Here is a 121,018-nt window from a genome sequence, read left to right on the forward strand (position 1 = left end):
ATGATTTAAATCTTGAGTTAAGTATGTCTGTGACCACAAAAGGTAATTAAAGGCGGTCTGTGGTGAAGAAAAAGTTGAAAACCACTGGCTTAGATGACAAAGACACAGATAAGTCAGAGCTAAATTTTCAGGTTTGGGGGCCAGTATTTCACAGAAGGCCATTTCTGAGGATGAGCAGAGAGTTGATCCTCTCTTAGCCAGGTAGATGGATCCTTGGTTGTATCCAGCAGAATGGCTCTTAGTTTTTTATGGACCTCCAGTACATATTTTAAAAAATGCCCTTTCTTGGATAACAGCTTGTCTGGAGTAGCAAATCAGATCTGTTTGTTTGTTTTAAATCCTTTATATAGCAGCCAATTTTATATCAAGCTCTGGATGGCTCCCAGTCAAGAATTTAAAAAAAAAAATCAGTAATAAAAACATAAAAACCATTGTTGCCTCGTCCTGACTCCAAAGTCAACGAACACAGATCCACCACGCCAGGAACGAAGAACATTGAATTTATTTCTACAGCAATTGATTAAAGTCAGCACTAACAACCATTCCGTTCATGGGTCTTTTATACAGTTTAAAGTTACTCCGCCTACCCCACACCCACACCGACGCCTATGCACCACCACCCACTTCCTAGACCACCCTAAATCTCCATACATGGATTTCCGTCTCGAGGTTTCTCAACTGCCAGCTGTTGCTTCCCGATGCTTCCCTCGGTTCCCGAAGCTTCCTGGTAGTTCGCGCGCTTCAAGTCACCCGGTTCTCGTCACCGGCCGCGCTTGTACGTCCACGCATGCGCACCGGATGACTCCAGCCGTCCGGGCCATTTGCGCATGCGTGGTGTTGCTCCATACGCCGTCTGCGCATGTGCTGCAATCACCTGGATGTCAGGCCGTCGGACACATATTCGGTGAGGACGGGTTGCTGACTGGTAGGTATGTCTTCCGAACCGGGGTTGTGCCCTGGGCATCTTTCTCTAAGGCCCAACATACCGCCCCCCTTCACCAGGGTTCTCCCTGGAAGAAACAAAACATGTTATTTCGTGACATTTGTTTCCACCTGCCCATTCCCCGCTGTACGGTTGGCCCCTGGTTTCCTGGGGTTTTGTAAATGGAACCTTTTAACCAACCGAGGAGCTTGTACATTAGTAGCCCACACCCAAGTGGCTTCTGCTAAGGGATAACCCTTCCATTGAATTAAATAGTACAGGTCACGTTGTTTAATACGTGAATCAAGTATCTCCTGTATTTCGTACTCGTTATTGGCAACAGGACCGGGTTCAGGTCTCTTACGATACATACATACTGGTTTTAGTAAGCTACAATGAAATACAGGATGTATCTTCCCTAGCATCCGGGGCAGCTGGAGTTTTACAGTAACTGGGTTAATTATTTTAACAACTTTGAAAGGTCCAATGTATTTGGGTCCCAATTTCTTACATGGTACCTTCATCCTTATATACTTTGTGGACAAATAAACTAGTTGTCCTACAGCAAATGGTTTATTTGGCTGACGTTTTTTGTCCGCCTGTTCTTTCATCTTCTGACCGGCCTCTATTAATGCTGTCTTGACAGCAACCCATACCCCACTGATTTTTTGTGTCCATTCTTGTGGGAGACATGGCTGTGGTTCGAGCCACAGGAGTCAGGACGAGGCAACAGTAAGTCAGCACTCACTCTCTTATTGTGGCCTCTGGGTACCTAGGGAGCGTGGAAAGCCAGCATGGCAGAGGGAGTGCTGACTTACTGTTGCCTCGTCCTGACTCCAACGTCAACGAACACAGATCCACCACGCCAGGAATGAAGAACATTGAATTTATTTCTACAGCAATTGATTAAAGTCAGCACTAACAACCATTCCGTTCATGGGTCTTTTATATAGTTTTAAGTTACTCCGCCTATTCCACACCCACACCGACGCCTATGCACCACCACCCACTTCCTAGACCGCCCTAAATCTCCATACATGGATTTCTGTCTCGAGGTTTCTCAACTGCCAGCTGTTGCTTCCCGACGCTTCCTGACGCTTCCCTCGGTTCCCGAAGCTTCCTGGTAGTTCGCGCGCTTCAAGTCCCCCGGGTCTTGTCACCGGCCGCGCTTGTACATCCACGCATGCGCACCGGATGACTCCAGCCGTCCAGGCCATCTGTGCATGCGTGGTGTTGCTCCATACGCCGTCTGCGCATGTGCTGCAATCACCTGGATGTCGGGTGGTCGGACACATACTCGGTGAGGACGGGTTGCTGACTGGTAGGTATGTCTTCCGAACCGGGGTTGTGCCCTGGGCATCCTTCTCTAAGGCCCGACAACCATATCAAAACTAGAAGCGTTCCTCACTTAATGACTGGCTGCTTAGAGGCTGTTCACAGTTACAACAAATCCCCCAAAAGTACTTATGACTCAATTCCTTGAGCCCCAAAGGCCAAATGCACATACACACATGTCACATGATTGCGTTTTGGGCACTTGGCAACCAGTTCACCTTTATGGCCAGTTGAAGCATTCTGTGGTCATGTGACCACAATTTATGATATTTTTGCTGGTTTCTGACCCTTTGTCTGGTTTCTGGCAAAAAATCCTCGTAGGAATACATGGATTTGCTTAATGACCTTGGTGTTCACTTACCCTCATCATTCATTTAACAACCAATGCAAAAATCTCAGCAGCATGGGTTGGGTCAAGTGGATATCTTGACTTATAACCATTGAAATTCCAGATTTCATTATGGTCAAGTCAAAGACTACCTGTATGAAAGTATAAACATTAAAAGCAAACAGCCGACACCAAATTAATGATACTATTTCCTCAGATGTCTTCAGATGTTTCCATTTAATGCTGCTATTTCCCCAGATGTAGAAAGCCTCAAGGCAGAAGGTCTTTTATCCTACCCAGACTGACACTTCATTTTCTGCAAGAAAATGCAATAGTTCTTGGTTTCCCAGTTCAGCAGTTACATTGGCGAGATAATATGTATTTCGGCTCTGCCATTAGAGAATTCTCTAAAGTAGAGTGATGTGCAACCAAGACCGCAAAAAAAATAAAGATATAACATTTTATGAGATCAAAACCTGAGCATGGGTATGGCAAATTGTACTTGTCTAGCTATTTGATGCTTTTATAGTTTTTCCTTCAATTAGCTATTCAACTGCAGAGTAAATATTCAATATAGCCCAGGGATGGGAAGCTTGTGAATCTTTAGATGATGTTGAATGAGCTTAGCAATACAATGACATGCTGCTTGAGACTGCTGGGATGTATAGTATAATTCAGCAACCTCGAGATCCACATATTCCCCTCATTTAGTAGAATAAACTATAGACATTTTGTAGAATTTAAGAATCTGAGAAATAAATGCTTTGGACACCTTTAGATGTATGTATGGATTTCATGCAACTCTTTGCGATATGGAAGATTACATTTGAATTGTAAAGAGTTTAAAAAGTAATTTGTAAGATAGTGTCAGTTGGTAGAGGGGCAAAAAAAATATAGGAATTCTTGATCACTAGTCATTTTTAAAATTTGGAATATAGAGCTCTCTGTTGTGGTTCTCCAAATATCTGCATACAAATGACTTCTGGATCAATTTTTAAAAAGAATCATATAGTTGGCCATGGGAAAAACATGCTAAGCTGAAGTGTTAGCCTCAATGGACAATTTGTCTCACCTGGTTTAAAATGGGAACACGAGAGGCTGTTAATTGTTGATTGGTTTTTTCCATTATAAGGAGCAACACTTTGCAGCTGCAGCTGGAGAATTAGAATATCAGGGAGATATGATTTATGTTGGTTTGAAACTTTGCTTTAAGGAAGCTATACAAGAAGATTTCCTGATGATGGCAGAATATACCTTCTGTCACATTTGAGGAGTTCTCTTTCTCTGGAGAGCTCAAAGCATCTTCATAAGGATTCCAGGATTTCTTTGCAGACCCATAGTGCAGGCTCTCAGCCACAGAGCTGTCTCAGGGGCTTTTAGCCATCCTTTACTTCGGTCTGATACATATGTGCACATGAAGATACTGCCACCTTTGTCTATGGAGATTTTTTTAAAAAATATTCCATAGGGATATTTATGTAAAGTCAAGTTCTGAGAGCTGTAATTGTTCTCACTTGCCTTGCTTTTCTATGCAAGAAAATATAATGCACATGTTTAAGTTCAAAGGAAATTGCACTTTTGACCTTTGCACTCAGAATAATTCAGCTGATTAACTTTGAGTATGATGTTTCTTGCTTGACATAAGCATTTCATTAATTGGCTTGATGGCTTTAAGTGTCATGTCTTATTGCCTCATTAATCCAACAGCAGCCCTGATTAGTAAGGTTGACTGTGATGAAAAAGATTCCAAGTGAAGGGCAGTCTCTCTCTGTGTGTGTTGTGTTGTGTGTGTGTGTGTGTGTGTGTGTGTGTGTGTATAAATGCACATGCTAGGTAAGAGTGGAGATAAATTCAAAGGACTTCATTCCCAGACTATAAATGGCTCAGTAAGTACAGCTTGAGTGACATACCAGTTTGAAAAAAGGTTGGGTCATTTGATTTGAAGCTACCTCTCAGAAACATGTCTACTTGTAATGATAAAACTGCAGTAATCTTCTGTTAAAGAGGTAACATTATTTAAAATTCAGAGCCTCTCAGAATTCCATGTCTTCAGGTTCACTGAGATAATAACACAGCCTGGCAGTTTCGTGTAAGGGCAGATTATTAGAAGCCTTAGGAATGCAAGTGACCCCTGAAAGCTTTGAATGTAAGCAGAGGGATTTCCAGGTTTTGTCATCAAATTGTATTTTTAATGTGTTTTTTGTCTTAGTTTCAACCATCTCTTTTTACAGTGTGACCTGGTGTGCTCCTCAAAGATTGTGGCTCTCAGATCAGGAGACCTTTGTATTCTTGCTATACAGAATGGCTTGCACAATTATGTTATTCTTTGATTCAGAAATACCATTAAAAGGTAGGGACTCTTGGATGATGTCAGAAGCCACATTCATCTTTTGATTCTTTTGCCCTGTTAGAAGAGTAAGATCAGGAGAATGTAGGAAATATTTTGCCTCCCAACTCAGAACCCAACCCAACTGTTTCCCATCTGGGTGATGAATGATCCTTTTTTCAGAAAAGCAAGGGGGTTCAAAATCAGGAATGTGCATATCAAGCCACAAAATCTCTGAAGAGAATCTTCTTGTTGCTGATCCATCTGGGTTGTACAGCTCACTTCCAGGTACTTAATCACATTTTTGGGCTCCATTTTTCATCAAAATGGCTCCTTCTTGGATGACTGCAGTTGACTTATGCAATAGATTAAATTGTTAATCCTTATTAAAGGTCAAACCATTTTTGGAGGGGGGGGGAAACCATTCTTAAAATTAAAATTATTTATATATTTTAGGTAAAGAGACTCTTATTATCTTTGGTATAATAAGATTAATAAAAGAGATGAAATACCTTAAAAGATGAAGGGCCTGTTAAAAAAACAGCTTGTGGGCAGAGAGAAAGAGAATTGCATGTCCCTTCCTAGCCCTGAATCCTGTTGCCCTGGAAACAGCATCTCCCACCAGCTGTTTTTTTGTCAATGCTCCACCTCCCTCTAGGTTCACACAGCCATCATTCAATGGATTGGCAAGGGTGGGGGAGGAGAATGCAAAATCTCTTCTCATATTCATGGCACAGTGTATACTCTGGGTTTGGAGCCCTATCTTTGGGGGTTTGAAGGTATAAAAACAACCAGATGCGGCATTCCACAAAAAGGAAAATATTCGTGGCACAATTTTACGTTAAGAGGAAACTCTAACCAAACCAAAAGGAACATTTTGTAGATGGCTTTAATGGACTGTTTTCATAATGCGCGTACAATTAGTTCTCCTTGATATAAGGATATTCTTCTGTTTTAAGACATGATGCTTTGACATCATTCTTTTTCTCTCATTCCTACATATATTTTCCTGTTATCATGCAACAAAAATTGTCAGAGTCAGAGCTTATTCTTCCTCTCTGGTACAAGCAGGTTGCTTTAAGAATAATCCCAGCCCTGTTGGTCAGCTTGGCACTTGTTTTCCTGGCTCTAATTGGGAACCAGGGCCATCCATCAATATAAGTGCTATTTCTTGCCACTGAGCTGGATAATTCTGCCTCCTGGGTGGGAGTGAGAGGTTTCTCTTTCCAAATCTCTGTTTCAGTGGCTCAAATTTTGCTTCTTACTAATTAATGGTGGGAAGAGGGCCCCAGAAGCTGCCAAGGTCCTTTGTTAGCTGGCTGCATTTTGGAACATATTACAATCTCTCTCCGACTAGTTCAGTGGTTCTCAACCTGTGGGTCGGGACCCCATTTGGGGTCGAACAATCATTTCACGGGGGTTGCCAAACAACGCAGTCTGCCATTTTTTTCCCCTTGTCCTTAGCTGTGCTACTCCCTTTTATTCTATTGGCTTTTGAAAGCCAATAGAATAGACTCTCTTGAATAGAGTCTAATTCTATTGGCTTTCAAAAGCCAATAGGAATTGTCCAGGCTGTCTCTGCCCTGCTGAGCCCACCAAAAGTCCCATTCTGCAAACGGTGCTGCACCAATTGAGTAGTCCTCGACTTATGACGGGTTGAGTAGTCCTCGACTTACGACCGGTTGGGGGTTGCGGCATTAAAAAGGTTGAGAACCACTGGACTAGTTAATTTTTTTTTTCCAGCACCAAAGGCAGATGCTAGCTGGCTTTCAAATGTATTCCCCCTTCTTTTCCAAAACTGGTTTTGGTGCCATTCACATATTCAGAAAGTCTCACCAAATCTAGTAATGAAGTCATTATTAAGAAAAGTTAGCCAAAGATTTTATACAACAGATTGCATACATTCTGCTAGGACAGCAGAATATCCTAGTGATCCAAGATATTAGGACTTTGGAAGATTCCTCAGCAAGGAGACAGATCTTTTCAAAGAAGATGGTCAAGATCTATTCTTTCCTGATCCTAGTATTAATATTGGTTTGTAAAACCCTAGTACAGTGATGGCAAACCTTTTAGAGACCCAGTGCCCAAATTGCAACCCAAAACCCACTTATTTATCACCAGGTGCCGGGTGGGCGTGGCCACAGTGGTCATGGCTGACTGGGTGGGCGGGGCCAGGGTAGCGGGGGCCAGTCCCTCGCCATTTCCAGGGCATGGCATGCGTGCCCACGAGAGGGCTCTGAGTGCCGCCTCTGGCACATGTGCCATAGGTTTGCCACCACTGCCTTAGTAAGACCACACCTGGAATACTGCATCCAATTTTGGTCACCATACTACAAAAAAGATGTTGAGACCTTGGAAAAAGTTCAGAGAAGAGCAACTAAAATGATCAAAGGCCTGTAGAGTAAAACATATTCTACAAGGCACCAGAGGGCAGGTCAAGAAACAATGGTTGGAAACTGACCAAAGAGAGAAGCAAGCTGGAATTAAGGAGAAACTTCCTGACAATGAGGACAATTAACCAGTGGAACAGCTTGCCTTCAGAACAGCTTGCCTTCAAAAATCACTGGAGATTTTTAAGAAGAGGCTAGACAGTCACTTGTCTGAAATGTATAGGTTCTCCTGCTTGAGCAGGAGGCTGGACTAGAAGACCTCCAAGGTCCCTTCCAGCTCTATTCTATTCTGTTCTAATTCCAGTGCAAAAGACAAAATAAAGGTAGTCCTTGACTTACAACAATTCATTTAGTGACCATTCAAAGTTATAGCAACTCTGAAAAAAGTGAACTGTTTTTCACTTATGACTCTGCAGCATCCCCACGGTCATGTGTTCAAAATTCAACTGACTCATATTTATGATAGTTGCAGTGTTCCAGGGTCACGTGATCACCTTTTACGACATTCTGATAAGCAAAATCAATGGGGAAGCCAGATTGACTTAACCATGTTACTAACTTGACAACTGCAGTGATTCGCTTAACAATTGTGGCAAGAAAGGTCATAAAATGGGGCAAAATTCACTTAACTACCTCATTTAGCAACAGAATTTTTGGGCTCAGTCAGCATCATAAGTCAAGGGCTATCTATAATGGGATAAAATTACGAAAAGGCAAATTCTGATTAAATATTAAAAATGATTTTCTAACTGCAGTTTGACAGTGAAATTAATCAGAGAGGTGGTGAGTTCCCTTTTTTGGATTGTTCAGATCCATTAATAAAAGATGAAGAATTAATTTTTACCTAAGTGAATTAAATTAAAATTCAAAGTGATGTTTATTATTTTTGTGGCTTCAGCTTATGGGAAGTTGGCATATGTTTTCATAATGTAGATTTAATAATTTAAAAACCTTTTCTACCTCTGTGCCTCTGTTTACATCTTTATATCAGAGTGCCATCAATTTGTTTTCCAATCTTAGCAGCCACATAGATTTTTCTCCATGACAGTGATCTTTCCCTAACCTGTTCTTTTAACCCTTCCAAAAGTGCATTCATTGCACTTAGAAGATTAACATACGGTATATAAACTGATGTGGAAAGTTCTTCAAAGAAAAGTGGCTTAAAAACAGTAATTGTGAGAGGGACCTTGGAATCCTAATGGACAATCACTTGACTATGAGCCAGCAGTGTGCAGCAGCAATCAAAAAAACTAATATAATCCTGGGTTGTATAAACACAGGCATAGAATCAAGATCATGCAAAGTATTAGTACCGCTTTATAAACTCCTAGTAAGACCACACCTGGAATAAATACTGCAACCAATTTTGGTCACCATATCACAAAAAAGATGTTGAGAGTTTGGAAAAAAATTAGAGAAGAGCAACTAAGATGATCAAAGACCTGGAGACTAAAACATACGAAGAATGGCTGCGGGACTTGGGTTTGGCTAGTCTAAAGAAAAGAAATAGGGGAGACATAGCAGTAATCCAGTATTTGAGGGGCTGCCACAAAGAAGAGGGGATCACGTTATTCACCAAAGCACCAGAGGGAAGGATGAGAAACAATGGTTGGAAACTGGTCAAAGAGAGAAGCAACCTGGAATTAAGGAGAAACTTCCTGAGAGTGAGGACAATTAACCAGTGGAACAGCTTGCCTCCAGAAATCGTGGGTACTCCATCACTGGAGATTTTTAAGAAGAGACTAGACAGACACTTGTCTGAAATGATATAGGTTCTCCTGCTTGAGCAGGGGGCTGGACTAGAAGATCTCCAAGGTCCCTTCCAGCTTCTATTCTATTCTATTCTATTCTATTCTATTCTATTCTATTCTATAATAGCTACTCCTAGGTGGTTAGAAAAGGCCCTCTTTTTAATAAAAAAAAAAAGTTATGTTAAATATTGTGCTTGACTTTCTTCCCAAGATCATGCTTTTTCAGATTTCAAGAAAAGTATGCTTAGCAGAAATCCTCTTTACTTGTTCCCAAGTAGAAAAGACTATACCAGTGATGAAGGCATCACTTCATGTGTTACAGACTTACCCAGAAGCTGAAAAAGAATGAGAAAAAAATATCCTTTCATTTTATAAGTGGTTTTATAGTACAAAGTTTTAAACATGTAGCCTGAGATCAGAGATGCAGAAAAGCCAAATTAGGCTGACATAAGGTAAGCAGCGAATAGAGATGGATTGGCTGAATACTTTTCAAAAATGAGAGCTTGTACAGAAGGGTATGTATGAAGAATGAGAAAAATGTTACGATTCCTTTGCAGTATGTGTAGCTTAATTATGCTCCGTGTGTGTCTGTGTGCATGTAAATGAAAGATTAGTCAATATCCAAGCTATTAAATAAATGGATAAAATTGATTTGAAAACATGAACTGGATTCTACCAGTTAATTTCTGGGTACACTGAATTAAAGAAAAATATTCTGAATGATGGGATCTTTCTAAGAATAAGATATACAGTCAAACAGTACTTCTACAAAAGTAAATTATATAGTATTACTTGTGCACAAGTCATCCCACATATGTTATTATCAATTGTTCTAAAATAGCTATCCCTAATCCAATACCGTAGATAGCTGGGATTCCAGGGCCAATTGCCTTGCTGGCAGATTTCCAGAATTAATCATTGTAATACCTCTGGTAATGCTTCACTGGGCTAAACTGCAATAAACATGCAACATGTACAGCTCAATGGAGGAACCTTGTATGGATTATACAGAGCTCAAAACTGGGAGGATAAGAAATTGAAGCAGGCAAATTGTCATTTTCAGAGTTCAGACTAGCTCTCATCTACATGCAGTAGAATAGGACTCACTAATCTAGACAACAGTCTACACTGAATTTCAGTGTCTCAGTTTAATTTCAGTGTCTCAGTTTAAAGTCTTTAGAAAGACTTTAATAGTCTATTTGCCCCTTTTTATTCAAGTTACACTACTCTCTTCAGCACATTTAAGGTTAGGATTCCAAAACAGAAAGATTCTTGGATTTGGTGACTTAAATGACCTCTTCTAATTACATGACGCCATCATTTTAGTCATTTTTGCAATATTCATTGTGTTTATTTTCACAACAGAAGAAGTGGCACTCATTTGATTTGTCATCTCATTCTAAGGCAGGAGTGTACAACTTTCTTAAATCAGTTGCTGCATTAAAAAAAAGTTAGCTGTTGAAGATCTCAGGTGATGGCACCTGAATGGGTGGGATCAATTTAACTATATTGGCGAGGTTTGGGGTGCAATGTCTTCAAACTCAGCAAAGCTTAAGGCACCCAGTTTTGTCCTTAATCCATCCCCACCCTCATTTTACCAAAATATTTAGTCTTGCTTGCTTTGGAAATCTTCTAAGGCCTGTGGAAGAGATAGGGACAAAGCATATGCAGCCCGCCTTTATATTCTGCTATTTTGTTTAACCATTATACCATTAGGCTCAAACTATATTAAGCCACAATCATGAGGAGCCCTGCTGGTTAGAATGCAGAATTGCAGTTCGATCCCTGGAGGTTGTATAAATATTTATAGAAGTATATAACGAGAAGGTTAGATAAATAGAAATATTAATGTAAGAAAAAATAATCTTATTGTATATAATACAGATAGGGAAATTTGGAGAGAGGAGTTGCTCGGACAATACCCCTGAATTGTATCTGAAGAGGGGTGAGAGGGAAGAAAGGAGAGGAGAGAGAAAAGAGTAAAGGAGGGGAGAAAGAAGTAGGAAGGTTGGAGAAGAGAAGTGGGGAGAAGTGGTGAAGGAAAGAGGAGAGGAGAGGAAGAAGAGGAAAGTAGGGAAGACAAGAAAGGAAGAAAGAAGGTAGAGAAGAAGGAATGTGGATACAGTGAAAGGGAAAATGGGCAAGCAACACCAAAAGTCATGTGTATGTATTTATTTCATTTTATCAAAAGTATCTTATATATGAATGTAAAAAGAATGTATGTTGACATCTGATAAATATCACGGTATATGTATGGGGGAGAGTTTGGAAAAATAAAAAATAAAAATTTATTAAAGAATTGCAGTTCGATCCTCACTGGCTCAAGCCTCCCATCCTTCCGAGGTCAGTAAAATGAGGGCCCAAATTGTCGGGGGCAATATGCTGACTCTGTAAACCCCTTAGAGAGGGCTGTAAAGCACTATGAAGCAGTATATATATCTAATTGCTATTGCTATCATGCTACATACTAAAATAGTGAATTTATCAAAATATGGCTGCTGTCTAATTATAAAAAAAATATGTCTGAGACATCCCTCCCTCCCACAGGTATACGGGATTACTATACTAGAACTTGTGGTCTGCATTTCTAAGTGGCGCCATGTACCTTTATTCAACAAAACTATGTTTTTATGTTGTGTGAAAAAGAAATAAAAGTATGCCACTGAATTAAAAGAGGACTTTCACCTTCCTACATTTAGGAGTTTTAATATTTCAAAACATTTTATTTTTAAAAAGGAGTTAGATTTCAGACACCAAAAAGGCAAGGGCAGGAGAGAGAGATCATCACATTCTCTGCATAGTAACTGAGATTTTACAAAATGTGTGTGTTTCCATAAAAAAATATAATAGCAAAAAAAATCCATAGTCAGATGAGTTTAAACTTCATACAACAGCAGAGCCCATTCTGAGATTCCTTTCTGATGGGCATTCTCAAAGCAAAATGAATAAGGAATGACAAAGCCAACACAAGAAGTTTGTTTAATACTTTCTTCAGTTCATGAATTAATTGCAGAGGTCAGCCAGGCTCTGATCCTTACTGTGGGGATCTGGTTTCTTGCCTCTGGGTCAAAGACTACATCATGCATGAATAAAGGAAGTGATGATTTTACAAAAGGGAACCATCAGCCATTTCTTTCTTTCAAAAATTTGCCCTTAATAAAAAAGAAAAGAAACTAAACATGGTGTTCATTTAAATTAGTATTCATCATCATTATTGCTACACCAAAATCAGGAAAGAAATCTGCAATTTTAAACTGACCTAAATCTTGACTTTTTAAAAAATGTACGGTACATATTTGGAAAATGGTCATTTTTACACATTAGTATCTATACATGTACACAGTCATATATGCACACGTTGGTTTTAGCTCCCACAGTAAAAGTTTTCAGAAATTGATATGTGCTCCATTTTGCATTTGTTAAGAAGCTATTTCTCTGTGATGGCAGACTTTAATCAAGTATGGTATACAAAAGGTATTGATGAAAAAGCAGTACTCTTGTTCCTTATTGGCAAAAAAGGCTCATCTCCAAATTTAATTACATAGCAATATTAACACAAATGGGATTTCCTTGGAAAGAAGGATTATCCCCTTTAAAACAATTGCTCCATCTTTTACTAAATATGCCCACCCAACCCCAGAACGTACAACATGAAGACACAAATGCAAGTCCTGCTCACAAACGAAATGCTCTACTTTTTTTTTAACTGCAGTATTATACATGAGGAAATGTAACAAAGATTTTATGAAGTTAATTCTCAGACAGTAGGTAGGAGTTGCTAGGAATAACTGACTTCCCAACCAATCCTGAATGTAGAGAACTAGACACCAGATAAGGTTTTAAGCAAACTGCCTTGTAATACATAGCTAGTGTTTTAGATTGAACAATTTTGTTTTAACAAAGGAAAATGGTAATTAGGATTTATTTCAGCACATTGGAATTCTGAAAAAAATGGCTAAAGTCAGAAAGTCATTCTGGTCCCAGCGATGGAAGGAGGTACAAAGCAAGATGTGTTCTGTTTGGAAGGAGAAAGAAAGAAATCAAAAAGTTTAGAGATGTGGAAAGGCACAGTCTCCATTCCTGATTAAACTGCTTTCTCATTTGATGAGAGATTGTACAAGAATGCCCCATCGATCAATCAGAGATTTCAAAAAGGAGCAGGAAAAATAATGGAATTTGCAAGTACAAATAGAAAAAAATAGGCAAGGCATATTACTAACAAAGGCAAGAAAGAGTTTTGATCGTTTGACACAGCATCATACCCTGGTCATACTAAAGAAAGCAAATTGTACCCTGTTCTCAACACAATGCAAATAGGAGTTTCATTCTGCAGGAGATAGGCATTTTGGCATGTAACTAAGAGAACAGTCATGGGCCCCTCCCATTGTTCTACCCATGAGAAGCCATTGCTAAAGTCTATACCTATTGCTGCAGTCAATTATTATTTTGAGGTCCTGAGGTACATAGACATGCTTGGCATAATAAACAGATTTGGCTCTATTGTCTAAAAAGGATATTGACATCCTCAATGTCAGAAAAAACTTGAATTTGAACTATTTGGGGAAAGAGCTTGTGCAAATTATAGGAATTATACCTTGTCTCAGATCCCTTTTCCTAAAAAGAGCAGTTTTGAGTTAAGACGAAGCATGTGAAACCTGGTCACCAATTCAAATCATTTTTGGTGCTTTTTCAACTATGCTCTGTAGTTCTCTGATGAAAATAATTTCTTGGAAAACGAAATAAACTTTGGGAATATTAACTGAAGCACTGATAGAGGTTCTATGTTCTAAATATATAATTGTGAGAAAGACACACTTCTCTGCATAAGGCAGAGGTATGAGATCTCAACTTTGGACCGTTCTAAACAAATACTACCAACAACAACCCCCCCCCCCGCAAGACACCATATCATTCTAACATACAAGATGACATCAACAAGAATGGAAGAAGAAACAAGTCAGGTATCTACTTGACTAGAGCAAACAACATATAAACTTTTGGAAGTACTTTCTTTGTTTTGACATAAATTAATCATGAAGGCTAGTTCATCATGGAATAAAAAAGTTTTTGCTGTTGGAGGGTTGTTGTTGTTTGTTTGTTTTTGGCACATCAGATAACATCAAAAAGTTAGACATGGAAAAATAAGATCAAGTGATGGCCGGCTGATAATAATTTCCAGCTAAATACAATTGTAACAAACATTCTTCTTATTTTGGAAATAAAACATGCACTTAAGCTGACATCCAAAGTCACCAAGTACCACTTGCTTGGTTGACTCAAGGATTATATACAAAAGAGGGCTATCTTACAGCTGGTAAGAAATTCTCCCAGTAAGACAAAGCTGGTGCACTGCAAAAGAGTTTTTTGTACCATACTGGCAACAAAATTGTTGCAACAAAAGGCAGATATGTTTACATATGGCTTGGATTGCTGTTACTCCTTGGATTTAATTCTTTGCAGAGATCTTCACTGGACTCAGCTAGACACATTAGTAAAGATGGCTGGACTGGCTTTCTTTGCATTTTTCTCACTTAAAATTGTATGCATTGCCAACTAGGTTTCCAAAGGCTGCCCCAAAGCCACCTCTAATTTCTGGTCTCCATAGGAAAGGAGCTGTTTCTTGGACTGTAGGCTTGGGATCTCAGCTGTCAAAACACTCATTCTAGAGAATGAGATCAGCAATACAATATATATGACTCACAAGTTTCATGAAGGAAAAAATTGTTAGTCCAGTCTAGTCTAGTGATAACCAATATAAATATTGCTTACACAAAGTTGCTTCTCATCTGATTCTGCCAATGTGGACAGCTAAGTGTGAGTCTTGCTATGTCGGCTTCAAAAGAGACTTTAAGTCTCTCCCATCAATATTTTTTTCTATAAATCTAGGTTTCTAGTTCCAGTGTAAGAACGTCTTTGAGGAAAAACATGGAGAGGTCCACATTCCACTGATGAAATTTTTCTTGTTTAAGATAGTAGTCAACTTGTATTTTAAAACATTTCTTCAGCCTCAGCTTAAGGCCATAGCCTAACCTACAGAAAAGTCATGTAATATGAATCTAGAATGCACTGTTTGGTTTGCCCTAATGCTACTGGGACTGAACATATCTGCCTGCTCCCAGACAGTGTCTCAGGCTAGTCTTACCAGCTGTTGTTCTTATATCTGTTTCGGGATGCAGATTTCTTGGCAAATATAACAGGCATGGTGTAGCAAGCCAAGTGGAACTCCGTTCATTTTTCTCCTCTTGGTAAATGTCATTGAGCAAAATCACTATGACACTTGGTTTATAAATAGTGGCCATGTTCAGTTTGCTGCCTATCCTTTTTTTGAATAGGATGGAATAAGCCTATAACAAAGATGTAAGTCAATTTCTACTGTGTATGCACAAATCTAAATGTAAGCTACATCTTGTTACATGGATGCAAACTGCTGTCTTTACGGGGTCATGGAAAGTAACAAATTAGCAAAAAAAGGGTCTAGTAAGGTGTGAATATCCACAAGCAAAGAGTCTTATGGCCACACTATAAGTAAATGCAGTTATGTGTACTGTATTTTTTCTAATGAGCAAAGGAACATCCCGTTGTGTGTATATATAAATATATGTGTGTGAGAGAGTGTGTGTACAGAGATGTGTGTTAGTGTTTAAAACCTTCCCGGCTATTTTCACAGTAAATATAAGAGATTCTATTTATTTTTCCCAGTGGTTAAAAAAAATAGCTTGGGATGACATATTGGTCCAGACAATTGGCTTGGACCAGTATGCCAGTGTACAGGTCCTTCTGGGTATATTACCTACATTATCAAATTGTGGAGCTAGCTACCAAATGACTTCTACCAAGCACCATCATTATATCTTCATACAGAGGCCAAAGATTTGCTAAATCATTTATTTGAGTATTTTTACTTTTGTTCTTCCAGTGCAGGTTGCTCAATCATACATCATGGCAAAAAAAGTGGATGGCCATTGAAGCAGTTATTACACCATGATTATAATACTAGATAGTAAATACAACAGGCCACTTCCTGCTGCAGTATTATGCTTCCAAGGCACTGAGGAATCCCAGACTGGGTTAAAATTAAAAGGCAGTGATGTGACCTAAGTGTGTGCTTAAAGAATTTATAGAATGCTATGTGAAAGACTAATATCTCCTAGGCAGAAGACTGGCATTAACAGCGTAGCAGTTTAGTATGGGTAGAGGAAAGAAGGATTTTTTTTACAGGCTGAAGAAATTGATAATCTTCAGCTATCTACTGAATTAAAGGGCTAGATGGGAAGACAAGCCTCCAGTCCAAGATCTAGCTCACTGTCCTGAACAATTTGGGGATCATTATTTGCTTTATGATATTATATGTTGGGTACAAATGCTGGGTAGTTTCCCCAAGAATGTCCTTTACTTCATTTACAGCCAGAAGGCAAAGAACAACACATTTTCTAAACAAACCAAATACATCCAGTTCAACCTATTATATGGCTAAGATTGGCAAGGGCACCTCACGAACAGGACAAGACTGGATAGACAGTGGCACAGAAGAAAATGGTGTCAAATAAAAATAAAAAGGAGAGGATTACAAACACACGAAATGTGCAGTGTCCACAATATAAGCGAGCTACATTTTTTCTTCCTTGGATTCAGTCAGCCTTGATCCAGACATTTGAATACGAGTAGGGAAATTGTGCTGGTTTTGTCCATAAAGAAGAACAAAAGCCACGACGGTCTGAAAGGCATACCTCTTTATCATCAGAATTCAATCAGAAATGACTCAAGTGCTTTGATGCAGGATGGTCCTGCATCAAATGCAGGATTGTCCTGATGGCAATTTCTTCTAATCATAGTCAAGAGTGGTTTTTATGGAGGACACAATCCTGAAAATAAGTGACCTTCAGGAGTAGGATCCTTGCTCCTACTTGATCTTTTCTTTTGCAGAAAGTTTGGGTGTTCCTGAAACTCCTCTTCTGTACTACAACCAACTTCAAATTGAAATGAGACTTTGTTCACTCACAATCCATCAAGGCTTTCATTAACTACATTTGTATGATAAAGTAATTGGTGCAATCCTTAAAAAGAAGGGCAACTTGTCAGAATGACAAAAACACCCTGGCTAGTACTCCAATAGGAGTCCTAATATGACTCAAAAGTTCCTCTCTAGAGCACACTTGCCATTAGAGCAGCATAAAGTCTTCTGGCAACTGATCCAATCCTCAGACCTATAGATTTTCGCCTGGCTGATACTGGGGCTCTGTTGATGTGAAGTAATCCTCCAGGAAAGCTTGGAGGTATTCAAAGGTTGGCCTTTCCTCAGGATCCTTTCTCCAGCACTGGCACATCAGATCGTGTAGAGATTCTGGGCACTCTGGTGGACAGGGCATCCGATAGCCTCGTTCCACTTGATCTAGGACTTCCCGATTCACCATGCCTATGATACAAAAATGGAGAAAGATAGAGACAGAAGAAGAAGAAAGAGAGAGATTCTTAATGTATCTAGTATATAAGGGAAAATACTTGAAATTGTTTCTGGTTTCATAATTTTGTTCTTCTTTATTTTGTTGGAATCAAATAGTATACTCTCCAATCAAAATATACACAGGCATTGCTAATTATGTGAGCTCTTTCCAATGGTATAAACATTTCAGTAATGATTACAGAGAAGTGATATGTTCCCCTTATTGGGTGTGTCCAAGCTGAAACTAGACATTTGTCAAGAATGCTTCAATTTGTATTAAAGCCTTACCCTAAACAGGGCTTTACCCTAAACAGGCCCCTTTCAACTTTACGTTTCTATGATTCTTCTTAACTAATAAGCACAGAATTGGAAGTGCCAAGAAAGTCATCTTATCTAATTCTCTGCTCTATGCCAACATATCCAGAACAGATGGCTATCCAGCCACTGCTTAAGTACTATTCAAGAAGAGCTTTCCTCAGAGGTTACCATGGCACAATAATATTTTCTGAAGTAGACTTTGATTTTGCATTCAAAATCTAGGAAAACATTCTGTGAGTCACCAACTAATAATGCCTCCTAGTTTAAGAGATCACACTGGGTATCAAGCAGCAGCAGCAGCAGCCATCTTCAACATCCCCTTACAAAAGCTATCCACACACTATGCTGAGTTCTGCTTCCTAAGTATTTTTATTGCTTAAAGAACTCTGCAAGAATCCAAATTCTACAATTCCTTTCATTTGTTAAAACTGAAAAATATGTGCAGGCAGGGAATTGCAAAGTCTGTAGGTGGATAACATGGTAATCTTTAAACTGTGAGTTTCAGTTTTTGTCAAAATTGGCTTACTGAATAAAGGGGAACAACAACACACTGAAAAGTTACCCAAGAAAAGAAATCAAAATCTAATTTAAAAAAGGGTGAATATTGACAAATACTTTATAATATATGAAGTCAGCAACATCTTAGTATTTTAGTTAATGCAGAATAATGTATTACATTTAACCTTCCTAACTGACTCTGCTATATTTCTTTTAAAACAAATCCAGACATTGCAGAGCATGGGGATTTTTTCCCCTCTCATGCTCTGGATACATCTTTATAAATCAGAGCTTTGGTAAAAGCTGCCAAGACGATTTTAAAGGTTCAAAAAAAAATGTTATGACATAGCTTCTTCTCTCATTTTTCCATCTAAGGATCTAGAAAGCTGTGCTGTATCTTAAGAAGGAGGGCTTGCACTGTAGAACCTGAGTTTAAGCTTAGTAAGACTGGAAGTCAAGCTCAGAAGCTTCCTTTACGGACTGACCTTCAAGAATGGCTTACGGGAAGGCATGACATCATGCCAGAATGAAAACCCTGAAGAACAATATTACCCAAAACTCCATTTCAGTTCAGAGACTTCCAGCTTGATTAGTTGTGCCATAGAAAAAGCAAATGCCTGACAAGGACATTCAGGGCTCTAGATAGGCCAGATTGGCACTCTGACAAGTGTTTTGGCCTGGTAATAATCCATCCAGCATTGGGAGAGATGAAGAGCTGGTGAGATGAGGTTTAGTTGCCACTGCCTGTTTTCAGATAGATTGGCCTTCATCACTTATGGTAAGTAGTAGGACCCCCCTTTCAAAGGGAAAAAAGTGTAGTCTGAACCAATAGCTAAGTATGGCCAATCACACTCTAGCCTCCTCTTTCATGAATTATCTGGCTTTCTTCACAGTGTATTCCTTCATTAGATTTTTATCCCATGGAAATCATAGTAGATAGAGAGAGTTCCCTACAGCTGTTTTTGAAGCTCTTGGCACCTATATCAAAAGTGAACACACACTTACCGGGATACGGCACTCGGCCTTTGGTGGCAAGTTCTGTCAAGAGTATTCCAAAGGACCAAACATCTGACTTGATAGTGAACCGACCATACAGAGCAGCTTCTGGGGCAGTCCATTTGATGGGAAATTTAGCACCTAAGCACGGAAACAGGAATGTACATAAAAAGATTGAAAACTCTTATTCAGGTGTTCTTGTCTAGGGACCACGAAAAGAGGGAACAAGTGGAGAGAATTACATTCACATGTGCTGCTATGTCTATCAACTACTTTTTTATCATTCATCAGCTGTAAACAATGCAATAGTAATTTGAAACATACCTAATTATATATCTTGTTGGCAAATAAATCTCTTACTACCATGTTTCTCTGAAAATAAGACTTGGTCATACATTTTTTTTTTTTTTTTGCACCAAAAGATGCACAAGGGCTTATTTTGGGGGAAACATGGTATCAGGGTGATCAGCCTGGCTGGGCGCTCCCCCCCCCAGCACATGCACAAAAGGCAGCGACAGTGTCCAGCAGCAGCCAGAGATCACTGGCCCCTTGGCACAGCACAGGTAAATCCAAGCATGAAGGCAGAGGTGGGGGGGAGGCAGGCGATCCGGATGTGCTGCGCAACCGTCTGGCTCATGGGAGGATTGCACAGCAGCACTGGCAGCAGATGGAGAGGAAGTAGGTAGTATCAGTAGGATGCAGGCATTCTCTTGCTCAGCATATACTGCGGTATTTCTCCAAAAATAAGACCCACTCAGAAAATAAGCCCTAGCCTGAATTTTTAGTGTGTTCCTAATATAAGCCCTACCCCCAAAATAAGCCTGGAGGTGGGCGTGACTAGCACAGGAGGTGGCGAGCACATGGGGGCTGATGGTGTGCCCATGTAGTGCAGGTAAGTCCGAGCGTGGAGGCAGAAGAAAGCAGATGATCCGGACGCATTGCGTGGTCATCTCACTTGCGGGAGATTCATGGGAGGCTTGCACAGCGGCACCGGCAACAGGCAGGGGCATGGAGGGGGGAAGCAGGCAATCTGAATTTGCTGTGCAGCTGCCTGGCTCATGGGATGCTCACATGGCAGCACTGGCAACAGGCGGAGGCAGAGGCACAGGGAGAAGGCAGGCGATCTGGATGTGCTGCACAGCTGCCTGGCTTGTGGGAGGCTCACACGGTGGCATTGGCAGCAGGTAAAGGCAGAGGGGGAAGGAAGGTGATCTGGACATGCTGCACGGCCATCTGACTCGTGGGAAGCTCTCACAGTGGCAACGGCAGCAGCAGAGGCAGAGACATGGAGGGAGAGGCAGGCGATCCCAATGGGCAACATGACCACCTGCCCCGGCACGGCTGCGAACAAGCCAAGAGATGGTGGAATGGAGTGGGCAGCATGTTGGGATCACCTGCCTCCCCCCGTGCCTCTGCTTCCACCTGTTGGCTGTGCCACCGCACAAGCCTCCCACAAGCGAGACGACCGCGCAGCATGTCCAGATCACCTGTCTACCTCCTGCCTCTGTCTCCACACTCGAATTTACCTGAGCTGCATGGACTGTGGCTGCTGCTGCATATCATCAGCCCCTGCATGCTCTCTGTCTCCTGTGCTGGCCATGCCTACCCCATCCCCCCGGGCTTATTTTTGGGGTAGGGCTTATATTAGGAACACGCCAAAAAAATCAGGTTAGGGCTTATTTTCTGGGTGGGCCTTATTCTCGGGAAAACATTCTCTGCTGAGTGAGAGAATGTCTGCATCCTATTGATACTATCTTCTTCTCTCTGAAACAGCAATTCTTCAGAAGTTATTTTTTACCTAAACAGATTAAAGAGTGATCATACCTTGTCTTGCTGTGTATTCATTGTCCTCAATCAGTCGTGCCAGTCCAAAGTCAGCTACTTTGCACACCAGGTTCTCCCCCACAAGGATGTTGGCAGCTCGGAGATCTCTGTGAACGTAGTTCATCCTTTCCACGTAGGCCATGCCAGAAGCAATCTAACATCATTCCAAAGGCAAATTGAAGTCTGAGGCAGCTTGACAATAATTTTGTTCTGCAGATTTTACTCCTTAAAGCATTAGTCAAATCAACAAGCCTTATTCACTTCACACCAAGGGAAATTCTGGGTTACAGTCATTTGTGTAGTAAAGTCTTGTTATGATGGTGATCTTAAAATATCAGCGTAGGACACAGACTATGTAATAGTTAATGATGAGGCTGACCACCATTTTTTTAAAAAATGACTGAGGCGTCTGCTGCAGAGTAAATAGCTTACTTAGAAGCACTCAGAACTTTGTGATTGTTTGCAGAAGATACGTATTTAAGTCAGTTAAAGTTATATAACTACATTTACACAACAATAAAGCTTAATTAATGTTAATACTTCTTTGTGATTTGATCTGATGCACATGCCCAAGCTATATGATTAATCTGTAATTCAATATATTCTGCAAAATTTTAAAAAATGGATTAATTCAATAAGCAGGTTATATTATTTAAATGCAGCCAACATATATTTTTCCCTGGCCTGATTCACTTCAAATTACAAGAAAAATCTTCAGATGTGAATGCATTTATTAAAATGGTTATATTTCATTTTATATAAATAAATCTTAGATAACATGCAATCAATTAAAACTACACAAAACAACAACATAGGTCCAGCAAATCCAGTGTATTAAAACTCCTATCACTGAGATCCACACCATCCATTGCAATGAAATGGCAGCAAACAAATTTAATAAATAAATAACAGTAATGTATTACTTCTCATGGTGGGAGACAAAGAAAAATTCTTGCTAACAGCAGATCTTAATGTTCAGGAAGCTGTTCACAAGGGATGTCCCAAATATGGTGATTCCAAGCAGAGTGCTCTATATTTTTATTCACATATTTGTGGATGAGCTCCTCATGTCCATAATCAAATAGAAAGAATATAGGAAACAGGAGATTGCTTTCTATACCAGTTCAGGAGCTACCTCCCAAATGCTGAGTCATGGTATAGATGTGAAAAAGAGGCACTAAGTAATCTGCAGCAAAGTCTTTTATACTCACCTGTGCAGCCATGTCCACCAGCTGGGGCAGTCTCAGATACTTGCCCATCTCTCCCTTCAAAAAATCCAGGAGGCTCCCTACAGTAGAATAGAAAGTTGTCAGGAATTCAAATAGGGGGAAATCACGAAACCATTAAACTTTCTAAAACCCTTCATTATTATCACTTAGCCACACATGTAAATTGGAGTGTAATTTTGAGTTTTATTGTGACATGTTAAGCAAGAACTGAATCGTAAACTACCTATGTGATAAGCAATCACACAGTTCCTTCAGTGCTTGCTAAGCAGTGTATGAATTCATTCAGCCCCAAATTACAACACTACATCTTTAGTTGTGTAAATGCATTTTTAGCAGTCAGCTTCATGTTTCACATGCTATTGTATCCAGTTACACAGAAATTATAAATATAGCTAGGCAACGGTATATTTTCCTTCCAGTTTCAGATGTCTCCTCTGTCTGTGTTTTCCTATTTCAGTTGGAAGGAGAAGAAAGCATATTGAGAAATAGGAAGAACAGATAGTAGCACATGTAAGCACCTTTGCACATGTACTCTGTTACAATGTAAATTGGCTCTTCTGAAACCACAGCATACAGCTGCACCAGCTTTTCATGGCGCAGTTTCTTCATAACCTGAGCCTCCTGTAGAAATGCTTCTGGAGACATTGTCCCAGGCTTTAGAGTCTTGATTGCCACCCTGGTGGTACCATTCCAGGTCCCTGGAGAAGAAACAGAATTAGCTTTCTCAACAAGAAGCATGACTTGTACAAGCTTAGTTTGTCAGGTACCAATCTCTTCAGATATTAAAACATGTAAGTTACCAGATTTAGGGTCTGCTGATTCCACATTCTTTTGGTGCAAGTTCACCAGCTGATATCATACTATTAAAACAGCTGTTATAACTGACCTTACACCTTTTGCTATAGCAAGTCATAAAACAATGCAACTGATTCCTTAGCAAATCAACAATCACCTCCCAAGTCATAGGATAGTCAAAAGTGAAAAGCTTGCTCTAAGTATTTTTCCATGCCTGAAAATACATTTTCAGAAATGCACTGTTCATCAGATAAAATGATCATTCTTGAAAATTCTTACCCATCCAGACTTCTCCAAAGCAGCCTTGTCCAAGTTTGACCTCTAGTCGCAAAGATTCCCGGGGGATTTCCCAAGCATCTTTTGCCAAGCCCTGTGTCTGAGGCTTGCTGGTTGGGCAAACATTGGTAAGACGGTGGCACAAACCATCTGCATGTTCTATGAAAGAATAAAATCAGTTACAAAATGGAAGAACACCTACTTATTTTAGACCAGCCTGAATCTCCATTTTAAGTTTTCATTACTTGACTGGAATTATAATATTTACTCTACTTCATGTTTCAATATAAAGTATTTGGCAAACAAATGAGCCCCAGTTCAGAGCAGCTTAGGTACCTCTGATTGAATATCTCCTATAGGTTGTCCTCATTTAATAACCACAGTTGAAACCAGCAGCTTGGCCATTAAATGAAGCGGTTGTGAAACATCAAAATATTATGATCTTATTTCAATTTTCCTTTGCTTTACTGACTGCAGACTGGTCACTGTTGTAACTGTAAAGTCTCTAAATAAGGCAGTCACTAAATGAGGACTATTAATATGGTGGTATAGTCATTACTCTACTTGCAAACTTTTGAGTTATGAACTTTCACCCACAGAAATAAACCTGTCTGTAACTCTTGGAAGTTGGGCAAAGGTAGGCCATAACTAACTCTTTCTGCCTTCTTCTGATTTCCGCTCGCATACTGGTCGCTGATTCTCATGTATACTGCTCGTCGTTTAGTTGTGTAGTGACTATGTGTGGGGTTTATTGTAATGATTGTGAATGTTTGGAATTAAGTGCAAGAGTGATTTTTACGTTTGTTTGGATTTATGAATAAAGTAGACTTATGAATAGCATCTTGGAACGTAGCCTGTTTGTCAGCAGAGGAATGTTTATACATTGAATATACAGTATTCAGTGTATCACTGTATTAGTCACAAAATGTATGCTATATTTTCTTTTCAAGAGTGATGAACAGAAATCTCACATTGTTTGCAGTGACAGTTCAAAGGTAGAAAAGCCATATATGGTCAGGCATTAGAACAATTAAATTTGGATCCAACAACGCAATCATTCATTGTTCATTTCATATTTAATACTTGATTACTTGATGAGATGTCTTTCAAATATACTCCCAACATATTCACTCTTTTTCTTATTCTGAGGTATCATGGACAGAGATCTTTGCAGAGAACCCAGCCCTCAATAGAAGCTGAAATGACACTTACTGGAATAATAAGCAACTAATTGCTGAAGACTGCTGAATTGTGTACGGGATGTGATATAAAAGCCACCATTGTCCAGTTTGCGTATCTTGTAGTGCTTCACATTGAGGCCCTTGGCATTGTCAAAATCTGAGACAGAGAGGCAGTAGGCACCTGTAAAGAAAAAGTGAGAGCTATTTAAGCCTACAATCTTATAGATAATTTGCAATCAATATTTATTAAGACTGATTAACCCAAGATGACAAGGCTATATTTTGTGTGTAAGTATGTGTGCATTTCCTTCCTTCCTTCCTTCCTTCCTTCCTTCCTTCCTTCCTTCCTTCCTTCCTTCCTTCCTTCCTTCCTTCCTTCTCCAAATAACTGAATGCTTCATATCAAAGCACACATGCAATTAGGTCATATGTTTTATGTATATTACATGTCGCTCTACAATGCAAGCTGCTGATTCTACTTCACAATGGTATTTTAGAATAGGGAAAATACGGAATGCATACACAAGCAAATCTGTCAAAGCAGAACATCTTGATCCCACTTATATAAAAGCAAATACTGATGCTACAGTCACCAGGATAGCAGCTTCACAGCAGGTTTAAGATCTGGGGAAGGGGAATACAGAAGGGACATATTTGAAGAAAGCAACCAAGAAACCCAGGCTGCTCTAATTATGGCCTGCAGATGAATCAGTCTTCATTCTGATCCTGTCAAACCTCACCAGCTAATTTGTATGGGGTTCACACAGGAGGCCTTGATGGCAGGTCTTTGCTACAACTCTTAAGCAGAAAAATCTATAGGGAAAACCGCATTCTCCTTTGCTGTTAGTTCAATGCTCCAATTAAATGGAAAAAGTGCTCCTCTATTAATATCTCTATGGTATCAGTTTTAGGGTATTACACAAAAATCAGGATTCCAAAATGTTTTCAAAACATATATAATTCTGAATTAGATCCTTGTTTCCTCTATGACACGTGTCTTCACCCCAAACCCAAAATCTGGCCATGGGCAACACTTTGACCACAATTAATACAATTAAGATACAATCTAAACGATTAACACGAAAATGTTTAGAAACTCCTGTAAAGGTCTCAGAAATTTTTAGGAAAACAGATTTCTAACATTGCTATTTTAGCATTTATGAAGATTTTTTTAAAAATGGCCCAAATCTTTTTATTCATGTCACACTCACACTCATGGTCTATGATCTCTTTTATAAATGGATGTTTAATCTTATTATTTTGAATAATTTTCATTGGGAATTTGCCTAACAAAAGTGGATTAAAATCAGACTAAGTTAGACATGTTTTATTTTTATCTATGAGACAAATCACTTATGGATAATTTCGAGTCCTATGTCTAGCATGTCTGGATCCAACTCACTTTAAATGAATAATGGCAGGCAAATGAATGGTCTGAATATGCTATGTTGTACGAACTCTTGTGCCAGGTCAACGTCAGTTACAAACAATACTTGACTTTAAAATACACTCAGACCAAAAGCTGAGATTCCTAGCAGTCTGAAATTTGTGCCACTTTTATTATTTTTCTCTGAATATGCATGACATACACGCAAACTTTGCAATTTTAGCTTTTTTTACTATTTTAAAAAATGCAATATAGGGATAACGCTAAATCAACTCTGTGCTTGTGTAGATTTTCTGGTTGGTATATATACATTGTTTGTTGCTGTTCTTTTACTCACAAATACAAACTCTACATTTGTTCCATAAATGTAACAAACAACAGCTCCTTGGCAGGATAGAAAGAGAAACCAGAGTTTCCTGTTGCTATTAGTTACCCAGCTATTTCCCCATCCAGTGACCTAGTTTCTACAGTATGTTTTTTTTTTTTTTAAAAAAAAGAGAAGTACAGGACTAAAGTCTCTGTTTACATTTAAATCCCATCCAGTTCTCCACCCTTCACACTAGTATACAAGAGGGAGATAGAGAAGATGCAGTCCCCTTGACAGAATCAACTGTATGTACTGTATAGAGAGAATGGACAAACAGGGACAATAAGTATGCTATTAACATAAGAGACGGCATACCTCTTGTGATTATTGCTTGCCATTATACTGTATATCAGGCAAGAAAAGAAAACCCTTGGAGAGACAATACATGCTCCAAGACCCCAAGTCTGAAATCTTCCTCTACACTACTACTGCCTACTTTTAAAAACAAGTTTAACCATTATTTACATGGTTGTGTTAGAAGTAAAGTCTTCATCCTGGTTCATCCAAGCCGGGAATAAATAAGCAAACATGGCAACTGCTTTGGGAAGAAGGTTACAGTTTATTGAAGAAGCAGAAAGATGGTTCTTCAGGAAAGAGCAGAGAAGGGCTGAGCACATGGTGTAGTAGATTTTTATACCCCCTCTAGTCTTTTGTTTGGAAGTTTCCTGTTCCTGTGTCCTGAACTTTGAGGCTATTTCCTGTGTCACGTATTCTGACCTGAGTTTAGGTGTGCCTCTACGGTATATTTGATGGCAATGGGTTAGTCCGATTATATCCCAAAAGTCATCTCCTGCTTCTCTGGGGCTGGGCTAATGACTCTTAAGAGTTTCTTTGTCTTGAGTTCCCTGGCTCCAACTTCCTAATGGTCTTATATCTGCATTTCTATGAGGCTAGCTCTTGCTTGAGGCAAAGAAATTTGGGGCCAGGTTTGGTTTCTGCTTTTCAAAAAATACTTTTTAAAAAAATCCTTAAGGAAAAATATATTTTCCTTTTTAATATTTCCTTCTGGGGGGCTAACTTCCCTCAGTTGCAATAGTTTATCATCTTAAATTAGGGTAACCCATATTAACTATGCAGATAATTGCTTTTCATTGCCTCAGACAAATGGCATCAACAGAAACCTAACAGAGAACCCATTCATGGGGTTCCTTTGCCTCATACTTCAGGGCTTCTTCAATTCTAGTTACTGCAATCTGAAAATATATAAAATACCCCTTTTTATATTTTCTGCTTTGAAATAACAGGAAGTTCTGGGAGCTGCAAAATGTGTAACACAGACACAGACATTAACACAGGTCTTAAAAGATAAAGAATCCAAGTTCTTCCTCATCTCTAGAAAACAACAGAAAACTGCGAGCCCCCCAGTGTGTATGATGTTGACACATCCATGCTGAGTTCTTGCATTTAAAATGTTAATTACAGCCCATGACCACTGAGAAATTGCCAATATTTAGGGTGAATGAGAGATAATCCCCAGTTTGAATATAGTGGAGGGTAGGTGAAGAGTGTGGTTTAACCATTAGAAGTTTGGGAAACATATTTCTACAGGCAGAGAGAGAATTCTATTGTCTCCATTGAAATAGAAGATTGAATTTCTAATACATTCTCCCCGTAAGCATCCTTTGCTTTTCCAGTGATTATTACCTTTTGTGGTCTCACTCTCTCTTGCCAAAAAAGTCCCTCGGGGATTCTCTGGATTGAGCAGTAATCGTTCAGATTCTCGGCGGGTTATCTTGCCAAAATACCATCTGCAATAGTAGAATATAAATAAATGTAGCAAGTTCCCATCTTCATTTAAATCACTGCAAACATTTCTGCAGACAGAGGAATCCAATATTTTCTCCTATAAATATGTAGCCTCCAAAGGTTAAAGGTCATGCCAAAGTAATTTTAGTCAACAGGAAAGAATGCTAATATTTTTCAGCTGCATTCTAGATAGCAAAAATATAGATTGACAATGATTAAAAACCTCATTAGATTTCAGCACCTTCAAAATATTGCATCATCTGAAAACAAGATTTACAACAATGTGAGCTTTTGAGAATTTACACATTTTAAATTACTTTAATGTGGAAGAATATTAAATGCTATTTTGGGATGGGTAAAGCATTTGGGAATGGGTTAACATCACTGCATTTCTAGACCTCGCATTGCCAAGTTTGTAAGATTCTAAGATATCAGAATTCAAGTAGGAGATAGCATGTAAACATTGAATTGGCCCCTCTCATGAAATAGTCTTATTCTTGAAAAGTTGACACATTAGGGATCCATTTTTGATATATTAGGAATCCTTTTCTTGAATATATTGATGTTCCAGTTTCACAGTTTTTCAAATATGTTTTAATCTGATCTAATCATTTTGTACTGTGCACATTAAGCTCTAAACCTTCCAGTTGGTGTCAGAAGCATTAAATGAAAAAGCAGTAAACACCAAGATGCTATAAAATATAATAACCTCCATAGAAGTAGCTATCCTGCTACGCTGAAATCAACCGTTCACAAATATAGCCAGGTGAAAGGCAATAATAATGCAAAATCAATACTGACTATCTCACTGATACAAAATACTGATTACTATAAAAAGAAACTAAATCAATTTATTATGCCTATCAGCAGGTAATTTTCTCTTTAGGCAGCATGCCACTAAATGCTGAGGCAACACAATTCCTTTGAAAGAAGGGTTTCATAATGCAAAGGAGCACATATGAAGATCTCTTTTCAAATCATTAAAGCAATGACGTCTTCTTTCAGACTCATATATCTGCTTTGGAAGCTACCCCCAGTTGCCAAGTATTATTGAAAAGTCTGGGATTCCTCCAGCTCAGTTTTCTAGATTCTCCCTATAAAAATGTTAGTAATAAAATAAAAATAAAGCATAATTTCCCAGAATCTCTTTAATCTTAGACTTGAAGGAATAGACCAATAATGTATATCAGTTCCCCCAGCTTTTAAAAGTTTCCTAAATTAATATGCCTGCTAATTTGCTATATATTTTCAAAGCTGATCTAAGAATGTCAGTTGGAATTCTCCTTCCCATCACAATAAGATTAGCAATATCATTCCTGATATTGAGAAAGTTGTTGAAAATACGGTTTTAAATAAATGAGTACAGAATATACCTGAGATGGAGCATGGCTTAAGCTATCTCATAAATTTGCATCTATCAGCACCTTAGTAAATGCCAAAAAAAAAGCTTCTTGATTGTTGCTATATTTTTTTATTTTTGAAGTAAATCTAAATGTGGGAACTCATTCTCTTGAAACACAATGTGTTTTCTGCAACTAAAAGTTCTTCCTACCGTCCATAAACACACCATTTGACACTGAAAATTATCTAGAGAATATACATATTTGTGAACTAGCCAAAGTCACATACTCAGGAACTCTGTTTAAGAGAATTACAAAATGATTTGAGGGTTGCCCTCAAATGGTTATAACTAGAATGATTTTGTCAATAATATCTGATAAAAGGCTTAACATAATTCTTTTCAGTCTATTTATAATATTTTAATTACTCTTCTGCTTGGATGGAATCTGAAGGTGCGACGTAGTTACTGGGGATGTAACCTTTCTGGCCAGTTGTGAGGGAGTGAGCCAGCCACCAATCTCCTTCCCTGGAAAACACAAAAGCAAAATAATATCAGTGAGAACAAATTGGTCAAATTACTTTTTCCATCCATCATTATTACCAGTTTTCCCCAAAGATTTTGCTTCTGTTCCTCCTGCCCATTGGCTTAGGTCAAATCTCTATTTGGGGGGCACATTCTGTATTACATGTTGACCAGAAAACTTCATGAAAACTAAGACTTCCAGCAGTATTTTCAGGTGCCTCTGGGAGACTAATTCTAGAATTTTCAACCAGCATGACCTTTGGCTGGGATTCTAGGAATTGCAATCCCAATATATCTCAAAAGTAGCACATTGTTAAGAGAAGAAGAAAGAAAAGCTCCCTAACAGTCTTGGTTCTTTTCTTGCAATAGAACTACAGTGCTCTTTTGAATTTCTAGAAAAGGAGATATGACAAAATTTGGCAGAAGTATTTATGGAGATAGCCAAAGCAAAATGATTTTCTACACTCATTATGATTCAGATTTGTTGGGAGGCAATTCAGGTTTGCAACGTGAAGCCAAACATATTCCTATTCATGAAATAGGAATTTATTTTTTAAAATTCTTTTTGAAATAATAAGGCAGAGATTGTGGTTTAGCTATCCATTCAATTTTGTACATCTTCAAACAATACCACACAGTTCTTCGTGCCATAAATGGATTATACTAATCTTTTTCATCTAGGCTTTGAGCCATATTCATATTTAAATATGCATTACACTCATATAAAAATTAATTTGGGTGGAATGATGAGTAAGAATACGCAGAATTGACACAGACAGAATAGAAACAGAAAGGAACACCCACTGCCTATTTTGCAGGATGCCCATTGGCCATCCTGGCTTAGGAAACGAGAAAATGACAATGAAATATAAATCAGCCCATTCAAACATTGTTTTTCAGATAGGGTAAATGGATGCCTGGTCTAAGTAACAAAGCTCATGGAAGAAATGCATTATTATTATTATGGTAGGTCACACAGTCAGCCAGATGTTTAGACTAGATTTGGCATTTGGTATTTGATTAGTCTAGTTAAGTGACAACACAAGGTCCTTTTAAATAAGGTGTTTCCTTACTTAAAAGGGAAGGGTCGACAACCCTGTTGAAAATACCTTTGCAGCCCTTTGAATTTGAACCAGATCTGGTTGCTGAAGGAAGCATTGGAAGTCCGTGAAAGCGGAGGTAGGATCAGGAAGGAAATAGGCATACAAACATAAGAAGAAACATTATGATAATAAAAAGGGCAGGCACAGCCAAAGCAAAGTTTAAATGCGCAACATCTTAAAGCAGTGGCCAATGATTAGGCCACTTGCACAGCCTGGGAATTACCGTAAATGCCGGCATATAAGACGACTTCCGCGAGCGCTGAAATCGGCGCCAAAGACGGGGGTCGTCTTATACGCCGAGTCGTCTTATACACCGGAAATACTGGTAGTTTCCGGCGTGTAAGACGACGTTCTAGGAATGCGGCCCGGCTATAAAGACGGGGGTCGTCTTATACGCCAGGTCGCCTTGTACGCCGGCATTTACGGTACTGTTTTCCTACTCATTTGGAGAGTATCAGGTGGAGAGAGAGGCTGCCGTGGAATAGCATTAAGAACTTAATATTAAAACTCATCTGTGCTGTTGAAAAAAGATGAGAAATAAGCTGGGGAGAAACCTATAGATAGTCCTCGACTTATGATCACAACTGAGCTCAAAATTTATGTTGCTGAGCGAGACAGTTGTTAAGCAAATTTTGCCCCATCTTACGACCTTTCTTGCCACAGTTGCCACAGTATCACTGCAATTGTTAAGTTAGTTACACAGTTGTTAAGGAATCTGGCTTCCCCATTGACTTTGCTTGCCAGAAGGCCACAAAAGGTGATCACGTGACCCCGGGACACAGCAACCCTCATAAATGTGAACCAGTTGCCAAGCATCTCAGTTTTGATCACGTGATCATGAGGAGACTACAAAGGCTACAAGTGTGAAAAATGGTCATAAATCACTTTTTTCAGTGCCCGCTGTAACTTCCAATGATGTCTAAATGAACTGTTGTAAGTTAAGGACTACCTATATGCTGGAGAAAAAAAAATAAGCAGGCATACCCAGAAACCATAAAAACAAATGCCTCTAGATGGGATAAACTAAAAAGATCGCCCTTCCTTAGTCTGGGCCCCTTCTGGTGTGCTGACTAGAGCAGTGATTCTCAACCTTTCTAATGCTGTGACCCCATAATACAGTTCCCCATGTTGTGGTGACCCCCAACCACTTATACATCACTGGGTGCCAGGGGCGTGGCCAAAGAAAAGGGAAAAAAATGGCGGACAGCCTTGTTTGGCGACCCCCGTGAAATGGTCGTTCGACCCCAAATGGGGTCCCGACCCACAGGTTGAGAACCACTGGACTAAAGAATCCAAGGAGTCAAAGTTCACACATCTAAAGGGTCACAAAGGCTGGGAAGGCTGATAACAAAACAGAGAAGGCAATCTGCTCCACCGAACCAACTTGTGTTGGTGGCAGAGTAACACAACGATGCAGTCTTCCACAATACTATTTGTTAGGCAGAAAAGAAATATGAAATTAATTCATTTTACGTATTTCAAGGTTGATTTCATAAGGCATTCACTTAAGACCATTAAGAGATAGGGAGCTAGTTGTGAGATCATGTACTGGTAGTCCTCAGCTTATGACCACAATTGAGCTCAACATTTCCATTGCTAAGCAAGATAGTCGTTAAGTGAGTTGTGCTCCATTTTATGACATTTTTGTCAAGTGATTCACTGCAGTTGTTAAGTGAATCGTGTGGCTGTTAAGTGAATCTGACTTCCCCCATTGACTTTGCTTTTTGGAAGCCAGCTGGGAAGGTTACAAATGGTGACCCCATGACCCGGGACTCTGCAACTGTTGTAAATACATAGTGGTTGCCAAGTGCCCAAATTTTAACCACATGATCACATGGCTGCTGCAACAGTTGTAAGTGTGAAAAGCAGTCATAATTTATTTTTTTCGGTGTCATTGTAACTTCAAAGTAAGTCAAGAACTACCTGTATTCCTTTCCTCTTGATTATTATAGGGTTCCAATGAAGGAAAATATTTGTAGCTCAGGATTGACATGAGGGCTCCTTGGTGCTCTCTGAGCTTGCTTGTTTTCTTGCAGATGTTTCATTACCCTAACTAGGTAACATCATCAGTGCTAGTAAGGAGTGCTGCTTGCTGTCAGTTTAATGAGCCCAAAAGAGAAAAAGACTCCAACACCTTCCCACCAATGATCAACATTCAGATCAGCATAGATTAACTCCAAGGTCACCTTCAGACCAACCATCAAGTAAGTAATACTCTAATCAAGAAACTGCCAAAGAGTCATTAGTAAACAGCCCTACTAAAAAATTCCTAAGACCACTCCCCACCCACACAGGCAGGCAAGACACCAGAATATAAACTGACAGCAAACAGCACGCCTTATTAGCACTGATGATGTTACCTAGTTAGGGTAATGAAAAGTCTGCAAGAAAACAAACAAGCTCAGAAAGCACCAAGGACCCCTTATTATAGGGTTTACATTTTTCAACTTTGTTTGCTGATTACTATGTTTCGTTGGGCTTTATCTTGATTATTCCTGGGTTCTTGCTGTATAACCTCAGAAAAATAGCGATTACTTAGCAGACTAAATGCAGATGTTATCAATATCTGCACTATTAACAGTTCATACCATCCCTTAAGGTGTAACATGGTTTTCACACATGGAAATCCAGTAGCAGCAATATCATGTATGTGTTTCACTTCAAGAGCAGGCAACTAAATTTCATTTTTGATGTGTGCCGTTGTGCCCACAGTAAAAAAATGACAATAAAGGTTATCTTATCTTATCTTATCTTATATCTTATCTCATCTCATCTCATCACCTTACCTTACCTTACTTTACCTTATAGAAACAGGTTAACAAATTTAGATTAGGAAAGTGCTTAAAGGCCACTTCTCACTACTAGTGAAAGTGTCACATTAAAATAAAATTGCAATGCATCTTAGGAAGCATTAGGGTAAAACCAAAAAACTGTAAATTTCTTGGCCTTCAGATGAGCACAGCAAAATCCTAATAGAAGAATTCAGTATCTGATTTGTACTACAGACCCAGTAAAAGTAGAGCAAAATGAGAATAAAGATCCAGACAAGCTTCAGTCACAACCTGCTTCAGTCACAAAAGATGATATGCTGTGGGATAAGCCAGCTATGCTTCCAAGAGTGAACTAGGTCAAAAGTGAGGACTCCAGGACTTCATTCTGCTCCTGGCTCTGTGTGAACCAGCCAACAAGCATTCACAGAATGTCCAGGTGGCTTGGAATGGCCTTACCATGCAGAATCACTCTGAGACAGCCACTAGCATAAAGGAAGCAGTGCAAATATTCAGTCTAATCCTCCACAAATCCCTGGGAACCAGAACATTGGCTTCTAAATTCAAATTTTTCTGAGGTTTCCAAATGCTTGGGAGGTTTACTGTCTATATCTGTGTGAATCCACCCAGTTTTGCTCTTAAAAAATGCTCTAGGAAGAACTTTTTAGAGAATTTTTTTGCATGTTTTTCCCTAGTGTTCTTATGGTGCAAGCTAAATAGCAGCTGGAAAATGTGTACCAAATGTTACTTACACTGATCATACAATTTTTATATGCAGGTGCTGAATAGTTATTGTGATATTTCAAATCAAACTTAACATTATACTAGGGTCAACAATTAACTCTTAACAGAAAAGTATGGGTCATTTTCTTCTACAGCTGTAATGTTGGCCTTCATTGCATTGGCAATTAATTACCAGTATTTGTTTTGTTTGTTTCATGTTTTATTCATTCTTCCAGGAAGAGGAGGAGGTAACAGACTAGGGAAAGCCCATTAATAAAACAGCAAAATAATTGCTATTAGGCATTACATAATATCATACTGTGACTGAAGCAGAGAGATTTTAAAAGGCAATGGGCAAATTTGAGGGGAATGTCAGCTACCTTGCAGAGGTACTGCTATTTGAGGTGTCAGAATTTAGAAGGATCTCCCTGCAAAGAATTTAAAATAGGGTTCTGGATGCCTATTAGGATGGGTCCCTGCTGGATGTAGGAAACACAGTGTTAAAGCATTCCTGAGAACTACTCCATTCTGCTTAACATTGTCCTCTATGTGTTGATCCTTTATTTAAGAAGTCTTCTATTTGGAAATACCAGGAACAGGGAAACTATTACACACAACGGAGCTCTGTTCCTCTCCTCTAAACCTCCCCCCCCCACTTTTGATATATTTTGGAATGCTGATTAGCTGAACACACACGGGAGATCACAACAGTCACTTTCAAATATGACAACACTGAAAAATATCCCAAGAGGAGAGAGGAGAAGGATAGGGTGTTATTTAAGGAGCAATTCTCAATGGGTATTATAATTGTGGATAATTATATCCACAACAGGAACAAAGACTTTCATCATAATCACTAGAGTAACATTGCTTTTAAAACTTTAATTTTCATACTAGAAGAAATGCCTGGATTTGTCCCTTTCCCCTACAAACAAAATAAAACAAAAAACATAGCATTGCCCCAATTATCAGAGGTCTAACTATTGTGACAAAGTATGGGCTTGATGTCAAATGCAAATACCACTCTTTTGTACTTTATTGTGATGATTGATGGAAAAATTTAAGGGGTAGAGGTTGTGCTGCAATGTCACAACAGATTTGGTAGCTTGATCTCTCACTCAAACACCTTTGGTTATTATGGAAAACTAACCACTATTTCTCCGAGAAAGGCCAGAGGAAAAAGGATGGTCTTATTTGCAATTAAAAAGCAGCAGCATTAAAAAAAAAATTGTTATAACCTACTATATATGCTATTTTGAATTTCCCACTTTAGACAGCAAAATATTTTAAACTACTTTTGGCAAAAAATACCTTCCCTGAAAACAATTGAGAACACAGTTTTAAAAGCAGGTGTCCAGGCTCCAAAGAACCCTGGACATCAAACATCAATGAAACAGTTGCTAACAAAGACTATTTAAAATTATTTTTGCAGAATAATTGGAATGTCCAGCTGATGGCAGCACCAAATGGATCTTGTACATTGGCCACCAGGATGCATTACATTTCTAGTTTTATCCTTATTGGGAATCACCAGACATAGCTAGATATTATACTGTGGGCTCAAACTTTCTACTGGAAATTGAACTCACAGACCTTCACACTTTGGATAACTATATCTAGAGCATTAGCTTTAGGACAATAGTTCAATGCTCAATAGTTGTAGGAAAGATATCCACAGGTCTTCAGAATAGCTTTTTTAAACTCCCAGAAGAGCTTAGGATCTTGAAAAAAACTAAGTACTGTAGCTTAGACTGGTTGATTTTGGATTCAGAGACTAACAGGATTCAAACCACTAGGTCTGTAATCTAGACTGAAAAATTGGGCAGCTATCCTGAAATAAGACAAGCTACCTCTGTACTGTTGCCAAGAAAATACCACATAGATGTTCACACAGTCTCTTTTGAGTCATTCTGATTCCTGGTCATAATTTTTTACATAGAGGCATGGTAAAGATTAGCTAGCCATTGAAAGGTGCGGTTTCAGATTACAGAAATGGATAGAAGGTGGGAGTTGCATACTTGCAATATCCTCCAGGTGCAGAGTCATAGGGCCATGATGACAAAGTGGATGTGCTCATGTGATAAAACAGAGCGCTCCAGAGTCTGCAAAATCGCACTTCAGCTGCATGCTCAGAGTACCAAGAGCCAAGGGAATTTACTAGTTGAGCTTTCATCCTAAAGTGACATGGTGATTAGACAATAAATGTTAGCTACATCCTCACAACCACATGCTGATCCTCTAGCTTAGTGTCCTCCAGATATGCAGGCTGAACATCTATGCAAATTAAAGTCCAACATAGCTGGAGGGCATCAGGTTCAAGAAGGCTTTGCTATGTGCTGGTTCCTATAATAGAAATTTACTTTAGGGAAAGAGCTACTCAGCTATTATGAATATTTCTAATATAATTGACTTTCTCCATCTTATTAAAAGCAGCATCTGTGGAGATCTTTAAGTTGATTTTGTTTACATTTCCACTTAAACATTTAATTTAGAGTTAAACAGATTGGCTTGTTAATCCTGCCAATGTTCAATTAATGCCTTCAGCTCTATCATATAGCTCAATGAAATTAGACCTGGTCCTATGAGAATAAAGACTTTTTGGGAAGGTATAGTAAAACAGCCCAGTATGCCTAGAGAAACTTAAAAGGAGTTGTCAACTTTTTCTTTTTCCATTCACAGGTTCTCAAAGCTCAAGTCCAAGAAAATTCTTGAAATTGGGAGGAACTGAATCAGAGACTCAGAATAGTATTCACTTGAAAAGAAAACCTAAAGATGATTCCCCACAGGGGGAAGCTAAATTTGTGTGTGTGTGTGTGTGTGTGTGTGTGTGTGTGTGTGTGTGTGTGTGTAGGTCTTTGGTTACTCAGGTTTTCTCCCGCGTAAAATTGGAAGTGTCTTGGCGACGTTTCGACGAAGTCCCATTCGTCATCTTCAGGCTGGTGTTTTCAGCTTTGTGCTAGAAGCACACACACACAGCTTCATGCTAGAAGCACGAAGCCAAAAACACCAGCCTGAAGATGATGAATGGGACTTCATCGAAATGTCACCAAGACACTTCCAATTTTACGCGGGAGAAAACCCAAATAACCAAAGACCTACATACAAACACCCGCGAAAACCTCAGAAAATACACACACACACACACACACACATATAATTTTCTTCTAACATAGTCTTTAGGAAGGATATCAAAAGATCAGCAACTTCTAAGAAGAATCACTTAGGAGAAGACGTTATGGAAAAGATGAGTTGACCTTAATGAATCAGCAAGGCCCTTTTCAGATGTAATAGAGGTTAGATGCCTCTGACTCAGTTACATCCTTTCTGAGCATAACCTACATTGCAGGGTTTCCTTTAGGATAAAATGGGTAGAATGAAAAGAAAAATTCAACTTGTCTTGAGCTCTCAAAGGAAAGATGGAGACACAAATGGGATAAATAAAATTAAGTTTTGCAGAAGATATAATCAAATCTATTAATCCACCCATCTCGGGAAACAGTATATTGTAGGAAGCAAAGATTCAATAAAATATTGGGGATATAATCAGATAATGCCTTCAAATCACAGGAAATGTTACAGCAAAAATTATAACTTTTGCAAATACAATGGTGCCTTGGTATTCAACTGCTTTGAAACTCATCATATTTTGTACTCAACACATTTTGATGCAGAAATTTTATCCATTTGTTTGGTACTCAACACAAAAGTTAGAACTTGTCAGTGTTGGCTATCTTTTGACTCATATTATTCCTTGTGGGAAAAAATTGTTTGGTACTCATTGTTTTTGGTACTCATCGTACCTTGTAGAACCAATTAATGATGAGTACCAAGGTACCACTGTACTTCAAACATTCTCACATAAAAGATAGTAAATTTTTACTTTCTGGTTTTTCACAGAGCCCCATTAGAGTTATTGTGTTTCAAATATAGAAACATAGTTTCAGGACAAGAATAGAAGCCTCTTGTTATTTAAAGCAATTTGATTCTGGAAACAGTTTATCTTTTTGAGTTTATCCCTTTGGACTTCTTCAGAGGATAGACTTTTTCTTCCCCAAATCTTACTAGACAGTCTGGAAATACACTTTCCAGAATTTTCCACTAGCATTGGAATCTTATAGAATCATGGAACTCAGGCGCATATGCAGCTATTACTACACTTACATTTCAGCTCAGAAAGATATTTGTTACAGACAAGTAGAATCACTGAAGCATGAAATAATATATATTATATGGATATATTATGATCACAGAAAAACTGCCTAGTTACCAAACATTTGTCATTAACATGGCAATATTTTCAAATAAAAGTCTCAGTGTATTGATAGCACTGACAAAAACTTCTGAGATGCTGCTTTGTCATAATGTATCAGCTACCACTTAAAGACTATCAGGTGCTTTTCTAAGTTCTCCTTCGAGACCCCTTTATTTAAGCTAAATAATATGGAAGTAGAAAAAAAGAGCCAAAAAACAAATGAGGAAATAGTAAGCAAAGGAAAATTCTAAGTATCTGGAAACTCCCCCAATTTCAGCTACTCTAATATGACAGGAGAGTATTTCTCAGAAGACACTGTATCATGGAATAAATGTGAGGTAAATGAGGAACAGGAGAGGATGATAGAATTATCTTCAACTAGTTTCGAACCCATAATCTGCTTCCAGTCTGATAACTACATACAATGTGGAAAATCCCCTGCCAATAACTACTTTTCCATCCATTTCAGTGGAATGACTTAATGAGATGACATATGAATCTCTATTTTGAAACAAATTGGAGAATTCACATGGACAGCTGGCTGTGGTTCGGCTTAACCTTTATTCTACTTTTAAAGAATGAGGGAGCTAATTGGATACCAATTCTTTTGAAATATGAATATTCCAACAGAAGACAATATATCTAGCTTAGGGCTGAACTGTGATGTTGTTGATATTCTTTGAGCTTGGTTGCTTGCTTCAGATGCTTTATTACCCCAAAACCCATTATCAGTTTGAATAAGTGGGATGTTTGCTTCCCTCTTTACATAGAGAAGCTTGTCCTGAGCATATTGGTGGAGTGTGTGGTTTGCTCCTTGGCAGGCTTTGATTAGGGATTTATTTTCTGCTTAATTTTTGTCGGGTGTTAATCCCTGCTTATTTGGATGTTGGCTGCTAGAGAGGATGTGTTATGGTCTTTTTGTTTCTTTTTTAGCTTTTTTATTGTATTTTTAATTGTGTGCAAATAGTGTCTGTTGGTGGCTGATTTGTTTAAATGCAAAACTTCCAGGAATTCCCTACTGTTTTTACATTTGCCTTAGTCTAGGATGTTCACAGTTTCTCAGCTGAAACTGTGGTTGAACGCATGAGTCTAAATCGGAATGAATCAAACTGAAAAGTTTTCTATGCATATTCACTACACTAATAAGAATACGAACCAGCTCTCAAATTGAGAAATATCACCCAAATCAGCCTTCCCAAATTTCTAGAGGTTTTGAATATCAACTTCTTTAAAACTCAGGGACTAATTATAATGGATGGATAATAGAGAATTGTTTTTGTTGTTGCAATAACCCTATGACAACAGTTATTATTTTTAAAAGAAGCAAATATTATTACCTCTCATCAAATCATGTAATCACCAATATTCAAGAGAGTTTAAAACACTTTCCACCCCTCTGCCTACATCTGCTTAAGGCCTGGAGTTAACTATGACATGATGATGAAATCTTGCTGCTCCTTCAACACAACTTTTTCTTTTGGAAACTTCCTCCCTCTGCAAAAGATTGCTAGGCAGAAGGCCAGGCACCATGGCCATCCAAGAAATTGCAGTTCATTACTGCCACAATATCACTGTGAGAACCCAGCATTTATCCGCAGTTCCAACAGTGAAGTGATATTGGATATTGTTCGGCTATATGGCTTAAAATTCATTTCCCTCCTACAGGCTTCACAACAAAGCCATTTAAAGGAAAACTCATCTCCTTGTGATGGCTGTTTTTTTTTCTTGGCATTATTTATATGAGCAATAGCATATTAACTGTATTTCATTACATTTAATCCAAGTAAAAAAACCCCACACAACTGCTTTGCAATTAAAAAATCTGTAAGAGTTTCCAGTGAAAACTGATTTTTTTAAAATAAAAGAAAATGAATACTTAGAAATTAATAGTGATGTTTACATTTGAGGATTGAGAGGACTGCAAAATGCAAGATTTGCCCAGTAGTTCGACAAGGTTGGCTGGAAAAATCCAAATGGTTCCCATAGTTCACTTTTGAGGGATTCATCAATAGGAGAACAGCTGAACAACAAGACTAGTCAGTCATTTATTGTAAGAGATCTCATGTAAGAGAACTTCCTGAGAGATGAATAAGAGTCTACATCTCCCTTATGCCAGTCTCAATGGTGCTTAAAGTCAGTTACAATTTTGATTTAGATTGCAGGAATGGTATTTATAAGGAAGACTGTTGACCCACATGTCAAACATTTAATACAGCTGCCCTCCAAAACCTAGAAACTTTAATTCCCTTCCATTTGGAAGCTACAAATATTCATGTGTTGTTATGCAGAAGCATTCAAAGTATCTCTGAAAACTGAAGACAACAACAGTTGCTCACTGGTGTTAAAAACAGATTTGTTTAAAAAAAAACTCTGCATGTTTTAAACATGTAACCAGGATCAACTAGTTTCTTCCACACAATGATATTGTACACGCACTTGTTGGAACTTTCTATTTGTTCGGACTCCATATGTTCCTGACTTGAGTTCTTGAGTTTTGACTTGAGTTCTTAATGGATTTGAACATTCCTCTTAAGTTCAGATGAACCTTCAGAACTGAAGAATCTTCTTGAATGAAGAAGAACTGAAGAATCTTCTTGAATGAGAAGCGGGACATTTTCAAAGAAAAAAAACCAAGAAAGTCTTTTGGAAAAAGGACCTTTGGGACAACCATGACCTGGATGATTGAGAATATCCATAGACATTCAGATGATCTCTTTCCAACCAGTGTCAGCAAGAAATACTCAGAACTTTATTTTATTTGCAGCTTCCATATATATATTATCAAAATCATAGGAATTTTTTTTAAAAAAATCCTGATATATTACTATTTCGGAATGGTAATGCTGCAAGAGAAACTTTATCCGTGAACATGTTTTGACCTTGACACTGTTGGCTATTAGAAATGTTTTTATTCAATCTTAAGAACTATCATAATAAAAAAATGGGCCAAGGCCACATAAAATTCAAGTTTTATATTTCTGGTTGGGACAATCGGGATATTTTCTGATTTAAAAAACCTCTTCAGCCTCCACACTTAAGAGCTCCAACAGATACATTATCAAGATTATGTATGTGTGTGTGTTGTTTATGTTTGTGTAGACAGTATTTTTTTCCCCCTTCTGTGGTATACTACATGGCTGTACACCAAATTTAGAGATAAAGGGCATGCAGCTGGGTCAGTGAAAGAACCTCAACAGATGAAAAAAGCAGGTGTTTGTCAGAGAAAAGATAAGCCACTAATACTTTCATTCCTTAGGGGGAAAATGCAAAAATAGCACTTTTTATTTGGCTTCTTTTAACCAATTACATGGTTACTAAGCATGCAGATGTTAATAGCACCAAATAAGGAGATAAAAACAGGGAAGGGATAAATGAAACTGTATAGCTAGCATGCAACACGGACTTGAAAGTGTTTTCATCTTGGTGATCTTTGCTAGCCAGGTTGGATAATAACTCAAGAAGGAATGGTCTTTCCTTCCTCTCACTGACATACAGATAGACCTCAGGTTACAACTGTGATGCTCATTACAATCATAAGTGGTGATGGATGTAAATCAGGTCAGCCACGTGACCAACCAGATTTTATTAATTTTGTGGCGGTCTTTAAGCAACTGTCATAGTCATTAAGTGAATGTTGCAGTTTTCAGTGAACCTATGGTTTGCTATGGATCATTTTTGACAAAAAACAAAAGTAAAGGCCAGTTTTTGTCAAAACCATTATAAAACGCAATCCTATGACTGCGGGATGCTGCGAGTGGTCATAAATGCCTGGCAGTTATCTGAAGAGCCATCAGGTGAGCGGGGGGGGGGGGGGAAAGGCAGTGATTGGAATGTCAAATCTGGGTCATATTGTAACTTTGATCAGATGTTAAAGTAACTGACTGTAAGTCAAAGATTACCTGTAGATTCTAGCCCACCCCCTCCAACATTGCTGAACAATATACACATTCAGATGTGTGTGAGTTAGATCATTTAAAAGGGAAAAACTGTTCATGTTTAAAACTAGACAAGTTAGTCATTCTCCACCCAGTGGGCAGGTGAATGACTAACGGTAAAATTTAGAAGCATTTCACTGGAGTGTTTTTGATCCCCATTCCTGCAATCATCCCTGACAGCCTAGCAGTGCAGTCAGAAAAACTTTGCACCATGATGCTTCTTGAACCAAGCCATGCCATTCAGACTACTGAGGCATGAGTGAGCATTGCATTTTTCAACTGTAATTTATTTTGCAGAGCAAAAACGAGTGTGGTTTTGCTCCTAATAACTAATTGATACTGGTAGGGAATTTTTATGCAGTCTTTCCTTATGTCAGAAAAAGGAAATGTTTCAACAACAACAAAAAAAAGGGTACTGCAGAATCTGTTTTATCTCTAGAGGAACAAAGAAAAAAAAATCACAGAAATGCCAACTGTCCTTGAAGAAAAAACAACATTCAACTTCTTCTGGTGTTTATTGTGCATAATAGGAGGGAAGAATAGAAAACCCCAGACCCAGCCTCTATTTTACACACATAACACACGAAAGGAGGAAATGTCATTACCATATCTATTTCTATATCAGGTTTTTATCTTTGGTATAAATTTTTGGAATGGATTTAACCTTTGTTGAACTACTTCCATTCATGACTGAAACAAATATCCGCTTGCTACATTAGACCTGTACACGCACACAAACACACCAACATTCTAGAATATATTAATCCATTCACTTAGAAATTGACAGATCCAATTTTGTGTATTTCCTTTCACTAAACTATATGAAAAATTATACACAACTATACTAAACCCCTTGACTTGCAGAGGAATATTCAATACTGTTTGTTTATGTGGTATGAGACCCAGTTTTTTCACTCTTAAAATATTTAAGTTGATGCTCATGATTTCTCTCAATTACCAGATACTTGCACATTCTTATTTGAAACCATAAGAATACCCAAAGGCCAAAGCTTATTGGGAACAGTGCTTCAAAAATGCATAGTTTGCTGGAATGCAAGAAGAAAGAACTCATAAAACCAATATCGTATAAAAAATAAAAGGCTAGGATTTATGCATAATTTACAGAATCAAGCATCTTAAACAATCCTTAACATTCAATCCTTTTTTCATACTGCAGACATGAAAACATTGGTTAGTACTCCCCCCCCCAATATCAAAAAAAAGATACACACCTGACATCCACTTTTCGCCTAAATGAAAGCATGAGGAACAGGATAAAAGAGAATGAAAGAGAAACAGACAGAGCTTAGATTAGAAGAAGTGTAGTTTTAGAACATTATTGAAAGTGAGAACAGTAGATTGGACTGATCGTTTCCCTTTTTTATTGTGGAAACAAGGCATTTTATAGTGGGCATCTCCCTCCCACGCACTTTCAATGCTGATCTAGAATGTTTTAAAATTGCTTTCTTCAGGAAGAGACACCTTCATCCCAATTTCACAGTGACAATCCAGAAAAAAAAACATTTCATAAAAGTAGGAGAGTATGACAGTGAAACAATGTTTATTTGCAACTGGATGACAATATTGATGGGCTTACTATATATTTTTCCTTTTTTTTCTTTTGCAGGTGTGGAGATAGTTGGGCTGGCTGACCTGTCTCTGTGGTACAAAGTGGATCATTGTGTTAAGTCCAATATATTGGTTTTTTATAGTAGAGCCAGGACATCTCAAAATAGGAGAAGACTGCTCCCTGATGCTTCAACTGAGATATAAGAATCCAATGTATTTGTCTAATAAAGGACAACTTACTGAGGTCCTTTGGCAACACTACAGATGTCCTGCAGGGAGGGGTGATGCATTATGTCCAAGAGTTTGAAGTGGTTGTACTTCTTCCTATTCTCCATGGAATAGGCTTATTCTAGATTACTTAACCTAGCCTGATTCAGGTCTTGATTCCCCTGGAGACTATAGTTGTTGAAGCTTTGCAGTCCATGATGGGCTGTTTTATAGATACTACAAGACTGTCTGAGACTCTTCTCATGCAGATCTTGATGGCACATCTAACATTTAGTTTGTGTCATTCTTTCTTTAGCTAGATATTGCATTTGTAGCCAAAGGAAGAAACAATTGTTTCCTGGCCCTGTTGAAAGACATAAAATTTGGGTCCAGGTTCATACTGATGGAATCTGGCTAGATGATGTGATTAAGGCTAAGAGCTACTTCTGATGCTCAGCTGGAAGACGTATTGACTAAGATGGTCTGTATGAATTCAATATCATATCCTAATTCATGTGGTATTCAAACTTTGTCTCTAGGAGTACAATTGTGGGATCCATGTGGATGATTTGGTTAGAAGGTCTGGTGCTCCACTGGGAGACTCTGTGTTGGGATGCTGACAAGTCTGGAATATTCTCAGGGTGAGCCATACTCCGTACACTTCAAATAAATGTATCCTATCTTTTGCTTTTTTTTCCCACCCAGACTTTGTGCTCTACAAAATTTAGGAAGTGAACCCTGTCTCATGTTCCCTCATCCTAGTATCTATAGTGAGTTAGATATAGTAAGAAGGCCATGTCTCTCCCCTTGAAGCAGTCTTCTGATAACCAATACTTGAGAGTATTTCTCAGTTTTGCAGGTGAGAGATAAAGCTCCTTTTTAGCCCTCAGTCTCAAGATATCATTCAGGGCCTCTCCAAATACTTTGCCACTACTGATAGAAGGACTGACTTTAATTCTGAGCCCATGTTGTAGTGTTTCAATGAAAGTTTTTCCCTAATGGCCACGTTGGGTACTATGCCTCTGGCTGAAAAATGGATCTTACCCAGGTTAATCTCCACAACGAAAGAGCCAGACCCAATTATGGGTTCCTATCTATGATCTATGAGGAGTAAGCAAGATTAAGTGTTTGGTCCATAATATAGAGGCCATAAGCTAGATTTAATGCCATAGCTCATCCTGCCTTGCAAAATCTCCATTTTGATATCCCCCTCCCTTAATGGATCTGAAAAGGGCTCCTTAGGGTTGCATCTTTAGGAACCATTGATAATGTAGTATTACACAGTTTCAAAATAATAGTGAATCTAAAGGTTAAAAGAATTTTGTGAGACTGATTTGGTGGTTATGAAATGGAGAATACAGACATTCAAATCTGCTTAGCTCAGGAGACTCTTATATTGACATAGTATAACAAAATCTGATTCAAAATTGTAGAATCACAGAATTGTAAAGTTGGAGAGGGCATATAGGCCATCTCATCCAATATTCTTCCATTCAGCGTGCTAATCTAGATTAAAGCATTCCCACTAAATATCTGGCCAATTTTTGCTTAAAGCGGTTCACTAAATGAGATCTCACTGCCTATCATAGTTCTCCCCCATTCTTTAGCTCCATTTTTTCTTTATTTAGTGCTCTTAATCATCTTCATACAATAACAAACCAAACATCCAGTCTGGATACGTTTTGGCTATTAACTAAAATCCTAGTAACTCTCAAGGTGGACATTGTGGAAAGAACTTTATACAGAGAAGTATAACATTTGCTACACAGAACTTTATACAGAACTTTATACAGAGAAGTATAACATTTGCTACAATGCTCTCTTTATAAGAGAGAAGAAGAAAAAGGAAATTAATTAACCCGCAGACTTTCATAAATGTCTCTTGTTGTTCAAAATAACTGTAAGAAAGAAAGGAAGAAGGCTTCAAGCAGAAATTCCGATATGTTTCAGGGAGATGAAATGTTTGGATAGAGCCTGACAGTTCCCGCACGCTTTATAGTACACCAAATCGGAGAAGCATATGGTAGTGCCCCATTCTCTTAATTTGACTACATTTGCTATTTTTTAAAAAATATGTCTAGACAGAATACTCCTTAGAATGCTATTTTCTGTGTTAAAATTTCTATTAGCATAAATTGGGGTGGACAACCTGTATCTTTCAAAATCATCCATAATTATAATTCTCAGCATCTCTCATCCTGGACTGGGAAGACTAAAGTTGCAGTTTAGCATAGCGGTCCCCAACTTTTTCACCTTGGTGGCCCAGCCTGGTATATATGTGTGGGCGTATGAGTGGCAGACACACTTGGTACAAGTGGCAGGCACATGTGTCCTCCACTCGGGCCAAGGGAGTTTCACTTGTGAAGCTCCACTTGCGCAAGCAAAGAGTGCTTACACGTGAAGCCCAATTTGCATGAACGCCGTCCGCTCACATGAGTGGAGCTCCATGTATGAGCACAAGCGCCCTCCACTCAAGCACCTCCGCTCGTGTGAGTAGAGCTTTGTACGTGCAGCCCAGTTTCAAACAGGCAGCGGCCTGGTAGTGAGCCATGGCCCGGGGGTTGTGGACCTCGGTTTAGCAGCACCAGACGATATATAGAGAGTCCATCATTTTTAAAAAAAATTCTTCAGTTGCTGAATTTCAGATGAATTTAAGCTGGATAACAAAATTTAACTCATCAAGGTCTATTACAAAGATAACCGATTCCAATGGACTTGAAAATTGCTTAGAGTTCTTTTTAATACCCATGCTGCAGATTACAATAAGTGGTTTCTACATAATATATTAGAGAGAAGCTTTATATTTGAATCACTGTAGCATTTTAGTAGAGAAAACTGGCTCAACACCTATACCAAATACAAAAGTTCTTATAGTGACAAAAAGTACTTACGTGTTATTGAGGATTTGGAGACGTTCTCCTTTTTTGAAAGAAAGATCTGATTCTGTCCGTGACTCATAATCATAGAGGGCCACAAATGTTGTGACTCCACCTGGAACAATATATTCACACAATGAACACCAGTCCACAAGAAATTAATCAGCATTGTTATTGCATTATGAAAGCATATTTAGTGAATCTTTTTTGAAAGGAACTCTGTAGATTAAGTTCTATCTGTGTAGGAACCATTTCTGTGTATTTGACCATCTTCCTTTTCTAGATACTAATATTCATAAGCAATGGAGTATTCTGCTTCTCCTTTTAATGTAGTCATTATTCAATAATAATTAAACATTGCAATTTTGGTATCTTTACTATTTCATGTATAGAATCGTAGGATTGAAAAGGACCTTGAAGGTCTTCTAGGCCAGCTCCTTGCCCAGGGCAAGACCATCCCAGACAAATGGCTGTCTAATCTTTGCTCATAAAGCTCTAATAATTCAGTACTTTCAACTCTGGGAGATGTGCTTAACAGCTATCCTGGTTAGGAAATTCCTACTTATTTTGAGTTTGGATCGTTGTATTATTGGAAATTCAAAAGAATAGCTTCTGCAAACACAAAAGTTAAAAACATGTGGTTGGCTATATTTGTACAACACATTGAATGTGGAGGTTGACCTCATAAATATATTAAATCAGTATCTTGGCTACTTAATATCTCAGTGAATTGTGCTAATGCAGTCATTATGTAATACCTATCCAGCCTCTGTGCGTAATTTATAATTTACTATTCCATAAAAGCCTAGAAACTGGGTTAATTGACGAAACCATGGGGAAGTCTTGAAAGTGCACTTCACATTCATTCAGCCATTAACAAAGAAACCCTTTGATGCAGTTCCACAAAATGAAAAACTTTCTTCTTCTAGACACAATAGTAGATCCAATGCACTACATCAAAACAGCTGCTTCACTGGTTTCAATTGTCCTCTGCCCATGCTGGCATCTGTTCAGAAGACATTTCCACCAAAACAAAAAATCTGGGCAGAGAGGTGGAGTTTGCCACAACATTTCAGTTGGAGCTGCCAAGGAAGAGCATTTTGCTTTTTTCTATGATGTAATCTTGTTTTACATGATACAATCCAACCACAGCCCTAATAAAGCAAATCACGTTAATTTAACTTTTGATCACTGCATCCTCTTAACTCTAACCGGTAATCCACAGTTTTAGACATAAAGGAAGTATATTTCAGATGACCAAAATAGTTCTAGATTAAAAGTTCTCCTGTGACAGAAAACATACTGACCAGCTAAAGTGCCACAGCGCTGAGGAGAAGTGACCATATCTGATGTATTTGATCCCCCAAAGAGCTTTGGTTCTGTAGCTGTATTTCCAAATAACCGACTAGGAGTACGATGAGTTTCTGGTATAGAATCGTAGGATTGAAAAGGACCTTGAAGGTCTTCTAGGCCAGCTCCTTGCCCAGGGCAAGACCATCCCAGACAAATGGCTGTCTAATCTTTGCTCATAAAGCTCTAATAATTCAGTACTTTCAACTCTGGGAGATGTGCTTAACAGCTATCCTGGTTAGGAAATTCCTACTTATTTTGAGTTTGGATCGTTGTATTATTGGAAATTCAAAAGAATAGCTTCTGCAAACACAAAAGTTAAAAACATGTGGTTGGCTATATTTGTACAACACATTGAATGTGGAGGTTGACCTCATAAATATATTAAATCAGTATCTTGGCTACTTAATATCTCAGTGAATTGTGCTAATGCAGTCATTATGTAATACCTATCCAGCCTCTGTGCGTAATTTATAATTTACTATTCCATAAAAGCCTAGAAACTGGGTTAATTGACGAAACCATGGGGAAGTCTTGAAAGTGCACTTCACATTCATTCAGCCATTAACAAAGAAACCCTTTGATGCAGTTCCACAAAATGAAAAACTTTCTTCTTCTAGACACAATAGTAGATCCAATGCACTACATCAAAACAGCTGCTTCACTGGTTTCAATTGTCCTCTGCCCATGCTGGCATCTGTTCAGAAGACATTTCCACCAAAACAAAAAATCTGGGCAGAGAGGTGGAGTTTGCCACAACATTTCAGTTGGAGCTGCCAAGGAAGAGCATTTTGCTTTTTTCTATGATGTAATCTTGTTTTACATGATACAATCCAACCACAGCCCTAATAAAGCAAATCACGTTAATTTAACTTTTGATCACTGCATCCTCTTAACTCTAACCGGTAATCCACAGTTTTAGACATAAAGGAAGTATATTTCAGATGACCAAAATAGTTCTAGATTAAAAGTTCTCCTGTGACAGAAAACATACTGACCAGCTAAAGTGCCACAGCGCTGAGGAGAAGTGACCATATCTGATGTATTTGATCCCCCAAAGAGCTTTGGTTCTGTAGCTGTATTTCCAAATAACCGACTAGGAGTACGATGAGTTTCTGGAATGGTGGTCTTGCTGGGCGTTTGAGAGGTAGAGCAGCTGCCATGTATATTTTCTGTGGAGTCCAAACTGCGTCTCCGTTGGCTAGGGTCTTTGGGTTTACTTTTACTGCTCCCCATGATCCAAGCTGCAAGAGAAGAAGACAGCAAAGGGGATATTATATTTTTTGCTGTGGATGGTAGGCTCTTAGATTCTGGAAGACACAACAGGTTTTCTGACTTGTTCGATGGCCAGGTCAAAAATTAAACCATTAGGATGAACTGGCTGCTTTAAAAGAAGCACACTCTGTTCTGGCAATTATTTGTTCAGAGCAACCTGAGTAGACATAGGAAAGCTTTTATTTTGGTTACTGTCCATAGTTTTGGACTTATTGCTGATTCTTGAAACACAAAAACAGAAACTACCTCTGTTATTCCATGAACATATCCTTACAAATGTTTACTTAAGTAACTAGGTTCTGCTTGATTTTCTAGGCTTTAATTTCAGCTTGAATAGGTAAAGAAAAGGGTTTCAAGGACAAAAGAAGGAATATAAATCTTCATTTGGATTTTCAAAATTTGGCCAGCATAATCATATAGTCCATTTAGCTTCATAATCTATATATGCCCTAAAGCTCAGCTGCTCTGGATAAAAGCTTAAAGTAGGTTCAGGCTTAGGCCTGACTGAGCATATTATTAAAGGCATCTTTCCCAGAGGGTTGCTGCTGAAGCACATTTACCTATGTAGTAAACAAGGGGTGAGTTTGACCTCTTCCTGACATGTTTTCAAGGACTTTGGTTCAAATATAGACAGTAACAAAAAAAAAAACAGTGTTTTGGAGTCACATCAGCTCCACCAAAGAATAAAGCAAGAGAAGAATTATGCCCTCAGCCCAAGGTAGTAGCAAAGTAAGTCAAACATATTGTCTCAAACCACATCATACAGCTAAGGCTACAAATCAGATAAGAGATATAGCTTTTTTAATCATGCAATAATGAACATCACCAAGAAATCATGTCCATTTTTCATTATGCTATATATTTTTTGGCTTTGAAAAGATCCCTAAGCATTTTGAATGGTGATCTAATTCATAGGCTGAGTTCAAACATCAACCAAGGATTGTTTGTTTCTACTTGGCTTAGCATGATGATTGAACCTATAATCTTTTGTAAGATTATAGGTTCAATGGTTCATGGTTGGAATGTAATGTGAGAAGCAAACCAATTGGTTTATTGAATCACACTCTGTTCTGGCAATTATTTGTTCAGAGCAACCTGAGTAGACATAGGAAAGCTTTTATTTTGGTTACTGTCCATAGTTTTGGACTTATTGCTGATTCTTGAAACACAAAAACAGAAACTACCTCTGTTATTCCATGAACATATCCTTACAAATGTTTACTTAAGTAACTAGGTTCTGCTTGATTTTCTAGGCTTTAATTTCAGCTTGAATAGGTAAAGAAAAGGGTTTCAAGGACAAAAGAAGGAATATAAATCTTCATTTGGATTTTCAAAATTTGGCCAGCATAATCATATAGTCCATTTAGCTTCATAATCTATATATGCCCTAAAGCTCAGCTGCTCTGGATAAAAGCTTAAAGTAGGTTCAGGCTTAGGCCTGACTGAGCATATTATTAAAGGCATCTTTCCCAGAGGGTTGCTGCTGAAGCACATTTACCTATGTAGTAAACAAGGGGTGAGTTTGACCTCTTCCTGACATGTTTTCAAGGACTTTGGTTCAAATATAGACAGTAACAAAAAAAAAAACAGTGTTTTGGAGTCACATCAGCTCCACCAAAGAATAAAGCAAGAGAAGAATTATGCCCTCAGCCCAAGGTAGTAGCAAAGTAAGTCAAACATATTGTCTCAAACCACATCATACAGCTAAGGCTACAAATCAGATAAGAGATATAGCTTTTTTAATCATGCAATAATGAACATCACCAAGAAATCATGTCCATTTTTCATTATGCTATATATTTTTTGGCTTTGAAAAGATCCCTAAGCATTTTGAATGGTGATCTAATTCATAGGCTGAGTTCAAACATCAACCAAGGATTGTTTGTTTCTACTTGGCTTAGCATGATGATTGAACCTATAATCTTTTGTAAGATTATAGGTTCAATGGTTCATGGTTGGAATGTAATGTGAGAAGCAAACCAATTGGTTTATTGAATAAACAATAGCTAAATAAACAATGACATAAAACAAAATATGAATTCAGTTTTGAGATGATTGAAAAAGATGATAAAGATAACATGCAATCTATACCCCATTATTTTAACAGATGGTTTTGGAAGATACATTGTACACAAGGATACTTGAAATCCATTTATTAGAGACTGCTACCCAATCACACAAGAATTTCTCTGCTAACAACTGCCCTAAACATATGTTGTGTATTTATGATCCTGTTTCTCTGTCTTTTTGTGTTGGCTAAGTATGGCCAACACACTTAACTAGAGCATTGAAATTTCTAGGTTTACATAATACATTGAATCATTGGCTAATCAAAGTCCTGGGTTTGCACATGAGGCTAAGCCACACATATAATAAGATTCAAGTTAAACAAGGTTAGTTATAGTATACTGAAGAATTAAACCACTAGGTTTTTTGCTGATCTGTTTAAGCATAGTTCTGTGGATGCAGCCATTCTAGGTTTCTTATATATTCCAAGGAATATGCTTTAAAAGCAATTTTAAACTTTTATCTCACTTTGTTTAATGACCTTGCAGCAACTGATTTCACTGATGTTGTGAATCAAACATGAATGTTTGACTCAAGAGAGGAATTCCTTTTCTCCTTCTGCTTGCCAGTTTTTAAACAAAATGAGGTGAAGTAGTCTGCTATCTCAAAGTCTGGTTTCTCACTGATCTGACATGGCATAATAATGGAGCCTTTCCTGCAGCTGATTTACTAACGAGGACAAGTCCAAACTGGTAGTCTTCAGAGAAAAAGACTGCAAAAGGACAAGCTGACTGCTGCAATGAATTAGATGTTTTTTGTCCTGATAGTAAAGCCATCAGTATGAATTTGTTATAAAAAATATGGCCAGTATTGTATTATTTTAATTGCATTTACTAGCAAGCAATAATGGGATTTGTTTAGTAAACCTATCCATTGTTGAAGGAATAAACAACATGGCATCACATTTTACCTCCAGCTAAATAATAAGAGGAACCTAAATGGTTCCACCCTGCACATTCTTTGGTGAATACCTAATTTTGGAAAGGCATGAGTGTGTCCCCCAGATGAATGCCTGAAAAGATAGAATGTTTTATACAACTTTCCCATGCAATTTCATTCAAATAAAGGCTGAACTGGCATAAACTAAGCTGCACCTTTATAATAGAATATTATAGAATAATGAGGAACATTGGTTTAACCCCTAGAAAAGAATCAAAAATAATGAGGAGCATTGGTTTAACTCCTACAAAATTTCCAATTTGCTGGCTAGATTTAGAATATCAGTGAGTGTTATCAGTAATTAGATCAAGCAACTCTCTTTCCCCAGAAGCTGGCTTCCATTCAACATTTTATAAAAATGAGAATTGCTCAGAGAAGGAGCAAACAAACAAACATTCAGTTCTATATCTCTGGGCTTTGGCTAGCAAGATCCAAATATCATTTTAATTATTTTCCTAGAATTAGACTGAAGGAAGATGTCCTGAGGGAAAAGGCTAAGAACTCCACAACTAGACAACCTAGGAAGCATCTCTAGTAGTATGGTATTATTTTGTGGAGAATCCTTGAAAAAAGAGATTTATGAGAAAGGCTTAAATTTCCACTCATCCCAATTTGTAACACAGGGTATAGAAAGGTATGAAGGTATTTCTGTACTTTAAATAAATAATTATTAAGCCCAGGATGATTTAATGTTGAAGAGGAGCTTGGTGACATTTTGCAGAAAATGCTACACTCAGCCCTATCACCCTAATTCTTTATTTATAGGGGCATCCTGAGAAATAGAAGTTATGTATGATTTCTCCCTCCTAGCCTCCACTCTTCATTTGCAAAATCTACATTTGCAGAGTAAGTTCTGATCTATCATTTCAGTGGGCTTCAGAATCAAGCAAATTTGTATCTATGACTACAACAGGCATTAATTTCTTCCTGTTGCTCTTAATGCCAAACCTCTAATTATTTACTTCTTGGAGTTGTTGTAAGGTTGCTTCCAACCCTCCTCAAGGTACTTTTAGCACTTTTTCTTTTTGTTAGTTGTGCACTTTGCCATTCAAGTGATACTTGAACTAAAGTTGTGAAGATATTTTAAACATAAAATGAGCAAAGCTCTGATTAAAGCATTATACAAATTATGCTAGTGAAAAGAAACAATTCATGCAGGATCCAATCTGGGTCAGTCATTAGGATCAAAGTTTTAGTCTTCTGAGCTTTCAGCCCATCCTCAGGGAATTTCTCTCTCACCAGAATATGTGCTTTGGGAGATTCTATCCATAGTATTTATGTGCTGCCTGGTTGTGTATGGCTTTTTAATTGTTGATTGGGGAGTTGATGGCCAGTTATTACATTGTTGGCTATTTGCTTCCTTGTGCTACCAAATCTTGGCTCCTAAGTAGTTGATAAGCTGATGGTAAATCAGCACTCCTGTTGATTGACCAGGGGCCTGCTTCCCAGGCTTCAATCATTTCGCTGGCTATTTTTGTACCTGCCTGGCCAACATTTTTAGTAGCTGTGAAACTGAATGTATGTCCTTGTTCATTGCAATGTGAGGCTACCAATGAGTTCTCATCTGACCACTCACTTGTACTTTTGCAACCTAGTGGTTAGCTTCCTCCCCATCTGTCCTACATAGTCACAGGGGAGCTGGTAGATTCTAAAGTTCAGAATCCTAAACCTCTGGTCTAGGTGACCAACCCAGATTGGATCCTCAGCATTATCCTGAGACATATATATTTGCGTTTATTCAGAACAATTCATCCCTAATGCTGCTATAAACAATATCCAATATTTCCTAATAGATTATCCTGATGGAGTCTTCCTTCCATTTACCTTCCATCAATGACAGCATCTATGAATGTATATGTTTATGTATGTATGTACTATATATGAATTTGAATATGTATGTATGTATGTATGAATAACAGAAGTGTTCCCAATTTTGACAATGAAAATAGGATTATAGAAGTACCATATTTTGGAATCCCTCCTTTGGAAAAATAATGTAAAATGATTGCTCTTGGAAGAAGAAAGGCACAACAAAATAAATCTAGGAAAGTCATAATAATGCCAACTTTCTTCAATGTCTCTTTCATCAGTTTTAAAACACTTGCCAATTCTCTCTTAAAAGGCCATGTTAACACTAGAGCTAGAATTAAAGGATAGAGCATAAGCTCCTTACACATACACACCACATTTGTAAATCACTGACAGAAGGAGGAGGAGGCTGACTGCTTTTGTGACCTTTCATGCATGAAGAAGGGACAATTCTCCGCTCCACTTCACTAAGTCAGTAGGACAAGAAAAGGAGGTGAAGGTTGATAGCCCATGGCTATCAACCAAGCTTATGCAGCAAAGTCTTTGATAAAGAAATAATGCCATTTTATCTAGAACCCACAAGGTTATCCTGACAGGTAGAAATCAAAACAAAAAAAAATCTAGCAAAGCCAGCATTTTTAATGTTGTGGGTAAAATTCCTGAGTTACTTCTTGTACAAAATTGTGTTTCACATAGAATCAGGGTTGAAAGACCCCATGAGCACATTCATTTTTGATAAGCCTACAAGATGAAGAATAAGGTAGATCTTCTGCCTTAATTTTTTTTTATAGATTCTCCCAAAGCCTTTGACGAATTGTTGATGGAAAAAATAGGCAAAATTGCCTGGGTCTTGCCTGGCCACAGTATTCCTCCACACTGTGTGTTTTGCTAGTTCCATTCTTCACAATTGTGTCTTTTATAGGAATTAGTAAAAGCACTAGCTCTTCAAATAGCTATATATTAAAGGAAGAGGAACTGCAGTATTTTAAGCCTTATTTGTTTATTTAGGTGGTAGGTCCTGCTGTGTTTGAAAGGAATCATTTTATTTAATACAGATTTATCACTAGGAAGTTAGCCCTGACAATCATTACGAGCAGCTAGCTATTTCTAATTAAAAATAAAATTTTAAAATTGTCCTCTTCGCCTCTCTCCCTCTTTCCAAACACACAAACACAGACCCACTTCATAAGAAACAAGAGGCCAGAGTCAATAAAATCAGCACACTCTCTGAAACTGCAATCAACAGCAGGGTTATAAATTAGAAAGATTTGATTTGAATCTTTCCTCTGGCTATCTTATTTTATACATAAAACTATGTCATTATTTGTTTCAGTTCCTCTGCAGTTAAGCACCACAATTATGACTCTCTTTAGTCATCTTTAGTTTGTTTTCAGCAGCGCCCAGGAGAAATGAGAGAAGAATACCGTGGTTTATCTGTCTCAAAGCATATTGGAAAAAATAAATGATTTATCACCAACAACAATGCTTTCAAATCATAAAATAAATCAGATCCAAATAAGTTCTTCTTTCTTTCTTGGGGATAGGCTACATTATTAAGAGAAGCTAAAACAACATACTGTAACAAATTGTGTTTGATATAAGCTTGGCTTAGCTATATATGTCTCCACTGATCTACCTTACAGAGCTTCTGGAAAAGATACAAACTTGGAACTGGTTAAAGTAGAAGGTTACATCTGAAAATAAATACCCAAGTGGATCAGCATCACATTTTCTTTTATCTAAAATTTTCTGAGAAATATTCAGAGAGAGGTCTCCATCTTTTTATAAATAGTCATTAGTTTATTTAAAAATATCTGACCCAAAGCTCTAAGTTGAGTAAGAATACTTTAGTTATGGGGGGAACAAATCTAAAATCTGGAATGTTATAGAGTAACCTATCCCAAATAGGTACTCTTATGAGTTTTGAACTCCAAAATGTTTTGCCATTAGGCAAGCGGATTTATAGTCCAAAACATTAGGAGGGCACTAGGGTACAAAATATATTTATATAGAGAGTATGAAAGGATTGCTAAGCAGTATCCCCAAACAATTACAGTATTGTTAAAGATGGGTCTTTGGAAAGCTTCCTAATAGGCTGGAAGCTATCATAAACCGTCTCTGATGCATCATCAAGAAAATGGGCAATGATTAAGCTTGAGCATGGAGATCTTCTGGTCAACAAAGATATAAGGAAGAGGACACTTTATCTGAACCTAAATTTGAGACTTTCACACCTTTCTTGACATAATTTCTTTTATTTTGACACAGAATGTGTCCTGTATAGTGTTTGCTGTTATATTGGTCAATATATAACAATAGTAATAGCACTTGTCAATATATAGCAATAGTAATAGCACTTAGACTTATATACTACTCAATAGTGCTTTACAGCACTCTCTCAGCAGTTTACAACATCAGCATATTGCCCCAACAATCTGGGTCCCCATTTTACCAACCCCAGAAAGATGGAAAGCTGAGTCAACCTTGAACCCGTCAGGATCAAACTCCTGGCTGTAGGTAGTACAATACTGCATTCCAACCACTGTGCCAATTACTATGATCATATTTTGATCATAATAACCGAAAACATCACACAAGATATATACTGTGGGGGAAAAAGATGTTTGTTTAGGAAACTTAGGACATTGCATTGTATTTTCTTTATATAAAATGCTGTTTCAGGAATATGTTTTCCTAGGTTGCTTCCTGCAGTCTCTTCTGAAGGATAGAGCATAGGAGCCAACAATTAAATGGGAACACTAAAGCCACCTGGACTTTAGAAGCCAAGGCTACTGATGGGTTTACAGGTTCCAGAATGCATGGTAGCAAAAAAGTGTGATCTGCAGATTGCAAAGAAGGAACAACACAAGATGATTCTAAGATAGCCTTCCCAAAATTGGTGCCATCCAGATGCATTGAACGTCAACACCTGGAATCCCTCAGCCATGCAGCCAACAGCCATGCTGGTAGGGAGTTAGTCCAACATCTCAAGAAGACATCAGGTTGAGGAAAGCTATATTCTGGGCAAGAAATAGTGTTTAAAGCAGTGACCCCCAACCTTTTGGGCACCAGGGACTAGCTCAGTGGAGAGAGGTTTTTGGGGGGACCAAAGTGGGCATGGTTTTGCATGCTGCCTGCATCCCATGGATGGGGCTTCACTTGTTTGCATGGCCCAGTTTCTGGCATGCTGCAAACCAATGCCAGTCCCCAGAGTGGGGATTGGAGAATCCCTGATCTAAAGGATATCTGTTAGCACAACATTTCTGCGTAGTTACTTGAGCAACTGAACATCAGGTCCAGATAAATGATTTTTCAGTCTTGGAATTTCCTTTATTAATTAACCATCCTTTTGCCAGACCCCCATCCCACCCCATATCATCAAGGGCTAATTCAATGACAGGGTACTAACAGGTCTGCAGAGATTGCAGCATTATTCCCAGGTTGAATCACTAAAACATGACCCCCCCCCGCGTGGAATAAATACTTCAAAGTGAGCAAATTAAGCAAATTAGTGCATTTTCAGGACTATTGTACACAAGGGTGTCAAAGAGAGTTGTACTCTCACAGATTAAAAAAACATTTTGCAAGCTTATGTGGTGGCTGTGAACTGCAGCAAAACAGAACAGTTACTTTATTTTACTGTGCCATATTTTTTCCAACAATTTCTCCAAATTTTTAAATGGTGCTTGATTAGGAAATAAGTACCATTTGACTGACAGCATTTTAAAAAAGGATGTTTTATAATTGTACTTAAAAATAAATGTACTCTGCGAAGGTAGGCCATTTGAATTAAGTATTTCACCAAATGATTGCAGTATATACAAATAAGCCCAGCCCTTTTATCTGGATTTATGACATTGTATTTGACTTTAAATAAAGAACATCTTGATACCAAGACTGAATCTTCTCTTTTTTAGTGATGCCCCTACAGCTAGGGAGGAGGTTAATTATTATTGGAATTCTTATTTGCAAATTGAAATGATACAGTCCAAATAAACTTCTATTAGCTCACCTGTATATACAGACTATAAATAACATATTAAGTTATTCTAACCTCTGCATTTCTTTACATTAATAAAAAGAGATAACGCTTCCCTTTAGAAAGAAACTAGGCCAGAGCAAAGAAATAGAAAGGTCAAGATAATATCTCAACTAAATCTGATAGATGTAAATAACATTTGTAGTAAATTAGTAGTATGTTTACTCTTCATATATCTTCAATTCAATAGTGTCAATGGGAAGGGAAGGTCAATACATGCAAGACAATGTTGTGGATCCATGTAGCATCATGACTGAAGGTCCATTGTTTGACACATGTCTGAGATATTGATGCCCATATCAAAGGAGCAGGACTTCAAATACGATGTCACAACTACCATCTTGCCTGTTTTGACACACATAAATACAGAGACACACACCACAGAGATCACAAATCACCTAAGCATGTTTCTGTTTATGTATAACCTTTTCATGAGATCCTGCTGTCTGAGCGAATGGTTTTGTATGCTGCTTGATGTGGAGCCAGACCTTCTCTATGGTGACACCTGTGTTATTGAATGACCACCCTTCTGCTTTAATCCAACACAAATGTGATGTTTTGTTACATTGACTGATTACGTGCTGTGGGTTGGAGTCAGTTCTTAGCAACTACATAGGGAGATTTTCTCCAGGATGATTTGCCTCCAACTTGGTTCTTCAGGTCTTCCAAAATATATCCCTCCCTACTGTAATTGAGCCTATAAACCTTCCTACTGTTATTTTCTTTATCTCTTTTCTTCCATCTTTCCCAATATTGTACACTTCTCCAGAGAGTTACGTTTTCACATAATGTGTCCAAAGTATGGCAATTTGAACCTGGTCTTTTGGACTTCAAGTGAGAACTTGATTTGTTTTGATGATCTATTTGTTTCTTTGCCTCGCTATCAACTGTTTGTGAAGAATCTTCTTCAACATCAAAGCACAAAATGTTCTTTTTATCCTGTTTCTTCAAAGTCCAATTATAGGCATCTCTTTAAAAACCCAGTTTTTATGTTGCTGGGTTGTTGTTGTTTTTTTGCAACTGCAGCTTTCTCTAACCATTCTACTTCAATGGACTTTTTTTTTACTTATTTACACTGTTTTTATTTTGCTTTATCCCTAAATTCAGTATGCCATTTTGGGATTATTTTTTTTATAACAAGAAGTGCAGAATCGCAAATTAATTTTATTTATTTATTTAAGAAAATTTATACAGTGCCCAACTCACTCTCAATGACTCTAGGTGGCTTACAAGAATAAAACACCAATACAAAAAGCAATAACATCCCAACCCCAATCCCCAAAAAGTGTTTACCATTTTTTTATAACCACACTCTGTATTGGGGTCAGTTTTTGCCTTGGATCTGCAGCCAGTATAAAGGAATAGAAAATAGATGTGTTGGAGTACAGCATCCATTTTTTTTAACCATTAACCATTCTTGCTTGGCTTAATAAATGTTGGGACCCAACGAATTTGAAAAGAGGCAAAATGGGAGAGGCTAATTTAGAATATTATCCTGGTAAATCCAAAGAATTTTTTTTAAAAAAATCTGGCATAGTTTGGTTTAGCCATTGTTTCCATAAGAATGTTCCCACAGAACAGCAGAAAGGAGCCCTTTTTTCAAGGACAACATTGCCTTAGTGGCAGGGTGGGCCAGACCCTGCACAAAAAAAGTGGGGGAGCAGCCTTTTTTTCCTCTGCCATCCAACTTTTCATCTCCTAGTCCAGTGGAAGAGGAAGCTGTTGCCAAAGGAGAGCTTTTTTAATTGCATCAAGTACAGATACTCCAGAGGCTTTGTTTTAATCCTTAGTGCAGTTGTTTTCTTTTGGTATGTTGGTGCTTTGTTTACATATCCGCTGATGCAATTCACTTAAAAACACTAAGAGGGGCTCTCTTGAGGGGGGAAAAATGCATGTCTCATCTTATCCAAAATTCCCCCACTATTTAATCACTTACCTTAAGGATGAGAAATATATGATTATTGGCTTTCAGAATGCATACTGTCTCTAGAAAACAATCCCTCTAGTTCTTAAAATTCAAAAAAGGGATATGACTTGGGTCCTTTCTAAGAGACCTCCTTTGCCAATCAACATCTTGTGAAAGGGGAAAATAGAAACTGCTCTGTTTTTTATCTCCAAAACACAGCATCAAGCTATCAATGAGGAACAGGAGTTGTATTCTTAACTCCTATGAATTGAGCTATATTTGTATGAATATATAAGTCTTTCTCTAGCTGATGTGCTCAGGCACATTAAACGCTGACTCTGGCATGCTGACTAGGAATGCTGTAAGTTGGAGAAATAGGCTGGAGAAGTCCTGCCAAGAAGCCCTGGGAATAAATGGGAGAGGCTAATTTAGAATATTATCCTGGTAAATCCAAAGAATTTTTTTTAAAAAAATCTGGCATAGTTTGGTTTAGCCATTGTTTCCATAAGAATGTTCCCACAGAACAGCAGAAAGGAGCCCTTTTTTCAAGGACAACATTGCCTTAGTTTACAAAAAAAGTGGGGGAGCAGCCTTTTTTTCCTCTGCCATCCAACTTTTCATCTCCTAGTCCAGTGGAAGAGGAAGCTGTTGCCAAAGGAGAGCTTTTTTAATTGCAAAATTAATAATGTGACTTGGGTTGGTGCTTTGTTTACATATCCGCTGATGCAATTCACTTAAAAACACTAAGAGGGGCTCTCTTGAGGGGGGAAAAATGCCTCATCTTATCCAAAATTCCCCCACTATTTAATCACTTACCTTAAGGATGAGAAATATATGATTATTGGCTTTCAAACATACTGTCTCTAGAAAACAATCCCTCTAGTTCTTAAAATTCAAAAAAGGGATATGACTTGGGTCCTTTCTAAGAGACCTCCTTTGCCAATCAACATCTTGTGAAAGGGGAAAATAGAAACTGCTCTGTTTTTTATCTCCAAAACACAGCATCAAGCTATCAATGAGGAACAGGAGTTGTATTCTTAACTCCTATGAATTGAGCTATATTTGTATGAATATATAAGTCTTTCTCTAGCTGATGTGCTCAGGCACATTAAACGCTGACTCTGGCATGCTGACTAGGAATGCTGTAAGTTGGAGAAATAGGCTGGAGAAGTCCTGCCAAGAAGCCCTGGGAATAAATCCCATTCATTTTGAACATTCTGCAATAGTTTAAAAATGGTTTCCTTAGAGTTGATGAAAATTAATAATGTTGCAGTGTTATAATTTACCTGAGCTGCCTATAATTAAAAATTATTGAAATGATAGTAAACACTTTAGTGAAGATGTTGATTCAATGTGTGGCAGCAGTGAAAGAGGCAAATTCTATGCTAGTGATCATTAGGAAAGGGATGGAAAATAAAAGTGTCCATGACATATCTGCAGTGCATCTGCATGGGGAGTATGGGATACAGTTCTGGTTGCCATTTTTTTTTAAAAAAAAAAAAAGGATATAATAGCGCTGGGGAAAATGCTGAAAAAAGGTAGTGGCTGGAAGATAGGGCTTTTTCCCTCTTTCTCAAAACTACAGCCAGTTGGGAGAAGATTTAGAACAGACTAAAGAAAGAACTTCAGCAAGGTGTGGATGGCTTTAAAAGAGGATTGAATCAATTCATGGATGGCAGGTCTATCAAGTGATATCTCTTGAAGGAATCCTTGGTGCTCTCTGAGCTTGGTTGTTTTCTTGTAGCCATTTCATTACCAAAATTAGGTGCTTTTGTTACCTAGTTTGGGTAATGAAATGTCTGCAAGAAAACAACCAAGTTCAGAAAGTACCAATGGCTCAGGGTTGAAATGAGGGATCTTTGGTACTTTCTGAGCTTTCTTGCAGACATTTCATTCTAGGTAACATCACCAGCACCTGATTCTAGTAATGAAATGGCTTCAAGAAAACAACCAAGCTCAGAGAGCACCAAGGATTCCTCAAAAGGATATGTCCCCATCTCCTCCCTGAGAGAAGCATTTGGTTTGGTAGAAAAAATATACTGACTAATTTGGGCCTCAGCCTGATCTCTCAGGGCTATTTTTCTGTTCATTCCATAAATTATCATATCAACCCAAAATATAAGACCTTGGGGAAATCCAAACTAAATCAAAATCTGCCTACTCATCCTTATACAAAATCCTTCTTTTTAAAAAAAATCTATAAAAGGCTTTTTCAGGAAAATTAGAGGTCCTGGGTCTTTCTTTATTTTGAATTAAAACAAGAACATAAACAGTCTAATATTGACAGAAGTTTGATGGTGCAGTCTAAATCAAGCCCGAGTTATATGAACAATAGTTGAAAATACAAATGTAATCAAGTGGCTTAACAGGAACTTAGAAGCCACATTTATTAAGGAAATAACATTGGATCGCAAAGGAGAATCCTTGCCTGATTAAGGAATAACTAAAATAAATAATATAAAAGCCAAGAAAAAAGGGAACTAATCTGACTCTGCTTGTCAGAAGGTTGCAAAAGTTGATCACATGACCTTGGGACACAGCAATGGTCATAAATATGAACCAGTTGTCAAACATCTGAATTATGATCACATGATCATGGGTCGTAACAGGAAAGATGGTCATATGTCACTTTTTTCAGTGCTGCTGTAACTTTGAACGGTCACTAAATGAACTGTTGTAAGTCAAGAACTATCTGTATAGTATCTTTTTTGCCAGTTTATGGTAGAATATAAGCTTTTACTGGAAGAAACATCAAAGCAATATTACCTTACTAACAGGGGTAAGTCATAATAAGAGAACTATACAATTAAGAAAAATGGGTGGGGGAAGGAAAACAAACCTACTCAATTATATAATCTCCCATCATTCTGCATACAATTAGCATCATAACTCCTGGTAGGTAATTAAATTGAGTGGCATAATTTACTCAAAGTCACCCAGTGAGTTTCCTAACTGAATGGCAGTTTGAACCTTCATGTCCCTAATCCTAGATTAATATTGTGGCCATTGCATGATGGATCATCCAATGACAATAACTACCTGTAAATCCAGGAACGGTCAGAAGAAAGCATTTTGTTCTCTCGGTCTCCCTCCCTCCCTCCCTCCCTCCCTCCCTCCCTCCCTCCCTCCCTCTCTCTCTCTCACACACATACAACCCAGAGTTACAGATTTGTACAATTTATACCTTACATTTTTGTTGGAAGTGATGGCTCTCACTGTATTCTACTTCATGGCCATTAAAGTTGAACAACATAATATATACTGGGGAGAGGTCAAAAGCAGAGCCATACTGACACAACAGAAGCTGCACATTTCATGAAGTTGCATGTAAATATGAAAGGGAGTTTGCACCACAATGGCACAATGCTACTTTCAGCATTTTCATAAAGGTTTTGGATCTTTGCAGTTGCCTCAAAGCACTTTTAAAAAGAGAGATGATCAAGAAAAAAAAATCTAAACTGCCAGTTAGAATATGAATGAGGATCTAATTATAGAAGCCACCCTGCCTGCAACCTGACAATGTACAGCTCTGATATAGGTTTCCTGATTTATACAACTATATGTGACCCTGTTCGATGGTCAGTGCTGATTTCCAATTCCACCTGATGAATCCAGTTTAGAAAAACAGGTTCTAGCATGTACCACAGCTTCCCAACCTGATAACCTCCGGGGATGTTTGAGATTTCAACTCCTACAATCCTCACCCAGCCAATCTGTTCAACCTATCTGAAAAACACTTGGCTCAAGTAGACAATGAACTCTTGCCCACTTATTCCTGCAGCAATACTTCGTTTCCCCTTGCCTAAACCCCCAGCAAAAACATTGCTCTCCATCTTCCCTCCCTGTGGTTTTAATCAGTGTGTCTACCTCCCCCACCTTTCCCCTCTTACAAGTGCAGACAAAAACAGCTGCCAAAGAGAACAACAAAAGAAAGTCAGCCAAAGTGGTGATTTCCTTATTTTCTTTGGCAATGGCAGCTCAGGCAGCAGAATAGATGGGAGCAACTGCAACACTCTTAGCTTCTCTGGAATGTAGAGCAAACACAATGAAAATTGTAAAGGGGCTGCCCAGATGCAACAACCTTGTAGCTGCCTTTACTACAGCCATAAAAGAGATTGTCTTCAAAAAGGGCCTTTTATTTACTTTTTTCACATTAGAGCATTTGACAAAATATCCAGTCCTATTCTGTTTAGCAAAGCAGCTAAATAAGGGCTAGAGATGGTACAGCACAGTAGCTAAGTGGATAAACAGTTCATTCAAAAATTATATTCCACAAGTACTCCTCAGTAGTTCCTCATTAAAACTGGAAGGAGATGCTAAGTGGGATATCACAAAATCAGTATTCTTCAAAGTTTTTATTGTAGCTTGAAAGAAGAGATAGAGAGAATGTTTATCAGAAAATCACAGAATTGAGCGTGGTCGCAGTTACCTCATACAAACAGAAATGAAATTGAAATGAGTTCTGCTACGTTCAAGAAATAAGTTGAAGATGACAACATGGACACACAAAATATTCTGCTTGGGGAATAGCTATAAAAGGGTAGAAGATGCTTGACTTGTCAATAGGAGTTGGTACAAATTGGGTATGAGTCAGCAATATGATAAACTAATGGAAGAAGCAAATACAACTTTAACTGGTACCAACAGAAGTGCAGACTCCCTAAGCATGGAATAAATTGCTCCATTTTGTTCTGTACTGCTCAAACTTGGAATTGGAAGAAATTCAGGAAAGGGCATGTAAGATAATTAAGGGAATGTAAAAGTTTGTTACATAAAGAAAGATGGAAGACATTGAGTAAATTTACCATTGGTTTAACACAGTGGTTCTCAACCTTTTTAATGCCACGACCCCCAACCGGTCGTAAGTCGAGGACTACTCAACGGTCGTAAGTCGAGAATTACTCAACTGGTGCAGCATGCGGCTCCGGAGCCGCAGGTTGCCAACCTGTGCCTTAGCCACTACACCAGGGGTCTCCAAACTTGGCCGCTTTAAGACTTCTGGACTTCAACTCCCAGAATTCCTCAGCCAGCATGGCTGGCTGAGGAATTCTGGGAATTGAAATCCAAAAGAATTCTGGGAATTGAAATCCACAAGTCTTAAAGCGGCCAAGTTTGAAGGCCCCTGCACTACACCAAAATTCCTCCTATTATTTAATCTGAATTTATTTCCCTCTGGTTTTTCTCCTGCTTTCTCTGGGGTCACAGAACAAGCCCATTCCCACTTCTAAATGACAACTTTAGGTCTGAAGTCTGCTATGATATTCCATCTCAGTATTCTCTTCTGCAGTTCTTCTACACCAGTGGTTCTCAACCTTTCTAATGCCACGACCCCATAATACAGTTCCCCATGTTGTGGTGACCCCCAACCACTTATACATCACCAGGTGCCAGGGGCGTGGCCAAAGGAAAGGGGGAAAAGATGGCGGACAGCCTTGTTTGGTGACCCCCATGAAATGGTTGTTCGACCCCAAATGGGGTCCCGACCCACAGGTTGAGAACCACTGTTCTACACAGTCCTTTCAACTGTTTCCACTCTTCTTGACACTTTGGTAGCTTTCCTCTAAACTCACTTCCGTTTGTCAATGTCCTTTTTGGACCTTGGTGGCCAGAATTATGTTGCCTAGACTATGGAAATGTCAACCTCTAACATGTTAGAGAAGGAGGGAGATAGGTTGAAAAGCTTCCTCTCCGCGCTGTTAGGTGCCGGCGGGCTTGCAAGTGAGGACCATTGTTCCTCCAGCGTGGTCATGAAGACCTCCGCACATGGAATGTACTTGTCCTGTGGGACCTTTTGGGCAAATAGAGGGTTGGCCTCCTTGCTTGTCGATGGCCTCTCATCCTGTACTGATGTTAGGCTGACTGTGGAAACTGCCTTTATCAGGAGTGATTTTAGGAGCGCTGGGTTAAAGAGGCCAGAGCTCGTCTCCTGCTCATGTGCGGTTTCCTCGTCCTCCGATAGGGGCATGTCTGACATGTCAAGATCTACTGAGTCACCCTCTCCTAGTTGAGAGGAAGATTCAGAGATGTTGGTAGGGGGTGGCCTAGCTCGTCCCTTCCGGGGTGTGTGAAAGGCCACTTGCCCTTTGGAAGCCATGAATTGGGAGAATGCATCCTGCATGAATGCCTGAAATTGTGCCGACCATATGTTCTCCTGCGCTTTGTCGCTGGGGTGAGGCGCTGGAGTGTGGTCAGGTGAGGGAGAAGAAGCTGGTGAGGAGGGATTGGAGGAATCTAACTGTTCAGTTTCCCCAGGAGGAGACCAAGTCTTGAGCACTTCCTCGGCAGTAGGTTCTGTGCTGGGTGCCGCCACTGGGACAGGGGAAACCCAATTTGTCCCATTGGCATTGGTTCTCTGTGCCCTGCTAATTTGTCTTTCTAAAGCCAAATGTCTCCTCAAAGCCTCTCGCTCAGCCGTTTTAGACTGTCCCTTCTGAGTAAGGTGCTTTGTTTTAGCTTTCTTCTTCCCCCCCACCTCTGATTCAGAGGATCTGCGTTTTCGCTGCTGCTGTGGGGGGGACAATTGAGGGACCTGTGTGACTGAATACGAGACATTGTCTGCCATTGTGCCAGACACCCCGAGTAGGAAATGCCTGGGATGGGGGAATGAGGTACGCAGATCAGAGGCAGATGCTTGGGACTGTGCCCTCCTCTGCCTATACAAACAATGGCCGGACAGACAGGATTCTTTGGACAGAAGATCCTGCCAGGCAGTGACTAAAGGCCACTATAGGAACAGTCAGGGAAAAATATTCCTCCTCACCTCCTCACCTAGTCCAGACAAGGTGCAGTTTATATCTCTCTCTCTCTCCCCCAGTCTGTGGCTGTGGCAACAGACCACGATCGGAAACGGTTCTTTTTGCTTTCCCTCTTCCTTCCTCTGTCTCAATTTCCTTGGGTAACCTCAGATCCTTGCAAGGGAAAAAACCCTTTGTTTGCCGGAAAATGGAGTCCGGGTGATGGCCCCGCCCCCAAGGGGAACCGGCGGGAAGATCAATTTCCAAAATGGCGAATGGGGAAGAAGCCACGCCTCCCAATGGAAGCCCGGATATCCACGAGGTTCAAAAACAATGGCGGATCCTGATTTTTGCAATCAGGAAGACTCCTCTAGTCATGAGGGGGCTGCGCCTTTCCTCTGGATAGAAGGAAATTCAGCGCCGGCTTTGCTCTTGCCGCGTTGTCTATCGCGCCGCTCAGCTGATCGCAGCCGAGCGGCGACCTGGTTTGCCGCCTCCCGCGCGGCTCAGCTGTTTCGCACCGAGCGGCGCTCAGCTCCCTCGGCCAGGCTGCTCAGCTGTTGGGAGGGCCCGGGGGGCTACGCGCAACCCGGTGAGATCCCCCGCGCCCAACAGCTGCTCGGCGGGCCGGAAGAAAAGGCGAGCGATCCGGCCCGTTCCGAGCCTCCCCAGCTAGCCCCACTCACGAGTCCGCCGATCCTGGCTGCCTCTCTCAGTTCTAATCGTTGCCAGGAAGTTTCTCTTGCAAAGGGAAGGAGAGGGGATTCCTTTTTTCTGTTTTCTTTGAGTTTAAATTCGTTTGGTTCTGAGAGCTGCCTCTCGCACTTGTACCAGGCTTCGAGACTGAGTCAAAACTGGGGTCACGCCCAAAGGAAGGGGTGTGGCCGAAGTTTTTACCCAGTCTGCCAGGCAGGAAGGCCGTCATAGAACCCATCCATTTGGACTCTACAGTCATCCTGCTGGAGAATGTCAAGGAATAGAATTCCAATTCAGAAGTGATCAAGGGAGTGTAGAGTGGGGCAATTATTTCTGTGAGCTGTACTGAGCACTCTAGTTAATAAATCCAAAAATAACATTTTTAGCAGTCAAATCACCGTATTCACTCATATTGAACTTCTGATTACTAGAATACTCAGTTCCTTTGCATATAACCTATGACAAAACGAGGTCTTTCTTATCTTATATTTGTGCTTTTCGTTTTTTTACCCTTATATCCAGGACTTTATACAAAGTATAAACATAATAACAGAATAACAGAGTTAGAAGGGATCTTGGAGATCTTCTAGTCCAACCCCTGCACAAGCAGGAGACCCATATCATTCCAGACAAGCGGCTCTCCAGTCTCATCTTAAAAGCTTCCACTGATGGAGCACTCACAACTTCTGGGGGCTAGTCGTTCCATTAGTTAATTGTTCACACTATCAGGAAATTTCTCCTTGCTTCTCTCCTTGTTTAGTTTCCATCCAGTGTTTCTTGTTTTTCACCCTGTTCATTTTAACTCTCAGCCCTTCAAGGTGGGCAAGGGATTTTAAGTAAGCTGTGGCGATTTTAGGAATGTTCTTTGTTGAAGAGTAAAGTAACAGAGTCTGTCAAAGTTACTCTTTCTACAATTTACCCCAAGCAAAATCAACGTGGGATTCTTTGGAGTTTCTTTTTCATCCTTTCCTCTTTCTCAGGGGCTGAGTAATCCTTTTTCCTCCAAACTGCCATTGTTCCCCTCTCTTTTCCCAAGCCAGGCATACATTCATTCACATTGGGTCACTTTTCAAGCCTAAATCATTTTGAATTTCCTCTTTCTTTTTGAAAGTATTAGTCACTTTTCCAAGGCCTGTGCAATCTGCAAATTTGATAATTGTTGCGTCCTTGGCGGGAAAACAGACACGAGAAGCAGCTGGAGTTCTCAGTTTCTTTTATTCAGCGTTCAGCTTACAGGAAGATGGCTTCAGCCTCGCCCAAACGCCTCGCAGCCTCTTATATAGGCAACTCCCGGGTCAATGGGTTACTTTTTCCCGCGCCAGCACCCGCGCATGCGCACGGCGCTGGCGACAGCCTGTCTGGTCCCAGGGCAGCTTTGCACCTGCCCGGGACTGCCTGCAAACGCCCGAGCCGTTTGCAAAGGCTCCGGGACATAACCCCCTTTCCTTCCCCCAGGGCTAAACTACTATCCAACCTACAAATTTATTTTAATATGACATTTTGCTCCCCAATTTGCTGCCCACTGTTTACTGCCTTTGCCTTGCCAGCAATGTTATGTAGTCTTCTAGTACTTAGGAATTTTCTTTTCTTTGCTCTCTGTGACCTTCTTACTGTGGTTACTGTCATAATTCCCCGAACTGGAGGGAGGCGTGAGCCTGTTCTCTCTATTGTGCCCTGGTGTCTTCCAAGGACTGTGCCCCGATGCCTGGCCTGCTTGCTTGCCCACCGGGCTCGTCATGCCAGGGCTTCTGTTACTTTGTGACCTGGTTGACCTACCTAGCTGTAGACCCTCAGGCCCCTTGAAGTGATAGCCGCTGCTGGGCGTCTCTGTAGAACCTCCTAGGTCATTCCAAGACCTGTCAGGAGGCTGTCCATTCCCTGAATCTTAACAGGACAGCCCTAAGTCTTTCAGCTAGAATGTGTGTGGAGTCTCCTGCAATCAAGACATCGTCAAAGTAGGGGCAGACCCCTGGTATACCTCGTAGTGTGTTTTCCATTACGCTTTGGAAAATCCCAGGAGCGACATTTACTCCCAACTGTAGCCTTTTTACTTTAAAGGCTCCCCTGTGGGTCACAATGGTCTGAGCTATGGCAGCATCATCATCAACAGGCAGCTGTTGATATGCGTGAGCTAGGTCAAGCTTTGCAAAAACACGCCCCCCCTTGAGAGAGGCCAGGATGTGACTGACCACAGGAACAGGATAGGCATGTTGCTGCAATGCCTTATTGAGTGTGCATTTGTAATCAGCACAAATGCGAATGTCCCCAATTGCCTTTAGAGGCGTGACAATGGGGGTCTCCCATGGGCTGGAATCAACAGGTTCTAGGATTCCTTGTTGGATTAGTTTGTCTAATTCAGTGTCAATCTTACTTTTTAAAGCAAAAGTGACCCTTCTTGCTTTAATCCTAATGGGAGTGACAGTGGGGTCTAGCTTTAAGGACAAAGGTGGTCCTTTGAATGTGCCCAGCTGGGGGCTGAAAACATCTGCAAATTCTTTGCAGACTTCCTGTAGGTCGAGTGTTTGTAAGCTGTTGAGTTCCCTGTACGTGTAATCCCAGGGCCCAAACCATCGAGTCCTATGAGACTCGTTCGTTCACCCCCTACTACTAATAAGTCTAGTGGACCTTCAAAACTCTTGTATTGCACGTTAAGGGTGGCCTCCCCTTAACACACACTCTTGAGTTCTGAAAATCTGTTAATACAATATCAGAAGGCCTTAACTTGGCCTTAGACCCACTACTGGAACAAATCTTCCTAAATGTATGCAATGAAATGATGGACCGGGCAGACCCTGTGTCTAGTTCCATAGATAATGGAACCCCTTGTAGCTTCACGTTGAGTGACAGCTTTTTCTTCATGGGCTTGTGTGTGCCTGTTCTACAGATGCTTCTTCGCGAAGCGCAAAAACCTACCCTATTCTGCTGGAATCTGGTCACCACACCAAAACCCCCTTTCAGGCGTCTCCTTGGGGTTGTGCCTTTTTCGTCGGCTCAGACACACAGCTGCAATATGCCCTTGTTTGCCGCATGCCCGGCAGGTAGCGGAGCGGAACTTGCAGTCAGTTCTCCTGTGGCGACCTCCACAGCCGATGCACTTGAGCGGAGCCGAAGAGCTTCCCTTCTGGTTCTCTTCCTTCGCGGGGTGTAGACGGTCGACTTCCTCGTCCGGATCCTCATCGGAGTTTCGTCGGACGTCTTCCTGGTGCACGGACGCACCCTCTGCACTGTTTCTGATCGGCCGCATGTTTTTGATGGCGCCGCCTGCTGCTTCTTCTGCGGTGACTTCCCTTAAGGCGTCTTGGAAGGATAATTCTTCCTTGGCAAAACGTCTCTGTTGTAGCTCTCGATGCCTTAGCCCGCACACGAATCGGTCCCTCAGTCGGTCCTCGAGGTCCTTGAACTCGCAGGGCTTGGCGGCCTTCCGTAGCGCGGCGATGTATTCCTTGGCTGTTTCACCGGACCGTTGATCCCTCTGCTCGAAGGTGTGGCGCCATGAGATAACGGACACCTTGGGGTGGAAGTGCTCTTTCAGCAGCTTCTTCAGGTCTGCGTAGCTTACAGACTCTACGGGAACAGGTGCTACAAGATTTTCTGCGATTTCGAAGGCGTCTTGGCCGCAAACGCAAAGCAGGGTGGCGGCCTTCAAGCTATCTTCCCTCACTTGGTTTGCCTTGAAGTAGTTCTCCATTCTGGATACGTAGGACTCCCACAGCTCTGGATGTGAGACGTCGAATTCCGAAAGCCTTCCGATTTTCGCCATCTTCGGATCTTCAGGAGACGGGTCTATCAGCCAGCCTACCCCCGAATGCGCACCGGATTGGCGGGTAGCTGCCGAGTCGACGCCATTCCTCTTCCGCCGCTCAGGACTCCTTGGGTAAGCTTACACTTCTTCCTTTCCAGGTAGTGCAAGGCATCCCACCTTCGTCGCCAGTGTTGAGTCCGTGGCGGGAAAACAGACACGAGAAGCAGCTGGAGTTCTCAGTTTCTTTTATTCAGCGTTCAGCTTACAGAAGATGGCTTCAGCCTCAGCCCAAACGCCTCGCAGCCTCCTATATAGGCAACTCCCGGGTAAATGGGTTACTTTTCCCGCGCCAGCACCCGCGCATGCGCACGGCGCTGGCGACAGCCTGTCTGGTCCCGGGCAGCTTTGCACCTGCCCGGGACTGCCTGCAAACACCCGAGCCGTTTGCAAAGGCTCGGGACATAACAATAATCATCTCCATAATCCCTTCATCAAGGTTATCCAATATCATTTTCCAAAGTGATATGGAACCATTTATAAATATTTTTCAGTGCATTCAGTAAGTTATAAATCAGCAGCCAATATTTACCATTTTATTAATGAAGATATCTTGAACATTTTGTTACTGATAACTCTGACTAAAAATATTTCTAGTTTGACTTCTTTGTGACAAACCATGCTGGCCTAGATGTAAAACCAAAGTAGGATTTTCTGCCTTTCTTCCATCATCTGTTATGAATTCAACAAATCTCCATCTTCTTTGCCTTTTCTTTTGTTTCAGACACAGACACAAAAAAAAAGCTTTTTGTTGTTGTTTTGGTATTTCTTGCAAGTCTCGATTCAGTCTATGCTAAAGTCTAACATAATCTTTACCATTTCTGTACACTACCGAACCTTTCTTTGATGATACACTTTTCTTTCCATTTCTTATAAAGGTAGTTCTCAAGTTATAACCACAGTGGAGACTTGAATTTCCATAGCAATAGCAGTAGCACTCAGACTTCACAACACATGGCTGTGTGTTAAAGGTTTGCCATTCATTGAATCAGTATTGTGGTTTAGAATGATCATAAAAGCCAAAATAAAATTGAATTTAGCATATTTTGTGTAATAAAAATTTTCAAGGATTTTACTGCCATATAGCAGTCTTCACGGAGCTGATTTCTTCCAAGTTCAAGTCCCATAATTCTCAGTTAATGAGGACTTTAAGGGAACTGAAAGGCCATGGTAAGCCCAATTGAAAACTGTTGAATATAGCAAAAGCAGTAGCATTTAGACTATTGCTTCACAGTGCTTTATAGCCCTCTCTAAGCAGTTTACAGAGTCAACACATTGCCCCCAACAATCTGGGTCCTCATTTTACCAACCTCAGAAGGATGGAAAGCTGAGTCAATCTTGAGTCAGAGAGACTCAAACAGCCAAACTGCTGGCAGCCAGCAGTCAGCAGACGTAACCTCCAGGATTGCATTCTAACCACTGTGCCACCATGGCTCTATTTCAGTGGTTCTCAACCTATGGGTCGCGACCCCATTTGGGGTCGATCGACCATTTCTCGGGGGTCGCCAAACAAGGCGATCCGCCATTTTTCCCCCTCGAGGGGCAGCGCCACGCATGCGCGCTGCGCATGGGGCGCCGCTGCGCATGCGCGCCATGCATGGGGTGCCGCCGCGCACGGGGGTCGCCGTCACACAAACGTTGAGAAGCACTGCTCTATTTCATCATATGTTAGTGTGGCCATAAAGCAAGTCATCACATGACCAGTCCCAATGTTAAGGCTATTTTTACTGAAATGGCTAAGTGAATCACCACAGTCATTAAGCAAATCTGGCTTCCCAAATTGACTTTGCTTGTCAGAAGCTGTCTGGGAAGCATCACAAATTGTGATCACAGGACCACAAGATTCTGCAACCATCCTAAATGCGAACCAGTTGCCAAATGTTGGAATTGTAAACCCATGTCTGTGAGGATGATGCCACAGATATAATGTTGATGGTTCGTAAGTCACTTTTTCCAAAACCGTTGAACTGTTGTTAAGCAAATGCTCAAAGTCAAAGACTATCTGGAAGGGGATCTTTTTCTAGACCAGGCCAAGTCCAAAAATCTGCAAGCAAACTTAGAGAGCACCAAGGACCCCTCATTTTAGAAACTGTGTATGTACACTGTTCTCTTTAGATGACTTCATTGCAGGCCTTGTGTTTGACATATCTGGTCTAGCCCATACACTGTGTAGATGTTCTTGTATACAATGTTAGCTACTTGGTTGTGCCAGTCAGTGAACACAGCTACTGCCTGCATCTTACACCCTTCCATTATATGTCGGACTGTTGGACATGCGTGCACAGGCGCGCACACACACACACACACACGGAAGAAGCAGAAAGAAAAATGCAGTGTTTGCTGACCTTTTTAGCTTAAAGACACATATGGAAATTTTAGAACTAGCCTATTGGAATTATGCCTACCAGGGCAAATGGGACCCACAAAATCCCATTTACAAAATGTCTGTCATAATGAGGAACAGATAGAGACTACAGGGCTAATTAATTAGGGAATCTGTAGGGAATGAAATTAGTTGAGGGAATCTGGGTCAGATAGAAAAAAGTGCTGGGAAGCACTTGAGGGGCTCATAAAATAATAAGAGCCATTTCCTGCCTTTGAACACAGCTCTACTTAACAACTATACAACATCTTTGAAAAATGCCTGAAAGTTGCAACTGGTGCAAAATCCAGCATCTTGGCTGTTAATAATGCCTGTACTGAAAACATGAACTGTTTGCCAGTTGCTTAAAGGGTCTCTGACAACTTGACACCACTAGCTCGAGGTGGCCTTCTCACCACCCCACTTGCTTCCCCATCCCATTGTTTCCCAAAGCTGCCTTTATTTTCAGAGCAAGACACTTTTAAACTTTAAGCAATGGGGCTTTAAAAAAACTTGCAGGGCAGCGGGGGCTTCCCATTTTGACACCCCACTTCCACTCAGAGCAGCCCCACCCATCGCCGCCCCCCTCTGATAGCCCGCTCACTTGCCTGGCTCTCCATCCAGCGCCCGCAGTGAGTTATCCCTGCAGCAAATTTACAGTGTTGAGATGTCCTGCAAAGAGATGGCGGACAGAGAGTTGGCAGCAAGGGACTCAGCGGTGGCGAGAAGGCTGCCCCGCCATGGCGAGCCAGTGGCATCAAGTCCTCCCATTCCAGTTTAAGAGGTTGGTCTTAGTATGTGTTTATTGGTATAAACATTTCTAAAGTCATCTTCTTCACAAATCTGGGTGATATATGAATTTAAAACCAAAGAAATGGAACACCACCAGATAACAGCAATAAAGGATGAAGATGGATATCCTGGTGGAAAAGAAATAAATCTCCACATAAGGAGTCCACTTTAAAATCCTAAATGGCCCAGTACGTGAATGTGAATGTGGGCCTCTCCTGGTCTGAACTTCTTACAATCTGCAGGGAAGCCTTTTTGATCATGCTGTACCTAGCTTAGATTGCTAGGAAGGCCTTTCCCGTATAGCTTCTTGACAATGGAATGCACTCGCTCATGTTCTCAGCATTTAGAAAATCTACAGGTGTCTCTATTTTAAACAGGCTTTTATTTACCAATTTTAGCATGTAATGTTCTTAGCTTTTGCATTTTTTAAAATCTGTTAGTATCTTGAATGGCCATCTGAATAGGAAACTGGAATAAAATAGCTGTTGAAGATTTAACCCTCCAGGAATTTGCTTAATGCCTTTAAAACCCATGCTAAGCTCACAGCATGACTACACCTCCCGGCAATTTGTTGTTAGGATAAAATATATTTCACAAGTAAAATATGTTCTTTTATTTCACAAAGTTACCATAATCCCCTGACTTTCATTTTCCAAAAATTGCAAAACTGGGACATTTCTGGAAAGTAACATTATTTTAGGAGTCAGAGAGAAAATTTGAAGCTCAGGTTTTATGTCTTCCTAACCTCTCAACTTGTAAACTTGGGCAAAGCTTTCATCTCTATTTAATTAAACAATGCATTTTTCATAGAATCCAGCTAATGCCTGATTGGCAGACAAAGTAGTACAGTGCTTTTGAGAATGAAGGATCTATTTATATGCCTTGGTTAATCAAAGGAGCTTCCTCTTACAGGTGCTTGGTGGTCAGAGAAGGAGATATTGCAGCAAAACAGTTGAAAAAGTGGATCTTATACTTGGGATCACCAGCTATCTTAAAAGGTCTCTACGTTCATCAATGAGCCACCTCCACCCTGGAGTAATTTGGAGTGATCAAAGTATCCCATCCTTGTCTCAGATGCCCAACTCCTTGCTTTTTAACAAGCTCTGTCTAGACATGAGTGCTTCCCCTTTTAATTCTATGCTATCATCAACAGCTGAGGTCAGCTGGAGACAACAAAGTCCTTCCAAAAGTGTTCATTAACAGCTTTCAACATGGGAAGCTGTTTTTCAGTAATTATCTCAAGTACCCACCAACCCATTTTGACTCTCTGCACATAGCATAGCAGCTTGACATTTGGAGAACCAATTACAGGAGACTTAAATCATCTGCCAGTGAGAATAATTGTCAGTTCTACGTTCATCCCCGAGTGCTCCACCATCTGGGCAAGAAGAGTCCCCTGACACTTCAGAGCAAAAATCATGCTCAACTCACATATGGTTTCTGCCCATAGAACCCATTATTTGCCAGTTTATGCCCCAGGATGCTTCCAACCTGTCCAGATGCAGCAGGAGAGCAAAAGAGAAATTGATCAAACCAAAGAGAATACAGGGGGAGAATCAACGTTTATACCCACTGTGTAAAAGTGAGTAAGAATTAGTCAGGTGGACCCACCCCTCCTATAAACTTTGTTTTTCCAGTTAATCATAGGAAACTGCCCTATACAGCCTATCCCTATATTGTTTACTTATAGGATCATCCATTTGTGCCTGGAGGCACCACTGTCCTTACAGACACACCTCTCTTTTTGTATACCTTAATTTCTTTCATACTTGAGCTATGTGCATTTGTGTCAAGTCTCAGAAACAGAGTCAGGGATACAAAATTGTTTTCTTTTTATTTTTGCATTCATTTGCCTCTCAAGCTGTAAAGAAACAGATCCAATAAACGGAGATCAGCCTTCTAACAACATGGATCCAACCATGTAATATTTCACTCTCTCCAGTCCACTTGACTATATATGTCTACTGTGCTGGTCTACGACTGTAATAAACATTGATACATATAGTTCCTGGGAGGACTTTGCTACAGGCACACTCATGTTCTCCTCCCTACTCTGATCCTCATTGGCCAGGATCACTATGCTGCTATGATGGATTCTGATATTTTAACCTGGAGGTATGTGTCAAACTGTATTACTGAATCCCTGTTGGGAAAATGAGGATTTCTTTAAGGGTTTTTTTTGCACAGGACAATCCATCCAAGTATGGGTCTCCATCCAATCTGAATATTAGTCAGCAGTAGATATGGGGAAATGAGATTTCCCATTGGCCAGGACAGCAATCAATAACACAAATCCAATATATACATTTGACATTTAACAGCTGTCACAGGGTCCTTTCTTTATAGCAACATCCCCATATTTTCAAATCATTTTCTGAATCACTGCTTTATTAATACATTATTAAAGATGGCTTTTTCATTCAGCCAGAGCTTGACCTGTGTGCATTTACAAACAGAGACCAATTTCTGAATTAAAATATTTTATATCTTTCCTGCAAGCTCATATATAGAGTAACTACATGTTTAGAAAACTATCAAAACAACTATACAAAAGCTAGAATCCCAATAGAAAAGTTGGGTTGAAAATTATTATATTTATTAAGCATATTTACTTTAATCTTTTCTTCTTAAGACAACTCACGTAAAAAAAAAGAATATCACAAAGAATAATGTGAAAAAAAGAGCAAGCAAAAATCACAGAACTGGAAGGGGACATTTAGGTCAGTGGGTTTCATTTCTTAACTCTGGAATCCAGATTAAAGCATTTCTGACAGATGGCTGTCCAGGTTGTCTTAAAGCATTCTGCAAAGGGAGAGGCACTGGCTTTCTAGATAATTGGTTCCACTGTCAAACTGCTCATTTAATTAGGATGTTTTCCTAATCTTTCAACTGGAAACTGTTTTCCTATAATCTAAATCTGCTATTTGTGCATTGCACAAACACAGGTTTTCACTTCTATGTAATATCCTTGGAAATACTTGAAAAAAGCTATCACATTGTTATTCTCTTCTCGGGATTCAATTTACCCAGCTCTCTTTCAATTTCTCATCATAAGCATTAGCATTTAGTCTAATCATCTTCTTTATTGTTTTCCTTTATATCTCTTGTCTTAGTGTGGTGTCCAGAAATTTATTTTTTGACTTACAGGTATTTCTACACTGCCCAATTCAAATAATTTCTGATGGTTTAGAGCAATACTGCTCCCCCAACAAGAAAAGAGTTATCCTAAAAAGGCTGCTGGACAAGAATCTGCAGATGCAATAAGCATGGACATGTGAGCACAGTCTAGACTCCGCACAGGCTTGTTCGTGAGAGCGATCTTATTAACTTTTTGTCTTTCACCACAATCACTCTAGCCCTCTCTACACTCACTTCGCTTCCCAGAGCTCCTCAGTAAATCCAGGTGTATCCTGGAATTTATGATTGACGAGAGGCTGCTGGAGAGCCATTACATACATCCAACACCCTGGCCATCTCCATATTCCAAAGTGCAGCCAGACTCATGGCAGAATAAAGTGGAGTAATTCTTTCCCATAATTCAAAACCTAAATAACTTATGCAGCCCAAGGTTATTCTTTCATGATAAGTCATGTTCAGTTTATGTTGTAAGGCCCCCATTGAGTAAAATTAATGAAGAATATTTAAAAAACAGTCATAGCTAAAAGAATACATATTGTTAGCCAACCCCCTCATTGTGTAAATCTCCCATTCCTATGAGAGTAACAATGCATATAAAATACGACCTCTCCCATTTGCTTGGAAATTTAGCTTCCAGACAAAGGGGGTGGGAGGGGATGCTGAAAGTGCATAAATATTAGCATGCTCTGTTGAAAAATAGGTTTTAAAGACATTCAGAATATTTCCCAAAAGGAGGGCAGAGACAAAATAGGTAATAGATAATTGGACCTGCCTCTGGTGAAAAAGGGCCACTGGAGACAGAATCCGCACTTGCATGCCTGTGCAAATGTAACTTGCCTTGATTGGTAGTACAAAAGGATAGTTCAAGCAGCACATTAAGGGGATGAAAGATCTGTGCCAAGACAGTTTGTTTATGAGTCCTGAAAGACAAGCCAATCGCTTGCCAGTACCCTGGCTTTATTTGCGCTATTTGGCAATGTGCAGATTCATTTCCCTGACACTGGGTGCCTCCAATTCAATTATTAAAGCCTCTTTTTGTATCCCCCAATGGCTATTTTAGTACAAAATAAAGGATTTGTCAGTAGAACGTGCCCTGAACTAATATAAGGGAAGAAAACCCCTTCCATAGCTACACTCGGAGGCCCTCACTCAGCCAAGAATTCCTGCTGTAGGCAATCAAAGCTGCTCCTGTAGCTGAACGAATGGAGAATGAAGCTCTTTGGGCCCTAGTTTATTCCTAGAGTTGAAAAGAAAAGGCTGATACAGTCTTTGTATCTTCTTCCTCTTGGCCTTCAATCTGCCTCCATCTTCTCAGAACAGAGATACGTTGAACTCAGCTGAGAAGAAGCTCTACGAGCTAAATTCATTAACACTAAGATTTATCACAATTGGGGTTTTTTAATTACTTATTCATTTGTTTGGCTTTTTTTTATACCACTGATTGAAACTGAATGGTTCAGTCACTTTACAGACAGTCTTCATTTATACTAAATCATCACATGGCTGCTTTAGTTTGGTTTTAGCGCTTTGTGTGAACCAGCTATTATAGTTTGTCAATCATGGCTTCCGGCTTAATATATTATGTGAACTCCTGCAATTATGAATCTAGACATTCATAATTGTTCGTTCATTTATCCTATGATTTACAAGAACCTATATGTAATAGGATTCCATCTTTATGATTAGATTCTGACAATCTACCATGGCCTAGATCTTTTATCAATTCATAAGTTGTGTATTGGTCTTACAAGGAGAGGATGCCAATCATTGTTATTTTCTAAGATTATTGATGGAGCCTCTCTGGGGTATTCTTAGATATAGTATGCTAAACAGAGAATAGCACCTGATCAACTTTCTCTGGATCCTGAAGCTAAGTGGAGTTGGGGTTTAATTAGTTCATGGATGGGAAACTATTAGAGTCTGAAGGCTACATATTTCAATGGCAAGTAGAAAAAATATCCCCAAAGAAGGCATCACAGACAACTTCCACATTCTTGCCAATAAAACAACATGAATGTCTCATAAAAGTGAAGTCATATTGAAAGAGGCATTAACTTATTTAAAGGCTGCTATCTGCTGTGCAGTATGCTAACTTCCTGTTTAAATGTTTGTTGTTTGTTTTAAAGCATCAATTGGCTGACAGATGCCAAGAGAAGTATCTGCAGGCCACTTCATTGCCATCAACATTACTTTCCCTTTGAACCAGTATATACATGGAAAAATTTGGGGAAGGGAGGGGAAAGACAGGATAGGGCAGAGCAAGGGAGAGGGGAGTGAGGTAGGACAGAGTAGGATATGATGGAGGAACCTACTACTTGCAGACTCTCTTAAATTTATTTTCATCAGATAACCCAGAAATATAGCATTCTATGCCTGATTAAGAGTTTCTAAAAGCTTGTAGCACTTAAAAGAAAAATACTGATTACATGGTAAAATAATTTATAAAACCCTATATTGAGACCACATTTTTAAGGAGCAAAAAAAATATTCGAGGCTTCTGTTTTGCCACTATCCAGTTCTTAATATAAAATTGTAAATATGCATTTAATACTACTACTAACAGCATTAAGCCCTAAAAAAAGATGAGGCTGTTAGACACAACACAACTAAGTAAGCAACATTCCCTTAATGAAGTATGGATTGTTCCTTTTTTACAGTACTGTGCTAAAAGTCCCTGTTTCTTCCTAATGCTTCCTACCACCCACTGACACTGAGCCCGATGAGGAGAAATCTGCTTTTTAGGGCATGAGCACAGACTTCAACCCCTTTGCTGGTTAGTGTCAAAGCAGAAAAGAAACAAAACAAATCCAAACTAAGATTCTTGAGATTAGAATGGAAAGCTGACAAAAAAAGAAAAGTAAAATGATGCAAGAATATATTCTGAAGTCCTGTAGAGAAAATAGCTATGCAGCTACCAACAGCCAAGGAGTGGGAATTACTAGCCACATGTGTGCTCATTTAAAGAAACATAGTGGTTTCTGTATGTAGCTGTAAGCTCAAGGAAATTCCCCACAGCACCTGCCTGGTTCCTTTCCCTACTTGGTTATATTTTTACTTTTTAACACAATTATGGGAAAAAGTTGGCATGCTTAAAAGCAAAAGATCCAGGCTCTAATATTATACTTATTTTCAAGAATGGTGCTGGATGTTATGTGGCTCCTATAAGTACTCTTGGGAAATAACAGGGCTCTGGAGTTCTTTGTGTTCTCAGAGCTTGGTTGTTTGCTTGCAGGTGTTTCATTACCCAACTAGGTAACATCATCAGTGCTGGTGAGTCTGAGGTTTGCTCCCTGTTTACATACAATACTTGGCCTGCCAGAGCTGGTGGCGGTATGATTTTTTTCTCCTTGGTTGTTCCTCGATTAGGGTATTGTTTTCTGCTTGATTGTTTCTCTGGTGTTAATCCCTGCTTATCTTTCAGCGCTCTGTTTTCCCGCGCCGCTCAGCTGTTTGGCGCTGAACGGCGCCTCAGCTCCTCCGCCGGACCGAGTGGCCTCCGTGCCACTCAGCTGCCCGGCGGGTGGTCCGGGAAATGTCCCCGCACCAAACAGCTGTTTGGCGGGTCGGGGATCCGCGGAAGATCCACTGACCGGCCCGAGCCCCCCTGGCTAACCGCCCTGGCGATCTCTCACCACTCCGACGATCCTGGCTGGGAGTCCGTCGGTGTTCTATTCCTCTGCCCGGGATCCCTGCCTGCTGCACAAAAGGGGAGGAAAAAAAAAAAAAAACTGGAAGAGGATATTCTTTTCTTTGTGAAAACTCTTCTTTCCTAAGAGCTGCTTCTCGCACTTCTACCAGGCTTCGAGACTGAGTCAAAACTGGGGTCACGCCCAAAGGAAGGGGTGTGGCCGAAGTTTTTACTCAGTCTGCCAGGCAGGAAGGCCGTCATAGAACCCATCCATTTGGACTCTACAGCCATCCTGCTGGAGAATAGTGTGCAGAGGAACTAGAGATCAAATTGCCAACATACGCTGGATCATGGAGAAAGCTAGGGAGTTCCAGGATAACATCTGCTTCTGCTTCATTGACTATGCTAAAGCCTTTGATTGTGTGGATCACAACAAATTGTGGCAAGTTCTTAAAGAGATGGGAGTACCAGACCATCTTATTTGTCTCTTGAGAAACCTATATGCAGGTCAAGAAGCAACAGTGAGAACTGGACATGGAACCACTGATTGGTTCAAAACTGGGAAAGGAGTCTGGCAAGGCTGTATTCTGTCATCCTGCCCATTTAACTTATATGCAAGGTGATCAAACCGGTCAGTCCTAGAGGAGATCAACCCTGACTGCTCTTTAGAAGGCCAAATCATGAAGTTGAAACTCAAGTACTTTGGCCACCTAATGAGAAGGACTCACTGGAGAAGAGTCTAATGCTGGGAAAGATTGAGGGCAATAGAAGGGGATGACAGAGAATGAGGTGGATGGATGGAGTCACTGAAGCAGTAGGCGTGAGCTTAAATGGACTCCAGAAGAGGGTAGAGGACAGGAAGGCCTGGAGGAACGTTGTCCATGGGGTCGCGATGGGTCGGACACGACTTCGCACCTAACAACAACAACAAATGTGTATGACTGATTTATTTGGATGCCAAGTCTCCAAATTCCGTAGCTTTTGGGGATGGTTTGGTCTAGGAGGCTCAGTCAAAACTGTGATTCAATCTGTCCATGTGAGATTAATGTGTTCTCACTGTGACTTCTGATTGCTAATTGGCATTTATGGAGGTGCTCTGCTATATTGTGGCAGTTGCAATCCTTACACTGTATTCTCTCTTCCTGTTTCACATTGCATTCATTGTCTTCAGTCCTTACACTATGTTCTCCCTCACTGTGTTCACTCTCATCATTTGGAAGCAACAAGGCGTTGGATACAGTTTAATGCTTCAATTGGAAGTGAGCTCACCTGTCCAAGAAAAATGAGAAAAGGAAATTGAGGTATCAGAAGGACCATCCTGTGGGGCTACAGGAAATGCCAGAGAACATACCACTAAAAATAGTTTGCCTCTTTATTTAAAAAAAAATACATAACAATATGTATGTAGCTGCCAATGCTTATGTAGCTGGGTATCAGTTGTGCATTTCATGGTCTTGATGGCTGAGAGGTAGGCAACACGGATACGTATCCCAGCTCAAGCCAGCAGTCCAATGTACTGATTTCTGCCTTAAAAGCCACTCCCTGTCTTATTTCACATTCCAATACATTTTATTAAATTTAGCTCTCTTCAAAAATTAGCATAAAAATGCCCTGCCTTCTCCAAGATGCCCCTCTGAAGAATTAAACCCAAAATTTCAATTCCAATGATAGGTGTTTCAAAACCAACCATCCCCAACTGACAGCAGGTCTAATAAAGGTAAGCCTTAAGGTTGCATTGGATGCCTATATTAAAATCTGCCAAGATCAAACACAATCCTGCAGGTAACACAACCCGATATTTGAATTAATATATCCACCTCCCTCATTCGATTCCCTCTCTAAATTCCAGATCCAGTAAACCTTAACAGTGTCTCATACAGCGTAGCAAGGGGAAAGTGCTAGTGTAATGTGAGACTCAGACAGCGAGCATTCACTGATCTGATAATTATTTTTAAATTAAAAAGTAGACACAGGGCAGATAGTACCATTAACACTTCTGTGTACAATTATTGAATGCAAAGATAATGCTGCAAACATTCCAACAGAGCATCTGTCTTCATCGGGATTTCTATCAGATGGGTTAACCCTGTTTGAGTAGGCTTCTAACTGAAATAATACTCAGAAAAGCCTGACAGATTTTTTTTTAATCTCTCTCTTTTCCTTAAAAGGGAAGAGGTTAATCCTTATGACAGCATCCACTTTAAGTCACTGGAAGCAGCACAGAAAAGACAGCATGTGCAAAATGTCAGCTGAGCCGTGTCAGGCACTTGCAGGGAGAGGACACACCCACCTTTGTTACTCCAGCTACAGAGAGATGCATTAAAATGACAACAGTGGAGATGTGCAATGAGTTCTTCCCATGCAATAGCCAAATATTAAGGCACAGAACACATGTCCTAAGCGAAACAAAAAGTCAAGAGCCATTTTCCCCAACCCAGGAAATTATTTTTATTCCCCATTCATTCCCTGCTTCCTGCACTCCCTCCCCCTCCCATCCCAACCCCTAAGTACAGCCTTCTCTGAGTGAGAAGGGAAACAGGATGAGCATATTCCTCCTCATCCATTAGATCTACACTGTCTACAACCTTTAAGCTACATTCCCACAATTGAACACCCTCCATATGAGATAGCATTGCTTCTTCTAGAACAGTGGTTCTCAACCTGTGGGTCAGGACCCCATTTGGGGTCGAACGACCATTTCACGGGGGTCGCCAAACAACGCAGTCCGCCATTTTTTCTTCCTTTTCCTTAGCTGTGCTACTCCCTTTTATTCTATTGGCTTTTGAAAGCCAATAGAATTAGACTCTCTTGAATAGAATCTAATTCTATTGGCTTTCAAAAGCCAATAGGAATTGCCCAGGCTGTCTCTGCCCTGCTGAGCCCGCCAAAAGTCCCATTCTGCAAACGGTGCTGCACCACTTGAATAGTCCTCGACTTACGACTGGTTGAGTAGTCCTCGACTTACGACCGGTTGGGGGTCGCGGCATTAAAAGGTTGAGAACCACTGTTCTAGAATATCCATCTGGAAGTTATGAGTGCCCCCCTGGAGAAGGCAGCATAAATTTGTGCATCCTATTGCTTCTCTTTTTTGTCCATGTCTGTATGGACACAGGAGGATCAGCACTTAAAACACCAGGATGTAAACCCTGTTTTTCATATACTGTAGAAAACACCATTTGGCCTTGCCACACAGGATAGCAAAACAAGATCTTTTTCCAGATTGCTATTACCAATAAGAAATGTTTTGGAGTCGAAAGAAAATACAACTTTATTTTACAACAAAGTATTATAGTCTTCTCAGAAAGCAAACCAATGCTTCAGAACATCTCTCTGTGGAGCTGCTGCCAGGACTGAGAATATGCTGGCATCTGCTAATGGAACACAACTGACAACTAGATCATAACACATCAGCTTGGTTTTTTTATCCTTACCATTTTTGTTTGTTCACTTGTGTGAGAATAATAACAGTAAAGTTAAGCTGCCATGCATCTTTGGTGTTTTTTAACAGGGATACAAATTGAGTCCAGTGGAAGACAGTCAAGGTAAGCCTACTCAAGAGCTGAAGCCTATGAAGTGTGTTCTCCAGGAATTTTCAAGACAGGAGCTGGACCTATCATTTAGGTTTTTCAAATTGTCCTATTATCATTTTATTGGATGACAGAGTTAAAACAGTCCTCTAAGATGAAGCAAGAATGAAGTATCTGTTCTGGGATCTGCTTTAAAAAAAAGCTGCCATCAGCTGAACTACTAATTTTATATCCTCTTATAGGAGATAGTGTAGATGGTAGAATGATTACAGCATCTTTGTCTAACAACAGATTCTGGTTCTGCTGTACACTTAAACCCTAACAGAATTACATTCTTATTTTTCATGCTTATGAAGATCTGACTCCCAACTTTCTCATATACACAATCTAATTTATCGGTATCACTCAGTAAAGAAATCCACTCACATCACATAATTCCTGGTTAGCCTCTTTGCAGCATTCAGAAATCTTTCACCTTTTTTGATATTTCTATACTATATGGAAATCTAGGCAATAACATAGATGATTCCTTATAATTATTCCAGAATTTGCCTTTGATCCATTCCAATCCGCCTTAATGTGTTGAGACTACAATTCCCAGAGATTCTATCTGAGTAAAAGTCACTATTCTGGTACAACTGGAAGCTACTAAATTGGAGGAGATGTTTTGACAGGAAATTAATGATCTCAATTCTGGGTGAACATGGTATAACTAGATGAACATTTTATTTGATTAAGCAACATTTTTATAATCTGCCATGGGAATTGGGGCCCTTCAAACAATCTTATTGAAGTTATTGGATAAAGGCACTTATAACTACATAGGAACATTTTTTTCCTATACTTTCTATATAAAGGTTAGTGTGCTTGACTTTTACATAAATACATATTTATTTAAGCTAAGAATGTTTTACCTTTATGTTCCAAAGCCACACATATTTATTTTCAAGCACATCATTTTGGTCTTCCTTGCTGTAAGACTCATGACTTTAAAATGAGGTTGAATTTCACTTTGGCAGTTTGGAGATCAAAAGACTACCGGGCAGAAAAGGGCAGGTGATTGTTCACAGCCCTGGGAGATCATTTCCATTGTTTTCTTCAGCATTATGCCATTGTTGTTGTTTAAAAAAGGAAAAGGAGCAGATAATGGCTGCAAAACATTCAGTTATTCCAACAGATTGAAACTCTTCAGGCAAAAACAACAGTTCTCAAATATAAACAAGAACAAATATGAAAATGCCCACTAGTTATTCTTATGACACTGATAGTTATTGATAGGCTTGTATAGCAATATATTATCTAATTCTTCTCCCTGACCTTGGATTGTTGCCTTGCAAAGACACTGCTGGGTATCCTAAGCTTCAAGCACTTGGAGAAGTCCCATAAATCTACTCACTAACAGCAGGCAACTAGTGTTCCATTAGTCTGATTCAGAGATAGACAGATGGCTGCTATACACAAATACCCAGAGCTAGGTGGGATGCAGTTGTCTTACATGACAACTGCCCCACATGTGCTCATTTCTTTCAAGTACCACCCACAAACATCTATCAAAATAGAACAACCCCAATAGTTGCTTGCTCTTGCACATGCTGGCTTCCTACATGCTGTGTGCTTTAAAACTCAATCATCTGTTGTATTACCCACATAAGGATAATCCTTCAAAACACCTAACTACAAATGTGCATAGGGTACTGTCCTATTCAAGTTTCACTGAACATGGCATGACTTCCTTTGTAATAAATACGAAGAGGTTTGCTCTGACCATATTTCACACAAAGCCTCAGCAGCTCCTAATTTTGAGCCAGGATAGATGATTTATTTAGCTCCTTAGTATCCAGAATGACAGGCAAAAGTTCCCCAGAGTTTAAGATGAGAGTCTTTCTCATTCCTATCATCAATTGCTACATTAGGAAGCTACCTCAAATCGGCAGTCAGTTGAGGCACAGTTCTGGTCTGATGCCTGAACAGACACTCCGTTGTGCCTAACATGCCTAAGGTGACTCTCCAAAACACTTGACACCTTGGAAAACACCCTGCTCACAAAGAGAGATCCTCAAGAGTGATATGCAAAGAATTAGTACCGCTTTATAAAGCCCTAGTAAGACCACACCTGGAATACTGCAGCCAATTTTGGTCACCATATCACAAAAAAGATATTGAGAGTTTTGGAAAAAAATCGGAAAAGAGCAAATATGATGATCAAAGGCCTGGAGATTAAAACATACAAAGAACGGCTACAGGACTTGGGTTTGGCTAAGGAGTGACATGATAGCAGTGTTCCAGTATCTGAGGGGCTGCACAAGGAAGAGGGGGGTCACTTTGTTCACCAAAGCACCAGAGGGAAGGTCGAGAAACAATGGTTGGAAACTGATCAAAGAGAGAAGTAACCTGAAATTAAAGAGAAACTTCCTGACACTGAGGACAATCAACCAGTGGAACACTGGAGATTTTTAAAAAGAGACTAGACATTCAGCTGTCTGAGATGGTACAGGTTTTCCTGCTTAAGCAGGGGACTGGACTAGAAGACCTCCAATGTCCATTCCGGTTCTACTCTACTCTACTCTACTCTACTCTAGTCTACTCTACTCTACTCTACTCTACTCTACTCTACTCTACTCTACTCTATTCCATTCATTGCAGCAGCTAGTAGGGTCATCTAAAAGTGTCCTGGCCTGAACAGCCTTTCAGAATGATGTTCATAGGGCAATATTCAGCAAGGCAAGTGGCATTGCTATTGGAGAAAGGAGTGCGGACAGAAGGACATACAAGGAAAGGAGACTAATGGCAGATCATCTTGAGTTACATGTGCCAAGAAATAACTTGGGAATGTCTGTTCTCAAATTTCTCAAAATCCCAGGCTATTCCATAAATCAAGAGTATTATTAGACTTGAGGGCATTTAATTGTCTTACCTTTAGAATTTCATGCTAAGGCAACTTCTTTTTTTTCATCCAGAATCAGAATTCTGTGATTTACAAGGCACTTGCAAATCAAATTCCCTTGCTTGACATTTTGTTTCACAATTTGTGTAAGCAGTAATAAAAACTAATCTATTGCACTTAATAAACTAAATAACTGGGAAAACAATGTTGCAATATTCACCAACCATTGCATGTATGCTTTTTTGTTACCATAAAATGTTAATTTTAGTGGCTTTTTACAATATACATGTAATTTTTCAAAAAGCCTCAATTTTGGAACTCTTGATGGATTAAATATCAAGCTGGAATAGAACCATAAGACAACATGGTCTCTACTACTACTTGTCTGCAATTAAAAAGATAGTCTGTATGGGATGTTTTAATAAAACAATTCTACTGGATTCAAGATACATCAAGGTCAACATTCTATTTTGTAGAAAGAGCAATTAAATGCCCCTGGGAAAATCACAGCTATGTATTAAGACAGTGGTTCTCAACCTTTTTAATGCCGCAACCCCCAACCGGTCATAAGTCGAGGACTACTCCACCGGTCGTAAGTCGAGGACTACTCGACTGGTGCAGAACCGTTTGCAGAATGGGACTTTTGGCGGGCTCAGCAGGGCAGAGACAGTCTGGACAATTCCTATTGGCTTTTGAAAGCCAATAGAATTAGACTCTATTCAAGAGAGTCTATTCTAGTGGCTTTCAAAAGCCAATAGAATAAAAGGGAGTAGCACAGCTAAGGAAAAGGGGAGAAAAAATGGCGGACTGCGTTGTTTGGTGACCCCCGTGAAATGGTCGTTCGACCCCAAATGGGGTCCCGACCCACAGGTTGAGAACCACTGTATTAAGATAATGGTTCTCTTCTGTTCTGGCTATCATGGAATACAAATGCATGTGATGTTTTGAATAACCAAAATAACTAAAATTAACTTCTGATGTTAAGGCTTCTCCTAAACATATTTATGAGGAAGTGGCCTAGGACATATGTTTTGCAAACAAAAGAATTAAATTATATTATTTATAGTTCATGGTAGGATTTTAAAAAATGCTCCTTGGATTCATATGGCAGGCAAGTTTAGGTTTAGCTATTATATGAGCTTATATTGTACAAAGCCAGATGCCGCTGATCCTTAGTACTGGTAAAACAAAATTAAATAAAACAAAAATCTATAAGGCACATGCTATAAGGCAAGTTCTTATGATTCTCATAGGAGGCATGGTGGTACAGTGGTTAAATGTAGTATTGCAAGCTACTTCTGCTGACTGCCGGATGCCAGCAGTTCGGCAGTTCGAGTCTCACCGATTCAAGGTTGACTCAGCCTTCCGTCCTTCTGAGGTCAGTGGGGACCCAGATTGTTGGGGGCCATATGCTGACTCTGTAAACTCCTTAGAGAGGGCTGTGAAGCAGTATTACTATATTGGTATTACTATATTCAATAGTTTTCAATTGGGCTTATACCATGGCCTGGATTTCAGCTCCTCTAAAGACCTCATTAACTGAGAACTATGGGAGTTGAACTTGGAGAAAATCAGCTTAGTGAAGACTGCTATATGGCAGTAAAATCCTTGAAATTTTTTATTAAACAAAGTATGTTAAAATACAATTTTATACAACACATATTTAGGCTTTTATGATCATTCTAAACCCCAATACTGATTCAACAAATGCCAAACTTTTCACACACAGCCATATGTTGTTGATGGGACTTGGAGCTTTCTAATTTTAATGCCAATTTCATTTCTGCAGCAATTCATACATTTGATCATTAGTGCCAGTTCAGAATTTCCCACCATATGTTTCAACTAACTATGTAAAATTACTAAAAAGCAGTTTCTAAGCAGTCATGTTGAGGGTTCCTTTAAATGTAAATTTCCAGTAAATGTTGTATCCTCTTACAGAATCACAAGCATTGTGTTCTGGCATGGTTCATTTTCTAAAATGTTATAAGCAATGAAGTTTTTAGAAACATAATGAGTCAAAATTACCTTTTTGATATTCTATCTAATAAGTTGAAAATCTTTTCTAAGCCCCTGGCCTTTTCTCTGAACTTTGAAAGAGGTCTAGGTTTTCATATATATCCTTATTTTGAAATTTTTCTGTATCTGAGACTACATGAGCATAACCTTCCTTCTCTCTGGCTTCTGATATTGATTTTTTAATGGACAGTTTCAAATATTCCTGCTAAGTAAACCTACAATTTCTATTTAAAATGATTTTGTTTAAATTTGAATGTCACTATGTTTCTTCTTGATGGTGGTGGGTGGAATGTGAAGGATGTGTGTACATACTGTATGTTTTTATTTGTGGTTTTTATTTGAATGTAGTGTACACTGTGAACAGCATTTAATTTCATTTGAGTTATAACAATAATGACAATAAAGATATTCTATTCTACTGATTTCCTCTCTCATACTTTGTATCTCAGTGTCAAGTGTCTTCATTTAGATTTGTGGCAAGGCAGTGCCTTTATGTTTTGTGTTCTAATACACCCTTTGAACAAGGTAAAAGACAATATGCTAAATCACTTGGTGCCTGGAATATTGATTTAAGCAGCTCTTTATCTGGGCTGTGAAAATCTGGATTACCTGTTTTTTGTACCTGTATGCCACCTTCTAGAGGTTTTCTGGATTTTTTTCAGTCCAAGTTGGGTCTCATAGCAGCAGATAATTTCTACATGGGCTGTTTTGAAGATAGCAATGTTTCTAGTGGGAGAATAACAAGAACACCAAGGTCCTGGACTCTTGGATAAAGAAAAGGGTACAGCTATGTTAAATCAATAATATCAAATGATCAATATTGTAGATCAGCAATATTAACCATTGACAAGTCCATAATTCACAGTGTTTTAGCTTTTTATTAAAATAGTGATATCATTGTCTATCTCAGATTATCTTGAGATCATAGAGTTGGAGAACAATTCTTATTTATTTCTATATACCTATGGAATAAAAACCCTCAAAAACCCTGAAGACTGAATAACTGAATAACAAAACAATCACTTGTTTGTAGCAATGCGCTGATAAAACAACATAAAATTATCTTACACTGATTATAGTCTAGAAAAGAAAAAGGAAGGAAGGGAGGACGGAAGGAGGGAGGGAAAGAAAGAAGGAGTTCATTAATATTCCTTCTCTTGAATCTTTGTTTTTCTTCTTCTCTTGGGGTTGACCATAAGGCATCTCTGGGATTTAGAGCGAATGTGATGTGCTGCTAACATAATGAAGCACTTTCATTCCAAAATTCCTTGACATCTTTTTTTTTCCTTCTGCCCCCCCCCCCCGCTGAGTGTAAGAAATATCAGGAAGAAAAGAGCATCCCTTCCTCTTAGTTCTTGACAATTATGCGAGCATGTGGTATGAGCATGTACGCACAAGAGTAGTGTCTGCGTATGTGCTGAGTGATTGAGGGATTACAATATTCTTGGCAGGAAAAGGCAGACAAGCATGCAATTTAAGCAATTAATTTGGGCTGAGGAGGGAAAGTCACAAGTCCTAGTGCCTCTTTTGGGATTTGGGATATACATATGTGGGTGTAGCAAGAAAGCCCTTCAGGACTGTTCTCCAAATGACATTATAAAAAAGATATGTACCAGGGAAGTATGTGGCAGCTATTTATTTTTATATATTTATGTCCATGACATACATGGGAGCTCCTAGTGGTTGTGCAAATTATGATATAATAATTCAAATTACCATTATAGTCTCACCTCACTGATTTACTTAATGAATTTGGTAAATACTGTCAATCTAAGGAATATCCATACCCTATTTTTGATTGTGTTAACTACACCAAAGAATAATATTAAGAATAATTAGCACTTCTTACTAATTACCTACATTTCAGCCTAATATGCCAAGCAAAGTTAGCCATTTGGTGAATTCCAGAGCCAAGTGAGGCATCTGGAAAGCTTTCTATAGCCTCTTGTGCTCTTGCTAGGGTAAAAGGTGGCTCAGCCAATAAGCTTCATTAAACATAATGAAGCTTCTGAATCTGCCTGCAGATAGGACTCCATGGAAATGTCTATGGAGGTTCTCAATCACCCAGGGTTGTCCAAAGATGCTTTTTCAAAAGGCAACTGGGCTTTCTTGGTTTTTTCCTTGAAAATGTTTTGCTTTTCATCCGAGAAGCTTCTTCACTTCTTGGAACTCCATGGAAAGTACTCCAAATTCCCTCTAAACTCCCTGCATTGACAGAGGATATGTTTTAGTCATATTTCTAAGTGATTCAAAGAAGAAAACATATCTTTCTAGGGAAGGCCAACAATGCAAAATGATCAATTTTGATCAAATGATCAAAGACCAACAATGCAAAATGATCAATTCTCAGTTCACCCCAACAAGTCCACTACTTTTCCTAACTTTTAAGGTACTATTTAATCATCTGCTGGGAGACAAAACTCTGCCTAGCATGTCTCTATACAGATTTCCTAACTTTATTTAAAAAAAAAAAAAAAAAAATCTCCTTCACCAGGGAGGGGGGGGGGAATGAATATGTTTGATTTGATGTATCATGGACTTAAAGCCCAGATTTCAATAAACACAAAGGGAGGATAGAAGATAAAAGAAGCTAAAGGGAAAAAGAATTCAAGATGGATGGGAGTTCTTAAAGGATGGGATAAAGGAAAAATTGGAAAGTTATAATAGGAAAAATGAGGACATCAGAAGAAAACAATGTCGCTACACAAAAAGCTTAAAAAAGAGCCGAAACAAAAAAGCACACAGAGAGGAAAATCAAAAAAGGACCAGTTGACAAAGGAAGAGCACAATAGTAGTACAGAACTGTGAATCTGGTATCAGGAAAGCAAAAGTTCAGAATGAGCTGAAGTTGGGAAAAGATGTTAAGAAATACACTTTACAAATGGACAGAAAAAAAGGAAAACGAAAAGAAGCAGTCTACCAGTTGTTTAGTGAAGGTAGCCATATATTTCCAAGTAACAATGAAAAAGCAGAACACACACCTTAGAAGGCAGTCAGAACTCTCACAGGGGTATAATCTCCAAATCTGTGAAAAGTAATTGACCCACTTGATGGATTATGGCTAGTTGTAAGCCTTATTTTAAGCAGAATATTGAGAAATTGGGGGAAAGTTAAAAACATTTAATGACAATGATCAGAGGATCAGAACTGAAGTACTATGAAGACTGGATAATCTTTGTATATTTAGCCTTGAGAACACACGATGAAGGGGTAATATACAACACTTCATGTATCAGACAATTTGTCAAGAAGCAGGTCAAGACCTCTGTCCTTTCTCATCTCAGAGTGATGACACAGAATAACAATTCTAAATTATAGGAAAGCAAATTCTGATTGAACACCGAAAAAAAACCTTAATATTAAAAGCAGGTCAACAGAGGAACAAATTGCCCAGAGAAGTGATGGTTCAAGCAGAAACTAGATAGCCCTCCATCCTGGATCCTTTAATTTTAATTGGTTTTCTTTCCCTTTCTATGATTTGCCTCCTATTCTGCAATCGAGTCAGAATCCTTGTAAAGCAAAGAATTTCTGGGCCTCACATAGTCCAGAATGTTTAGTCTCACTAGTGAAAGATAAATAGTTTGAATCTGAAGTCAGAGTCAGTTCAATCCCTCACCAGCTACAGCACAGCCAATTCTGTCCACTTATCCCACTCAGAACTCTCTGAGAAATCCATATTAATACCTATGTGTCATTTGTTCACAGTATGAAAAAGTTCAGATTACAGACATTTACTTTCTAACAGAGGTAAATGCAATTCTTGTCGTTTCCATTATTTGGTATTTCAAACTTGTTGTATGGATATTAAGCCTGTTCTGAATGGTTTCTGGTTTCTGAGTGAATTCCCATTTAAGATTATGTCAAATTCAGGTAATAAAGAAATGTTGTTATGAAAAATCCAGAAAAACAAGAACTAAACACTAAGCCTTGCTATTTGGATGTAAAAATTCCAATTCAATCCCTGACATTTTCTAGTTTTAGGAACTGTGGTAACTGCATGTTAAACATCTCTACCTAGAAATATCTTGAATAATACCACTATTAAAAGGAAATACAATGAACTGATAGTTTTGGCATAGGTAAGTCAACACTATATATTTATGGAAGGCAGCAATTGTTTAATTTCCAAGAATTAGCAGAGATATTAACAAAAACAAGAACAAAACAAGTAGGAATATCCAGGCAGTCTGAAGTTTTCCTTCTTCAAAGTATCATGCAGAACACTAAGGTTGTTACTACAGCAGCAAGGTCACAGAAGATTAGTTTCAGCAGGTCAAATGTGGGGCAGAATGTGAAAAACATACAACTGAAGGCCAAAAAGATTTCTTACACAGTGCATATGTGAAAAAAGTATGGAAATAACTAAGTCTGAAAACTATAAACCAGCATCCAGACAAAATAATCCAAGCAAGCTGAAAAATCTAAATCAGTTTCAGCAGAACAAAACCTTCTCTCCTTGTTCTCTCATCTTGACCAGTTGGTCTACACAGACTTGAAATGCAAACAATCTCTTATTTGTTAACATTTTGTGTTTCTATTAGGAATATTCTGGGTCCTTCTTAATTTAAGTAGCTTCTAAAACCAGCAGTAAACATTCACTTCACATTTAAAGAGCACTTTGAACACATTCAGATTATTTCACTTATATGATTTCAAGGGACCGTTTTATTAAGTTAATTGACTGGTCTCTCTTTTGAATTGTCCTGCAAATAAGGAACTAAAAAGGAACAGACAATTTTGCCATCATGATGAATCTAGAGATGAAACCTTCAATCAGCTCCAGAAAACATGGTTGGGGGAACCAGGATGGAAGATCATAGACAATCCTTCAAATGAATACATCTGGGGTGGTAGAAAGAAATCATTTCTGCATAGCTATTTAAAATGGTAGACTAAGAGGAATATTAATAAAAGGTGTCTTCAGGCCAGTCTCTCTGCAAGCAACCATTATCCAAGATGACCTACATTCAAGGCAGAAGCAAAATTTGGACTCAGGATTTATGATTCATAGTTCAATTTCTTGACTATTAGGTAAATCAGTGATTACATTTTAACTCAGTTACTCCTTCACTGCTCAGCAACAGTAATACACTGAGAAAAGCAAATATTCGCTCTCATGTCCACCTTACAACTTCATACCATTTCCTCATCTCTACAATTCAAGCAAACTTGGATACATAGCAAACTTGGAAACTCATTTGGCTATCTAACAGCCTGTGATCACTGAAGTACTACAATAATCTGCTATGCAGTCAGCACATATTCTAGAGAGAACTGAAAACAGAATTCCAGGAAGCAGGACATGGCTTTATTTATTCCTTTGCATTCCCTGTTCTCAGGTTTACTTTTTAAAAGCAATACCATGAAAGAAGTCTGACTGAGAAATTCTGGGAGTTGAAGTCCCTACGTCTTAAAGTTGCCAAGTTTGAAAAACACTGTGTTAGATTCTGCAAATCTTAAAAGATGTCCACATTGTGAGAAACAAATGAATAGAGAACATTTCTGTAAGGCCTGTTTTTGAGCATCATTTCAGATGCCACAATTTCTGGTGATGAGACAAATCTAATTGAATAAAAAGAGCAGAATTACTAGCCAATAGCAACCGCTCTAAGATTTATAAATAACAAGCAACATTGTTTTGAAAGCAACCACCATAGAAAGAAACATCTCTCATTAGCATATACTGTATCTATAATATATCACCAGACCGCATCATATTGCACACAGGCAAAGCTTTACTTGGACTATAAGACAGCAGTCTTAGCAACTGAGGTCTTAGTGGCACAGGATGGGCAACACCATCAAACTGGGGCAATCAAAATATCAAAAAGCTATAAAAGGTTTCTGTTTTTAATGACATTTTTGTTCCTAAGAAAGATGACTTTAGCCCGTGGAATATTTCATACTGCTCCTTTATCAATAAGTCCAGAGCTGCATGTTTCAATGCCTGCAAAGTAAAAATCTTCTGCAGGAATAAAAATTATATTATCACCAAGAAGGATGGGTTGTTTTTTTTGTTGTTGTTGTTGTTGTTAGAATGAGAGTTCAAACATTTTTCTAACTCCTTTCCCCAGAATTGTGGTCCATTCCAAGAAAAGGTTTTCCTATTGTTTCACTCTAGCAAAGATTCCATTTTGCTTTAGTTCAGTGGTTCTCAGCCTTTTTAATGTCGCGACCCCCAACCGGTCATAAGTCGAGGACTATTCAACCGGTCGTAAGTCGAGGACTATTCAACCGGTCGTAAGTCGAGGACTACTCAACTGGTGCAGCACCATTTGCAGAATTGGACTTTTGGCGAGCTCAGCAGGGCAGAGACAGCCTGAACAATTCCTATTGGCTTTTGAAAGCTAATAGAATTAGACTCTATTCAAGAGAGTCTATTCTATTGGCTTTCAAAAGCCAATAGAATAAAAGGGAGTAGCACAACTAAGGAAAAGGGGGAAAAAATGGCGGACTGCGTTGTTTGGCGACCCCCGTGAAATGGTCATTCGACCCCAAATGGGGTCCCGACCCACAGGTTGAGAACCACTGTTTTAGCTTATCTTGTTGAACACACACACACACACACACACACACACAGAGAGAGAGAGAGAGAGAGAGAGAGAGAGAGAGAGAGAGAGAGAGAGAGAGAGAGAGAGAGAGAGAGAGAGAGAGACTGACTGACTTGGAGCCTCCAGAAACAAAAGAGCCCCCAAAGAGGAGATGCTTTGAAGAATATCTTGAGTGGTTTTTAACAGCAGCTCAAGCAAGGCGCACCAAGAAAGCATTTTGCCACACTTTGTAAAACAAGTCCGGAAAAACTGAACTGCGGAAGTAATGTCTTCTGGGAATTAATTCTGAGATAAGGCACAAGCTTGAAAACTGAGTTGTAATGGAGAGTGAAGAGGAAACAATAGATCTTTAGATAGCTTTTCAAATTTCCTCAAGTAATGCTGATAAAAAACATTGCAGCCATTAATAGAAAGTTTTAAAAGAGAGACTGAAGCAGAAGTTAAGCATATAAAAAAAACCCACAGAAATTCAATTTACTACAATTAATTTCAGGCAGCTTAATTCGAGCACTACTCTCCACCACTGTCTCCCATACACAAAAATATGGTTAAAAAAAAAAGATACTTCTTATAGTTTTGTGATCATTACTTAGAACATAGGAAAAACTTAAGGTTATTGATTAAACTGACGTTTATGAAGATTATGAAGTTTATGAAGATGTACAAAAGTAAGAAGTTCTTAACCCAAGTTCACTGAAGTGAACAGGAGCTACACAGCAAGACTTTCAATAATGAAATTTCTGCTAACGTGGAGTCCAGGAACAAGCATAGAAGCTAATAGAGAACATGATTCCATGTCACATGGTATCAGGTATCTCAAAAAACAAGGTAAGGTTAGAATAAAGAAGAATGCATGACAGGCAAAAAAACGGGTCAGCAAATCATCTTTTGGTTAAATATTATCAGACTTCTGTTAGAGCAGGGGTGTTAAACTGCCGGCCTACAGGCCGGACACATCAAGAGGAAACAGCGCCCACCCCATTGCCAGCAATGGGGAAAAAGTTCCGATACGTTGTGTGACATCATGTGTCATCGCGAGTTTGAGATGTTTGTGTTAGAGCAACAAAACAACTTGTATGTTGACTCAGTCAAATGTATCATCAATGGTGTCAAGCTGGAGATGAAGGCAAAAATTCCTTCAAAGACCAGAAATTAGTTAGAATTTCAGCTTGGAATTACCGCTATTACATTATTCTTCTGGACCAACCATATTTCTGGATTATAATTAATCAAATCAAGAATTGGGGCAATACTGCAAAGACTGGGGATATACTGTATTAGACAGATAAATTAGATCAGCCTTTCTGAACTGGGCAGCCCTCCATATCTGTTGGACATAATTTCCATAATCTACCAGTAAGCATAACCAATATGCATATTTAGAGGTGCCAAGTCAAGGAAGGCCAAACTGGACTGATAGAAATATTTCAGGACAGATTTGCACAAAACAACACAAGTTAATGTTAGGTTCCAATGTTTTTAATTCAGATACAGTAAATGTTTGCATCTTTCTCTGCATCTCTTCTTCTGTATCCACATTCATGCATGAAGTCCAAACAAAGCCGAATGATAAACATTATGGCAGATTCCACATACGGATGAACAGCCACAATTAAAGCATGTTACTGCAAATGAGCACCTCCGTACAAAACTATCCCTTGATGAGGGGAATTCCAGAATTCACCTATGAAAAACCAGAATGGACTTTCCAGTGATCATCTGATTTTCAGTTGTTTCTGAGTCAGAATAATGCATCATTTGCTTTTCAACAATGGCACCAAAAGCAAATAGTTTGCAGCATACTGTAGTGTTCTCAAAGAGCATTCACATGAGAAACTTAAAGAACAAATATCCAAAATGCTTCAAATAAGAGTCATGTTAATTAGGATACATACTGAGGGAATATACAATTGATCTGCATTTCCTGATTCTTATATTTCACCATGTCTGAAGAGGAAATTTTAGAATTATTTGTGTAGTGATACACACAACTTTTTACACTTTTGAGAGATGTACAAGGCCCTCAGATGTGGTGGAGAATTATAGAACAGAAAGTATAACCTTATTCTGCTTACCTCTGCTGATTAAACTGTTTTTTCACTTGTCAAGTTAGGCAAATACAGTAAGAATTCCAAACAATAGTCAATGTACTTATCACTGATGTATTAAAAACGGAAAAAATAATCATTTTCCTGCAGATAAATCATATTGCAAATATTCATCTTCTATAACTTTCCCTTACCAGAAGAGAAGATCTTTAAATTATACAGAAAGAGGCCAGATAGTGCTAGGGCAGTGGTTCTCAACCTGTGGGTCGGGACCCCATTTGGGGTCAAACGACCATTTCACGGGGGTCGCCAAACAAGGCTGTCCGCCATTTTTTCCCCTTTTCTTTGGCCACGCCCCTGGCACCCAGTGATGTATAAGTGGTTGGGGGTCACCACAACATGGGGAACTCTATTATGGGGTCACAGCATTAGAAAGGTTGAGAACCACTGTGCTAGGGCTTAATCAGAGCAGTAATTTAGGGCAGGGGTCCTCAACCTTGGCAACTTTAAGACTTGTGGACTTCAACTCCCAGAAGCTGGCTGAGGAATTCTGGGAGTTGAAATCCACAAGTCTTAAGTTGCCAAAATTGAGGACCCCTGATTTAGGGCATATATCAATTGACCAACAGATTGGCCTGTTCTCTGAAGATGATGCTTAGATTTCTTCAAAAGCTTCTGAAACAAAGGAACAATGAAAAACAAGTGAGTCCAGCCAGTTTGGGATCTGTTCTAAATCAAACTTTTCTAATCTGGCATTTTTTAGATATGGTGAGACCCTGCCCTAGAATACCCTGCTAATCTGGTTTGAAGGAATGCTGGTTGGAATTTCTGGGAGTTACACACCTAGAAGATGGCAAGGATTCCTGAAAATTGATCTAGATAAACTTTTGTATTCAGACTCCTTATGCAATGCTAGTCCCTTCCACTGAGATGACAGTGAGCTCGTCCATGGACTGTTCCAAGAAGGTATCTGGAAAATTAACAGTTGCCTTCTTGGTTTAGCATTGGTAATAGTTTTGTCTCTTTTTAGAATCCTACCAGTCCTTGAAGCTGTAACAATTAGTGATGTTCTCTCCTTCCCATATCTTAATATGTAAGCTCAAGATACCACTGACTGAGAGTTAAATAATGAATAATTGAGGATAGTGTTATTCGTTATTACAATTACTGGAAAAATCAATTATTTCACTCAATGTGCCTGCAAATTTCTTATTGGCATTTTTTTAATATTTTCCATTTTATTATTATTTATACTTTAAAAGATGATAATACAAATGAATCAAGTATAGTAATGAAGTGTAGATGGATAAAATGCTCAGACTGAAGAATCTACTTAGATAAGCAGCAAAATGTTTTGAACCAACAAGAAAAGAAATCCAATTGTCATGATTCCACTTCCAGACAACCCTACCTGAAAGACAGAGAATCTTCACTGACCTATTATCTCTGGAGAAAAAACATTGAGGTTGGTGCAGGAATTCAGTTCAAATGTTCAAACCAAATAGGCAAACAAGTCAATTTGTTTTGGAGAAAACCATTTCTTCATGTGTGTCTAAACTGAGGCAACCAATTAAACTCAATGCTTGAAATTAATCCTCCAAACCAAATATTAGCATCACTCTATTTTTAACTAATACTAGTTAAATTTTGGATCTGCCTTTGAACTTAGACAAACAGCTAGATATATAGCTATTACGAACAAGACAAACTTTTCTTCACTCTTGGTTTAAAACCAATAACTTCAGCTGTTCCTTAACTTTGCAACCAGTTATAACAGGGTGTCATACCCGATCGCATCACAGGCCGTATCATGACGTATCGGGACCTTTTTGCCTTTGCGGGGCTGGGATGGGCATGGCCTGCATGGGCTGCATCCAGCCTGTGGGCCACGTGTTTGACATGCCTGTGTTACAATATAACTAGAACAGGGGTGTCAAACTCGCAATGTCTCGTGATGTGTTGTGACATATTGTGACTTTTTTTCCATTGCCGGCAATGGGGTGGGTGCGATTTCAGCATGAGGCATCTGACTCATGGGCCAGCAGTTAGACACCCCTGAACTAGAAGAATCGTGAATTATTCTCAATCCCTTGTTTTTCTCAAGAATCTTAGAAAACCGGAGCTAATTAATCCTACTGCAGAATTATTTCTGAAGGGAATCTATCTATCTGTCTGTCTGTCTGTCTGTCTTTCTGTCTGTCTATCTATCTAAAAATAATGTGATGGCAATCAAGCTATTATTTCATTCATTCATTCATTCATTCAATTTCTACAGCTATACATCTCAATCAATTACTCTGGGTGGCTACATTTCAAAACGTTTATACAATTCTTCATATAAGAAGAATGGCCAACAATGTTTATTATGATGTAGTTGTTATTTCAACTAATAAATATCCAGTGTCAATTCCAGGATGCTATGTATTCTCAGTGAACTCCTCTAACCTGGAGGAGATACATGTAAATGGAGAATTCTCTTAGCATCATATCATCTTAAAAAGCTCTATTCAAGTGTGGAGTCTTATTAATGGATCATTCTATTGTCTGGAGCTAGGTCAATTCTAGAAACACCTCAAATATAGTATCTTGCAATAAACCAATTGACTTAATGATTAGGTAAAATAGCTAAACAATGCTCTGATCAGAGAGAGCAAGACATGTGTGAATTAGCCTCTATTAGCTGATGGTACAACTTGGTCACCCTACTGAAACAAAAAAATCTTATTTCAAAAGAGACTGGGATGCAATATGGCTAATATTCTTTACAGAGATTTGTGGCACTTAATCAGCCTAACAGTCCCCCTTATGTAAAACCTTGACTTGGTGTTTTCATGGCTATGGCCAATTAATTTTATTAGCAACAATATGAAAATGGTTTGCCGCTGCATTCTTTGGGGATATGTTTTCTACTTCTCTGTCTAGTTTACAGACCAGGGTTTTTACAATGGTCTTATTCTAACTGGTTTTATAAAAGCAAACCCAAGTTCACAGATTAAATTAAAAGTCTGTAATTAAAATGCTAAAACTTTGGTTAAGGATCATGTCTTGCAACTTAACTTCCTCTTTCCAACATGTGTTGCTCTTTAATCAAACACATGACATATATAGTATGTGAACTCAGACCATCTTCATTATCATTCTTCAAATGTTGGATGGGACAGCTGATTTTGTATCAGAAGTAGAAGACCCATAAGTTCAATACAGGCCAATGCCCAACTTCAGCTAATGCACAATCTGCTTGTTCAATTCACTATACAGTATCAAATTTGATGCTTTCTAGATCTAATGGACAATAATTCTCATAAACTCCAGCAGTTAAACAATGGCTAGTGATAGGAGGGCTGTAATATAAAGCAAGAGGGTGCTAAGTCCATTATGCAGTAAACACCTAGACCCTTTGAGAATTGATGAAACAAACAAACAAACAAACTTCATGGACAATAAACCAGTGGGAATCAGTTTGGTGAAATGGTTAAGACACCAGGCTAGAAACTGGGAGACTGAGTTCTACAGTAATACTGCTTTAGGCTTGAAGACAACCAGAGATTTAGAGCAGTCTCTCTCTCTCAGCCCTGGAAAGAAGACAGTGGCAAACCACTTCTGAAATCTTGCCAAGAAAACCACAGGGACTAGTCCAGATGGTCACCAGGAGTCAACACTGACTCGAAGGCACATACACAAAGATACATATTATACATGTCATATCTAAATAGAATCCTCCAGTTTTATAAGAAGTATTATTTTGTAAGCCACAGTTTGATAAGACCAAAGGCACATCAGAAGATGCCTTCTTTTGGCACTTAAACATGTGCATGTAAGCAGGTAAGGATGCCTCTATTACAGAAAATACTTGTTTAGATCTAAACTTACATGAATGGAGGGCTTCTACTATATGTCTCTTTTCAACTTTTTGACAACTCTCCTTCAATTGCAGCTCACCTATCATGTCATTCTAGGACATTCCTAACTCTCCCAAGTGACTTTTCTGGAGGGCAGTAAAAGTTAATCTGAGAAAAAGAGTAACCAGCTGCTCATGTAAGTCTACACGTGTTTTAAATTAATCAATTTTTAGTTTATCCAACACCTTGCAAAGATTTAAGAAAATAAGAGGAGGAAGGAGTATTACTTATGTTCACCACTTTATGTTACTTATAAAAGTATTAAATGTGAGATAAAAAAAATCTTATAAATAAGTGCCTATTCCATATATAGTATGTCAATTGTATTTACAACACCCTTGTAAAGTAGTGTAAGCACCCCCCCAGTGGTTCATGTTGTTTCATCTCTTCATGGCTAAGGATTTACAGGCAAACTCCTCCAACCACATCACTTCCAACCAGAGTAGCCTCTGGCAAGAGATCTGGACTGCTTCAGGTTGCATATCCTTAATAAAGAGAAGCAAAGCTACACTTTAGAGCAGGAAGCTTCGAAGGAACAAAGCGACAGGTCTACCAAACAAGGAGGGGGAGGGAGAAGAAGAGCCAATGTGAAAGCCTCAAAGAAAGCAAATGTTCCAGGAAAATCAAATCTCAAGTTCTGACAAGAGACGATTCGGAAGGATCCAGCATAGGCACGGTTCCCAGCTCAAGTGGACCCGCCAGCTTCTCCTCTCTGGAAGCTGCCAAAGAAATAACAGAGCTCCCATCTTACATTCTTGCAATTTCTATACACACTCCGTTCGTCTCCCTCCCCCAAGTCTTTGAGGAGCATTGCCCAACCTGCGTGGCTCAAGACGGACGGAAACCGCCTCGGTGAAGCACGGAATAAACAAGACACCGGCGAGCTTCAGACACAAAGCAGCAGAAGTTCAAAGGCTGCGTTCGCCCAGTTTATGGCTTTATTAAAGCAATCTCCCCTATTAAAGCAATCTTACCTACCGGTTTAAGGCGTGACCAGGTTAAGAGATGAGGAAGTCGGGGAAAAGGCGTGATCCTAGGACTAGACAACAATATACGGAAATACAGCTTCCCTTCTCCGAAGTCCCAGTGAAAACGAATGTTTTAACCCGAAGTCCCACGGGGAACGTCTCCCCCCCCCCCAAAATGAGCAAGACAAATTTGATGCACATTTCCTATTTTAGATGCCGCTACCAAGCCCCCTCCCTCCTTAAGATAAAATCGCTCCTGGTTGCTTTACCCAAGTGATTTGATCTATCGCGGGACTGCACTACACACTACATCCCGCATCAAGTCCGCCGCGGAATCATAAACAAAAGAAAGTGGACCGGAATCAAGTCACGCCGACTGAGATCGAGCGACCGCTGGCAATTGTCCTGGATGGCTACATTCTTTCAGACGGACCCTTCCAGACAAAAGCCCGGCGCAGAGTAACAATGACAACAACACTCAAACGGGTTAAAACGATACCCCCACCCTCCCCCCGGCCGCCTTTTCAAAAAGCCCTTTGAGGTTTAATTGGTCTGTGCTCGCGGGCGAGAGATCGCTCGCTTGCGATAAAAGAAACGGGAGGGCAGTCACCCAGCAGCCCCAAGAACCCTCGGCGCTTCGAGTTTCGCCTCCTGATCTCCCTTCCCTGCAGGGTATTTAACAAAGATCGCTCAGTCAGTCGCAGTCCGGCTTCGTCAAGAGCGCATTCCACGACCGAGCAGATCTCGGTGAACGGCGTCCATCCAGCTGTAACTTACCTTCCCTTCTTCCCGGCTCCTGGAAGCCGGAACCCAAGAGCCCAGATGGAGGCGGCTTCTTCCTGCCCGCCTTCGCCTCTCTCTCTCTCTCCTTTCTTTCTACGGCGCTTCAGAGCCGGGCTGATCCGGAGGGAGAATGAATGGGGGGGGGGAGCCTGTCGGCTAAGACAGGAGACGCAGTGGCGAGCAGGAGAGGCAATGCGGCCGGAGTTCAGGCGCCGGCCCGCGAGTCGCTCAGGGAGCTTCTCTGGCCCATCGCGCGAAAAGAAGCCAAAAGAAGGAAGGCAGGAGAGGAGGAGGAGGAGGGGGCGGGGCGGGGGCAGCTGGGAGAGCGGAACCAGGCGCTGGCTTTGTGCGAAGCGAGCCCGGGTAGGAAAGCTGACTCTTTCCAGACACACCGTTGCCGGCGAGGACGCGGGGGGTGGGGGAGATGTCTTCTAACCCCGCCGCTGCCCCAGCCTCTTCCCGACCCGCAGCCCAGAAACGGGTAGGCGGCTTGAGAGAGGGACTGTAACTTGGAGGGGGCTGCTGACCTCGAGAAGTGAGGTCAGCAGCCCGCGAAGTCCACGCCCGCCCGCCCGCGCCCGTCCAGACGCCGTGCCTTTTTCTTTCTTTCTTTTTTTGGACTCGCGCCCCGCAGTCCTCTCTCAGCGCCTCTCCGACGTAAGAAGGATCAGGCGCTCCAGAGCGAAAGCCCGAGCGCTTCCTCCCGACCGCCGGCCCCGCGGCATCCAGCGCTCGCGCGTCACCGCGGGCTTCTCCCGCTCCTCCTTCCTCCTCCCCCCGCCTCCCTGCTGCCCGCGTTTATTTCACTTGTAAGTCCTCAAAGCCTCCCTCCCGCTTTCAAAAAAAGAGAGAGAGAAGATGGCAGCAGCAGAACCGGAAGCAGCTTTTAAGAAAGGGGAGGGGGAAACCTCTCCCTCCTTCCTCCGTTATCCTTCTCCTTCGCCGCCTCCTCCTCCTCCCCCCCCCCCCGGCAGGAGGTGGCCGGGAGAGTTGAGTTGGAGTGAATGTATGACGTAGCTCTGACCCAAGCCGAGACGTCCGCAAGTGCAGACGTGGGGCGGTGTGTCTAGGCAGGCAAGAAAGCGGCGAAGGAAGCTCGCTTGAAAGCCGCCTTTAAGGATGCGGTCGGGACGCGCGTGGTTGTTGCACTTGATGACCCCATTCCCCTTGAGCATGGCGGGAGGCCTTCCAATTGGAAAACTAAAGACCTACCGCTATCCCGGCTAAATAAGTTCTCTTTCAGGAAGTTGGGCCATTTTGCAGCCCATCTGGGCTTGACTGTCTGACGTAGGAGCAGTAGGGTCTGCCTGCATTTATCTTTATTCTCCAGTTAAATATTGGCAGCCATTTGGTGCTGTGAGCTTCTTTTCTCACTTCCTGGAGTGGGTCAAGACAAGAGGCTGGCCCTGAAGGATGGAGGGAAGATCTGCTACCAAGGCCACAATCAGATAAAGGAAAATTGAGCCTAGGCTGATAAAATGGTGTATGAGAATGTCTCAGATAGCCCCACTCCCCTCTTAAGTCTCATGAAGATAAAAGGGGGAAGGGAAGCACATTCAGACTTACAATATTTAGTTACTGTTTATAATAAAAGGGTGTCTAGTTTTTAGGCTGGTCTACCTTATAAGACTGACATATGTTCAACCTCCAGAGCAGATTGGAAATAACTATCTTATGATGATGAAATGTTTTGTGCTGATTGTGCTATTATCATGATGTCGATAAAGATGACCAATAGGAAAGCACAAATATCACTATTCAAACACTCCCCACATTTTTAGTGCTGTCTGTGTCCATTTTACTGTTGAGCCCCCATCCCCATTCCCCATGCAGAAGGGGAGACACAAAACCAAAATACTTCCTCTTAGCTGCATTTGCAGATCTGCAAAACACTGACTGAACTGCTATGGAAAGTTGGGGGAAGCTGAGGTTGAAACAGATACCGTAAGTAAGTCTCAAGCCCTCGTCATTAGGGAAATTGCCTATCACGAGCCCCATAGGCATGCAGTATTCCTGGTGGGAAATTACCTTCTGCACATTTGGATGCACCATGGCTGAACCATTAAAAAATGGCTGAGCTGCAGAACAGAGACAATGGCAATAGATTGTCCAGAGCTGAGGACTGCAAAAATGTCCTGCATCCTATACAATTACATACAACTTCCTAGAGATGGGAACCTGAGTCTTCCCAGATGATGAATGATAGTTCCCAGAATTCCTCACAAACTATCTCTATTGATTGGGGCCTCTGGGAGTGTGGTTCAGCAGCATCTAGAAGACAACAGATCTAATTACAATTTGTCAATAAACTCTACAATAAACTGCTGGCTGATTTGTTCCAAAGTTACTGAATATTCCACTTGTTAGCTTTTGAAAAGAATTGTTGGGGCAATTACTGAAAAAGTAAAGTAACTATTTACCTGCAATTCAGGCACTTTCAGATTCTTCTTACCAGGTTAAATGGCATAGGAGGAGCCATAGGTCAGCAATAACATATTTGCTTTACATGCAGAAAAACTCATGTTTAGCTCCTGGCCTTGCAAGAGAATTTGCATAAAACATTTCCAAGAGAACTTTAAGAGGAATAAAGCCTCAGTTTAAAACAGAGATTATTCCCCAATACCTGTAGTTCTCATTTAATGACTGTCACATTTACCAGCTGCTTGTAGTTAAATAGTTAAAGAAAAAGTAATTTTGTGACCTGCCCTTCCATTTACAACTTTCACAGGTCTACAAAGTAAACTTGAAGTAAGTGCATAAAATCATGTTTCACTTAGCAACTGCTTTGCTTAACAACTGAATTGCTGATCCCATCTGAGGTTGCTAAACAAGGATGACAGTACTTGCATTGTGCTGAACCAGCCTAGCAGTATCTGAAAATGTTCTTTTCCAAACGGGGTTTCTGTTTTTCTTTCTTTTGGGAAGTTATTTGGTAATAAAATTTTAAACTGGCTTGATGGTTGGAATTGCAGAATCTGCAGCTGTTGGTGTTTTCTGGCTGCTCCTGCCTACAGTTCCCAGTCTGACTAGCCCCAATGGGAATTCTCTCAAAGGGTTTGACTTCCCTGTGGATTTCAACAAGCCTGGGAAACCAGGAAGGCAGCAGAATACTAGGTTATTATAGAGCGAAAGACAAGATAGTCATTTTCCCACACACTCCTTGGCAACCTTATGATTAAATAAGCAGTGCTTTTTTTGTAAAAAAAAAAAAAAAAAAGGTGCCGGAACTCACACACGTCATACAACCCGCCTTGCCTACCCTACAAGGTTCCATCCAAAAAAGGTGCCGGAACTCTGTTCTGGGCATTCTATGAGAAAAAAAGCCCTGTAAATAAGTATAAGACCTCAACACACCATCTGTAAGAACTTTAATGAAATTCTCTTCTAAAAAACTTAACTGTATTTAGCAGCCAATGCTGCTGAGTTAAATGGAAAGCTTTTTTGAGAACTGACCTAATATATTAGTTCAGAGATTAAATTACCAACAGCATATTATCAGAATGAATAACAGACTTGCTAGATAGCTTTAGGCAATTCATTTTTTTCTTACCACAGCTTCCCATCTGTGACATAGGAATAATAATTCCTATATTATAACCTTGTGGTTATATGTGTGAGTTCTGCAATAACATATGAGAAATACTCTGTTATTCATGGATACATAAATACCATTATTCATAGATGAGCGAAAGACACTTTTTCTATGCACGTCTATTAAATTTAGTAGGGTAAAGCTAACTGTGCTTAAAATAGTGTCTGTTCTTATATATTCCATCTAAGCACCTGATTTTATATTCATATTTCATATTCAATGGGAATTTTACATTGTTAATATTGTGAATAGCAAAGAATGAAAATCAATAAAAGAGAATATTTGTAGCTCGGAGTTGAAATGAGGGGTCCTTGGTGTTCTCTGAGCTTGGTCGTTTTCCTGCAGATGTTTCATTTTCCAAACTAGGTAACATTCTGGTACTGATGATGTTATCTAGTTTGAGTAATGAAATGTCTGCAAGAAAGCAACCAAGCTCAGACAGTACCAAGGATCCCTCAAAGAATGAAAAATAGGAAAGCATTTTGTATGAGTGAAAACCATACAGGATTATTTTATTCCAAAGTGCATAGCTAAATGTCTATGGAGATCCTCATTCATCCAGGTCATGGATGTCCCAAAGCTGCTTTTTCAGGAGGCAACTAGATGGTGAGGAATGGAAGGATTTATATTCCTTGCAGACAGCTGGTAATTTGCATTCTTTTAGAATATAAATCCTTCCATTCCCCACCATCTAGTCAGAGCTGAAGAAGCTTCTTGGGTGAGAAGTGAAACATCTTCAAAGAAAAACAAGAAAGTCCAGTTGCCTTCTGAAAAAGCAGCTTTGAAATTATTTCATTTACTTTAGACCTCAAATGTAACTTACCCTAAACCTCCATGCTAAAATATAATTAAAACATAAAACGTAAATACTCAACTGCTCTTGAGTGTTGCAGAACAAACTGAAGCCATCACAACAACCAAGTATCAAATTTTATAAAATGCATATGTCCCATTCCCTCCCTTCACTTTTAGTATTATTTATTAAGCCACAATTGCATTAGTCCCATATGTCTCTCCACCTTTTGACTACTGCTTTTAAAATACCATAAGAATTCACATTTCCATTTTTGTAATGACAGAGCTTAAGAATCAGTGCCTGAAACAGTTATAATTGTTAGAAATGCTGTATGAAATAGCTGTCATAATTGGAAATATGCTATATGTCTTTATCAGTGGTTTTACAGTGTGAATGGGTTTCTGATTCAGAATGTTACGGATGTGCTGTGTAGTTTATTGAAATGCCCGATGATTCTCAAAACTGCCTTAACAAAAATGCCTTTCCTTCTCATTTTGAGGCTGGAGACCTATGCAGCAACAAATCTCTTTGAACTCAGTATACATAGAATAGGATTGTATGTGTGCTGTTTGCCTAAAGGAAAAACTCTCTCTTCATGCTCCAAATGGATGCTTTTCTAGTATCTTATTGTTAGCTGTTAACTCTTGAGTAAGAGATATTATTCCCCAAGGAGGCAGTTGTATAAATTTCAGCAACAAGAGCATGTGGTGCCTTACTAAAGCATTACGATATGATTTAATGATTTTCATTGACCTGATGAAATGAATTCTAAAACTGATCTCACCATGGCCAAATTGGGTGGCAGTGATAGCATCTGGAGATATTTAGAAGACACCACACTGGGAAAGGTTTTTTTAAATTTAAACAAGGCTCTCTGTATCAATGTTGGATGATGAGACCCCCCATTTGATTCTGAAGATAAGGGATACCAATTGAAAACCATTACAATATACTATAGAATTAAATACTTAGGACAGCTGAGAAAAAAATATATAATCATAGATGTCAGTCCAGGTAAAATAACAGAAACTCTGCACTTCGTAATCCCACACAAATTAAGGAAAAGTGGCTATGGATCCAGGATATCTATCCTATTATCAGAAGAACAGAATAAATCTTCCTTGTGTGAGCACAGAATCTGGGTTTAGAATTCCACTTGCCTTCTGCAATTCTCTCATCTTGCCTCAGTAGATCAGAGATTCAGTGCTAGAGAGAGTTCCACATACTTCTTATCTCTGAATCTCATTGCTCTGCAATAGGTGAGATTGGAATAAAGCTGGAGCTGGTTATTAGCTCCTCTATTCTTTACTTGCATGTAACTTTTTTGAAAGAGAACATAAAATGAATTTCTAACATTCTATGCTTAAAGCTAAATTTAAAAGTGCCACTTATCACACATCTTAGTCATCAGGGTATTCTGTCCTTTCAAGACTGTTTCAACACTGTAGGTTTAGGTTCAGAAGTTGCTAAGAGATTGCAGATGGTGTACAGAAGTGGAGCCTACTCCACCATTTGGGAATTTCTGGAATAATCTCCCCAATTTAGCCTCAATCCTATATTTTCCTGTTTATATTCCTATCTATTAAAAAGAACAAACTGGGAGCACAATCCTCTAATTAGATCCTATATCCGTAGATTTGATATTCTATGAGCCCAGTAATACAAATTCCAGTACACTAAGGCGAATTTCTAGAAGAAACAGAGAGCAGGATATGGACAGGGAATAATTAAAAATTTATATTATTATTACTCTGTTGTTTTGCATGTACACAGAGAACTTCTACACCGGAGACAAATTCCTCATGTGTCTAATCACACTTGGCCAAATAAAGTATTCTATTCTATTCTATTCTATTCTATTCTATTCTATTCTATTCTATTCTATTCTATTCTATTCTATTCTATTCTATTCTAATCTAATTCTATTTCTATTCTATTATGAAAAAATAAAAAAGAAACATTGCTTCCTCATTTTCACCATCTATTTCTCTTTATTTCTCTTAATAGTGCCAGAAACCGATGTGTCAGTGAGTCATCAGGAAGAAGGCAATCATAGAAAAACTCAGTTTTATTCCCATTATTAGAGTCCAACGTGCTATTCACTGAAGCTATTCCTCCTAGACACTCCCTTTGTAACTTCCTCCTGCATTGGCTGCTGCAGCAGACTGCCTGTCCTCCAGTACTATCCTGCAGCTGGAAAAGCTGCATCACAGCAGCAGAGCCTGCACTTAGTGATAGATGGTCTAGGAGTTAACCCCTGAGTTTCCAGGTTAATAGGTAAGAGGTGATGGAGGATGTCTCTGCTTGAAAGTTTAGAAAGCCACAGCAGATTTTAGCAAGCAGATTGTGCTAGCTGGAATCTCACTATAAAATCACCTCTCATTTTCTAATCCCTATTTTAGAAATAATATTCCATTCAACTTGCCCTTCCATGTTTGGATTGCAATAGCAACAGCAACAGTAACTGAACTAATCACATTTCCTAGATCAGTTGAAAAAAGCTACATGAAATAGATATGTGTTGAGATTGAGATCTTCTTTGGCTGCTTTTTTCTCTTGTAGTATTCTCAAGTGTGACATTATAGGTTAAAAAGTTTTAGTTGTATACATATTGCAATAGAGGCAGCATCTGCCTGACTTGTCTGGGCTTGGAAGCTATTACTGAAACATTTAGATTCCTGTGTTTTGCCTGTTACATTTTGTTATACTTCATGTGACTGTGACTTTAAGAAGAAAAGCCTTTTCTCTTTTCCTCTTCTTTTATTAATGACTAGCCTATATTTTAGAAAGAGACAAGGCTACTTCCCTATTTTCTACCCTCTTATTCTGTTATTCTTGAATTTCCGTCCCTGCTTTTCCATTGTCATTCCAATAAATCGTCTTCATTACTGGAACTTTCCAATGCCTGTCTGTGACCAGAAGAAAGACTTGCTTTGTTTGATTTGATTTCATCTGGAATTTTTCCCCATCACTGAAGTGAGATTGACTCTTACCTGACCTCAAGCATGCTTTGTTTAAAATTTTTCCTATGTACACAAGTCAAGACTTGTTAAGTGTCTATATCACAGCAAGCACTATTATAAATGGTCATAATACAGGTAGTCCTTGACATATTCCACAATTGTGAGTGTAAAAATTGTTAATAAGTCATGTGAGGCATCACATGACCGCACCCAATTTTACATTTTTTTCCTGTGATCATTAAGTATGACATCATATGACCACAACTTGTGATTTTCCCTGCCAGCTTCCCCATTACATTTCAGAGGCAGAGAGGGAGAGAGAGAAAGAGAGAATCTGACTGCAAGTATTGCTGATTTCCTTAGCATAGCTAAGCAGGTTTGGCCTAGTTAGTACATAGATGGTAGACTACCAGAGAATTCAAAGGCTGTGGGCTAGATTGGGAAGTCAAAACACACACCAGAATAAGGCAATGGCAATACGGTTTTGTTCTGTCAAGAACAGTGTCTGGTTGTGTCCATGAAGTCACAATGCATTGAACTTGGTATTAATTATAAACATGCCCTTTTGTTTGCAGAAGTATAATTTTCAAAGGGAAGTAATTGTATCACTTTATTCTGTTGTGGAGAGATGCTGTGTCTAGTTCTGTCCACCATTCTTTAAGAAAAGTTAGAGTGACTAGAATAGTTTCAGAGAAGGGCATTGCGGATAATAGGAAACCAAACTAAGCCCTGTGAAGAAAGATTGAAGGAGCTGTGTGTGTGTCCTCGACTTATGACCATACAGTAATACAATACAGTATTAAGAAGAGACTGGACAGTCACTTGTCTAAGATGGTATAGGTTCTCCTGCTTGACTGGGAGGTTGGACTAGTAGACCTCCAAGGTCTATCTCTGTTCTATTCTATTCTATTCTATTCTATTCTATTCTATTCTATTCTATTCTATTCTATTCTATTCTATTCTATTCTTGAAATATCCAAAAGGTGTCACCCATAGGAGAAACTCACATGAGAATGCTCTCTCATTCTTTTGGGCTGGAGATGGAATCATGGATATAAGTTTCAGGAATGCTGTTTCCAATTTATTATTAGAAATAAATTCTTAAGTATGAGGGCAGTTTGACAGTGAGACCAATTGCTCAGAATCCTGGTGGGCTCTTCTTCATTGGTTGCATTTACAGTAAATAGAGGCTAGACAGAAATTTGTCTGGGAGACATTTATTTGAATTCCTATACTTAACAGGGAGTAGAAGACAATAGCATATATGACTCCTTGCAAAAATATCATTCTATGGTGGTCTATAGCTCAGTATAGTTGCCTGGTTAGTATTATACCATGAACTATCCTTGACCTGAGTTTTTATTTTTTGTAAGCTAGAATGGCCAGCTGAATGAACAAACCCCCTAGACCTGCTCCTGAGTTTTCTGAATTCTGATCTGTGGAAATCAGCAGGTAAAACTTTTATTCTGATTATAATTTTCTTCTCTCCTTCTGCTCTTTGCTTTGATGTTTCTATTCTACATTCCCTGTGAGACAGATGCCCTGAAGCAGCTTACAGAAAAAGTAGAAACAGCTTCTCTAAAACATTTTAGGCAGAAAAAAAAGCCTAGTAAATTAAAATGCTGGCATAAAGTGAAAAATCCCACAACATCAACAAAACTGAAAAGGAATTCAACAGCTTGTTAAACAGTTAGATCACCATGCTTTGAAACACACCCAGAAATGTTCATTTCTACAGAGAACTGTGGTGAGATGACCAGGCTGACTGCAGCACATTCTGGAAAATGAATACCTCTTCAAAATGCCCTATAAGCCATAACTCCTTATGTATGAGAATTTAAGCAGGGCTTCCAATGTTGATATGCTATCCACTAAAATACCATGTCAGATGGCTAGTGAGGCATTCTGACTGAGAATGATGGGGATTCTAGTCCAATACATCTGGAGAAAACCAGTTTGTGAAGGGTTGCATATGTGCTACCAAACTCTTTGGTATTTATTAAACTGATCTCTAAATGTTGGGCTCAGGAGTGCATAATCAACTTAGAATGTGCTTTAAAATAAGAGGTAGGTATTGTTGGCAGTCCATCCCAATTAAAAACTGGCCAGCAGTATTTTGCAGAAGCTATACCTTCTGAACCATTTTTAAAGAAGGAGAGGTTGTGTTTGCAAGATATGGGGAACCAAAGGCTACTCACCCATATTTAGACCAGTGAGGAGTGCAAACTCTGCCTGTGCAGTAAGTTTACAGGTGAGTGCGTTGTATGACCTCAGAGCATTGGACAGAGAAACAATAGTTACTCACAGGTTTGTGCTGCATGACTGCATGGTTTTCGAGAAAGCTGACAAAGCATGACTGCCAGCATCTGCAAAAGAAGCAGTACGCAAAGAACATAGTTCCCCCCCCCCCCAAAAAAACTGGTAAGCTGAACCAACACTTTGTCTTGAAATGTGTGTAAAACAAAAATTGTGTTTGTGCTGACCTGGTCAAGATAAGACAGACAAGTGCATCTTGCTGTGCAGAATTCGTATCTTCATTTCTGTATTTTAAAAGCAGTGAATATTATTGGAGCTCTGGGATATTTCATAATCCATGCAGCAATCAATACAATAATATCAACAAAGAGGCAGAAATGACAAAGGGCAGATTTGCATAAAACTTGCACATACCCATTTATATGCATAAATGCATGTTTATAAATGAATACTATAAATAAGGAAAAAATAAATCTTGCAATAGGAAGGAATACCTAATCAAATAATTTCTCATCTACTGAGGAGCAAATTCAGCTTCCTTATTCTCCCTTTTGTGCTGTTCTTCACAAGACTAAATAGCTCTTCAAACTGAGGATAACTTTGATTGTGTGTCATCAAGTCAGTCCTTCAGGGAACACTTTTTCACATTTTATTAAAAGGCACAAGCCTTTGTGTGCTAAGCTCACTTCATCAAATGCAGTTCTTCAGAGGTATCTGCTGAAGTAAACAGTAGCTTACAGAAATGTATGCCTTTTAAATAGAATTTATTAGTCAGAAAAGATGCTACCAGACCTCTGCTGATGTTTGGCCACCACATACTAACATTGTTCTCTTCAAGAAGTCTGAGCTTCCCCACAACAGAGCTAGTGTAATGAAGGGTGCTTCCAATGAGCAATTTTGTTGTATGCTGTTGTATGCCATGTGTCCCTCTGAACATTTGAATATCCTAAAGGTTTAAGAAGTACAGAAATGTAATTCTGGAATTAAGGAGGTTGCCTTCACACAGATGTACCAACATGCTTTGATAACTATGACTCAAGAAACAGCCAAGGTGACTAAAGGCTCAGCGGCAGAGGAAGCTTGTTCTCTCATTGGCTCTAGCAGTCATGACTCATCAGCTTGGCCTGGACCTGCTCTGGTAAATGCACAATGGGCACAATAGAAAAATGTCAGGGTTGGCTTTTAATCATAGTTTTCCATCTGTCAATAGTAGCCTGTAGGTTGTTCTCTTGTGAGTCTGCCTGGATCCATTCTCTGAGATTCCTCCAAAACAGTGTTTCTCAATCTTAGCCATTTTAAGCTGAGTGGATTTCAACTTCCAGAATTCTCCAACCAGAGAGTTGAAATTCACACAGTTTAAAGTGGCCAAGGTTGAGACACTCCTCCAAGGTAACTTTGAAACAAGTAGCACACATGACTATCTTCATGGAAAGAGGGGTAGGGTATATGCCACAAGGTGGTTTGTTTCATTTTGCCTTATTAATATTGTTTAAATATTAATATTGTTTAAATCCAGCCAATCGGATCTGGGAAAAAGGCTTTATCATTTAGCTTTCTGTCATATTAAAGAAACAATGGTTATACAAACTATGGCTTACTTGATGTTTATGTATTTGCGGTATGTGCTCTATGCTTGATGTATATGACCTATATGAATTTAAATTTTTTTACATAAACCATTTTGGCTGAACTCACACAGCATGCCAAAAGTTTATCAATTACAATGACTGGTTCACACAACAAAGAAGTTTATTACTTTCGATATTAGACAGATTCAAGGAACTTCAAATAAACATTCTCTGTCATTCTTTATAATAATATTCCAAGATAGCTAAGTATTATATGATAATATTCATGTTGCAGATACCATAGGAGATTGATGTAAAAAAGAATGAGTCAACATAGCTGACCAACTTTGGAAACTAACTTCTTGAAGAACAAATCCCACTGATGGAAAATGCATCTAAGATGGTTTGTAAATCCAATTATGACGTCATGAAAAGATTCAGATAGATGATATTTTGGGACAGTAATTCCAAGTTTCCTTGAGGAGAAATCCACAATTAAGTTTGAAAGTAATTAAGCCAGTACTAATCAGAACTAAAGGTTCCTTCTTTTTAGACAGTTTTTAAAATCTTGGAATTCCATCTCAGAATTACTGAATTGCATTAAAAGGCTTTTCTTCTAGACAGCATATCCTTCTCTTTCACTACTGTGGAACATATCAAAGACTTAGAAATGGATTGGGTCATACTTCCTGCTAAATCATATATTGGCCATTTTTACTAGCCACGGGCTGCATTTTATAATTTTGGGAAAAAAATCATATATAATGATCATCCTCATCTTGATCATTTTTCATCAATTTAGCATCCATATCCCATTACATTTTTTACTGATTACAGTATGTATCATTAAGTTAATGTAAAATCTTGGTGAGCTGGAATCAAATCGCCAAGACTGCAAGAGGCTGCCCAGTTGCTTTTCCCATAGAGATGCATGGGGGGGGGGGGGATTTTCCTTCAGAGTTTACAGTCAATTTGCCCTATTTTCAAATTTGTTCCTTTTGTTGGCTTCTGTTACCTCATCAAATTTGATCCTCTTCTGTTTTGGAAAGTTATCCTGCTGGCAGATAAACAGATGGACAGAGTCCTGAGATCCTTTACATAATTTCTTTCCAAAATATAGTAGTGTTGGAATAATTGTATCATTGAAAATCTGAACATTGGGATTTTCAAAATGAATGTTGCTCAGCTTTTCATTAACTTTTAATGTGGTTTGAAATTCATAACCTCTCCTTAGTGTGGTGCCTGAAATTACCCAATAGTAATTTTTTCAATAAACCATTATTTAAGAATCCCTGGCCTACCATACTATGTGTATAAGGTCGTTATGCACTTAATTATTAGATGCAGCATTATATTAATTCTTATGGTGCAGTATATGTTTTTAGCCCAAAGAATTCCAGGTGGACTGGCTAAATGATTTCAAATACTAAAGCCAGAAAAGATTCCAACTGAAGGCAAGTAGCAATAATTCAGTAATTCAGTTTAGGATTTAGTTTACATATAGAACACCAACAAAGTTAAGTGGATGTCTTAAGAACCCTGGATAGTACAGGTTACAGAACAGCATTTAAAATTAGAAATTATTAAGCAGATTGTGTGTGTTTGCTTTAGTGCAAAGAACTAGACAATGGTGTTAAGCACTATAATTGCATATAACAGGAGAACATAAAATTTCCCCTGGTAAATGTAGAGCTTCCATAATGAGGGAGTGTCCAGCCTATTTATGTAAGTTACCAGAGATATTTTAATTTTACAGATATTTGGTTTTCTAACCTGGGTCTTTGTATATGACTGGTTTCATGAAGAACAAAGGAATGTAGTTGATAAAAGAGATATCATGGCTTATTAGGAACTTTCCTATCAAACTTAAAATTGGATTTTATAAGAGCCATTCTTCTCAATATCACATCTATGAAACTCCTTGCCCCAACTTATTTTTCTTTATCTTTGCTACCTCAGTATCTGGAGAAAACATCTAATGCAATTACTTCATTGTAGATACCAGTTCTGTGAAATGGCTCCCACCTTTTGTGGTCAGTAGATATATTTAGCCTTTTGAGAATATGATACAGGTCCTCAAAGAAAATGACTGCCATGGGGCAAAGGGTCACTGACTTCCAGGGAAGAAATGGTGGACTAATGTCAGATCCAAAAAGCAGACCTGACAACCATAGTGGAATGAAGAGCCAGTGAATAGCGTGATAATTCCTCTCCAGACAGGAAGACTTAAGATTGCCCACAAGTTCTGTTAATATAACTTTGCAATAAAGTAGAATCAATTCATCTAGTCCTGTTTCTTCTCTGGTTTACCTGGGCGGGTTGATATCAACCTTAAACATTCTCCAGATTGGTTAGGACCACACAGGCTAAGAGTCTGCCTAATCTGCTTTGTTTGCCCTCAGCATTGCCAAATCTCGATAGAGATCCTCAAAGGAAAAATGACAAGAGGAAATGATCCTGAAGCAACAGCAACTCAGAAAAACAGGTACTGTGAATATAGCCATTAGTAAAGGTGGCATATTTTGATTGGTGCTATCTTAACTAAACTTATAATGATTTGCAGTATAGGATATTGATTTCACCCAGGAAAAGATAGCTTATACTTATTTTGGATACAGTATGAAATTGCTCCCCGATATTACAGTGATGGCTGAGGTTTCCAGAAGCAAATTCACCTGGGAAGTCCCTTACTCTTGTCCAGACAAAATTTTTAATACTTCTGGGAATGAGTTAGATGTGTGCCTCTAAATTAGGGAGCTGGGAATGAGCTCATTCCCAGCTCCCTAATTTAGAGGCACACATCTGTGCCAGGAGAATATTCTTATTTTCATAAATGTTTACAGCTTCAGGTTCTGGCTTCAGAAGAAGCCAATCCAACAGCCAGGAAACAGCTCTTAACCATCTATTTCTGAGCCTTGAAGAAGTCAGGGCAGGTATCTGCCTGCCTTAAAACAGCCCCGAGCTGCTGTTTTATCTCTTACAGGAACAACCTTCTGCCTGAGTGCACGCAAGGCGCAAGGCACGGAGTAAGTCCACCAAAACAAAAGTAAAGAAGGTCTGAAAAGGATTAATCGGGATTTAAATGAACTGTGCCCCTAGGATTATTGGTCATGAGCTACTTCTTACAGAGCCTCGAGGGACCCTATGGCCAGAACAAGAGCTGCATAAAGACAGTCTCTTAACACAATCAATTTCAGTCAACAGTAAGCAACACAATGAAACATAATAAAAGGAACACATTGCAAAGGGAAGGGGGGGGGAAGAATCTTCCACGAATATATTTTTCTCTTAATGAAAAATGCCACCATCCTAGTTGTTATTGCTGAGAGGGGGAAAAGTTAAGTCTACCAGAATTCAGTGCAGAAATCTGGGCAGTGTCTACTGGGAACTTCCAAAATAGGTTCTCTAAAAGGAGGGGGGGGGAGAGGATTTAATAGAAGAGAGCACTCCTTGAGGAGCATTTAATTACTGCTCTCATCTCACCTTAGAGTACAATTATCCCATGGAAAAAGAAAAGTTAATCTAGTCTTGCTATTACAGAGAATATTGGCTGGGGATGATGTCCCTTGAAAGATTTGCAAATTCCTCTAAAATCTGCAGTCCACAAAGTAGATGATTGGAAGTTGACTTTTGCTATGGAATCTGCTCTGGATGATTTTATTAGCAGCTGTGACTATTTTACCCAAAAAGGGTTAAAAACATTATCAGTTAAAATAATAATTGCTAAAAGACCAGAAGCTGGAAAGTGGTAAATATATACTGTATATATTTGTATAAACACTTCTAAGCCTTTGGAGTTGAACTGGTTTTCCTGATTTTGTTAATTACAATTATTTATGAGTAACAGGATTTCAGGGATTTTGATGCTTATCTTTTAAGCAGACAAAGAGAAGCTAAACAAAAATGTGTTTTCATTGAAACTCAGTTTGCTCCTGGTTCCATTGTGTTTAAATGAAATATCCTTCATGCTGAATCTGAATCCTGGTGATTTCATGGGCAATTTATGTGCTTTCCTTGCCTTTTTCTGAGGATGTTATCTCTGAAATCTAGCCTACAACATTGGTATCTTTTGGTATTTTCCATTATCCAGGTCCAACTTTGTGAAAAGCACTCATATATCAGGTATAACTATTTTTTAAAAAATACTAACGTACCTCTGCTAATGAAAATACTAAGGAATAATTAAGCCAAAAGAATGTTTATTTTGAAGAGACTGAACATGAAACAGCTACAACATTTGTATGCCCAAGAGTCCCAAAATCAGTTTATTAGCACTCTTTCTGACTAATCAATTTTATAAAACGGTCAAGATTTCAAGAATTGCTGTTCATTTCATCAAATGCATAGAGTGGATAAACTGAAATGCATTTGATAAAGTAAGGTACAACTTCTGTTATGTCAGTTTAACACTAGGTCTTCCTTTCTGAGCTCTCCTTTATGCAGATTCCAAAATAAATTGAGTTTTGTTTTGCTTTTTGCATTTCTACGGGCTCTTCCCCACTTCCTTGGCAATTATTGTTCCCCAAACATTCCTGGAAGTTTATTTTATGCTGCTACCCTGGCAAAGGACTGTTTACTGTACTTTTGCAGTAATACTGATGAATTCTGGGAGTTGCAGTATACACATCTGAAAGTTGCTAAGATTGAGAAATAATATTTTAAACTCAGTACCTACATCCTGAACATTGAATTTAAAGGGGATACAAGGTGAGGAAGGTCTCCACCATCTGCTCTCCTGATGCAAATAGTATTGGAAACCCCTTTGTTAAGTCTGAGATCAGTAGGAATAGTGACCTCCAGAAATGTTCCATGAAGTTAGGATTCCTAAGCAGGGCTGAAAAAAACTAGTTAGGTTAGGTTCTTTCTGGCAGGTGAAACAGAAATGGCCATGGAAGAACAGAGCCCCATGGCTGAATCGGAGGGGGCAATCTGAAGGGGTCAATTTGCAGGTTGTCCAACTTTCTCTCCTTTTTTTTTTAACAACCCTGTAATTTCTTAATTTGGAGTAGAATCAGGGCGACTGGATAGAGCTGAGCGTTTACTGGCTGAATGCCCTTCCTGACGCCTAAATGGAGTCCATAGCAGATATTTTTTCTCTGCGCCCTAAGAGAGAAATATTCACCGCTACCTAGGATTGAATTCTCAGGCTCCTTCTGATACATCATAATATTTGCATATAAGGGTTTGTTCTCTTATCCCCTGAAAGCCACTACTTTCCACTAGA

General features: G+C 39.3%; 1 protein-coding gene and 1 long non-coding RNA gene across 9 annotated transcripts; one reads left to right on the plus strand and one right to left on the minus strand.

Annotated features, from left to right (window-relative positions):
• Positions 1–11,751: 11,751 nt before the first annotated feature.
• On the minus strand, positions 11,752–105,505 carry SRC (SRC proto-oncogene, non-receptor tyrosine kinase). Of its 7 annotated transcripts, none has more exons than XM_039351341.1 (15): positions 105,215–105,505; positions 49,789–50,000; positions 48,714–48,747; positions 47,422–47,521; positions 43,987–44,004; positions 31,083–31,118; positions 29,878–29,976; positions 28,008–28,111; positions 24,641–24,790; positions 23,432–23,587; positions 22,876–23,055; positions 22,340–22,416; positions 21,129–21,282; positions 19,314–19,445; positions 11,752–17,465 (listed from the first exon to the last, which is right to left on the minus strand). In XM_039351341.1, the coding sequence occupies exons 2-15, from the start codon at positions 49,990–49,992 to the stop codon at positions 17,257–17,259; spliced, it is 1,653 nt and encodes a 550-aa protein (XP_039207275.1). In that variant the 5' UTR covers positions 49,993–50,000; positions 105,215–105,505; the 3' UTR covers positions 11,752–17,256. The 7 variants fall into 7 exon arrangements, with proteins under 7 accessions (XP_039207275.1, XP_039207274.1, XP_039207276.1 ...); XM_039351340.1 differs by lacking the exon at positions 105,215–105,505 and adding an exon at positions 104,614–105,159; XM_039351342.1 differs by lacking the exon at positions 105,215–105,505 and adding an exon at positions 103,847–104,305.
• LOC120311634 lies at positions 44,409–57,234 on the plus strand. Of its 2 annotated transcripts, XR_005557683.1 has the most exons (4): positions 44,409–44,437; positions 45,070–45,171; positions 53,803–53,883; positions 54,831–57,234. It is a non-coding gene; the product is annotated as an uncharacterized LOC120311634 (long non-coding RNA). The 2 variants fall into 2 exon arrangements; XR_005557682.1 differs by having other exon boundaries at positions 53,803–57,234.
• Positions 105,506–121,018: the final 15,513 nt, after the last annotated feature.

The sequence above is a fragment of the Crotalus tigris genome, unplaced genomic scaffold (assembly GCF_016545835.1).
Source record: "Crotalus tigris isolate CLP2741 ecotype Arizona unplaced genomic scaffold, ASM1654583v1 scf7180000018371.15429387391:27106975, whole genome shotgun sequence".
NCBI lineage: Eukaryota > Metazoa > Chordata > Lepidosauria > Squamata > Viperidae > Crotalus > Crotalus tigris.

Coding starts and splice junctions, on each gene's coding strand:
- SRC (XM_039351341.1), bottom strand. CDS start 49,992: ATGGGGAGCAGTAAAAGTAAACCCAAAGACCCTAGCCAACGGAGACGC. Junction 23,588..24,640: donor ATTAGTTGCTTATTATTCCA/GTAAGTGTCATT, acceptor ATTCTTTCATAG/AACATGCAGATGGTTTGTGC. Junction 21,283..22,339: donor TGGTGGACATGGCTGCACAG/GTGAGTATAAAA, acceptor GAATGATGTTAG/ATTGCTTCTGGCATGGCCTA.